The sequence below is a fragment of the Ceratotherium simum genome, chromosome 12 (assembly GCF_057802395.1).
Source record: "Ceratotherium simum simum isolate JZ-2026a chromosome 12, ASM5780239v1, whole genome shotgun sequence".
NCBI lineage: Eukaryota > Metazoa > Chordata > Mammalia > Perissodactyla > Rhinocerotidae > Ceratotherium > Ceratotherium simum.
The window spans coordinates 16,645,319-16,789,497 of record NC_141911.1 but is presented as its reverse complement, the minus strand read 5'-3'; positions in this window follow the sequence as shown (position 1 = coordinate 16,789,497).

Below are 144,179 nucleotides of genomic sequence, written 5' to 3'. Positions count from 1 at the left end.
TGCATAGTTCTTTAATTTGAGACCCCAAATAAGCCTTGCCAGCCTTGGAGCCTGTTCTGCTGCCGTGCTCAGGCAGGAAAGCTAACACATAGCCCTGACTACTGCTGAGTGCCACCCTCTAGCCCCACCTGACCAGGAAACCTGGCCAGAGCACTTGGGAAGCTGCATAGCCCATCAGCACTTGAGCTGAAGTCCCGAACAGCAGCTCTGCCAGTCTGCAGAGCCAAGCCAGTGGACCTGTCTGGCCAGGGAGATTGGTGTGCAGTTCTGCCTGATTCAAGATTCTTAAACAAGCCTTTCCAGTCTTAGAGCCTGTCCTGTAGCCCCATCCAGGCAAGCAAGCTAATTTGTAGCCCTGCCCAATGCTAGATACAGTCTTCAGCCCTTTCTGAACAGGAAACCTAACCAGAGCACCCGGGAAGCTGTGTAGCCCATCCTACAGCCCTGCTTACAGTGGCATGTGAGCAAAGAGCCAGTCAGAGGCTCTACCTGTCTGCAGAGCAAAGCCCAGGGCTCCATCAAGCCAGGGAGCTTGGTATACAGTTCTGCCAGATTCAGATCCCAAACAACGAGCAATGCCGGCCTTAGGGCCCATTCTGTCACTCCACCCATGTGGTGAAAGTAATTCATTGCCCCACATGCTCCTAAGTATAGGATCCAGTCCCAACCACCTAGGAAGCCTCAGTAGAGAATCCGGGCAATTGAAGAACCCATCCTACAGCTGCACTTGGGCAGGAAACCAAGCCAGCAGTCCTATCCAGCACTTCCCAGACAGTGGCAAAACTACCGCTACCCCAATCTCAGAGCTTAGGCCGTGGTATTGCCCAAAACACTCTAACAAGCCTCACCTGCCCAAGGATACTACCAGCTGACCCATCTAGAATGCCAAGCTGAGCCGACTGGTGAAGGACTGTCTTTGCCAAAGTGAACCTGTAAAGTCTAGAAGCAGAGCCTGCTCAAATGCACAGATACCACTGTAAAAAATCATGGATCATGAAAAATCAGGTAAAGATGACACCAAAGGAAACTAAAAAAGCACCAATAACTGACACTAAAGAAATGGAGATTGATGAACTGTCAAAGAATTCAGAATAATCCTTTTAAAAAAGTTTAGTGAACCACAGAGGTACACAGACAGCTAAATGAAGCTATGCAAACAATGCACGAACAAAACAAGAAGTTCAACAAAGAAATAGAACCCATCAAAACAAAAACAGATCCTAGAGCTGAAGAATATGATGACGGTACTGAATAACTCAATAGAGAGCTTCAAAAGCAGACTTGACCAAGCAAAACAAATAATGAATGAACTCAAAGATAGGTCATTTAAAATTGTCAGAGGAGTAAAAAGTAAAGAAAAAAAAAAAAGAAAGAAAAATAATGAAGAAAGCCTACAAGACTTAAAGAACAGCATAAAAAAACAATATACACATTAAGAAAATTCCAGGAGAACAGAGAGACAAAGGTACAGAAAAGATATTTAAAGCAATAATGGCAGAAAACTTCCCAAACCTGGAGAGAGAAATGGACATCTGGATTCATGAGTCCCACAGGACCACAAATAGACTGAACCCAAAATGGGCTAGACTGAGACATATTATAATTAAATTTTCAAAAGTCAAAGATAAAGAGAATTTTGAAAGCAGCAAGGGACAAGCATTATGTCATATGCAAGGGACCCTCCATAAGACTATAGGTGGATTTCCCAACAGAAACTTGGCATGCCAAGAAAGAAGGGGATGCTGTATTCAAAATATTGAAAGAATAAAACTGTCAACCAATAATTTATACCCAGAGAGCTGTCCTTCAGGAATGAAGGAGAGAAACACTTTCCCAAACAAACAAAAGCTGAGGGAGTTCATCACCACTAGACCTGTCTTAAAAGAAATGCTAAAGGCAGTTCTTCACGCAGAAATAAAAGGATGCTAATCAACATCATAAAACATGAATGTAGGTATAAAACTCACTGGTAAGGGTAAATATACAGTCAAAGTCAGATTCTCTAATATTGTAATGGTGGTGCATTCTTCACTTACCACTCTAGTTTAAATGCTAAAAAAACGTATTACAAAATAACCATAACTAAAATAATTTGTTATTGGACACACAATATAAAAAATATGTAAATTGTAACATCAATCATCTAAAATGTGAGGCGGGAAGTAAAAGTGTAAAGTTAACAAATGATAGCAAAGTTAAGTGGTTATCAGGTTAAAACAGGTTGTTAGAAATATAAGATATTTTATGTTGGTTATCAGGTTAAAGTAGGTTGTTAGAATTATAAGATATTTTATGGAAGCCCTATGGTAACCACAAAGGAAAAACCTGTAGTGGTTACATCAAAGATTATGATAAAAGATCAAACCATACCACTACAAAAGGTCCTCAAATCGCAAAAGAAGACAGCAAGTTAAAAAGCAAGGAACCGTAGATCTACAAAATAGTGAAAAACAATTAACAACAAGGCAATACTAAGTTCTTATCTATCAATAATTACTCCAATGTACATGGATTAAACTCTCCAGTGAAAAGACATAGAATACCTGAATGGATATAAAAGCAAGATCCAGTCATATACTGCCTACAAGAGACTCACATTAGCTTTAAGGCCACACATAAACTGACAGTAAAGGGATGGAAAAGGATATTTCAAGCAAATGGCAACCAAAAGAAGCAGGGGTAGCTTTATAAGCTTATTCTTATATCAGACAAAAGAGGCTTTAAAATAAAAATGGTCAAAAGAGACAAAGAAGTTCATTATACAATGATAAAGGGGTAAATCCATCAAGAAGATATAACGATTATAAATATTTATGCACCCAACATCAAAGCACCTAAATATATAAAATAAATACTAATAGAATTAAAAGGAAAAATAAACAGAAATACCATAATAGTTGAGGACTTTAATACCTAACTCTCAACAATGGAGAGATCATCCAGACAGACTCAACAAGGAAACAGCAGATTTGAGCAACACTATAGACCAAGAAGACCTAACAGATATATATAGAACATTTCATCCAACAACAGCAGAGTACACATATTTCTCAAGCACACACAGAATACTTTCTAGGAAGGTTAGCAGAAGGAAGTAAATGATAAATATCAGAGTAGAAATAAGTGAAACGGAGAACAGGAAAACAATAGAAAAGATTACAAACTAAAAGTTGGTTCTTTGAAAAGATGATAAACAAAATTGACAAACATTTAGCTAGATGAGCTAAAAAACAAATGAGCGAAGATGCAAATCAATAAAATTTTAAATGAAAGAGGAGACATTACAATTGATACCACAGAAATAAAAATCATAAGAGACTACTATGAAAAACTATATGCCAACAAACTGGACAACCTAGAAGAAATGGATAATTCCTAGAAACATATAACCTACCAAGACTGATTCATGAAGAAATAGACAATCTGAACAGACCAATTACTAGTAACAAGATTGAATCAGTAATAAAAACCTCCCAACACAGAAAATCCCAGGACCAGATGGCTTCGTGGTGAATTCTACCAAACATTTAAAGAATTAAGACCAATCCTTCTCAAAGTCTTCCAAAAAATCAAAGAGGAGGGAACACTCTCAAACTCATTTTATGAGGCCATCACTGCCCTAATACCAAAGCCAGATAAGGACACTACAAGAAAAGAAAACTGTAGGCCAATATCCCTGATGAATACTGGTGCAAAAATTCTCAACAAATACTAGCAAACTGAATTCAGCAGCACATTAAGAGGACCATACACCATGATAAAGTAGGATTCATCTCTGGGATGCGAGGATATTTCAATATATGGAAATTAATAAATGTGATACATCACATTAAAAGAATAAAAATAAAAATCATGTGATCCTTTCAATAGATGCAGAAAAAGCATTTGACAAAATTAAATATCCATTTATGATGATAACTCTCAAAAAATTAGGTATAGAATGAAAGTACTGCAACACAATAAAGCCCATAGGGGCTGGCCCAGTGGCACAAGCAGTTAAGTGCGTAGGCTCCACTGCGGTGGCCCGGGGTTCACCAGTTTGGATCCCGGGCATGCACCGATGCACCGCTTCTCAAGCCATCCTGTGGCGGCATCCCATATAAAATGGAGGAAGATGGGCATGGATGTTAGCCCAGGGCCAGTCTTCCTCAGCAAAAAAAGAGGAGGACTGGCAGATGTTAGATCAGGGCCAATCTTTCTCACAAAAATAAATAAATAAATAAATAAATAAAGGCCATATATGACAAGCCCACAGCTAACATTTTATTCAATGATGAAAGGTTGAAAGCTTTTCATCTAAGATCAGCAATAAGACAACTGTGCCCACTCTCACCACTCCTATTCAACATAGAACTGTGTTTTGTGCTGGTCTCAGCCTAGTGATGCTACAGACTAGAAATGTCTGGGGGCACTCATCTGTGCCTGTGGTGAGTCTCCCATATACATATCTCCTTTTGGAGCCATTGTTGTGGCTGGAATGGCCCTTGTGGTTCTTATTATGATTGGAAGATGTACCTCAGCCACAACTATCAGGGAACTTTGACAAAAGACAATGTTTATTACTTACAGATCCTGGAGGGTACATGCACACCTGGGGCACACAGCCAGGTTGTGGGTAGAAAGAGAAAGAGAGGGCACGGACTTGAGGTTCTCCTTTTCTTGGTGTTGAGGTTTGGGGCCTAGAGTTTAACAGGTTCACTCTTTCTTGGTTAATTTAAAACATTAAGAGTGGGAATTAAAGCACAGGAAGGAAAAAACAAGTGGCTAGACAATTATCTAAGTCAACTAGAGATCTCTAAAACAAAGGAAACTTCAGAGGTGGGTCAGCCTGGCTCTTTTTATCTAGTTCCATGTGTGGCAATGTGTTTATTCCAGATAGCTGTCTTTGAGTGGATCTCTCAGCAATTAAAAGCTTAATGTCAGGCAAGCCAACTGTCAGATGCTTACACTACATACCAGAATTCCTAGCCAGAGCAATCAGGCAAGAAAAATAAAGTCATCAGAATTGGAAGAAGGAAGTAAAATTGTCCCTATTTGAAGATGACATGATTTTATACATAGAAAATCCTAAAGACTCTACCAAAAATGATTATATCATATCAACAAATTCAATAAAGTTGCAGGATACGAAAATCAACATACAAATATCAGTGGTATTCTATACACTAACAATGAATTTCTGAAAAAGAAATTAAAAGTCCCATTTAAAATAGCATCAAAAACAATAAAATACTTAGGAATAAATTTAACCGAGAAGGTGAAAAATCTGTATACTGAAAATTACAACATATTGAAGAAAAAAATTGAAGAAGACACAATCAATAGAAAGATATCCTACGTTCATGAATTGGAAGAATTAGTATTGTTAAAATATTCTTATTAGCCAAAGCCATCCATAGATTCAGTGCAAGCCCTATCAAGATTCCAATGACACTTTTTACAGAATTAGAAAAAACAATCCTAAAATTAGTATGGCATCAAAAAGACCCCAAATAGCCAAAGCAATCCTGAGAAAGAAGAGAAAAGCTGGAGGCATCACACTTCCTGATTTCAAGCTATATTACAAAGCTATAGTAGTCAAAATGGTATGGTACTGGCATAAAAACAGACACATAGACCAATGGAACAAAATTGAGAGCCCAGAAATAAACCCATGCATAGTCAATTAATATTTGACAAGGGAGACAAAAATATTGAATGGAGAAAAGATAGTCTCTTCAATAAATGGTGCTGGGAAAATTGGATATTCACATGCAAATGAATAAAACTAATTACCTATCCTACATCACTCACAAAAATCAACTCAAAATACTTACAGACTTAAATATAAGATCTGAAGCCATAAAATTCCTAGAAGAAAACATAGGGAAAAGCTTCTCGACACGTGTCTTGGCAATGATTTTTTGGATATGACACCTAAAACACGAGCAACAGAATAAAAAATAAAGTGGTACTACATCAAACTTAAAAATTTCTGCACAGAAAAAGAAACCATCAAGAAAATGAAAAGACGACCTATGGAATGAGAGAAAATATTTGCAAACCGCGTTATCTGATAAGGGGTTACTATCCAAAATATAAGGAACTCATATAATTCAATAGCAAAAAAAATAAATAATCTGATTAAAAAATGTGGAAAGGACCTGAATAGACATTTTTCCAAAGAAGATATACAAATGGCCAACAGATATACAAAATATACAAATGGCCAACAGCATCTTTTGATGCTCATCATCACTCATTAGGGAAATGCAAATCAAAACCACGGTGAGACATCACCTCACACTTGTTAGAATGGCTATCATCAAAAGGAGATAAATATTGGCAAGAATGTGGAGAAAAGGGAACACTTTTGCACTGTTTGTGGGAATTTAAATTGGTGTAGCTACTGTGGAAAACACTACAGAGATTCCTCAAAAAATTAAAAATAGAACTACCATATAATCCAGCAATCCCACTTTTGGGTATATATCCAAAGGAAATGAGATTAGTATCCCGACAAAATATCTGCATCACCATGTTCACTGTGAAATTTTTTCTAATAGCCAAGCCATAGAAACAATCTAAGTGTCCATTGACAGATGAATGTATAAAGAAATTGTGATATATATACAATGAAATACCATTTAGCCATAAAAAGAAGGATATCTTGCCATTTGCAACAACATGGATGGATCTTGAGGGCATTATGCTAAGTGAAATAGACAGAGAAAAACATATACTGTATAATCTCACTTATACATAGAATATAAAAAGAAGCAAACTCAGAAACAGAAATCAGATTTGTGGTTTTAGATGCACGGGGTAGGTGGGGGCGGGGGGTGGGATTAGGTGAAGGTGATCAAAAGGTACAAAAGATCAAAAGGTATAACTTCCAGTTATAAGATAAATAAGGTCTGGGGATATAATATACAACATTATGAGTATAGATAACAATACTTTGTTGTATATTTGAAAGTTGCTAAGAGAGTAGATCTTAAAAGTTCTCACCACAAGGGAAAAAAATCATAACTATGTGAGGTGATGGATGTTAACTATTCTTATTGTGGTAATCATTTCACAATATATCGGTATATTGAATCATTTGTTGTATACCTTAAACTTATACAATGTTATGTCAATTATATCTCAATAAAACTGGGAAAAAGAAGAAAATCTAAGTTCCTCTCATAGTTTCTGAAATTTATAGTAGAATGAAAGACCATACAGTTCCACTAGAGTAGGCAACACATCATATGTTTAAAGTATTTTCATTCTCTTGTTTTTGTGGAGAAAAATATCAGAACATCATTGCATAATAATGATACTAATCTGAGAGATGGAGAAATTAACAGTGCAGGAAAGTGAGGCTATAATTTCAGGAAGTAGTCCCTAATAAGATGAGAGGGGCATTGGAGGTAAGACAATGTCTTATCTTAGCCAAGGGGAATTCGTAGTTAGGAAGTGGTGAAGAGGCCACTCTACAAAATAGGCCAAGCCTTACTTCTTATATGGTGAGAGAAAATTTGAGTTACTTTTATATGCAATGACTTTTACCACACTGCATATATAGGCACTTTTTGCATCCTACATTTAAGGTTATAATTAGTATTAACTGAAATTCAGAATCCTCTGGAAGTAAATGAGGTAGCAAGATACATGTATTGAAGGAAGAGATTGAGGCAGCACTATTTTAGAAGGAAAATTAAGCCTTGCTTATATGTGTTTCTCCGAAAGTACTGGGAATGAATAATTCATACTTGAGTTTAATCTATCTTAAAGTCATCATCTCCTGCCAGCACTCTAGAGAAGATGACTGTAAGTATGGCTGTGTTCAATTTAAAACCTAAGTAAGATGAAATTTGGAAGTTCCCTGAAAGAGCATATTGAGCTTGAACCGGGAAATTAGAAAAATAAGAGAAGACTTTTGAGAGCTTCAGAGTCATAGATCAACCTTTTAAAAGTCATTAGAATCCAGAACTGAATTATTATTTTCAGCAATAAAAGAGAATAAAAATAATAATTGAATCAAAATATATTTGCAATGTTAGCTATAACTCTTAAAAAGACTAACATTAGGGAGCCTGCCCTGATGGCCTAGTGGTTAAAGTTTGGCGCACTCAGCTTTGGCAGCCTGGGTTCGGTTCCCAGGGGCGGAACCACACCACTCATCTGTCAGTCGCCATGCTGTGGCAGAGGCTCACATAGAAGAGCTAGAAGAACTTACAACTAGAATACACAACTATGTACTGGGGCTTTGGGTGGGGGGGCTGGGAAGAGAGAAAGATTGGTAACAGATGTTAGCTCAGGGCAAATCTTTCCAAGCAAAAAAAAAAAAAAAAAAAAAAAAAAAAAACACACACATACTAGGTTGTGATTGGGCAATCTTCTAAGCTATATAAATAATTATTCCCATAATTTAATTGTTTTATTACCTAATCTTCAAAGCTTATTAGTAAATAATAACAAGGATAAGAGTAGATTTCATCCATCCAGTTTTTACACAAATTAATTGCTTTCCCAGAAAATCCTGTTTTAAAAATTTAATGCAAAAATCTTGTTCCAGAATATATATAGAACTCTAGCAAGTCAATAAGGCAATAATAATATAAAAAACTATAATAAGCCAATAATATTAAAAAATAAATTCATAAATAATGAATTTTGCCACTCAAAAACCAGCAAAAGATTTGAATAGACATTTCATCAATGTATGAATGGCTAAGATACATGAAAAGACGCTCAGTATCTTTAGTCTTTAGGGAATGCAAATTAAAACCACAAAGAGATGTACTACACATCCACTAGAATGATTACAATAAGCACATTCATTATCATCATAACAAAAAAGATATTCAATACTAAGTGTTGGCAAGGATATAGACAAACTGAAACCTTCATATATTCATGATGGGAATATAAACTGATATAGTCACTTTGGAAATCAATTTGTCAGTTTCTTAAGAAGAATAAACTTAGCATACAACCCAGGAATTCCACTCCAGGATATCTACTACATGAAATGAAAAGATGTCTACATAAAGACTTGAGCAAATGTTCTTAGCAACATTATTCGTAGTAGTCAAAAACAAGAAACAATCCAAATGTCCATTAGTTCATGAACTAATAAACAAAATGTGTTTTCTGTACAATGGAATACAATTTAGCAACAGAAAAGAACAAATTACTAATACATGCTACAACATGGACAAACCTCAAGAGCATTAGGCTAAGTGAAAGCAGCCAGGCACAAAAGGCATTACATTACATGATTCCATTTGTATGATGTGACCAGAAAAAACAAACTTATTGAGTCAAAAATCAGATCAGTGATTGCCTATGGCTCAGGATGGCAGTGGGGATTGACTGCAAATGTGCATAAAGGAACTTTTTAGGGTGATGAAAATATTCTAAAACTGGATTGCAGTGATGGTTGTACAACTCAATGTACTAAAAAATATTGAGCTGTATAATTACAATAGTTGAAATTTACTGTAAGTAAATTATAGCTCAATAAAGCTTTAAAAATCAATATTGAGTAAGGTGTAGAGAATGGGGTGCTAAAAATTAATGTACAAAATGAAGTTTTAGAATCATTTTGTAAAATGTTATATGAAAGATAGAACTCATATTATAAATCGATCTTTGAAAATATATCATGTAACCACAGAACAAACTTCCTTTTGTACCTAGCATTAAGATTTGTAGTCTAGGGCTGGCCCCGTGGCTTAGCGGTTAAGTGCACGTGCTCCGCTGCTGGCGGCCCAGGTTCGGATCCCGGGCGCGCATCGACGCACCGCTTCTCTGGCCAAGCTGAGGCCGCGTCCCGCATACAGCAACTGGAAGGCTGTGCAACTATGACACACAACTATCCACTGGGGCTTTGGGGGAAAAAATAAAGACATAAAAATTAAAGAAAAAAAAAAGATTTGTAGTCTAGATGTTTTGAAAATTCTGCCCTCCTACATCCAAATAGTATTTATCCTTTATGTCAATAAATCATAGTTTAGATGAAAAGCAAAATTCTTCCCTAACATGCCATTTCCTCTAAATCAAAATACCTATGATGTAACTGGTGCAAGTTATAAAGGAGTAAATCAATTTCACTTTATTTGAGACAAGGTAAGCCAACAAAATACCTAAACTCAATTTAAACATACCCAACAACTTCCTTTACATCTAAATTTTACTCATTTATAAAAAAGGATTTTTATCTTACAGTTATTTATATGAACTACTCATCTAGATGTTTTAAGGCGAATATCCTTAAACAGGACATGGATCCTAACTAAAGGAGAGAGTTTATGTCTTCAAACTGGCTTCTCTTCTATGCATGTGTTCTTGTGTCCCTCCATCATTTGGTTTTATCTTAAGATATTTTACAGTTTCTTTTCGAGATTAAAGTATATTTTGAGTTACCGTTTATATATTTGCTATATAATATGTATAAAAATTTAGTGTTGTGTTTAGAAGAAAAATTTATAGCATTACACAATCTCTTAAGTAACGATATCCCAAGTACTGACAAGGTACACAATTCTAGATGGAATCTTAAGGCAAACATTAAAAGCAGACTCTCTTTCTGCTTCCCTTGATAATGGTCTCATTATCTACCACAGGATGAGTGTTCCTTAAACCTGACAAGGAGGTGCCAAATTAAGAAGGGGTTATGGATAATTCTTCAGTGTAGAGAGAAATTTTTAGTATATATATTTTTTTGTTTTTGGAAATTTTACTTTAATGTAATAAATTTCACATTGATTACTCTATTGATGATTGGAAGTATATTAGGTAAATAGCATTCTACCAATCTGCAGCCCAATGTAAGCTTTTTCTTCCCTATATTTTTTCAATTTCTGGGCATCTGAACAAAATTGTTCATTCCCATATATGTATACACATGATCAAGTAAAGTAAGACTTTGAAGAAAATTCTACATTCAATATCACCTAAAGAAGCTCTTAGAGAAGGCTTTCCAAAACCATGGCCAATGTCAATATTGTCTTAGGTAGATTTGTTAATTTAACAAAAAAGTATGAGGCATCATGAATTGTCCAGACTTCTTTGTTTGTATGAGTAATGTGATTAACTGTTTTAGATTGGTTCTTTTCTTGCAAGATCTGGCAGTTTTAGAGATAAATGTAGAGTGAAGAAATTTTTGTTATATGAAAAAAAATTCTATTACCTGCTGAATGTCAGTGAAAATTTCAATAATTGGTTCATTACATTGAATTAATTCCCAACTTTCTCTTAAAGTTTTAAAATATATCACTTAACTCTAATAATTAATCTATATATTTTAAAAAAAGAAGTTGAAAACAATACGAGAGGGTCTGGACAAGATGGCATAGACTCATCTTCCTTGCTCACTATAAACCCTGGAACCCATATAAGAGAAAGCGATGCAAGAGAAAACAAAGCAGAAATTGGAAAGGTGGAAAGAGGAAGCTGAACCGGTTAAGGACTCCAGCACTGAAGGAACTACACAGAAGCAGGGTGTCCGAGACTCCCTCACCCAAGAGATGAGGTGAGTCAGTCCCAGCATTTCCTGACCACCAACTGAGCAACAGAAAGTAATCCAGGCAAACTCATTCTCCCAGGTTGAACAGGATTGCTACTGACACCACCAGGCAGGCCCAGCAGCACACGCCGGGAGGATCTATATGGAGCCTCACTGACAGTAAGTGGCCAGGGAAAGTGCTCTCCTTCCCTGCTAGGCATGCGACTTCCCCTCCCCAAAACAGAGGTACCAGGTTGTTAGGTGGCACTGGCAAAGGGATGCTAGCACAATGAGCACATGACTCAGGAAGCTTCTTTGTCCCTATGGGTCTGAGTCTCCCCTTCCCTAACCAGGAACTCGGGGCAGCCAGAGGGTAAAGGCAAGGGGAATCCAACCAGAGCAAATACCTGGCCCAAGAAGCACTCCATCGTCCACATAAAAGCAGCATCCCACCACAGAATGTGCCTCCTGGGAAGAATTTTCTGTTCTAGCAGGGCCTTAGACTCCTTTCCCTCATCTAAAGGCATGGCAAACCTGGTTGGGGGATGCTCCTTAACCCCTCAGGCAGCAAAGGTAGGGACTAGTGGGAGCCTCAGCTGTACCATATAAACCAAGCAGACCAAAATAGTACTGCAAAGGCTCTGAAAATTAAATTGTCATTGGAACCACAGCCCACAAAAGTAGGCCAGGATCTGCATGCTAAACAGACACAGGATGCCTGCCTGCTAAGATAAAAGATTAAATAGGATCCAGAGTCTCCTACCTTTAAAGACAAAATGAAAATTGGACAACTTAGAAGAAATGGGTTAATTCCTAAAAATATACAACCTACCAAGACTGATTCATGAAGAAATAGAAAATATAAAGAGACTGATTACTAGTAAGGAGATTGAATCAGTAATCAAAAACCTCACAGCAAACAAAAGATAGCTTAACTGGTAACTTCCACCAAACACTTAAAGAAGAATTAATATCAATCCTCAAAGTCTTCCAAAAAATAGAACAGGAGGGAATACTTCCAAACTCATTTTATATGAGGCCAGCATTACCTTGCTATCAAAGCCAGACAAGGACACCACATGATAAGAAAATTATAGGCCAATATCCCTGAAGAACATAGAAGAAAAAATGTCAACAAAATATTAGCAAACTAAATTCAACAGTACATTAAAAGGATCATCCCATGATCAAGTGGTGTTTATTCAAGAGATGCAAAGTTGGTTCAACATTTGCAAACCAATCAATGTGATAAACCACATTAACAAAACAAAGGATAAAAATCATATGATCATCTTAATAGATGCAGGAAAAGCATTTGACAAAATTCAACATCCATTTATGGAAAAACTCTCAACAAAGTGGGTATAAAGGGAATGTACCATAATAAAGGCCATATATGACAAGCCTCCAGTTAACGTAATGCTCAATGGTGAAAAGCTGAAAGCTTTTCCCCTAAGATCAGGAACAAGACAAGGCTGCCCACTCTTGTCACTTTTATTCAACATAGTATTTGAAGTCCTAGCCAGAGCAATTAAACAAGAAATAAAAGGCATCGAAATCAGAAAAGAAGAAGTAAAACTGTCACTATTTGTAGATGACATGATATCATATATAGAAAACCCTAAAAACTCCACCAAAAAACTGGTAGAACTAATAAATGAATTCAGTAAAGGTCCAGGATATAAAAGTCTGTTACATTTTTATATACTAATAACAAACTACCAGAAAGAGAAATTAAGAAAACAATCCTGTTTACAAGTGCATCAAAAAGAATAAAACAGCTAAGAATAAATTTAACCAAGGAAATGAAAACTATAAGACATTAATGAAAGAAGTTGAAGATGACACACAACACTGGAAAGATATTCTGTGCTCATGGATTGGAAAAATTAATACTGTTGAAATGTTCCTACTACCTAAAGCAATCTACAGATTTAATGTAACCCCTATCAAAATTCTAATGGCATTTTTCAAATAGAACAAACCTAAAATTTGTATGGAACCAAAAAAGATGCCAAATAGCCAAAACAATTGTGAGAAAGAATATAACTGGAGGCATCATGCTGCCTGATTTAAAACTATATTACAAAGCTATAGTAATCAAAACAGTATGGTATTAGCATAAAACAGATACATAGATCAATGTAACAGAATAGAGGTCCCAGAAATAAACCCAGGCAAATATTTAATTAATTTATGACAAAGGAGCCAAGAATATACAGTGGGGAAAGAATAGTCTCTTCAATAAACGGTGCTGGGAAAACTGGACAGCCAAATGCAAAGGAATGAAATAGAACCACTATCTTACACCATACACAATGACCAACTCAGGATTGATGATTATGGGTTAAAGAATGTTAAGACCTGAAACCATAAAACTCCTAGAAGAAAACATAGGCAGTAAACGCCTTGACATCAATCTTGGCAATGATTTTTTGGATTTGATGCCAAAAGCAAAGGCAACAAAAGCAAAAATAAACAAGTGGGAGTACCTCAAACTAAAAAGCTTCCACACAGCAATGGAAACCATCAACAAAATGAAAACGCAACCTATGGAATGGAGAAGCTATTTGCAAATCACATAACTGATAAGGGGTTAATATCCAAAATATATAAAATACTTATACAACTCAATGGCAAAAAAAAAATAACGTGATTAATAAATGGGCCAAGGATCTGAATAGACGTTTCCAAAGAAGACATACAGATGGCCAACAGGTACATGAAAAAGTGTTTTCAACGTCACTAATCATCAGGAAAATTAAATCAAAACCACAATGAGATATCACTTCACACCTGATAGAATGACTATCATCAAAAAGACAAGAAATAACAAGTGTTGGCAAGGATGCGGAGAAAAGGGGACACTTTCGCATTGTTGGTGGGAGTGTAAATTGATGCAACCACCATGAAAAACAGAATGGACATTCCTCAAAGATTTAAAAATTTAACTACCATATGATCCAGGAATTCCACTTCTGGGTATTTGTCCAAAGGAAATGTAAACACTAACCTGAAAAGATATATGCATCCCCTATGTTCACTGCAGCATTATTTATAATAGCCAAGACATGGAAACAACCTAAGTGTCCTTCAATGGATGAATGGATGAAGAAAAGGTGGTATACACATATACAGTGGAGTATTGCTTAACCATCACAAAGAAGGAAATTTTGCCATTTGCCACAAATGGAAGGACCATGAGGGCATTATGCTAAGTGAAATAAATTAGACAGAGAAAAACAAATACTGTATGATCTCATTTATATGTGGAATCTAAAAATCAAAATAAAACAACAAACCCAAATTCATAAATATAGATGACAGGCTGCTAGTTCCCAGAGACAGGGGTTCAGGGGTGGTTGAAATCAGGGAAGGGGGTCAAAAGGTACAAACTTGCAGTTATAATATAAATAAGTCCTGTAGATGTAATGTACAATATGGTGACTACAGTTAACAATAAGATATTGTATATTTGAAAGTTGCTAAGAGAGTAGATGTTAAAAGTTCTGATCACAAGAAAAAAATTGTAACTGTGTGTGTGGTGATAGATGTTAATCAGACTTATTGTGGTGATCATTTTGTAGTGTATACAAATATCAATCATTATGTTATATACTTGAAATCTATATAATGTCATATGTCAATTATATCTCAATGTTTTAAAAAAAGCAGGAATCACTATATTAATATCAGATAAAGTAGATTTTAATCCATGAGAAACATCTATGATCCTAAATGTATACCAAACTACAGTCTCAAAATACATAAAACAAAACTGATACAGCTGAAAGGAGAAATAGACAAATCTGCAATTCTAACTGGGGACTTTAATACCCTCCTCTCAGCAACTTCTAGAATTACCACACAGAAAATCAGGGAAAATATAGAAAATATGAATAGCACAAGCAATCAAGAACATCTAATTAGCTTATGTAGAGCACTTCACCTAACAAAGGCAGAATATCCATTTTTAAGTGTACTTGGAACATTCAACAAGAAAGGCAATATCTTGCACCATAAAACCTTAACAAATTTAAAGTAATTGAAATCATGTAGTATGTTCTATGACTATAATGAAATCAAACTAGAAATCTCTAAATAAAGAGAACAGGTGTATTTCTAAACATTGGAAATTAAACGGACAGCTTTCAATAATCCAAGGGTAAAAAATGGAAATTTGAAAGTAAATGAAATATCAAAAAACTGAATGAAAATAAAAATACAGCATATCAAAATATGTGGAATGCAACATAAGCAGTGATGAAAGGGGGATGTATAGAATTAAAAGCTAATATTCAAAAAGATAAAAGATCTCAAATCAAAGTTCCTATCTTGAGAAATTAGAAAAAAAGAAGATAAAAAAACCCAAGCAAGAAGGAAGAAAATAAAGATGAGTAGAAATCAGTGAAATAGAGAAATAGAGAAAAATCAATGACTCAAAAAGTTGTTTATTTGAAAAAAATTAAATAAAAATTGATAATTTTCCAGCAAGTGTGACAACAAATTTTGAAAAAGAAAATACACAAACCATCGATATCAGTAAGGAAACAGGGGTTACCACTATAGATATGTGGCCGTTAAAAGAGTAATAATGGAATATTGTGAATAGCTATATACTCTTAAGTTTAAAACAATCAGAATAAATTGAACAATTCCTTCAAAACACAAATTACTAAAATTCAACCAAGATGAAATAACATGATTGGCTATAGGACTATAATCATTAAATAAATTAAATTATTAATTAAAGAGCTCTTGAAAAAAGCATCTCCAGTCCCAGATGTTTTTTTACTGGAGAATTCTATTAAACATTTAAAGAAGAATTAACACAGATTTTACACAATCTTTTCCAAAAAACAAAAATACTTTCCAACACATTCTATGAGGCTAGTATCACCCCATAGCAAAACCAGATAAACATGTCACAAAAGAAGAAAACTACAGACCAATATACGTTATGAGTATAGATGCAAAAAATCCTCAATGAAATACTGGCAAATAAAATCCATCAACATGAAAGGACGATTATATACTATTGTCAATTGGCATATACCCCAGAAATGCAAGATTTGTTTCACAATTGAAACTCAGTTAACGTGATACACCATATTAATAGAATGGAGGAGAACATATGATCATTTCAAAAGACATAGAAAAAGAATTTGACAAAATAAAAAAACTTCATTGATAAAAATACTCAACAAACTAGGGATAGAAAGAAATTTTCTCAACATGAAAAAGTACATCTGTGAAAAAACCCAATCTATATTATACTTAACAACGAAAAACTGAATGTTTACCACCTAAGACCAGGAACAGTAACAGGATGTCCACTCTTGCTACTTCTATTTAACATTGTACTGGGGGTTTTACCAGGGAAGTTAGAGAAGCAAAAGAAATAGATGTCATCCAGATTGGAAAAGGAGAAGTAAACCCATCTCTACTTGCATGTGACATTATCTGGTATATACGAAATCCTCGGGAATCTACCAAAAAAAATAAAGCTGCTAGAACTAATAACCAAGTAAGCAGTAGCACACAAGATCTATATACAAATATCAATTACATTTCTATACATTGGCAATGAACATTCTGGAAATAAAATTAAGAAAACAATTTCATTTATAATAGCATTAAACAAATAAAATATTTAAGCATAAATTTAACAAAAGAAATGCAAGACTTGAAAACTATAAAATATGTTTCAAGAAATTTAAAAAGACCCAAATAAATGCAAAGACATCCCATGATCATGGATCAGATCACTTTTAATTGGACGGTTATTATATAGCTGGGTTGTGTTTTTTTTTATCCACTGTGACTAAACTTGGGTACCAGGGAAATAACCACAAATTTGGCTTGAAGACCCATTGGACTCTCTGTAAAATAGATTTAAGGCACAACAATATTCACCAGATATCTCACAAAAACCTCACTCCAATTGTGAGTCCATGAGGACATCACAGGTTTTAGAGTGTTAGTGTCAGCTCAGACCCCAAATCCAAGAGTCCTGGAAAGGTCCGAGTATTTCCCTTGTCCAATAAGCAGATACTTAGGTAAATGCCTAGTAGTCACTCTGGGCAAGTTTTGGGGGAATGTTTATCGTGCCTACTTGTGGTACAATTGAAGGGGGCTTCCTGAAGAGAACTACTCTCCCTTTCAATCTACATGCTCTCGGTTTGAAAATTTATTCCATTCTAGCAACTGAGTAAAAGATTGCAATTTTCCTTTATGGTGTGGATATCAGCCTTCTCCTCATGAGACATTGAAGTTTTTTGGTTATACAAGTCAATCAATACCCTAATCTGCTGTCTATCTCACTCCTAGCAACACCATCATCTCAGCAGATCTCTTTGGTCAAAGCACCCTACCTTGGTTGCCACTCTTGCTGTACATTATATCAGTGACATCTGCCTTGTTTTTGACAGGTAAGTGCTCCCACATGGCCTCTGCTGTTCTGGAAACTTATCTGTCCAACTGATACTAGGGATCCCAGTTTCTTGGTAGTAGCATCACCTAATATAAACCCCAGCCAAGAGAGAATAACTATTACGGATATTAGTCAAGAATGCAGCACATTCTTTAGTGCCTTAATGCATGGGTCAGCAAACTTTCTGTAAACAGCCAAATAGTAAATATTTTAGAGTTTGAAAGTCACATACAGTCAAATATTTTCCTTTGCTTATTTTTACAACCCGTTAAAAATGTTAAAAAATTCTTAGCTCACAGACATTCAAAAGCAGGCCACCATCCAGATTTGGCCCAAGGCCATAGTTTGCTGACCTCTGCCTTAATGAGGATGAGCGTGTCCTCAAGAGAATACATCAAGTGCTGGATTTTCTGGTCTCACATACTACATCATTTCTAACAATCAAACCACAGTTAGCTTCCTGATTTCTTCCTCAATACCCTGCCAAGTAAGTTCTAGCATTCCCACTTCATTTACACAATAATTATTTATTCCAAATTTTAAGAAGTCATCACAGCAGTATAATAGGACAGACTGCAGCTCTAGATGTGACCTAACAGTCTATTAAATCCTAAGTGATGATAGCTTGTGCCCATGCTAATAAACTATCCTCATATTACACTCCACATCTCTGTCCAACATCCTCAAGGTAGATTCTCACCCGGGTTTGCCTTTTCCTGCTGGTACTTATTATCTGGGTTCCTCAATAATTTTATTTCACTGGGCAAACTATCTCCTTGGGTCAGGGACTGTATTTCCCTTCTTGGGCTAAGCCTATTCTTTTATTGCTCTAGCATAAAAGGAAAAGGACAGATTTTGGGGAGAGTTAACAGTCACAGGGATACCAATGTCCTCTAGTAAAGGGCCTTGTGGCCCAAAGCATTCAAGGAAATCTGAACGTTCAAGATCATCAAGCACACATCCACCAAAACATTCTCATCCTCTCTCTCAGTGAACCACTCTTCTCTTTAGGGTCCTGAATTTGGCATAGGAGACAGAGCATTCAATTTCTTTTGCTGGTTTCACCTTTTACAATTAAATCCTGGGCCTGATTTTCTGCAGTCTGCCCTCCAGATACAGAAGATGGTGATTTCTTTAAATGCTTCCATGGAGGTTTTGGGACTTCTACAGTACATTCTGATTTATGAGTTGGACGACCCGAGTCTGTCATTTCCTTACTTTAAGGCTTCCAAGGCATTTAACAAAAGCCAGCTATCTTCACAATCTTTACAATTTCAATTATAAAAATAATTCTATTTCTAGAACTACTGAAAAGGCCAATGCTTTTATTTTAAACCTGTATTTCATCTCAAACCACTTCAGATGATTATTTTAATTAGTGTGATGGGGGTTATCAGTACTACACTTATGACGAATAGTGGTATCTTTGCTACCTTTGGGCAGGTACGTGATACATTTCCATAATACCATTGAGCATTAAAAGCTCGATGAGGGTTTAAAACCATTGAGGTTCTGCATTCTAGGGTTCCTTCCAGTACCAAATATTTTAAATTGTATCCTCAAAAAAGCAGAGCTGAAGACAAGGATTTGGATGCTGTTGAGTTTTCTTTTCCAAGAAATAGAGGTGAGAGATTGGGGATTAAGAGATGAGATAGTGAAGAAGAAAAAGTTACTATATGAGAGTACTATTGAGTTACTACAATGGTACAGTATTACTCAGTCACACCAAGACATTTTAAGGAGCATAAAAAATGTAGCCAAGATTTGTCCATCTGATGCATGGAAGATTGGGGTACATATCCATCCACGCTTATCTCCCGATGGTGGGTGGTTTCCCAACGGATTGTCAATATCTCAGTTGAATGAGCAGTAAGTGGACTTCAGTAGTTTAGAGAAGTCCCTGAAACAGAAAGAATTTTGTGCTGTGCAGGCTTGTGATAAGACTCAGAAAGCAAAGTTCTGAACTGGCATAGAAGCATCCGCTGCAATTGTGGCTAATTTAAGAGGAAGGCTGAGTGCAACTGATGCAGGGTACTAAAAGTCCCACCACTGCACTCCTATAATGAATACAAATAGAAAAGTACTGAATGGATAGAGAATAAATTAAGGACCTGTACTCTCTCGGCACTGGTCATCTTTCCTGCAATGATCCAAGGTACAGTAATGACAGCTGGCTTCTCTATGGTTTTTGGTGATTAAATTACAGGCCTATTTGTTCATTTTTCCACTCTTTCACTCATTTAAACAGCAAATTTTTTTGAGTGCCTGCTAACAACCTATATTGATAGAGGACTCAGAGAAGAATTTTTAGTCTTATTTTAAATGCTAATATAGATATAGGTGTTAGATATAATATATATATTATATATCTATCCCTCCTACTGGAAAAAGTATCATTCTTTTAAGGTACATGTTATAACATGATATCATACAAAAAACACACAGCATGCATAACTAAAATTTCCCTAGAGGCTTTGAAAATTCTGAGAAAGGTAATGAGTAGACGATAAACTCCAAAAGGTTAATGAAATTCAAGAAAAAGTTTCTTTAAAGATAATGTAGATAGAAGACCATATTTACCCTCAGTTTTATGGATGACAGAATAAAGCTCAGTAATATGAGTAACACTGACATATTTTTAAGACTATGAAAGGCCATTTCACCAGGCAAAGTAGTCAACAAGGTTTATATCGCTCACAAAGGGCACATCTACATGAGCTCTTTCAGGGCAGATGAGCAAAAAAAAGAAAAAAAAAAATTGACAGTTATTGTTATGTCTCCAGATTTTATTCCAAAATAGTATATACATTCCTCAAAAGATTATTGCTTGGGCTTTCATTTAAAATCATATACATACCTGAAACTTGTTTCAATAAATGTTGAGTACTATTTTTTTCAATCAAAATAGCTATGTATTTTTGAACAATTGCCATTTGTCCATTTAACCGCCAGTCTTTACTTTCTACTTCACAAAGTGAATGTATGATTGTCATTTACTCTAAATCAGAAACAGGCTTATTATACCTATAACCACTCATTTGTAGAGGCCTACACACATATGGTATTAGTGGAAATATATGTTGAGAAAGTAATTTGAAATTTTGTCAGATATCCTCAAAACAAATCATTTGTGGATTAAAAAATGGATCCTCATAAAAGAATGCATTGGCAGAGAAAGTAAAAGATTCTAAGTTCTTAATTCTGGGAAAGTGATAAAGTGTTAACTCACTGCACTCTTCTACAAGCCTAACTTGTTAGACTATACAGAGTTGGTATAGATACATATTTTTTTCACATCCAAATAGGTTTGCCTTGCTTGCAATTAACCATGAAAATGTGTTCAACCTCATTAGTAATCAGGCAACACAAATCAAATCCACAACGTGATTCTACTACAACCCACAGGAATAGCTAAAATTTTAAACTGTGAAAATTCCAAGTGTGGCCAAAAATGTGGAAAAACTCGAACTCGCATCTAATGCTCGTGAGAATATAAATTAGTATCATCTGTTTTGAAAACTGACATATCTACAAAGTTTCAAATATGTGTGTATCAGGTAACTGATCCTAGCAATATACTCACCTAAACTCATGTATGCATGCTTCAGAATTTTTATTTAGAAATGTTCATAGAAGCAGTTTTTGAGAATAACAAACTGGGACTGTACATTTTTTCATCAAGAATATATCCCACAATTGTGGTTGGTATATCCCACAATTGACTAATATATGGCAACTAAAATAAATGAACTACTACTACAGCTATAACATGGATAAATCTCACAATATTAAGTGAAAGATACCAGACACAAAATTGCATATCGTAAGCTTCCATTTATATAAAGTTTAAAAACAAGCAAAATGGATCTATGTTATTACAAGTTACAATAGTGGTTATTAGTGGACTGTGAGTAGTGGATGGGTGTTATTGATTGGGAGAGAAATTAAGGAGGCATCTGGAGTGCTGGTAACGTTTCACTTTCTGATCTGGGTTGTGGTTATAGCACTGTGATCACAATAATTCATCAAGCTATGCACTTCTTGTTTGCAAACTGTTCTGTTTGTATAGTTCAAAAAAAGTTTATTGTGAAATGTTTGCTCTTTCATTCAGTTTATATCTCCTGAGCACATACTCTGTACAAAGAACTGCATGCACTCAGTAGTGAGGATAGGATGGTGAGCAATACACAACTCGTTATGCGTTCAACAGCATGTTATTAAGATTTGACTATTTTCTAGGTACGGAACAAACAAAAATCCCTGCCCTGATTTCTTCTCTAAAGAATTTTCATTTCTTGTGGAGGAGATATACAGTGGACATCAAAATATTTATGATTATAATAAATGCTATTATGGAGAATTATACAGTTCTATGCAGTATATATACTAGGAGGCCAGCCCACATTTGGTGAATCAGGGGAAGATTTCTTAAAGTAAGAAAATTATAGCCGAACTCTGAAGGTTGAAGGAGAAGCAACCAACCAGAGAGAGAAAGAAAATTTATGAGCAGTAGTAAGCATGCACACACGAGGACCTTAAAGAAGGCCATTTTGAGTACAATCTGAGTGCATGGAGACAATCAGGCAGGATGGCCCTGAAGAGGCCCAGAGAGCTGAGATCAGGCAGAGCCCTGTAGACCATACTGAACATTTTGTTGTTTCTCTAAAGAGCAATGGAAAGCCACTAACAAGTATGAGCAAGTAATTAACATATCAAATTTACACTTTAATATATCACTTTTACTACAGAAATGATAATGAATTAGAGCAAGGGTTTGCAAACATTTTTTGCAAAGGGCAAGAAAATACATTTTTTAGCCTTTTGTGGGCCACAGGTCTCTGTCACAACTACTCAACTCTGCTTTTGAAGTGGGAAAGCAGCCGTGGCAAATCTGTAAACCAATGCGTGTGGCTACATTCCAGTTAAATTTTATTTGTAAAAAAGGTGGGTGGGATTCCAGGCTGTAGCTTGCCAAACTCTGATTAGAGGAAGAAAGAAGTACATGGGAATACTTATCAAGCCATTGTAGTGGTCTAGTTAAGAAACAAAGGTAACCTGGTCTAGGATATTGGTGGTTGATAAGAAATGAGGGAAATGTAACCCATATAATGGCTGTGTTGACCATGCCTTCTCAATTTATACAAGATGCCTCACACTTTTATTTTACTATTTGTGAACATTCCAAGGCATGCCCCAAGATTTGGAAAATTCTGGGGGAATTTTCTAGGAAAATTCTAGGAACTCACATTCACATGGTTATTTTTGGCTCTAAGGTCCTACTTCAATTATTTCAGTGTATGGATCATCCCACCTTCCTAATCAATGAGGTCTTTTCTTCTAGAGTGACTGAAGTATAATTCATCCCCATTCAGCAATTTTTCATCATAATATCTACTTACAAATGATTTTTGAATGTGCAAACATCACTGGAATTTGTGGGACAAAGTAGTAAGGTCTATTATAGGAACTCAATTTAAAATTATAATCAATTTTCTTAATGTATCTATATCCACATCGTTCTATGCACAGCATCCAACCTCTTAAGTTTATTAGTACATTAACAAACATTAAAAATAATTTTAACTAATTTTAAACGCATGTGCTATATGAACATGGATTTTATATGATCCAGCTCAACTTCAAAGTTTCACTGTAGGCAAGAGGCTAGTTTTAGCTCAATTTACTTCTCTACGCCTACTTTCTGGGTATTTTTCAAAGATTTCTGTTTGTGTTTATTTTATTTTGTTCTGTTTATGTCTTTGTTTTTAAGTCAAGATTAAGAAAACCACATGTTAGACATTTTGGCCTGCAAGAGAAAAAAAGACATAAAGCATATAGTTTAGGTTTTGGGGTCCCAAGAAACAGAAACTAACTCTTGCTCATATAAGCAAGAGGGAGGATGTATAACCAAGAGCTCACAGAAGGGAGACGATAGCTGGAGAATGACACGTGGACATGTATAGCAACGTGAATGTGTAGAAACAGATGTGTAGTAACAATGCAGCTTTGGAGGTTAGGACACAGGAACCTCAGCAAGAGTCTATCAAAAATATTCCATTCAGGGCTTTGCATCTGATATGAGGGGATCTCAGCCATCTCTTTTTCTTCATGTTAGATTACTCATGATTCAAAGCCCTGGAAGGATGTAACTGACTGGCTGGGCTTTGGTTGTGAGTCTGTTCCCTGACAGTACTGGGCCAGATAGAGGATGTGATTCTGCCTTTGATTACTTAGTAGGGGATATCACCAAGGCTTATCAAGATCATACATGATGGGAGTAGAGTTTTACCCAGCGCTCAAAAGGAGAAAAAGATCTAGGAAGAACATGGTCATAGAAGGAAAAATTATGTGCAGCCAATAACTGTTCTGGGGATAGTACACAGTCAGGTATTGCTTAGCGACAGAAATACATTCTAAGAAATGTGTCGCTAGGTGATTTTGTCATTGTAAGATCACGGAAAGTATTTACACAAACCTAGATGGTATAGCCTACTATACATCCAGGCCATATGGAACTAATCTTATGGGACCACCATTATATATACAGTCCGTCATTGACCGAAACATTGTTATACGGCACATGACTGTAATGAAATCATCAAGATTTGCTTTTCCAGCTTTAAGATATAACTGACATGTAATATTATGTAAGTTTAAGGTATACAACATGATGATTTGATACACATGTATATTGCAAAATGATTACCACAATAAGGTTAGTTAACACCTTCATCACCTCACGTAATTATTTTTTGTGTGATAAGAACATTTAAGATCTATACTATTAGCAACTTTCAAGTATATAGCTCAGTATTGTTAATTATAGTCACCACGCTATATAGCATATCCCCAGAACTTATTCATCTTATAACTGGAAGTTTAACTCATCAAGATTAATTGGGTCTGGTGAAGTCCTAGTTCAGTCTGAAAAAGAAAGAGTGTAAACTCTTGGCCATTAGTAGATATGAGGTTCATTAGTCATATATATGAGGCATTTCTATGTAACTCATGTGTTTTCAGTATTAAGAATATACAAAAGAGAAACTGGTCTCATTATTGTTGTATAGTAGAGCTGCTTAGGAGACCTGATTTATTGGACACATTAGAATGACTGGTAATTACTGTCTTATTGTCTTAAATGGTTCCTTTTAAATTACTAAAGGATGTGTAAAGTATAGGGAGAACTTGATTAATTAGAGCCCAATTAACAAAAAAACTTTCAGATTGTTTTGGGGCTTTATTTTTAGAAGGAATAAGTTGAAAGACCACCCGAACGAGAACAATTCAGAGACTGCTATAGCAAGGGAGTCAGCCACAATCACTTTTACTGGGAAGAAACTCAAAGGTAGAAGAGTGTGAAAGCTTAGTGGAAGAAAAAGGGAGTGAGTCAGGTACACTCTGGTTGGAGTTTGTTGGTATGGGGAAGGTGGATATGGAAAAGCTAACTAGAAGCAGGGCATCTTATGTGATTGATTTGGGAGCATACAGTATTTCCCTTTTTCTGGATATTCCTGAGTTGGAAGTGGGGGGAAGAAACAGGGGTCCGGCAGTCCAAATTCTGACTATTCTGGGACCATTGCTACAGAAAACGTGGTTTGGCTTCCTGGACTGGTTGTTTGAGAGGCTGTGAGTCCGAGTTCTATTGTCATATATAGCTTGGCCATTATCCATTTGTTTTTTGTTTTTTGTTTTTTTTGTAATTTTATTTATTTATTTATTTTCCCCCAAAGCACCAGTAGATAGTTGTATGTCATAGCTGCACATCCTTCTAGTTGCTGTATGTGGGAAGCGGCCTCAGCATGGCCGGACAAGCGGTGCGTCGGTGCACGCCGGGGATCCCAACGCAGGCTGCCAGCAGCTGAGCGCGCGCACTTAACCGCTAAGCCACCGGCCGGCCCTATCCATTTGTATATTCAGTCCCTCAGTCTTCCTTTTTGGTGATTCTGTTGCTTGTGAGAAGTTGACCAATTCAGGGAAGACTAGAGTGGTAGATCTTTCTTCACTACTCAGTGCAGTGAAGTCTCAACCATAGTCAACCGTCTCACGAGATTTTTTTGACCTTTGGTTGTTGTATAATCATGATGATCATCTAATGAGATAGTGGCTGTGCAGAAGCATTTAAGACTCTGGATAGATCGCAGAGGACCAGCATCATGACCACTATGACAAAACAACAACTAACTGTCCCTAGAAAATGTTTTTGAATCAGGAGCCCTAATTACTCAACTCAGGCTAAAAGAACAAACAGCATAGGCAATGAGGACCAACCTTAGAGAGCCAAGTAGATTTTTCTTTAAGGCAAAGCATAGTCTGCTCAACCTTGTCTGTTTCGTTGATCCAAATACAAGTATTAGCAATGGCACAGACGCCAACAAGACTATCCAACGAGAATTCTAGAGCAATACAATTGTCTATCACTACTCATGCCAACAAGTTGAAATTGATCTATATTTCATCTAGGGCAGGGGCTATATCAATAACTTCCAGAGTTAATAAGTTTCTTACAATCTTTTTTATTTATCTGATCCCACCATTGGAGACGCTATTCTGATTGTTTGCATAAAAATGAACTAATAATTCCCTGAGGTAGAGTGCCTAAATAATCAAGTATGGCCTCATTTTGGAGACTGCATGTGAGTTGATATTTTTAGCCTTGGCGATCTATACAATTAGGGTGTCTGTGTACAGACCAAGTCTCAGAATACTATTCCTAAAGTGCTGGGGTATTAGTTTAAGGCAAACAGGACCAGATATCCTGGTCACAAAGGAAACAGTATCAGGTGGGGGTAGGTAGAGATCCAGAAAAAATTGTTCACGGAATTTTTCATTACACTAGGTCAGAACCAAGGTTTTACATTAGCTGGGTTACAGATTTGAATTTCTATTACTTTTTTCCAGGTAGTAAATAATTGGCCCACTACCATGTGAAGGATACTGAATTCAAAGTTAGAATTACCTAGAGTCTGATTTATAGATTATAATAATTTGTTCTTTGATGGGAGATAGGGACAGTACAAAGCCATAGGTTGATTTGTTTAAGGTCATTTGTCCATGTAGGTCATTTCCAAATGGAAATTCCTTTGGCTATAATTCTATGGGAGGTCTGAAGATGAACTACATAATCCAGCAGTCAGTAAGACCGAAGGCAGTGACTACTGTTTGGGATAATCCAAGAACGGCATTAGAATGAGTATATTCTGACCTTACAATTATAATAAAGAGAACAGAAAAGAGTAAAAGGGCCACAATGGGTGAACACCAACTAGTAGTCTATAGAAAAGACTACTGTTGGTGATAGGACTGAGTTTAGTTGATAGAACTGGGTATAGTTCATGAGTCTCTTGTAATGTTTTGCCATATCTGTGTGCAGCAAGGCAGAGTCTAGTATTAGAAGTGAAATCATTATATGTAGACTTTAGTTACTGATTCATAAGGGTATAACTGATGTTTCCCCAGGGGAGTAGGCCATGTAGCCGTAAGGGCTAGTTATAGTATCTTTGGCCAAGGGAGCTCAAGGGTTTATGAAATTTTTCCAATTTTAATTTAAGAATGCCATTGGTTCTTTTAATCCTTCCAGGAAATTGTGGGTTGTGAGGGCAGTGTAGTGTTCAAATGAGGAATAATTCCTTACAGAGTTCATTTATAATGGTTCCCATAAAGTGTATGGTTTGGTCACTTGATATACAAGTTGTCATGCCTTAGGTTGAAAATACAAGATTAAGCAGCTTTTTAGAGGCTCTGTAGGCCACAGGTTTTATAAAAGAAAATATTTTCATCCATCTGAAATTGACATACAATAAATAAAAACATATTCAAACTTTCTGAAGGGGAGAAGCTAGATAATCTCTATCTGAAGGTGTTCACAGGGCCCTGGAGGCTTTGAATTCTGACCACGTCTCACTTTTACAGTTTCTCAAGAATTTTATTTTTGACAGGTGACACATACTTCAAAATAATCTCAGCTATCTTTTTAAAGTTTCCTCACCAAAATTGATTAAAGAAAGTAACCGATTTGTACCATAATAAGCAGTTTCATGGAGAAATTTAGCAAATATCCATTTGAAATCATACAATGCCACTGTATTAGTTTGTTAGGGCTGCTGTAACAAAGTACCACAATCTGCGTGACTTAAACAACAGATTTATTGTCTCATAGTTCCAGAGACTGGAAGTCTCAGATCAAGATGTTGGCAGGGTAAATTCCTTCTGAGAGCTGTGAGGGAAGGATCTGTTCCCAGACTTTCTCTTTGGCTTGTAGATGGCAGGCTTTTACCTTTACATCTTTACATGTTGTTCTCCCTGTTTGTCTGTGTCCAAATTTCCTCTTCTTGTAATGACACCAGTCATATTGGATTAGGGCCTAATCTAACGGCATCATTTTATCTTGATTACTTCTGTAAAGACCCTATCTCTAAATAAATTTCTATCTCTAAATAAAATTCTGAAGTACAAAGGTGGGTGGGTTAGTAGGCTCTTCAACATATGAATTTTAGGAGGGATAATATTTAACCCATAACAGCCTCCAAGCATCTATCTTGGTAATATCAGAGATTATCTGAGTAGAGTACAACCAGATTTTTTCCATTCTTTCTTTTTCTGAATCAGGGGTTAAATGTTGATATTTTAATGACTTTTTCAAATCTCTCTATCGATTTATTCTTTGAGATTTTAGATAGGATCATAACCTTCGTTAAAGTTGATCGTTTGCCATAATGATCTGCTAGAGCATCTCCTTAGCTTCCATAATATCTCTTTTTCATGAGCCTCAACCTTCATAATATCCACCTCTCTAGGAATTAATAGTGTATCTAAAAGTTCCTTAATTGTTGTACATTTTTGGTAGGGATTCCAGCAGAGATGAGAAACCTTCTTTGTTTCTAAAGCATCCCAAAGTCAAATACTACTCCAAAAGCATACCTGCTATTTATACACACATTTACTTTCCGGTCTGCCGCTAGTTGACAAGCTCTAGTAAAAGCATTAAGTTCTGACACCTGGGATGATTAACTTCAGGTAACTTAACTTCATGGAACTATCAGACTCATTGCTTACTATAGCTTTACCTTTAACTCAGTCGCAAAGGCTAATCTTCTTTGTCTTAGGGCAACAGCTCTTTCTGGAAAATTTATTGATTTTGATAGCTACTGTTGGGAAGTACGGGAAAATTTTGTTGATGGCCATGGAGTCATGGACAAATCGATGTCCTTGACTTTTTTTTTTTTTTTTTTTTAACTCCTGAAAGGATGAAATTGTTACAAGTGCTAATGGAGGATATGACAGAGCCTTTAGATACAAGGCCTTCAACTACAGGATTGAGGTTTTTCTTTGTTTCTGACTTCAAGGAATATTGGGAAAATTTGGATAAAGATTTGGTAGGATCTATCTCAACCTTAATAGGCTCTGTTCCAATAATATTTTCTATGTTAGTAAAATTTTTAACCCATAAAATGTCCAGTGTCAAGATATTTATTTAGAGTATTCATTAAATATAATGTAGAAGGAAAACATATGCAAAGCAGACAAGTTGATTATGAAAAGAGTTCGCTGGAACTTCAAAAAATCACCCACCTAGTGTGCATTTAATTTTAAAATTTTCGTTTTAAAGTGAATCTCTCCCTATGTATTAGTTTTCTACTGCTGCTATAACAAACTCAGTGGCTTAAAACAACTCAAATTTTTTATAGTTCTATAAGTTAGAAATCTAACAGAGGTTTCACAGAGCTGAAAATCAAGGTAAGAAATTAGCAGGGTGGCATTCTGTTCTGGAGGCTCTAGTGGAGAATCTGTTTCCTTACCTTTTCCAGCTTCCAAAGGCTGCACACAGTTCTCTTGGCAATTGGTCCTCTTCCTCCATCTTCAAAGTAAGCAACATTGCATCTCTTTGGCTATTCTTCCATAGTTATGTCTTCTCTGAATCTCTGCTGCCTCCTTCTCCCACTTTTAAGGACCCTTATGAGTATATTGGGTTCACCTGGATAATCCAGGCTACTCTCCCTATTTTAAGGTCAGCTGGTTCCCAATCTTAGTTCCATCTGCAACCTTAATTACCTTTTGCTTTGTAATCTAACACATTCATAGGTAATAGGCATTAGAACATGGACATCCTTGCGGGAGGGCATTACTCTGCCTACCATATTCTATTAAATTTACTGAGGTGGTATTACAGAGTAGGAAGGAATGATTTTTAATGAAAGGTCCAAGGATTGTAGTTAAGGGCTGGGAGATAGGAGAACTCTGTGGGTTATTTGAATACTTAACACCTATGTTGTATATTTACTCTGAGGAAGATGTTGAGCAAAGTTGGCAGGATTTAATTAACATAGAATGTGAGCAACCATATCTACCAGCCTCTGTGATTCTCTTTATGACAAACAACATTTTTACACAGCAAATACAAAATGGAAGCACACAAGAAAACAAAAAGGGATGAAAAGAAGTGGCCTGATTCCACCAATGATACATGACAAATGGAAACCAATAACTAAATCCAGAAACCAACCAGAATAAACAGCTCAAGAACTCAATGCAAGGAGAGCAGAGTTCAGACTTGCTGCTAATTTACCACTTTGGCATGGACTCACCAACGCATAAGCAGCAAGGTACAAAGGGCCTGCATGGGTACCATACCTGGTTAAAGGCTGGAGTCTACAGCAGTGAGAAGTGCAAACCTTGTCTTGGTGGAGCTTCTGGGAAAACTAGAAATAAACAACAACCATGTGAATAAGAACAAATAAAGCTAACCCAGATTTTGTTATAGCGAGAGAGTCAGCCACCATAAGGGACTCAAGGCAGGCGGGAAGACAGGAAAGTCTTATCATCAGAAAAAAGGAAGTCATCAGCTATGCTTTGATTGGAGGTTGTTGGCATGGTGAAGATGGAGGTGGACTAACTAGAAGAGCGACATCATATGTGATTGGTTTGGGGAGCATATTTGCATTTTTGGCTTTCTCTTCTTTCTAGTTGTAAGTGGGGAAAAATACTAGGGAGGTTGACCGTCATTTAGTAAGTCTTAACTGTTCTAGAAATACAGCTACAATTGCATAACCTAATAATTAAGATTTCACAAACTTATGGTCACTATCCATGACTCATTTATCTTTGGCGTTTGATAAACAGACTCATTAAATGGGGATGTAAAAGGAATCAATATCCATTCACCTTTCACATCTCTAATGGCGAGTGCCACTTCTTTCTGCAATTCCTCCAAAAACGAGGTCATGCTGGGGTCAGAGCAGTTCCACGGCCTTACACTTAGCCCTTCCTACATGTTCTCTATCATTCTGGTATCCTTTATTTCTAATGAAATCAGAAAACCCATTTGTATTACAGAATCTCTTTCAACCCTCTTAAACCTATAGAAGATAACTATTACAAAGCTCTTCAAAGATTCTAATATCCTTCCTTATCGTCATATTTAAAAAAATCTGATAGAGTATCTCCCAAATCTTCAAAGTGTAGCTAGTGGATGGGTGAGCAAGTTTAAGCTAATAGGCCCATTCCAATACTTCCATCTCCCTGAGTCTTTGTATGTTTTCCTTTTTAAAATACCCAGGAACGTCTGCCAATTTAATCATGTTTGTTATGCCTGTCACTGAGTCAAGTATTTAATAAACCACACTACTAGATTATGCTGCCACTCCCAAAAGATTGAGCACAATGTAGTAAATCATTAATCCTGAGTGAATGCACCTTGCCAATAAATTTATCTGGTTTGAGCCTTAGATTTCACTCCAACACGTACTCCCCAGTATTTAACAATATTGATTGATATTATCTCATAACTCCTTAAGTATACAGGCTATCTCTTTTTAAGAGGACCTTCTACTACCCTGTCTAGACTGTTAGTATCTAAATTTTATTATGGGCCTGAAAAAAAACGAGATGTGTTACGGATGGGACCTTAGGAGAAACGGTATCAACTTATGAGGTAAGTGCCCCAAGTATCATGACTGAAAGGCTTTTATGCAGATGATGGATGACTCTCTCAGACTAGAGAAGGAGAGACAGGGCTGCCTCTGCCAGCAAAAGATTTTGAGGGAAATTTGGAGGATCAAATTCTACCCATTATTTATGGCTGCTTAGATGCCCCGATCCTATTTCTCTGGATCTCACACCTTTCCAATCCATCCTCTTTCTTTAGCATAAGTGGCATGCTTAGGTACTAAATAGGCCTTTGTCAGCTATTCATCATGCTCTAGGTTTGGTCTCCAGCCCTAAATGCCGTGTGATTACAAACATTTCATTGGGCCTTTGGGTTAACATGTATTCTTAATTGTATATTTATAGATATTAATTTATCTTTTTCCCTATTGTCTCTAGGGCTATAATAAGAAGCAAAGTGATTACGTAATCTGTATCACCATTATTACTGCCATAGCAATCATGGCATAGCAATTCACCCTATGCTAAGACTTAGGATCACTTCAGAAAACTTGATGTTACCTCAGTTTATGGATTAGCCATATCCCCTCAGCAAACAGAGTATCCTTGCACTCCTCTAATACATGAGCCACCCAATTGTATAATCCTATTTTGAGGGTCTGTCTTCTGGGACCACTTTAATACCAATTAAAGTACCAATAAGAGTCCCAGCAGAAACAGTGGTGCTCTCAAATTAGGATAATCACAAGTGGATTTATTAAAGGGACTTGAACAAATGTGTGGGGAGGGTTTAGGTAAAACACAAACTAAAGTTTAACCTCTCAGGACTCGTACAACAAAGTTGCTACTGTCTTACACCCAAAAGAATGAGGGGAATGAACTGTTCTTGAAATGCAGAAGGAGAGAGATGTATGGAGATAGCTAGGAGAGCAGTGACCTATGGTCAAGAGACACAACAAACCAGAGGCAACTGCCTAGAGAGGAAGTTGGGAAAAGAAAAATAATGACATCATTCTCCACATTCTCTGTAGTACTCTATCAAGCTTTCCTATTGTCAGATGGAAACTAAAAGAAGGAATGAAAGTTAGCCCATTGACGTAGTCTATACAAGTCAACTTTCTGGCTCACAGAACAGGTTGGAAAAAGGTGGAAAGGGATCTGAAAGGGCAACTGGAAGATACGCTGAAGAAAGTGTTTATATCCACATTTTAGGTAGACTTTCTGGAAACTCCAAATGACATTTACACTAAATTAAATGATACTTATTTACGTGGCCACACCTGATCTCAACTGAGACAACTGATTATACATTCTTTTAGCTGAGTTGTAATTCGACCTCTTAAATATCTGAGAACTCCCTCTGTCTTTCCATCTTACTCTGGTGGGGAATGCTGTGTTAGGGCAGAGGATATAGTCAGGGTGGGGAGGAAGTCTGGGCTGGCCTAGAAGAGGTGGTTAGGACACAGGAGGACAGGACCTACGTGGCTCGAGTATCAGGACAGAGAAGGCAGCTGAGGCTTAGAAAGCCAGCAGGTCTAATGGGACAAAAGTTGAAGAGGGGTTTGGCGAGAGGGGGCAGGAAGTATGTGAAGCCAGTGGGTATGGGGCTGAGGAGGTTGTTGGGACTTAGGATGCAGCTTGTGTGGTTAGGAGTGTGGTTACATAAGGAGGTATGAACAATTAAGTACATATAGAGACGGTAATGGGACCGATGTTGTTACCGCCACAGAATGGAGTTACTATAAGAAGAGGAAAGGCTTCTATAATAAATTCTATTCTTCTAGAATAAACTCTGTCCAGTTTGGAATTTGAGATATTTGTGTAAACTCATGGTTGTAAATAGCTAGACAAATAGACAGGTAGATAAGCGGATAGATATATAGGTGTAGATAAGGATATGGATGTAGATGCAGACATATATACATATTTAGATGTAAATGTAAAGGAGTCTGGAAAAGTGTGTGTTTGCTTTCTCAACTCTCCAGTACAGGAAAGACAGCTAGAAGTGATTTGAATGAGTGTAGAGCAAGGAAATCGATGTCTGCCGTAATTTGATCTCAATCTAAAACGGGTAGAGAAATCTTTTATGAGACTGCAATTACAGTCATATGACACTTAATAACGGGGAAAAATTCTGAGAAATGCATCGTTAGGTGATTTCATCATTGTGCGAACATCATAGAGTGTACTTACACAAACCTAGATGGTATAGCCTACTACACACTTAGGCTATACGGTACTAAGCTTATGGGACCACAGTCATATATTCGGTCCATCATTGACTGAAACATCATTAGGTCGCACATGACTGTAATAAAATCATCAAGATTTTTTTCTTCTGGCTTTAAAATATAGGCACATGACTGTATTATGGTCTCTCTCTTGTCTTTGGATAGTGCAACTACGAATGGACATAAATTAATATACTTCTACTGAGGCAGGAAACCACAGCGACTATATAATCCAACACACATTTTTTTAACAAAGAAAACATATGAAGTCCAAGCACGTGTGGTAATTTTCCAATGTCACACACCTATAAGTGGCAGAGCTATCACAGGCCTTACCAAGAATCTTAGCAAGATCCTCCAATCTTAACGCCACACAGGGCTGAATTTGAACTTGTGATGCCTTCCTGTCAAAAATGGAAAAAAATCTCTTTTTTCAAGTTTTCTATTGGGTATTTAAATAATTAAATAGTACATAAAACTCTGATTCTATCATTCTTAAAGTCAGCATGGTATAAAGAATTTTAGAAATATGAGAACAATTCGTTTTTATTGTGGATGCTCCTAGCACATATATACACCCTGCCTACGGGGAAAGTGCATTACTTCCACAGGCAATATTTTATTTTCTATTTCTTAAAATTACTTTATTGAGGTCATATTGGTTTATAACATTGTGTACATTTCAGGCGTACATTATTATATTTCAGTTTCTGTATAGACTGCATCGTGTTCACCACCAATAGTCTAGTTTTTATCTGTCACCATACATATGTGCCCCTTTACCCATTTCGCCCTCCCCTCATTCCCTTCTCCTCTGGTAACCACTAATCTGTTCTCCTTATCTATGTGTTTGTTTGTTTATCTTCCCCAAATGAGTGAAACCATACAGTATTTGTCTTTCTCTGACTTACTTTGCTTAGCATAATACCCCCAAGGTCCATCCATGTTGTTGCAAATCAGAAGATTTCATCTATTTTATGGCTGAGTAGTATTCCCTTGTGTGTGTGTGTGTGTGTGTGTGTGTGTGTGTTTGTGTGTATATATACCACATCTTCTTTATCCATTCTCCCATTGATAGGTACTTGGGTTGCTTCCACATCTTGGTCATTGTGAATAAGGCTGTGATGAACATAGGGGTGTATAAATCTTTGCGAATTATTGATTTCATGTTCCTTGGATAAATACCCAGTAGTGGAATAGCTAGATCATATGGTATTTCTATTTTTAATTTTTTGAGAAATTTCCATACTGTTTTCCATAGTGGCTGTACCAGTTTGCATTCCCATCGGCAGTGTATGAGGGTTTGCTTTTATCCACATTCTCTACAAAACTTGTTAATTCTTCTTTTGTTAGTTATAGCTGTTTTGATGGGCATGGTGTGATATCTCATTGTATTTTGATTTGCATTTTCCTAATAATTGGTGATGTTGAACATCTTTTCATGTGCCTGTTGGCCATCTGTATGTCTTCTTTGGCTGAATAGACATGGTATTCAAAAAGATACTGCTAAGGTCAATGTCAAAGAGTGTACTGCCTATGTTTTCTTCTAGAAGTTTTATGGTTTCAGGTCTTACATTCACGTCTTTAATTCATTTTGAGTTAATTTTTGTGTATGGTGTAAGATAATGGTCTACTTTCATTCTTTTGCAAGTGGCTGTCCAGTTTTCCCAACACCATTTACTGAAGAGATTTTCCTTTCTCCATTGTATGTTCTTGGCTCCCTTGTTGAAAATTAGCTGTCCCTAGATGTGTGGGTTTATTTCCGGAATCTCAATTGATTCTGTTCCATTGATCTGTATGTCAGTTTTTGTGCCAATACCATGATGTTTTGATTATTATAGCTTTGTAGTATATTTTGAATTCAGGGAGTGTGATACCTACAGCTTGGTTCTTTTTCTCAGGATTCCTTTGGATATTTGGGCGTCTTTTTTTATCCCACATAAATTTTAGGATTCTCTGTTCTATTTGCATGGAAACTGTCATTGGGACTTTGATAAGGATTGCATTGAATCTATAGATTTCTATAGGAAGTATGGACATTTTAAGTATGTTAATTCTTCCAATCCATGAGCATGGAATATATTTCTTTCTTTCATGGAATATCTACCAATTTCTTTCAATAGTGTCATAGTTTTCAGTGTATAGGTCTTTCACATCCTTGGTTAAATTTGTTCCTACATATTTTATTCTTTTTGTTGCAACTGTAAATGGGATTGTATTTTTGATTTCTCTTTCTGCTATTTCATTGTTAGTGTATAGAAATGCAACTGATTTTTGTATGTTGATTTTGTACCCTGCAACTTTACTGTATTCATTGACTATTTCTAACAGTTTTTTGGTGGATTATTCAGGGTTTTCTGTGTATATAATCATGTCATCTGCAAATAGTGACAGTTTTACATCTTTATTTCCAGTTCAGAATCCTGTTATTTCTTTTTCTTGCCTACTTGCTCTGGCTAAAGCTTCCAGCACTATGTTGAATAAGGGTGGCAGAGGGGCATCCTTGTCTTGTTTCTATTCTCAGAGGAATAGCTTTCAATTTTTCACAATTGAGTATGATTTTGGCTGTGGATCTGTCATATATGGCCTTTATCATGTTGAGGTACTTTCCTTCTATACCCATTTTATTGAGAGTTTTCATCATAAATGGGTGTTGGATCTTGTCAAATTCTTTCTCTGCATCTATTGAGATGATCATGTGATTTTTATTCTTCATTTTGTTAATGTGGTGTATCATGTTGATTGATTTGTGAATGTTGAATGATCCCTGCATCCCTGTAATAAATCCTGCTTGATCATGGTGTCTGATCTTTTTGATGTATTGTATTTGATTTGCTAGTATTTTGTTGAGGATTTTTCATCGATTTCATCAGTGATATTGGCCTGTAATTTTCCTTTTTTGTTTTGTCTTTGTCTGGTTTTGGTATAAGGGTAATGTTGCCCTCATGGGATAAGTTACAATGTGTCCCCTCCTCTTCAATTTTTGGGAATAGTTTGAGAAGGACAGGTATTAATTATTCTTTGAATGTTTGGTAGAATTCCCTGGGGAAGCCATCCAGTCCTGGACTTTTGTTTTTTGGGAAGTTTTTGATTACTGTTTCAATCCCTTCACTTGTGACTGGTCTCTTTAGATTCTCTAATTTTCTGTATTCAGTTTTTGGAGGTTGTATGATTCTAAGAATTTATCCATTTCTTCTAGATTATCCAATTTTTTGGCATATAGCTTTTCATAATAGTCTCTTATAATCTTTTGTATTTCTGTGGTGTCCACTGCAATTTCTAATCTTTCATTTCTGATTTTATTTATTTGAGTCTTCTCTTTTTTCTGTTTTGAGTCTGGCTAGGGGTTTGTTAACTTTGTTTATCTTCTCAAAGAACAATCTCTTAGTTTCATTGATCCTTTTTATTAGTCTATTTTGATTATTTCTACTCTGATTTTTATTGTATCCTTCCTTCTACTGACTTTGAGCTTTGTTTTCTATTTCTTTTAGATATAGTGTAAGCTTGTTCATTTGAGATTTTTCTTGTTTCTTGATGCAGGCCTTTATCGCTATAAATTTCCCTCTTATTATGGCTTTTGCTGCATCCCATAAGTATTAGTATGTTGTGTTTTCATTTTCATTTGTCTCTAGGTATTTTTTGGTTTCTCCTTTGATTTCTTCATTGGTCCAATGGTTGTTCAGAAGCATGTTGTTTAGTCTGCACATATTTCTGCCTTTCCCAGCTTTTTTCTTGCTGTTGATTTCTATTTTCATACCATTGTAGTCAGAAAAAACACTTGATATGATTTCAGTCATCTTAAATTTATTGAGACTTGATTTGTCTCCCAACATATAGTCTATCTTTGAGAATGTTCCACATGCACTTGAGAAGAATGTGTATTCTGCTGTTTTTGGATGAAATGTTCTCTCTCTACATACATCTATTAAGTCCATCTGGATGATGTTTCATTTAAGGCCACTGTTTCCTTATTGACTGTCTCAGTCTGGATGATATATCCATTGACATAATTGGGATGTTAAAGTTCCCTACTATTATTGTGTTGCTGTCAATTTCTCCTTTTAGGTCTGTTAGTAGTTGCTTAATATACTTTGGTGCTCTTGTGTTAGGTGCATATATTAATAAGCATTATGTCTTCTTGGTGCAATGTCCCCTTTATAATTATATAATGCACATCTTTGTCTCTTGTTATCTTTTTATCTTTAAGTCTGTTTTGTCTGATGTGAGTATAGCTATATCAACTTTCTTTTGCTTGCCATTTGCTTGGAATATCATCTTATATCCCTTCACTCTGAGCTTATATTTGTCTTTAGACCTGAGACGTATTTCCCAGATGTAGCATATTGTTGGGTCTTGTTTTTTAACCCATCCAGCCACTCTGTGTCTTTTGATTGATGAATTCAATCCATTTACATTTAGAGTGATTATTACATATGAGATCTTAATATTGCCATTTTATCTTTTGTTTTCTGGTTGTTCTATATTTCCATTGTTTCTTTTTCCTTGTATTTATGTCTGCCATTTCAGTTTGGTGGTTTTCAGTGATGTTTTTCTCTGTTTACTCCTTATTTTCGATTTACAACTGCTCTGATTTTTTGTTTTGTGGTTACCACGAGGTTTGTATAAAAGATCTCATGGATGAGATAGTCCTATTTATAATAGCCTCTTATCTCCATTAGCCTGTGCAGTTTCTGTCTCTATCCTCTTCCATTTCTGTTTTTGTTTCCACTAATTATTCTTTTTTGTGTTATGAGTTTGTGACCAAATTGAAGTAATTATAGTTATTTTTGATGCTTTCTTGCACTTTATCCTTTATGTTATAATTGTTTACTAACCTATTCTAATAGAGAGCTGCAACTTTCTGATTCTGTCTGTCTATTTATCTCCTTGCTCAAAGCTTTTTAAACCTTTTTTTGTTTGTTTGTTTCAGATAGAACAGCTCCTTTCAACATTTCTTGTAAGGCAAGTCTGGTGGCAATGAACTCCCTCAGCTTTTGTTTGTCTGAGAAAGCTTTTATTTCTCTGTCATATCTGAAGGATAATTTCACTGGATAGAGTATTCTTGGCTGATAGTTTTGTCTTTCAGTATTTTGAATATATCATTCCATTCTCTTCTAGCCTGTAAGGTTTCTGCTGTGAAATCTGCTGAACGCCTCATGGGAGTTCCTTTGTAGGTTATTTTCTTCTGTTTGCTGCCCTTAATATTTTTTCTTTGTCATTGAGTTTTGACAGTTTTAATATTATATGCCTTGGAGAAGGTCTTTTTGCATTGAAGTACTTAGGAGTTCTATTAGCTTCTTGTACTTACATGTCCAGTTCCTTCCTCAGGTTTGGGAAGTCCTCAGCTATTATTTCTTTGAATAAGTTCTCTGCTCATTTTTCCCCTCTCTTCTTCTGGCATAGCTATAATCCTTATGTTACTTTTCCTAATTGAATCAGTTATTTCTCAAAGACTTGCTTTATTTTTTAAAAATCTGAGTTCTCTCACCTCCTCCACCTGAATCATTTCTAGGTTTCTAACTTCAAGGTCACTAATTCTCTCCTCCATATGGTATGCTCTATTTTTAATGCTTTCTACATTATTTTTCATCTCATTAATTGTGTTCTTCATCTCCAGAATTTTTTTTTTATTTAGAGTTTTAATATCTTTGGTGAAGTATTCCTTCTGTCATTAATTTTATTCCTTAGCTCATTGAATTGTCTTTCTGAATTTCATTGTAACTCATTAAGTTTCATCATGTCAGCTATTTTGAATTCTCTGACAGTTAGATGGTAATCTTCTGTGACTTCAAGTTTCATTTCTGGAGAGTCATCCTCCTTCTGTTCTTCCATGTTACTGTAGTTCTTAATGATGTTTGATGAATACATCCTCAGCCAGTGCATTTGTGGTAGTAACCACCTTTTTTATTTGGTATGGCTTTGGTTACTTTGGTTCTGAGCAGTTTCTGGTTGTGTTTGAGAGTCTGCACCTTCCACCCTCCACTGCCTCTGCCAGAGGTGTTGTCAGTGCCCTCCTTGTGCGGCTTGTGCCTCTGAGGTTGTTGGTGCCTTGCTGCTTATGATGTTGCTGTAGTCTCAGGTGACACCACCAGGGTCACCAGGCTGTGAGCACTTCTGCTGCTTCCAGGATTGCCTGGTCTCACGTTCCTCCATTGGCTCTCCATGGGGTCTCCACTGGCTCAGATACTGCTGCCCCATGCACTACCTGTGCTGCTGCTCCTGAGTTCTCTGGGGGTTCTAGTTGCACTGCTGCCAAGAGTGTTGGATTCACAGGTGTCTCTGTCACTGCTTGGGTCCTGGGGATCCAGGGACTTGAATGCAGCCTCAGCTGCTGGTGGCGCTGAGGTCGAGGGCACTGCCACTGGTGGCTGGGTCACTGGTACTGTTTGGTTCCTGTAGCCTCTGATCACAGATTCCAGCTGCTACTGCTAGCAGGGAGCAAGGGCTAAGCAGGGAGAGGTTTTCATTGCTGCTCACTGTGTAGCCTCTGGTCTCTGGTGCTAGCCAGTGTGTTTCGAGAACTCAGGTCTGGCCCCCCGACTCCAGTTAGGAAAATCCAAGTTTTGTATACTTTCTCTACTGTTGGAATGACCTGGACACTGCCAGGGGAGGGGTAGGGTGCATGTATGCTGAATATGCTGGGCGATTATCTGGGAGTGAGCCGCACCAGTTTTCTCCACCCCCACTGTGACTGTTCACAGGGATGCAGGATGGAACCGCTGGGAGATGGCCAAGGAGAAAACTGCACTTGTTTTTTTTTTTTTTCTTTTCTGTTTTCTGCCCCCACCATGACCACTTGCAGGTATGTGGGCCAGTGTGAGGATCCACACCCTGGATTGCTGCTGCTGGGGGTGTTCCTCTAGTTCCACTGCCTCTGGGGGGGGTCCAGTCCACCCACCTTCAGAGTATAGATGCTCAGATCTCTTAGATGTCCTGTTTTGCTGTGTGGAGAATCCTCTGTTGGTCAATGGATGTCCAATGGTTGTAACTTAGAGGGGAGAGACAAAGGGAACAACTCACTCTGCCATGACACTGACATCACTCTTCCTCTATTTTTTCCTAGGCTCAATCATAATAACTCTTGGTGCCTGAGACTTTTAAAGTCAGTCCTATTAGACCTGGTCTAGTGCCAGGAACACAGTGTTCTAGAAGCTAATGCCCTCACTGAACAGAAGGTATAATCGCTTTGTTTTATGTATCTCTTATTATCTGTGCCAATTAACGATTTCACAAAATATTCTCTTATATTTTTCTTGTTTTGCTAGTGTTTTGGCAGAGATATGAATATATACTTCATTTCAGACTGCCAGTTATGTTTATCTCGCCACTTTCTGCCTCACCCTGTAGCAATTAGGTCACAACCCCTTTTTAAAATACAACCTTGGATCTTGAACTGAATTTTACTACTAGAAGAAACTTTAGATTTATCACTTTATTTCCCATGGCATTTTTTTTTTTTTTGAATGAGCCACAACAATAGCAAGTGGTCAGTCCATTCAGCAGTATAGGTTTGGTCAGAATTAAACCATAGAGGGGAAACATTATATTGGATTTTGACATTAAATACTGCCAGAAGGATAGTTCACATATTTCTGTCTAAAGAAGGATTACTTATGAGTGCTTCAATTTCTACTGTAATCTTTGATGCAGCTCAAATCAACAGAAGGATAGCTGTAGAAGTGAAAGATGGAGTTGCACTAACATTGTCTGATATTCACTCAACTTCAAATTGACAGTAATAGATTATTACTACAGTATATAGAGTTCACTACAAAGAATTATGTGTCCTTTCTGTCCTTGGCTGTGAAGTTAAACGACCTACACAGGAGTCAACTTTTTGTTAGTTTTTGGAACATTATTTTAAAACATGTCTCAGTCTATAATACAAGATATGGCATATTATTCTTGCCTTTTACTAAATTTTCCAGTTCTCAAAATAAATAAAAATCCATAAAATGGTTAAAATTCAAACAGTTGAAGGTTTTCTATTTATACAGAAGAAAACTTGTTCTTACAGTAGCAGCTCATTGCATGATCTCAATTTTGTACATCTTACAATTAAATTTATTAATTTGCTTTTAGTGTACTCACTCTTTATGCACAGAAACAACCACATACTTTCATAGTTTAATAGATGAAAAAAAATACAAGCAGTATTTGGACATAAAGCATCTATAAATACACTATTATTTATACTCTAAAAAAATTATTGCATTTTATGTATTGAAATTCAAGTTCTGGACAGACTGTCTATATGTATATTACTTAGATTTATGTTTGTATATATGTAATCTAAAACAGTTAACCTAAATTAATACTCATAGTTGTTTTGTTTTGGCAATTGTGAATGTTGATTGTCATTTTTTCGTATGTGAATTATAGTAAAATATACTAAATTATGAATATAATCAATTTTACCCACTGCCTTTAATTCCCTTGAGATTAAATTGAATAATATTAGAGGATATTTTGCGTAAGTTATAAAAAGTCCCAAATTGTTTATCATTTTTATTTCCAGAAAGTATCATAATTTTAAATGAAATCTGTTAAATAACACGCTAAGTTAGTGATATCCCCCAAATTTTAACTCATTTTTGGTCACATTTTAAATATAAAAGTTGGAAAATTATATTATCATTAATGTACAAATTTCTGTGTCTTGATCAGTGGCAAATTTGTAGAGTTTGTAATTAAAATTCCACACAACCACATCTATAATTGAATGTTCATTTTAAAAAGCATATATTATAGAATTATCTATCAAGCCTTCTATACATGTGTGTACATACATATGCATTTATGTATATATGCATGTATATGTAATAAAAGAAGATATAATAATATTTATTAACTAAGAATGGTTTTACTTCCAAATCACTAAATAAGACTAGAGAAATATAATTTTTCTAAGTATTGTGTAATATCAAATGCATTTTTACATCTTTATGGATATCTAAAGAAAACCTAGTTCTATATTATCTATAAAATTTTACTTTTAAGGTCATTATAGTTTTAGTTTTCCTGGAAAGTAGAGGAAGTGTCATCAGCATGCATAAATGTTATATTGAAATGGATTGGGGAAAGTCAGAAACCAGAAAAAAAGAATGCACTTATATATGATGAAAAGAAACTCTATATTTGCATCACTGTCAACACTACCTATCGCTTGGAAAGCAAAGTGCACATTCTGAAATGTCAAGAAGCAGAACAAGTCAAGGATGGTAAACAGAAGGAAAAGACAGAGGGTTACTAGCTTGAGAGAACTAGGTCAAATGTGATGAAAGAGCAAATGCTGATAACACTGTCAGAAAGAGCAAAGCACAGAAGTTTGAGATGATTGTGTCAAAGATGTGACCTTGGCAATTTCAAAAGGAGATAATATAAAGAGGTACACCCAGGAATGCCTCAAGTGGCCTCAGCGGGCAAAACAGGGGAAAGGGTCATCAACACAGCCCATATAATGAAGTCCCAAGAGATGAAGAAATTGAAAGAGAAATGGCAGAGCTAGACAGTGCATGAAAATCCCAAAGGAAATAGAAGTAACTTATAGAAGCAATATTTCTGTTTCACCTCTAAGACCAAAACATCTCTACTAAAATTACTTTTTAAAATATGATCACAAAGTATATCTTTGGTGATTTTTAGAATAGAGGCCACTATTGAGGAATGCAAAAATCATTAATTAGGACACTTTCTACCAATCTTTAGCCAGGGTTCCTTACCTTTCTGCCACAGCTGATTTTTTCAGGTAGGATTAATTGGTGAAACAGGTCCATGATTTTTTTTTAAAAAATTAGGCTTTATTATTATTTTCTTACATTGAAAAGATTATCTCTTTGTTTTAGTCAGAATTTTGGAGGTGTTGGAAGATTTAGAGGTCCTCTAGTAGAGTTTTTCCCAAAAGACATACCACCCCAGGGATTAATCATGCTTTTACAATCTTTTCCTCTAATTCTGGTGTTTAAAAAAATTTTTTACCCAAATATCTCTGTCCTTATTGAGGCTCACCATAGTTTACCTGCTGATGCTTCCTCTCCTTTATCCAGGGATCCAGAGCAGAAAAAAATGTTTCTAGTCCTTACAGATTTTCTTAGATAATTTGTTACACAATTTGTGTTGGGAAACATAAGAATCAAGCTCTACCACTTCAATTCAATAATTTCTTCTGTAATACACTTAATACATGTTTATATAGGTTTTTCTTAGAAATACTGCCAAAGAGGTACAATTTTTTTAAGCAGTGACTACCATCTCCGGGCAGCTCTAATTGCTAGAAATTGCCTCCCTTTATCTTTTTCACCTGCTGCTCTTCAATCATTTGTTAAGCATCTACCATTGGCCAAAAACAATAGAAGGCACTGAACATACTGGTGTGAATAAATCAGACACAATTTCTGCCTTCACAAAGCTTAAAATTTAGAGGAAGAGGGAGGCATTATATAAAACATGAAGAAAAATACTGTAACCCAGATGTCAACGGGGGTCTCCACGTCCCATGAGATATACTGAGCTTGAATCTCATTCCACGTCCAGCACTTTCCTTAGATTGTTGCACATTGCTGGGACCTTTGTGACAGTGGTTGTCCCCGGACTGAGCTCCCGTTTCCTCTCCTCCTATTCTGTTCTATAGTAAGTAAAGCAGATGAGACAGATGATACTTAATTCCCACTTACAGGAAAACAAAAATCCCAAAGGTCCTCTGTAATCAAGAAAGAGTCCAAAAAATTTCAAGGAAGGCAAAGGAGAATTTTATATTGCACTTTAGAAAATTGCTTCTAATGAAACATTGTTTAGAGATCTATCTTACAACATTTTTTTTTTTCATGAGGAAGATGAGCCCTGAGCTAACATCCATGCTAATCCTCCTCTTTTTGCTGAGGAAGACTGTCTCTGAGCTAAAGTCTATTGCCAATCCTCCTCCTTTTTTTTTCCCCAAAGCCCCAGGAGATAGTTATATGCCAGAGTTGCACATCCTTCTAGTTGCTGTATGTGGGACGCAGCCTCAGCATGGCTGGAGAAGCGGTGCGTTGGTGCGCGCCTAGGATCTGAACCCCGGCCGCCAGTAGCGGAGCATGCGCACTTAACCACTAAGCCATGGGGCCGGACCCTCTTACAACTTTTTAACTTGCCTAAAATCTCAGCGAGAACTGTGGTAGACCTGGGATCCTACAGAGGCCCCTCTCACTCAGCAGCCTCTGTTCTGTGTGTGGGTGGGTGCTTCGTTGTTGTTATTGTTTGTTATCATTAAAATGTAATGTGAAATTATATAGACACAAAAGGGGATTTATTTTATATATAAATTTGAAGAATAAGAAAATATGAAATAAAATGTCAGAATCTCATATTAAAATTAGTTTTACAAGTTTCTCATGGTACTTCTGTTCCTATTTATTTTATACATTTTGTCCTAGGCTATTTGCAGAATACAAGTTTAGAGTTTTATGTGCTCTTGTGTTATGAAATTTTTATAAAGGGCATGGACAATCTATGAAAAGTTTTAACTAGAATTTTCTTTTGGGTTATTTCTTATACGCAGGTGATCTGACTCCATACTCCTAGCTCCAGCGATTGTTTGTAGCTAGGAATGTCCTCTTGTTTTGTGTTGTTTTTACTTTATCAGGGTCAAAGTCCAAGTTATTCTCTAACTGGGATGATTGTTTACATTTTTGCTTTGCCTGTTTCAGCCACTACAAATTCTCCTATGAGAGTCTTGGATTTACGTAGGGATTTTTTGCCTAGTGTCACAATCTGCCCAAGCCAGTTGAATCTTGTCCCCTATTCAGGAGGTCTTTAACACCCAGCCTCCCGGGTACCAGATAATGGCAGTCACTCCCAGAGAAAATACATCTTCACCTCTAACGTATCACTGTAAATTTTTGCTTTCTTGCCTTATTTAGCCTCTGTATAATTCGTTTGGTTTTGCTATCAACTTTTAAGAACCATTTTATATTAATTCTTAGTTTATATTAATGAGTTATGTACTAGGTCACTCTCACCATATGTCTCATCATTCTTCAAGAAATGGAATTGAATATCTATTGTCTTTAAATCTTTTTGGCCACTCGTTATTGGTCTTTCTCACTGGCCCTTTACATCACAGGTCTCAGGCTACCATCATCATCTTTGAGTCTTCCCGTAACCTCTTCCTTCTCTGTTCTTTTTTTTTTCCTGCTTTCCCTTGGTTGCCAAAGCAAATCCTTTCCCTGACTCATGAAGAGTAGTATATCAGTTATCTTTGAATATTAGTTCCAGCCAGGCCCTTAGGATTACCCATTACTCTCCAATGGGTTAAGCCTTTCCCTGCATCCCACAAAACCAACACAAACCAAACAAAACAAAACTATTCTCTAAACTAATACTAGATCCACCTGTTCAAATAATAAAATTTAACCTCCCATATCCATATATAACACATTATCACAAATCATGATAAGTTCTATAAAGGAAAATAATAGATTCCATGGCAGAAAATAACCACTGTGCATTATTTGGTTTGGCGGATCCTGCAAAACCTCTTTGAACCCAAAAGTTATTCTAAGCCTTCTGAACAACCTAGAATTTATAGCACTCCTCTTTTGCATATTAGAAATTCAAGTTTCTGAAGTTGGTTTCTTGTAGAACTTTATCCTTTCCTCCCTTGGAAGGCCTTCAACTTTTCCTTAACCATTCTTCTCACAATTACTATCCAGACTCTTCATCAGCCTGGTCACTCTGAGGTGGAAGTACACCAACTTTTGTTTTTATGTAACATATCCAGATAGAGAAGAAACTCTTGAATTTGGTTATTACAGAGAACAGTAAAATTAGTACTTCTTTTGATCTGTACACTCTGTTTTTACAGACACAGCTCCAAGATTCCTCTTACTCCTAAGCTGATCTACATTGAGTTTGCAGTCAATTATTCACAAGTTAGTTTTCTCTCAATTTATTTTGCAAAATTAAGTCTATAAATTATCTTTGATACCCATCATTACAGCTAACTGAATATATGAGTTATTCCTCTCAGAGTAGTGACATCTGAAAATTAAATAAATGTATTTTGATGTTTATAAAAGAACTGCCAACAGGCTGATGTAAGCCTGAAAATCAGACACTTTACATAATGTTCTATAGCTAAACGTGATCAGCTATCTATTCTTTTCTTTTTTTCCAGTCATCACAATGGCTCAGACACAAAGATAAAATATTCCAAAATTAAGATAATTTTTATAGCTGGCCGGCCCCATGGCTTAGCAGTTAAGTGTGTGCGCTCTGCTACTGGTGGCCCGTGTTTGGATCCCAGGCGCGCACCAAAGCACTGCTTCTCCAGCCATGCTGAGGCCACGTCCCACATACAGCAACTAGAAGGATGTGTAACTATGACATACAACTATCTACTGGAGCTTTGGGGGAAAAGAAGGAGGAGGATTGGCAATAGATCTTAGCTCAGAGCTGGTCTTCCTCAGCAAAAAGAGGAGGATTAGCATGGATGTTAGCTCAGGGCTGATCTTCCTCACAAAAAAAAAAAAAAGATAATTTTTATAGGCCTACAGCTAAATATGATCTACTATACTTATTTTATTTTCTAGATACTATTCTATTCTTGGATAAAAGGATACAGTAATTTGTAAAAACTCTTGGTAAAATCCATAGATATTATGCCTAGTAGGCTTCCATGATCTCAGTGTAATACATCTATCCAATAAATACATGGATTAGTTTAGAATGGCTTGCCTTATGAAATCCATATTGGCCCTTAATGATCACTCTTTAATTATTAACACTTCACCATTAAAAATGAAGTGTGCTCACCAACAAAGATTACAAAAGACGTATTGGGAATATTTCGGCACAAGCCACTATTTCAGATTTATATTATAATCAATAGTTATCTTTTAAAATAACCAATTATTTTTTCAGAGTATGTTTAATAAAAAGAGGAATGAAAAATTGTAGTCAGATTCACTAAACAATGCTTTAAGTCCTTATTTAAAACTTAGGATCTTATAGGATTGTTTATTCTGTTTGGAATATCTCCTTTTGAATAACAATTTCCACAAGAATAGAAGTGAAATAATGGAATTTGAAAATCAGTATTAACATGTCTGATGATTTTACTTTTATTAAAATGTTTCCGTTACCATCACAAATAAATGCATTATCACTAAAAGAAAAATAACTTTATAAGCAAAGATACTAGCTGATATTAATAGAATGGGTATTCATTGACATTCTGAGTTTATTCTCTTGGGGTGATGTTTGGAAGAGAGTCCAAGGAAATATTCAGAATTTTCCCTTTTGTTTTTCACCTAATAATGCTTTCCTTTCAAAAGTGTAATTGATCATAAATGTTTTATATAGGTGGATATTACCTTAGTTTTTCATAATACAATAAATCATAGGATTTTCACATCAACACAAATTTATCTAGATTTCACACATGAATCATGACATTAGCATATCATTTTATCATGTTTGTATTAAAAACATAGTGTTTGGTTTGCATTATTTTATTTCTGGAAAAATCAAAATAATTACCAGAAATATGGAAAATAGTTGCATTTTTTTTTGTCTGCTGGCTAATGTATCACTTAGTTATCAGGTCATTTATAAAATGGTAATGGGAAATTTATTTCTTTCCAGTCTAAAAATCAGACTACACCATAAATTCAGATTATATCCTCACAATTCATTATTTAGATGATTTGAAGTAGATTTAAATGTGGCAAAAAAAATTAGAGTAAAAAAAGGAATACTTGCATTTTATGAGTTCACAGTTTTTAGTAAAATCCATTTCCCACAATTGTGATGAAAAGAATAAGGAGTATGAAACCTTAAGATACTAAGTGAATATAAGCAACAATTTATTGTAGCCAAAAATAAGAGATCAGTATATTTATTTTAGTTGTTTGTTGCATAAAATAATTATTTTATACTATTGTAATTAAAGCAGTAAGAATTGGCAAGGGATAGATTCTTAGCTTAAGTTATGATGCTACTGAATCATTAATTCTTATTCAATGTGCTTTGAATAAGACCAAGCCAACGTGTCAAACATGATAAACTCTATGTATGATCTAAAATAATTAATAATTTTAAATATTTTGTTCTTAGTCTCATGACTCTAAGTGATAACAATGACTTGAATGTAATGTCATCATTGCATAGATAAATGTATTACTACTTTTGAATAACAAGTTTGTAATTCCACATTGGTCATATAAATTTTATTAATTATGGCATAATATTTATATTGCAATTTTGGCTTTTTGTCTTAAATTTAGCACATAGGACATACACTGTGCTATGACTATGTAGAAATCAAACACTTGAAAAATTGTAAAAACAAATAAAATATGCAAATGTAAATAAAATAAACTGCCTTATTTCCATGATTTACCTTTTAGAGGGAAAATATAATAAAAATATTAACTGATATCAAAACACTGTGTAGATGTCTCCAGGCTTAGATCTATGATTATTTTACCCTGAAAACATGCAAAATGGTCATTCCTTTCTGTGTCCCAGCAACAGTATCTTAACATCCTTCAGTCATTTGGTAAAAAGCCAACTATAGGGGTGGCCCAGTAGTGTAGTGGTTAGGTTCACATGCTCCGCTTCAGCGGCCAGGGGTTTGCAGGTTTGGATCCTGGGCATGGACCTATGCAGCGCTTATCAAGCCATGCTGTGGCAGACATCTCACATACAAAGTAGAGGAAGATGGGCACGGATGTTAGCCCAGGGCTAATCTTCCTCAGCAAAAAGAGGAGGATTGGCAACAGATGTTAGCTCAGGACTAATCTTCCTCACCAAAAAAAAAAAAAAAAATAGAAAGAACTATAAATGAACTTAACTGCTTTTTTTTTTGAAACAGTAGATGTTCAACCAGCCCATGCACGTTTAAAAATTAGATATGAAGAACTACAATTTCCAGATACCACTCAAATCCATTTAATTTTATATTTAGTATTATTCTAAAGCACATTGTCTTCATATACTCCGTATTTCATATGCTTGACAAACTGACAAAATTTGTATAACGTTGAAATATCATGAAGCACTGGAATAAATGGAAGTGATTTCTATAGAGCAAAATCATAATTTATTACAGGTGTTTTTAGAAGGAACAAAATCAGGCAAACAAATGGTAATTGGTTGAAAGAATTTTTTCAACTTCTAAGTAATTTTACAAAATTCTCACAAAAACAATTTAAATTTAACTTAGAATGTGAGTTGTGCTGATGGGAGCTAGCAAAGAACAGAGAATCAGTTTTGCTCACTAAGTAGTCATTCATTCACTCAAAAAATATTGAATTTCTACTAGTACCAGACACTGTGAACTCAAAGATATATAGAAGATGGAAATCCTCTTCTCGAGAGAAATCCAGTGTAGTAGGAGATACAAAAGAACAAAATTGTTGTATTACGAAACTATAACTACAATAATAGAATGTACAAAGTACGCGTTCATACATTCAACAAACATTTAGGCTCCAGTGCCAAGCACTGCTGAAGGTACCTGGGTTCTATCAATAGAGAACACAATGATATCCATCCCCGAGCAGATAACTTTTTACCTGAGAGAGAGAGATGATAAGCAATGAACACACTTAATATGCAATTTTGTAGTATGTTAGAAAATGATAAGTGCTATGGTAAAAAACAGAGAAGAATGAAAGGAACTAGGAGTTCTGGGAAAGGGGTAGAGAAGGATACAATGTTAAGTACGGTAGTCACCCTTGGCCTCCTTAGGAAATTATAATTTGGGCAAAGATTTGGAGGAGATGAAGGAATTAGCCAAGCAGATACCTGGAGATAAAGCGTTTCAGGCAAAAAAGCAAAGGGCCCGAGGTGGGAGAGTACTTACCCGAGAAAGCGAAAGTGTGCTGCATAAGCAAAGTGACCGAGGGAGATTTTTCTCTGCTGGAGATTTTTAACTTGGAAGATTTTAAGCTACAAATGTAATTTCTTTAATAGATACAGAACTATTCCAGTTATCTGACTATTCTTAAGTGAGCTTTGTTAGTTTGTGCCTTTCGGGCATTTGTCCATTTTGTGTAAGTTGTCATATTGATGGGCATAAAGTTGTTCCTTGTAATCCCATAAGGTTATTCTTTTAATATATTTAGGATTGATTGTGTTCTCATCTTTCAATACTGATATTGGTTATTTGTCTTTAACATTTTTTCCTTTGTCTTATTAAGCTTTTCAAAGAATCAGAACAGATTTCCTTGATTTTTTCTATTGTTTTTCTCTTTGCAATTTGATTCTTTTTTATCTTATCTGTATAATTTTCTTCCCTTTGCTTGCTTCCCTTTACTTACATTTTCTTCTTTGTATTGTCTTAATGTAAAAGTTTAGATAATTGACTTCAGAAATTAAATCTTTTATAATATAAACATTTATTATTATACATTTCCTGCTAAACACTATTCTGTTTGCTTCCCCCAAATTTCAATTCATAGCATTTTATTTTAATTCAATTCAAAATATTTTTAATACCCTTTATAATTTCCCTATAGACCCATATTTTCTTAGAAATGTGTTGTTTAATTTCTAAATGTTTAGGGATCTTTCATATAACTTTGTGTTATTGATTTCAAATATAATTCTTTCTCATAATCAGAAAACATACTTTGGATTATTTAAGTTCTTTTAAATTTATTATGGATTGTTTTATGGCCCAGCATTCTGTCCATCTTCATAAATGTTCCATGTGCATGAGAAAAGAATGTGTATTTTGCTATTGTTGGTTTAAGGGTTCTATAAACATCCATTAGATTTAGTTAGTTGATAGTACTGATCCACTGGTCCATATTCTTACTGATTTCCTATCTACTTATTTTTTAAATCAATTATGAGAGGTAATTGTAGGTTGATCTATTTCTTCTTTATGTTTTATTAACTTTTTATTCCTGTTATTTGATGCTCTATTGTTAGGTTCAAACATACCTAAGATTGTGATTTCTTCTTCATGAATTAATCCTTTTATCATTTCATAAGGTCGCTTTTTATCCCCAATAATATGACTAGTTTAGACATCTTACTTTTTCTTACTTTTACATGATTATTCTAGTTTTGTTTTGATTTATGTTGGCATATTATATTATTTCCCAGCTGTTTGCTTTTAAACTAAATATGTGTTTGTATTTAAAATGGGTTTCTTATAGATGATACATAGCTGGGTCTTGCTTTTTGATTAAATTTGATTATTTAAATATAAATATTTAGTCCATTTAAGTTCAATGTAGTTATTGATTTTGGTGAATCAAAATCTACCATTTTGCTAGTGTTTTTTAATTTGCTCTATAGTTCCTTTGTAACATTTTTTAAATTTTCTTCATGAATATGGATTAATTTAATATTTTTATTGTTCTAACAAATTCTAACAAATCCCCATGACTCAGTGATTGGTTTTACTGTTTTTTAAATACTTTTAGTGATTATGTAGAGTCTATAATATACATCTTTAACTCTCAATAACAGTCTATCTTCACATGTAGTTTATGTACCTTATAACCAAATGTTCCTAATTCCTCTTTCACATGTTTTGAGCTACTTTTTAAATATATTTTTTACTTCTATATTTTATAAACCCACAACATTTTTTGCTACTATATTTATCTGTACTCAGTTTTCTATTAAATTTAAAATAAGCCAGAATATTTTATACTTATATCATTTTAAGTATTAATGGTGATACTCATTTCTTTGTGTAGATCCAGTTTTTACCTTATATTCTATTATATCTACCTGAGGAACTTGCTTGAAATTTCACCACAGTGCATGTCTGCCAGAAATGAAATTTCTCATTTTTTGTTTGTTCAAAAAAATAGACTTTATTTCTCCTTAATTTCTGAAAAATATTTCATTTGTATAGAATTTTGTTTGATACTTTTTCCCCCCAGAACTTTAGAGATGTTTCTGATAAGAAATCATTTGTAATTCTTACATTTGTTCCTCTGAATGTAATGTTTTCCCCTCTCAGCCTGTTGTCAAGATTTTCTAGTTATCTTTGGTTTTCATTAGTTTGAACACACTGGTACTGGGGATGGGGTGGGAGGAGGAGATGTATTTCTCTTATTGTTGGTCTCTCAGCTTCATTTTTCACTAGTTTGGTGTTTTGCTTTACTTTTAGAAAATTCTTGGTCATTATCTCTTTAAATATCTCTTCTGGCTTGTTTTCTCTCTCTCCTCTTTCTCAGATTCCAGACACAGATAAGTTAGACATTTTGATAGATCTTGGATGCTATATTCTGCTTTTCTCACTCTTTTTTCTCTTCGTGTTTTAGTTTGAGCAATTTCTACTGACTGAACTTAAAGTTCATTGGTTCTTTTTGTGACTATTGGTGAACCCATCAAATGCATTATTTGTCTCTATAAACTTTTTATTTCCTATATGACAATTTCTTTTAGTTTCCATCTCTGCCAAAATTTTCTATCTGTTAGTGTATGTCATTCATATTTTTAATTGGAGTGTTTAACACATCAATCATAGTTATTTTATAATTCCTTTCTTATAGTTTTGATGTCTGAGTCATATCTCATTGCTTTGTTTCTTGACAGTGGTTTTTATTTCTTCCTTTCTGTGTGTGAGTGTTGTAATTTTTGACTGATTCCCAGACTTAGTGTGTAGAGCAGTAGAGTCTGGGGTAAAGAGTGTTTAGGCCTGAAAAGGGGCATGCCTCTTCTTCTCCTTGGGCTTTAGTGTCCAGGGATGAGTCAATTCAACCAGGAGTTGAGCTGGACTTATGGTTGTTGTTCTTTCATTACCACTGACTTCAAATTACTATGAAATTACCTCGTGCTTTGGGTAGTGGTTGGTTTGCTAGAAGATTTTTCTCAGTGTTACAACTCCTCCCTCAGCTTTAGGATTTCCCTGTGTTTTTGAGCCTCAAAGGTGGTCTAGCTCCACACTGTTAACAGATGTTGCTTGTTACTCAGTGCTTACGAGCCTGGAAGAGGGGAACAGAGACATGTCTCTTGTCCTGGTTCATCCTCAGACTTAGGCAGGACCTATGTCCTTTGGTCTCAAGAGTGAAGCTTTCTCAGTAATCCTGTCCCTCTCCCAGAAAGAGGAAATCTGTAACTGTCTAAGTCCAGGGTTGTGTTGTGTTTATCCCCCAGGGTAGAGGATATTTCATTTTTCCTGTTAGCCTTTTCTCAGGCAGAGTGTTGCCCATGAGTTCTAGAGGTAACAAGAGTTTGTCAACCTTTCCCCGGCATCTTAAGTCTTTTGTCCCTTAGAGGAGAAGAAACCTGACGGGGCTTCGTACTTTTCACCTTGTACTGGCGATGCCCTTTCTCCAGGCTTTTAACACACAGGAAGACTCTCTCTGATCTCTCATCCTGCCCTCAAGTCTTCCTCATGGGTATCCAGTGAGGGCCCTAGAGAAGAGCCAGCAACTGGGTGTGAACTTCCCCTGTGTCTGTGGTTCCCAACGTTCTGTACTGTCACACAGGCCAGCACTCAGCCTTTAGCAATTCATTGACATTTTACCCAAATTCTTCCTACTTATTCCAATGAAGGCCCATCTTCCTATCACTGCCCCAGATGAGCCAGTGCTTATGTCTTTTATCTCCTAAGAGGCACCTGTTTATATTTCCTTGTTTAGATTTCAGGCTAGTTTGTGGCCCTGTGACCAACTCTGTGATAGGTTCAAAACAAGGTATGATTTTGTATATTATCCAGGCTTTCCTCTTTGTTAGAATGAGAAAAAAGTTCTTTCTAGCTTTCTACATCCTAGTCTAAAGCTGGAAGACCCCCTGCTCCATTTTTAAATGCATAAATGAATAAAAACAGCAGCACTTACTTTCTGTATTACTTCATCTAATATGCTATCTATATAACCTCGTATATTATGCTAAAACAAAGAACAATGTCTATCTTCTGTTTATCTTAAATATAGGTTTTATTTACATTTGTGCCCCAAAGAAATATTGTCAGTACTGTGAAAACTCTTCACAATAGCTTTCTCTTAAAAATATATAAAACTTGTCAGAGGAAGTACCTAGAAGTCTATTAATGTCATAGAGACTGGTTTACAATACTATAGAAACAAATTTGTCCCAGAACATCAAGGGGAAGTTTTTACCTAATATTTTAAATTCAACTTCTAATGAATATGAAATTTCCCATGTACCTAGAATCTCATCTCATTGGACTAAGTCTCGTGTAAGTGATACCTCCATGCTATAAGTTGTTTGACTCTCATTACCAGTACATTATTCTGGACGATTCTAAGAAATAGAACTGATTAAGGGAAGGTAGATTATCTGTCATTTAGTTAAAATCAACCTATTTAGCTCTATTTAATCTATTATTTCCTTAACACATTTAATTGGAATTCTCCCTCTCCTAATTTGGCAGAATATTTTTAACAACTAACAGAATGTCACTGCTATAAGAAAAGAGCTCATAAAACCTAATCTAGACTGATTTACAGTAAAATGAGGGTAAAACCAAGGCGAAAAACATTTTATGAGATTTAAAATTTGGAAGATAAATCCAACGCAACTCTGTTCCTCATGTACGTTTGTTTGCCTTATTGATCACTTATTTGATAACCATTTCACCCCATTCTCATAAACACACACAGGCACACATAGCACTTACACATTCCCCAGCTACATTATAAATACAAAGCGTCAGAATTATGTATTTGTACCCCTTGCAACTACTGTAAGAAATAGGCCCAACCAATGTTTTTAAACTGATGGGATTGAAGGAAGGACTTTCCTATCCAGTTTTGCAAATTCTACTCTAACACACACATATACTGCTTTTATTTAGATTAAAAAAGAAAAACAGATTGAATGAAACAATTTTAAAAGATTACAAAAGTCGACAGAAAATAATAAACATGGTAAATTAAAAATGTAAGTTCTGAAAATTGGAAAACATTCGGGAGCAAAGACATGACTAAGCAGATCAGTAAACTGGAGAGAGTTATGAAGTACATTTATATAACAAGATGAAATAATGCAAATCTCTGTCACATTCCCTTACATAAGGACATGATAATTTCCATCTGTCTTCTTCCTGACTCCTCAGAACAAATTGCAGTGCTTTTGGATTATAAACGTGGCTTGTCTGAGACAAACACAGCTATGTAACTAATGGGGTATTTATATTTATTGTTAGTGTTTAATGCATTTGTATATATTTCAAAGTGTATTATTCAGCAGTAAGGAGGGAAAGATGCATTCCCCTAAATTGAACACTATACCTGAAATATTTAAATCTTTCATCATTAACATTGCCTTGACAAACTGAGTAGAAATTAAATGAATCTAAGTATGTTTTGCGTTGCCAAATACTATCTGTTACAGTTCAGAGTTGCCTTGTTATTTTGCAATGTATCGCCTCGCATGTAGAATGAAATTGCTTGATGTCTCTATTTATAAAAGCTAAGTATGGAAAGTTTTGCATTTTACAGTGAATTTTAGAGAGTGGATATAGATAATTTAAAACAAAATCTTTTCACTTCTCTTCCAGTTCCTTGATATGTTATGGTTACTGGGTCCGTCTTTTAAATGATTGTCCTCTCTTCTGTGTCACAAGGCAAACTACCTGGGGTAGAAATATCAACCAAACCTTAAAATCTATGAAAGCTTTACTCAAGTCACTTGGAAAAGACTGCCAAGACTACATACCTATATAGAATTCCTGCTAATCAAAGGTTAGATAGCGTCACATGCAGCTACTCAGGATGATTAAATATAGAAAAATAAATTCTGGGAGTATTATAAGAATTAAATGAAGTATAGTCACAGGCCTGAAATGGTACTCCTGACAAGATAAGACTTCATTCATTCCAAGTGCTGCCTTTGGCAAGAATTTAAAGGAGGCCAACACACCCCTCATTATTTACGTTGAGACCCGCAACCCACCCCAAGGTTCGTAACTTCCTCAGAACCACTGGCTAAGAGAATATTCCTCAGTAGAAGGATATAACTAGATCTGATTTTTCACCTCCGTCTAAGAGACCATCACATCTAATCTCAACATGATTTACATCTTTAGTAACCTGGGTCAACATAAAGTTTATTTTTCAACATCTGTACTCTTATCCCCACAAGTATCTGTAAATCCCTTAATTTGATCCATTCTCCGATCCCTCCCCAATCACCTCACATTTCTTCGTGGGAATTAATAGTCTGTCATCAGCAACATGACCACTTCTCTAAAACTCTTCTCCCAATTAAAACTGAACTGAGGGCATTGCCCTTCCTGCAAGACTGCCAAGTTCAAGTCGCTTTCTCTTCCTATTCCCTTTTAACTACCAGAGCTGGATGTGAGACAGGTATCCTCCTTGATCTTCATTGCCACCACCATTTCCCAGCACCTTAAAAACACAGGCAATCAAATATTACCATCAGCTACAACTTCTTATCGTGGTCATCTATTTGAACTAAGTTATTTCTTTTCACTTTAGCTTCTAAATCCATCTCCTTTTCAATAATTATTAATATCAAAATCCCTAGTGATTTCACACATAGACCCTCTGTGTTAGGCATGTACACATCTGCTATAAATAGGATAACTACAAAAAAGTCACAAAATACATATATATGTATGTAGAGTACATAAAGGAACCTCTTTCTTTTGTGTTGAAATAATTTTGAGTGTTAGCAAGGCCAGCCCTCATTCTATTTGTGTAAAGGGCAACAGCACTGGACTCATTCGTCTATCAGGCAGCACGTCTACTAAATTTCAAGTCACCACGTTGAAGAATTAGGGAATCATCAGAGAGCTGTGTTTACTCACTTACTCTCTTATATCACTTGCATTTATTGTTTGCATAATCTATATTTAAATGAAACAAAATCAATTTTGAACTGGATCTAAGTCATCATATTTGCCAGTCTCAGAACCTCATGTAGTTTAGCATCTCAATTATCTGACTTCATCCTGTCCAATGAGGTTTTTCTCCATCCCTACTCTGTCACACTCCTGCAGTCATAACCATATCTGGATATTAACAATAACTGCACCACCTCAAAAGTCTTAATTTCAAATAATACCTCTCACTTTATCCTACTATCTTTCCAGTACAATTTTCTAGAACTCATATTCCCACAATTTTCAACCCAATTGGGCACTCTAATCTACTGAAACTTTAGTCGTCTAATATATGCCATAGATAGTAAATATCCCTTTTTACCTGGCTTAGAATTCATAATTAAAATCATACTGTTGAACACATTCTCAGTCCTCACATCTTTCTTTCTAAAGAATTTGTGTGTCAAAACCCCACCCTAGTTTATTCAACTTTCTGCCTTCTCTGATTCTGAATCTGAACAAATATACAATGCTTTTCTTACTTTAAATTTCTCACCACAACTTCAAGTATGCCCTCAGTTCTATCCTAAAATACTGTTATTTTTCATAGATCATTCACTCAGCCACTCTCATAGAAAGTTATTTTAAATTTCTCATCTCCCTATTAATATTCAACATATTTTCCATTTCTCCCTCTCTGCTGATCTTTGCCTCTAACAAAATTGAAAAGTAACAAGAGAATTTCATCATTGTATCTCTAAATCTAACAATTTACTCACATTTGGAAACATGTACCCTGTTGGACTGCTTTTTATAAGAGATGCATTTCCCATATTCCACTAGAAAGCTAAAACTCTATGTGTCATGCTCTCCTTCTTATGACAGGGCTTAATTCCACATTATCTTTCTCCAGTTTCATGAACTTTCCACCTTCAAATGAACATATTGGCTCCTCAGCATACAAATATGCTATTATTCATTATTTTTTAATAAATAATATTTCAAGAAATATTCATTCTTAAAATAAAAGACAGATTCTGGGAAGATGGTGGCACAAGAGGACTCTGAACTCACCTCCTCCCATGGACACAACAAATCTACCAATACCTGAGGAAGAATTTCCTCTGAGAGAGATCTGGAAACTGGATAAAAAGAACCCCCACAACAAGGGACAACACTGACAGGAGTGGAAGAGGCAGAGATATACCTCTGCTGAGGAAAAAACCACAGCCCAGGCACAGTGCTTCACAGCTAGAAGCAATCTTAAAGATACGGATCTTTTCCTGGAGGAGTAGGGGGACCTGAGGTGGAGATTTGTGCCACAATAGGCATCCCAGCCTTTAGATTCAGCACAACCGAGACAAGATCCCATAATACCTGGCTTTGCTGGCTTTGGAAACCAACAAGGAATTCCCCAAGAAAAAATTATCAAACTGCATAGGAAGAAAAACTTGCTCTTAAAGGGCCAAACAGATTCACAAACACATGAACACCAGGAAGAAAAGTGCATAGCCCATTGGAAAAAGAAACTCACTTATTAAGCTCTGAGCACATCTCAGAGAGGCAGGAGGTGATAGGGCCCTCCTCAGGGACTGAGATGCTGGCGGCAGCCATTATTGTGACCTAGTTCAGTCATGCTGACATGGACACTGGCAGATGCCATTAGATTCTTTCCTCTAGCCTGTTAGCACAGGGGTTTGCACGACCCTCTAAAGCACTGATTTAACAGAGCTCAGCCAGGGCAGGCAGCCTGCCTGAGCATCTGTCCCCACCCACCAGCAACCCTGCAGCAAACTTGTGGGCCCATGTAGCTGGGGTATGTGGGAACTTCCGCAACAGGGCAAGTGGGTCCACTTTGGTGGGGCATGCATGTGGGGTGTGCCTGCGTTGGCGGGGTGTGTGGTCTTGCAGGCGGTGGGGCGTGTTGGCAGCAGCAGACTTGTGCCACTGGCCATCTCAAACAGCCACACAGGGGATCTGCCTCACCTTCCAACTCCCGAAAAGACTGTACTACTGAACCTGGGGCTGACCCAACCCATGTGTATTTCTGAGAGCCCACAAGAACTGCATGCTGCAGAGAGCCAGAGGCCTGCAGCAATTGTGAGTCCCTGAGCCTAGCAACTAGCCACACTGGGGTTCTGGCACACTTAACAGAAAAACAGCAGTAGTTGTGTTCTATTAGACCTCACAGTCAGCCCTGCTGGAGCTTACCCCACCCAATAAAGTGACTAAAGTGACCTTAGCAGCCACACACCTTGCAACCAGCCAACTCAGCAGCCAGCTAGCCTACCCATGTGCCTGCAGCAACAGCAATCCCACCACAACCCAAGGGCACACATAGCCCACACAGGGGACACTCCTGGAACGTTTGGAACAGGTGATGAGAGGGAAACACATTGCTGGGTCCCATAAGGTGTCGCTTACATAAGGCCACATTTCCAAGATTGGGAGATGTAGCTGATCTACCTAATACATAGATATAAGCACAGAGAAGTAGATAAAATGAAGACACACATGAATGTTTTCCAAATAAGGTTACAGGACACTTCCTCAGAAAAAGAACTAAACGAAACAGAAAAACAATCTACCTGATAAAGAGTACCAACTAATAGTCATAAGGATGCTCACTGATCTTAGGAGAAGAAAAAAGGAACACAGTGAGAACTTCAACAAATAACTCCAAAATATAAAAAAGAACCAATTAGAACTGAAGAATACAATAATGGAAATGAAAATTCTCTAGGGGGAATCAACAGCAGAGTAGATGACACAGAAGAATGGATCAGTAAGTTGGAAAAAAGAGTAGAGGAAATCACCCAAGCTGAACAGAAAAAAGAAGAAAGAATTAAAAAGAACAAGGACAGTCAAAGGGACCTCTGGGACAACATTAAGTGTACTAATATCTGTTATGTGTGTCCCAGAAGAAGAAGGGAGAGACAAAGGGGCAGAGAATATATTTGAAGAACTATTAGCTGAAAACTTCCCTAATCTGAGGAGCGAAACAGACATCCAAGTACAGGAAGGACAGAAAGTACCAAACAAGATGAACCCAAAGAGGCCCACACCAAGACACATTATAATTAAAATGTCAAGAATTAAAGATAAAGAGAGAATCGTAAAAGCTACAAGAGAAAGGCAACAAGTTACATACAAAAGAAAGCCCATAAGGCTATCAGCTGACTTCTCAGCAGAAACCTTACAGGCTAGAAGGGAGTGGCACAATATATTTAAAGTGCTGAGGGCCGGCCCTGTGGCTTAGCGGTTAAGTGCATGCGCTCCGCTACTGGCAGCCCAGGTTTGGACCCCGGGCACGCACTGATGCACCGCTTCTCCAGCCATGTTGAGGCCGCATCCCACGTGCAGCAACTAGAAGGATGTGCAGCTATGACATACAACTATCTACTGGGGCTTTGGGGGGAAAAAAAGTGCTGAAAGGAAAAAACCTATAGCCAAGAATACTCTATCCAGAAAAGTTATAATTCAGAATGTAAGGAGAGATAAAGAGCTTTCCAGAAAAGCAAAAACTAAAGGAGTTTATCACCAATAAACCAGCCTTACAAGAAATACTAAAGGGACTTATTTAAGTGGAAAAGAAAAGACCACAAATAGAAATAGGAAAATTATCATAAAATAAAATCACTGGTAAAGACAAATATACAGTAAAGGTAACAGATCAACCACCTATGAAGCTAACACAAAGGTCAAAAGACAAAAGTACTAAAATTATCTATTTCCATGATAAGAGGGTAATGGATACACATGCACAATAAAGAGGTTAAATATGATATCAAAAACATAAAATGTGGGAAAGAGGAGTAGAAGAGTAGAGCTTTTAGCAAGAAGTCAAATGTAAGAGACCATCAACTTAGTATAGATTGCTATGTACATATGTACATAGATTATTATATATGAACTTCATGGTAATCACAAACCAGAAACCTATAATAAACACAAAAAAAAATAAGAGAAAGGAACCCAAACATAATACCAAAGAAAGCCAACAAATTAAAGAGATTTTGAAGAGAGCAAGAGAAGAAGAAAGGTGAACAGAGAAGAACTACTACCACACCCAGAAAAAAGTAACAAAATGGCAATAAGTACATACTTATCAATAGCTACTTTAAATGTGAATGGACTAAATTCTCCAATTAAAAGATATACGGTGGCTGAATGGATAAAAAAAAACCAATACCTATAAATATGCTGCCTACAAGAGACACACTTTGCCTAAAAACACTCACAAACTAAAAGTGAATAGATGCAAAAAGATACTCTGTGCAAATAGAAATGAAAAGAAAGCTGAGGTAGCAATAGTCATATCAAAATAGACTTTAAAACAGAAACTGTAACAAGAGACAAAGAAAAGCATTACATAATGATAAAGGGAATAATCCAACAAGAGGACATAACACTTGTAAATATCTATGTGCCCAACATAGGAACACCTAAATGTATAAAGCAATTACTAACAGACATAAAAGGAGTTGACAGTAACACAATAATAGTAGGGAACTTTAACACTCCACTTACATCAATGGATAGATCATCCAAACAGAAGTTCAATAAGGAAACATTGGCCTTAAATGACATATTAGACCAGATGGACTTAGTAAATATATAGAGAACATTCCATCCAAAAACTGCAAAATACACATTCTTTTCGAATGCACATGGAACATTCTCCAGGATATATCACATATTAGGTCACAAAACAAGTTTCAATAAATTTAAGATTGAAATAATACCAAACACCTTTTATAACCACAATGATATGAACTACAAGAAGAAAACTGGAAAAGCCACAAATATGTGGAGATTAAACAAAATGCTACTGAACAACTATTAGGTCAATGAAAAAAATCAAAGGAGAAATTAAAAAATAACCAGAGACAAATGAAAATGAAATTATGACATAAAAAAATTTATGCAATACCGCAAAAGCAGTACTAAGAAGGAAGTTTACAGCAATACAAGCCTACCTCAAGAAACAAGAAAAATCTCAAATAAATAATCTAACTTTACACCTAAAGGAACTAGAAAAAGAAGAGCAAACAAAGCCCAAAGTCAATAGAAGGAGGGAAATAAAAATCAGAGCAGAAATAAATGAAATAGAGACTAAAAACCAAGAGAAAAAAATCAATGAAACTAAGAGCTGGTTCTTTGAAAAGATAAACAAAATTGACAAACCTTTGGCTAGACTCACCAAGAAAAAAGGAGAGAATGCTCAAATAAATAAAATCAGAAAGGAAACAGGAGAAATTACAATGGACACCACAGATATACAAAGGATTATAAGAGAATATTATGAAAAGCTATGCACCAAAAAATTGGATAATTTAGGACAAATGGAAATATTCTTAGAATTATATAACCTTCCAAAACTGAACCAAGAAGAAATAGAGAATCTGAATAGACCAATCACAGGTAAGGAGATCAAAACAGTAATCAAAATCTTGCAAAAAACAAAATTATAGAACCAGAAGGCTTCCCTGCTGAATTCTACCAAACATTTGAAGAATATACAGTACCCATCCTTCTCAAACTCTTCCAAAATATTGAAGAGGAAGGGATGCTTCCTAACTCATCTTATGAGGTCAACATTACCCTGATACCAAAACCAAACAAGACAAAACAAAAAAAAGAAAATTACAGGTCTAGATCTCTGATGAATGTACACACAAAAATCCTCCACAAAATACTAGAGAATTGAATACAACAATATCTTTAAAAGTTCATACACCGCGCTAAAGTGGGATTTATTCCAGGGATGCAAGCATGCTTCAACAACTGCAAATCAATCAACGTAATACACCATATTAACCAAATGAGGAGTAAAAATCCACACGATCATCTCAATAGATGAAGAGAAAGCATTTGATAAGATATAGCATACATTTATGATAAAAACTCTGAATAAAATGAGTCTACAAGAAAGTATCTCAACATAATAAAGCCCATAGATGACAAACCCACAGCTAATATTCAACTCAATGGTGAAAAAATGAAAGCTATCCCTTTAAGAATAGGAACAAGACAACGATGTCCACTTTGCCACTTATTTAACATAGTAGTGGAAGTCCTAGCCAGAGCAATCAGGCACGAAAAAGAAATAGTGTCCAAATTGGAAAGGAAGAACTAAAACTGTCACTATTTGCAGATGACATGATTTTACATATAGAAAATACTAAAGAACCCACCAAAAAACTATTAGAAATAATAAATGAATACCATAAAGTTACAGGATACAAAATCAACATACAAAAATCTGTTGCATTTCTATACACTAACAAGGAAATAGCAGAAAGAGAAATTAATAATACAATACCGTTTACAATCACAACAAAAAGAATAAAATACCTAGGGATAAATGTTAAACAAAGAGGTGAAAGACTTACATACTGAAAACTATAAAATATTGTTGAAAGAAATCAAAGAAGATACTAAGAAATAGAAAGACATTCCGTGCTCTTTGATTGGAAGAATTAACATAGTTAAAATGTCCATACTTTCTAAAGCAATCTACAGATTCAATGCAATCCCTATCAAAGTCCCAATGGCAGTTTTCATGCAAATAGAACAAACAATCCTAAAATTTACACAGGACAACAAAAGACCCCAAATAACCAAAGCCATGCTGAGAAAAAAGAACAAAGCTGGAGGTATCACACTCTCTGATTTCAAAATATAACACAAGCTATAGTAATCAAAACATCACGGTACTGGCACAAAAACAGACACACAGATCAATGGAACAGAATCAATCGAGAGCCGAAATAAACACACACATTGATGGACAGCTAATTTTCAGCAAGGGAGCCAAGAACATGCAATGGAGAAAGGAAAGTCTCTTTAATGAATGATGTTGTGAAGGGGCTGGCCTAGTGGCATAGCAGTTAAGTGCGCACGCTCCACTTCGGCAGCTCAGGGTTCACGGGTTCAGATCCTGGGCGCAAACCTGTGCACCACTTGTCAAACCATGCTGTGGGGGCATCCCATATAAAATAGAGGAAGATGTGCACGGGCTGTAATCTTCCTCAGCAAAAAAGAGGAGGATTGGCAACAGATGTTAGCTCAGGGCTAATCTTCCTAAAAAAATAAAATAAATAAATGATGTTCAGAAAATTGGACAGCCACATGCCAAAGAATGAAAGTAGACCATTATCTTTCACCATACACAAAAATTAACTCAAAATGGATTAAAGACTTGAATGTAAGATCTGAAACCGTAAAACTTCTAGAAGAAAACATAGTCAGTACGCTCTTCAACATCAGTCTTAGCACTATTTTTTTGAATACCATGTCTCACTAGGCAAGGGAAGCAAAAGAAAAAATAAACAAATGGGACTCCATCAAACCAAAAGGCTTCTGCACAACAAAGGAAACCATCAACAAACTGAAAAAACAACCTACCTATTGGGAAAAGATGTTTGCAAACCGTATATCTGATAAGGGGTTAATATCCAAAATATATGAAGAACTCGTACAACTCAACAACAAAAAAACAAACAACTCAATTCAAAAATGGGCAAAGGATATGAAAAGATATTTTTCCAAAGAAGATATACAGATGGCCAACAGGCACATGAAAAGATGTTCAACATCACTAATTATTAGGGAAATGCAAATCAAAACTACAATGAGATATCACCTCACACCCATCAGAATAGTTATGATTAACAAGACAAGAAATTAATAATTGTTGGAGAGGTCGTGGAGAATGGAAATAGTCATTCACTGCTGGTGGGGCCGTAAACTGGTGTAGTCACTGTGGAAAACAGAATGGAGATTCCTCAAAAAATTAAGAATAGAACTACTATATGATCCAGCTATTCCACTTCTGGGTATTTACCTGAAGAACATGAAAACAATAAGTTGGATAGTTATTTCCACCCCTATGTTCATTGCAGCATTATTCACAATAGCCAAGATTTGGAAACAACCTAAGTGCCCATCAATATATGAACGGATAAAGAAGATGTGTTATATATACACAATGGAATACTAGTCAGCCATCAAAAAGATGAAATCTTGCCATTTGCAACAGCGTGGATGGACCTTGAGGGCATTATGCTAAGCAAAATAAGTCAGATGGAGAAAGTCAAATACCACGTGATTTCACTCATATGTGGAAGATAAAAATAACAAACAACACAGAAATACAGAGATTAGATTGGTGGTTATCAGAAGGGAAGGTGGGAGAGAGGAGGGCAAAAGGGGTAATAGGGTACATGTGTATGGTGACAAATGTTAATTAGGCTTTGGGTAGTGAACGTGATGTAGTCCACACAGAAATTGAAGTATAGTGATCTACATCTGAAATTTATATAATGTTATAAACCCATGTTACCTCAATAAAAAAAAAAGACACCTGTATTATTTGCAGATCACATCCCTTCTCTGCTCTTCATTACAGTAAAGTACCTCATACCTGCTGTCTTAAATTCCTCACATTCTATTCTCTCTTGTTACCATTTCACCAAGCTTTCATCCTAAGCATAACAGAAGCACGTTAGAGACCTAATCCAAAATGTAATTCTTAATCCTCACATCACCTCTCACTGGTACTCAGCAGTGTTTATTTCTTTTCTCTGTCTGCATTCAATTGTTCCCTTGCTGAAATCGGCCAGTGCATTGTGTTGAATATCATCCGTATGCTGTTGAATCTCAATTTATATCTTTCTACCTGGCCTCCTCCCTAAAGCCCAGGCTCACTTATCCATCTGCCTCCTCTATTATTCCATTTGAGTACTTAATAGACATTTAATCTCAATATGTCCAAAGAAGAGCTTTTAATTTCAAATCCACCCCAATATTTTTCTCCCACGTTATTCCTTGTATCAATCAATGCCAATTTAATCACTCACTTACTCAGGCCAAAATCTTTGAGTCATTCTTGACTATTCTCTTTCACCATGTATTTAATTTATCAGCAAATTCTGTCATCTTTCTTTAAACAAACATATAGAATACGAGTACATCTCACTACTCTGTGATCTTTCTGACTCTTTGTGTTTTAAAATATACTTGGCTCTTCCTTTTCTGGTACAGAGATGTAAGCATCATGTCTGGTGGCCAAGGAACATTGGTGGAGTTGATGGGTGCATTGGAGGCTGTGAAGGCGTTGGCAAGTAGCCACAGTGAGTGAGTGTGGTGGGATGCAGCTGGAGCTGGTGGAGATGGCTGTCATTCTGGCATGGTTGAGACGTTACTTATACTGAACAAATAAGTAAATTGATTGGGCAAATAAGTAAATATATTAAAGTGCTAGGTTTCTCACTGTGAAGAAGGAATTAATAAACATGGAAATACGTATATAAATATACACATATACATACACACATAAGTACACACAGATAATTATAGTAATAGTTATATTGTATGTATAATGAACCAGAGCTCCTTGAAGAAATAGATGACTCCAGAGCTGAGGCAAGAAAGGATCAAATTGAATCTGGAGCATCTTCTTGTTCCAAAAGCAAGGAATTCTCAAAGAATCATGAGAGTGTGTCAGAAAAATCCAGAACCCAGCTAGAAGTAACTCCTAATGACAATATTTTGACAATTTGAGCATCAAGAAACACTTTACATGAAATAGGAATTCATGAGTCCAAATGAAAATAAATAAATAAATAGATGAATGAGTATAAACAGCAAATAAGAGAAAGCTCTTTCTTGCAGTAAACTACCAAATAATAAATTTAGAAGGAATGGTGGACACAGAAAACCATCAATGGCAAACATTGGAGTGGTGGTTGATTCCAGGTGAGAGTCATCGATGAACGCTAAAGCTGGATGTTTGATGAGGGTCAGAATACTTACAGTGTCTCTGAATATCTTATATTGTGCTGGGTGGATTGTAACAGAAAATAATGATGACTTATGGTGGAGATGTTTGGTAGACACTGACATAAAGAGAATGCATGATGTAAGCCTGGTAATAAGGAAACATTGGGTGGACACAGGTTGAGAACTTTTTATACTGTAAAAATGGCAGGGATATGGAAGAAGTGAGGAACTATAGACTAACGGAACCTGAAAAGACACAGCGAGTGAATGCAGCAAATGCTCTTGGACAGGACCCTGGACCAGAAAAGGAAAAGAGACATTGTTGGGAGAATTGGTGAGATCTGCATGCAGTTTGTTGATTGGGTAGTAGAGTTGTGTCAGTGCTGACTTCCAGCTTTGCAGGGTTGTATGATAAACATCTAGGCCAACGTTCTCATCCTTGGCAGATTCACACTGGAGTGTCCAGGGATAATGCAACATCAATTTTGCATTTTTTCACAATGTTTCCTAAAAAGGAATATCTGAAAGAGGAGATGCAGTAGAATCTTGACAGTGATAAAATAAATTATTAAGAATTATTTAAAAATAGGTTAACTTTAAGCAAAGAGCAAAAAAGAGCAAAGCACTCTAACTTTATCTGTCAATTGTAATATAAATACTGAATATATAAAATACAAATATTTCATTCAAAATTTAGAAGTGTAATTCTTGAATTCTACTAATACAAGTGTTTGAACAATAATACCATGTCTATTAACCTTCAAAATTATCGTGAAAAACTACTCTAAGATTAAAGCAGTAGAATACAGAAGTCAAAGACATATCAAAATCATACATACTTTTTAAAAAATTTTCAAATGCACTTGTTTTGCTTAGATATTCAGGTAAGTGTACTTAATTTGGCTTTTCCTGGATGGTCTATCAACTCTACTTACTAATAATCAAATAAAAATGAACTTCGGTGTTAATATTGAGGATGCAGGTGGATGCCTTAGAAATGCAGGTGTTTGAAATGAATGGCTAAGCATCTGAGACATCTGGCTAAGCCTCTGTGGAAGCTGTCAATTCCCCTTCCAGCTGGAATCACAGTACAATGCGTAATGACTATAACACTTTCAGCAAGAGACAGACATGTGCCTGCGAACACCAGTCATCCAACTGGAAATTCCCAGAGAATCTAAGTCAGTATCATTCTAAAAGGAAAGTACTAGGAAACTGATAGAAGACTCTGTGTTTTACCTTTTATTGAGAAGGAAGACTTTTCCACAGGTAGCAAAATTCAGTTATCTTTCTACATAACAAGCAGACGTGTTCCTGAAAATCATGCCATTCTACCTTCTATCAAATCCACTTTCCCTTCTTTTTGATGCACAAGTACTATAATGTCATAATTTCACTGCCATGACTGAGTCCCACTAGTAAATTATGACCCATAATTAAAAAAACCAATGAGTATTTTCTTTTTAAAGACGAATCTGGATGAGTGAGTATAATTATAATAAGGAATATATTGCCAAGTGGTGGCAATTACAGACTAGTGAGAAGGTATTCTCAGTCGCTTCCAAATTAAGCCATAAAAACATTTTTTAGTATACCGACGGATATAGGTCAGCCTTCCTTAATGGCATAAGATTAGATAATGATTTTAAAAGACATTTATTGAATGCTCACTCAATCTCTTCGTCTGTACAGTGTTGATAACAATAGCACATACTTTATAGAACTATGAGGATAAATGAGTTGTGTTTAATAGACAATAAGTGCTTAATGTGTTAGCTGTTATTATTAATATTATTCTAGATGTTGTTGACCTAGAGATAAAGTACACATTCCTTCTCCTTGGGGAATTCACATAAGATTTATACACAGAGAAAGTTATCTATGAATTCATATCAAAGTGTATTTAATAACCGCTCAACTCCAAGTAAGATTCATTAGATAAATAAGACTTATCTGAGGACTTTCGACTCCCTCAAGTCAACATGTTGCTGGAAATAGTAGATAAGCAGTTTATAGCACTGAAGTGAGCAAAATAAAGATTTAGCTTTAACAAGTTCCCTCTAAAATCCCTAAAGAAGAGAGAGTACAGGTAGATGAGAAGAAAAATAAGAAGCCTTAGAAAAGAACAAAAGAGAGCAAGGTATATTTATAAATGGTTAGTTGTGAGGAGGAGGCTCTAGAATAAAATAAAGCTATTGAAAATGATAGCTAGTTAAATTGAATAATGTACCCTTGAGAGATGGAAAGGACTTTAGCAATTCATTTTAAATAATTCTGAGGGGACACTACCTAGCTTCTGTTTGGGTATTTATCTTGTCACCACATAGTGTGGGCCTTTGGTAAATTTGATAAGTATGTCTATTTTATCTTCACCTAAATCACTGATCTTGCTGTTCAACAAAGCAAAGCAGAGAACATACCATGTGGTGTGTCATGAGGGTGTGCTCATTAATCAAGCCTTGTTGGTTACAGTAACTCAGCAATCAAAATACACCCACTGTCAATTTATCTAATCTACAAATATTGTCTTGCTCATTTTGGTCATTCAATGATTATTCACTAATGTATTAACATATCTCTGGAGTTGTTCATGGGTCACAAGTTGTATACCAAGGAAACTTAGGAGAAAGCATGATTCACAGCATCTTTAATAGGAGACATTTGAGTTGGCACATTCATTAACCCTAAAAAGGTTACTGCTATCTTAATGAAAAAGTGTTTATTGGGGGCTTACTATACTCTCTTGTAAGGGCTGTGCCTTGCAATTAATGAGAAGGCCATTGGCCTGGAATGATTTATCATAATATTTCATTAAATATTATTTACATGTCCCAATAATTCTCCAGTGTTTTCAAGGGAGGCAATTTCCTACTTGACTGTCTTCATTCATTCAATAAATAGATGTGAAGAAAGACAAAGGAAGAAAGAAAAGATCTGTTGCTCTTTTATTTTGGTTCTGTAAATGTCAACATCGTTTAGAAGTGTCATGTCATATAATTTTAGTAAATAACTGAATAAAATACTAATTTATTTGTTTATTGAATAAAGTAAGTATTAATATTAATATTTAAAAGATAAACGAACTAAGAATCAGAAAGATTAAATGACTTTCCCAAGGTCACATAGCTTTTAGTTGGCAAATTTGTTATTGAAAGCCTCATTTTTATGAATTGGAAATTGTATTATTTACATTGTGCTATTTCCCAAGTTTTAATTGCAGAATTGGGGAAGTGCTAAAGGTTATTGAGTAATAGGAGCTTCAATATGGACATTTGTCAATTATTTTTTGATTTATGAATATTTTAAACCCAGTAGTGACCTCAGAGCTCTTCCCAGATCTCCTCAAAGTCCTTTCAGAATTTCTGTATACTTCTTGGCTTTGGGGAGCTTCTGCTTTCAAAGGCTTGTACCTGCAACTATTCTTCAGAGGACTATCCTCAAGCTATTAGAGCTTGTCTATATTTACAGAAAACTAGAAGTACCCGGGAATTCATATCGCTTCAGGGGGCAGCTCTTAGCCAATCAATGGCTGATGAGTTGGAAGAGTGGAAAATCTCAGCTCCTTTGCCTTAAAGTAGTATAATATGTTGTAACTTTCACTCTGTATTGCCCTTTCATACCTTATTACCTCAGTAACTGGAGAGTCTCTGGACCTTCTCTGCCCTCCCAACTAACCTGAGGCATAAGATCATCTGGTGGATCTTGGGTCTTACATAATAGATCAGTTTTATTATGTCCACTTCTATGTGCCATTTCATTCATTTCTCAACACTCTGACTAGCCAGTGCTAGTTTCTCCACCTTATTTTATGTATGCCATTGTTGTTTTCCAAGTTCCAGGGAACCTTGCCAGGGCATAAATTCTGAGACATGTGTGTGCTAGTATATTAACAAAATCTCCCTTAACCAGCCTTATAATCTACCTATGACCCCTGATTCTAATAGTCTCGATATCCAATTCTAGGTATGTTTTCTCTGTTTCTACACCTTTTCTCGTAAATAATTCTTCCTTCTTCTCCCTTAGCAGGACAGCACTACTCAATCAGGCCACGCTGACACTTGACCCTAGTTAGGGATGGAGCAGGATGACTCAGATAAACTGGAGGTGACAGTAGGAGATACTCTAATGGAACTGCGCTCCCTGGGATTGACGTGTCATAGCCTTCACAACAGCAGAGACTAGGTGGCAGCACTTATTCATCAGAACCTAGGTGGATGTAATTGCCCTAATCAGAAGCAAGGTCAGAAGAGCAACTATTGTGTCGTAAACCACAGAGAAGGTTGGCAACAGCTAATAGAGTATGCAGTGTTCCTCATGTTGAGTTAGATGAGCAGTTGACAACAGTATAGCTGGCTACATATAATCAAAAAATATCAAGAGTGGGTGAGCAGAAGACTAACGTCAGTTGCCTCTACTCACTATATTGCAATGGTTTAAGTTGACAAACTCTGCTTACCCCAAATGCATGTAAATTTTCTGATAAATGAGCAACACAAAAATGTGGTGCTGACATCCTCTGATTTGCATGTATTCTTTGACGATGATGATTTTTAATAAGCCATAAAAGACATACAAATATTGATTTGATGATGACAAATAAATGAAATCCTAAATTTTGAAGGGGTTCAGAGAACGCCTCCCCCGGACGTGTCACTTTGGCATGTGGAATATTTTGAGCTAAAGGCCATTGAGATCCTGCAGGCTCAAGAGAAACTTTTACCTCTCCCTTAAAGAATTTAAATTGGGGGCCTTGTCCATAATAAGAGTTATTACCAGAAATGAATTTTTATGACATGTCTGTATGGCAGGGCAAACCTCTAATTACTGAACATCTGCTCTACTTGTCATCCTGTGAATCACCCTTCTCCCTTCTGAAGCCTCAGGCCCTTATCCCATTTCTTAACTCGCGATGGCATATATACCTCAATTTACCTTTTTGTCTCTGAACCTCTCATGTATATGGGATTCTCGTACTTATGAAGTTAAATTTGATTTTCTCCTGTTAATCTGTCTCACATCAATTTAGTTTCTTAGACCAACCAGAAGAAACTGGAAGGGTAGAGGAATATTTCTTCCCCCAATTCTATGATCAATGTTTTCATTTTATTCATGTTGAAAAAGTTATGAAGTAAACTCATTAGACATTAAGTAAAAAAATGAAAGAAAATAAAGGTCAATCAATGAAATATGTGAATCTAGAATAAGCAAAACTTTGTAGGTAAAGTAGAAAGATCTTTATAACTTTCTCTTATAAATTAATATTTGATTTGGTAAAGGCATTTGAAATATGTATTTTCTATTATCTTAACTATTTTCTTCTAGTTGTCCTCGTTCTGTTTGCCTCCTCCTATCCTTTTTCCTTCTCTTCCTCCTCCTCCTTCTCCTTCTGCTACTACTATTACTGCCACAATTACTGTCCATTATTATTATAATGACACCAATCCTTCAATGATCTATTCAGTATTTACTCAAAACCAGGGACTGTGCTAAGCCAGTGCCATTACATTATTTTATTTAATTCTCATACTATATTTATGAGGTAAGAATTATTATTATTTTAATTTTTCCATTGAAGTAACAGTCTGAAATAATTCAAATGGCTTTTCCAAGGTCACATAGCTAAAACATACAGTGATGGTGCTGATACCTAATTCTATCTGATTCCAGAGTCCATGATCTTAACTGCTTTGTTGTGCTGTTTTTATCTGGCAAAAGAGTTTCACTAGGGCCAAAATTAAACAAAAGAATAGACAGAGTCAATAGACTGGATAGTATAACTAGAAAAACAGAATAACATTTTTTAAATAAGTCATGATCTATCAGTTTTCTCTTTCGATTTCTTGTTCATTTCATTTTTCCTTTCCTTTTCTTAAAGGTAATCCATGCAGTTTACCACCTCAGAAATGAAGGGAATCGTTAGAACAACAACATCAATAAAAAAGTCCTTATACTAGGAAAATACCTTCTGACAAGCCATAGGGGAATAGATGAGGAAGGGCATATAGAGTTACTAACTCATTCTCTTCTAATGAACCCAGCACTGCCTATTCCCTTATGTCACAGCCCAGTGTGGAAGGGAAAGACAAGAGAATCTCTAGTAGAAAATGCATGATAATTTGGAGGACTCCCAACAACATTAGCAGTAGTGGGCCACTGCTCTGGTCACCGCCTATGAGAAGGCATAATATTCAATGACCCCACACATTTTGCATGGTGCCCTATCCAATAAAGCAAGTACACTCTCACCATAGGGTAGCCATGACAGGCAGATATCCAGGAGAGCAGCCTCCCTGAATACTGCATACTGCAGTATGGTGACAAAAAAACAGACCAGATTCCCTCACCTTCCAGAAATGCTTAAGGACATGCAGGAGGAAAAGGCCTGGGGGCAGGGGAAACTCTGGAGACTGCAGTTCAGCAGGATCCCACGGAGTATGGCAAGTATCACATTATTAGATCCAAAGGAAACACAGGAAACCAGTGACACCTCGCTGTACACCAGCACAGGATGCTCAAGAGGCAGAACAGATAAGAGACACACTGGCAGACAACAGCTTAGGGCATGCATGGAAGAGACCAGACCCACAAAGGAAGCCCACTCGGGGGATAAATAGGCTTGCTTCTGTAGACAGACAACATCGTGGGAAGGAAGAGAGAAGAGAAGCTTTGAGAGAAGGCAGAGTGCGCTCTGACAGGAAGTAGAAACTTCAAAATCAAATAAGCATTTATCGTAAAACAAGAATTAATCTAAAAGAGACTCTTCTGAATAGGAAACAACCGAGTTATCTTTAAAAAGCAAGCTTGAGTTTAGCCCTACACCTGCTTCTTCCCAATACTACTTTAGTCGGGGTGAGTGTTCTGGCAAAATTTAAAATTACTTGCACACAAAAAAAAGCAAGAAGTAGTTGAGTGCCTCTGAGTGGTATTGTATTAATCTTGACCAATCTACATTAAAAAGAAAATAACCCCTCCTACTGCCTTTTTCTAAACACAAGAGTAATTCACCTCAACTTTAATAAATTGTGTGTCATTACTATTTACTATCTTTTTTTTTTTTTTTTTCACTTTAATTTTTTGTTTATTGCAGTAACATTGGTTTATAACATTGTAAAAATTTCAGGTGTACATCATTGTACTTCTATTTCTGCATGGACTACATCATGTTCACCACCAAAATACTAATTACAACCCATCACCACACACATGTACCGAATTATCCCTTTCACCCTCCTCCCTCCCCCCTTCCCCTCTGAAGGAAATCATACGGTATTTGACCTTCTCCCTCTGACTTATTTCACTTTGCATTATACCCTCAATGTCCATCCATGTTGTCACAAATGGCTGGATTTCGTCGTTTCTTATGGCTGAGTAGTATTCCATTGTGTATATATACCACAGCTTCTTTATCCATTCGTCCCTTGATGGGCACTTAGGTTGCTTCCAAGTCTTGGCTATCGTGAATAAGGCTGCAATGAACACAGGGGTGCATGTACCTTTGCAAATTGGTGTTTTCAAGTTCTTTGGATAAATACCCAACAGTGGAATAGCTGGATCATATGGTAGTTCTATCGTTGATTTTTTGAGGAATCTCCATACTGTTTTCCATAGTGGCTGCACCAGTTTGCACTCCCACCAGCAGTGTATGAGAGTTCCCTTCTCTCCACAACCTCTCCAACACATGTTGTTTCCTGTCTTGTTAATTATAGCCATTCTGACAGGCGTGAGGTGATATCTCATTGTAGTTTTGATTTGCATTTCCCTGATAGTTAGTGATTTTGAACATCTTTTCATGTGTCTGTTGGCCATCTGTATATCTTCTCTGGAGAAATGTCTGTTCAGGTCTTTTGCCCATTTTTTAATTGGGTTGGAAGTTTTTTTGTTGTTGAGATGCATGAGTTCTTTATATATTTTGGAGATTAAGCCCTTATCAGATGTATGGTTTGCAAATATCTTCTCCCAATTGTTAGGTTGTCTTTTCGTTTTGTTGATGGTTTCCTTTGCTGTGCAGAAGCTTTTTAGTTTGATGTAGTCCCATTTGTTTATTTTTTCTATTGTTTCTCTTGCCTGGTCAGATTGGTGTTTGAAAAGATGTTGCTAAGACTGATGTGGAAGAGCGTACTGCCTATGTTTTCTTCTAGAAGTTTCACAGTTTCAGGTCTTACATTCAAGTCTTTAATCCATTTGGAGTTAATTTTTGTGTATGGTGTAAGGTAAGGGTCTACTTTCATTTTTTTGCATATGGCCATCCAGTTTTCCCAACACCATTTGTTGAAGAGACTTTCTTTTCCCCATTGTATGTTCTTGGCTCCTTTGTCGAAGATTAGCTGTCCATAGATGTGTGGGTTTATTTCTGGGCTTTCGATTCTATTCCATTGATCTGTGTGTCTGTTTTTGTGCCAGTACCATGCTGTTTTGGTTACTATAGCTTTGTAGTATATTTTGAAATCAGGGAGTGTGATACCTCCAGCTTTGTTCTTTTTTCTCAGGATTCCTTTAGCTATTCGGGTCTTTTGTTGTTCCATATAAATTTTAGGATTCTTTGTTCTATTTCTGTGAAAAATGTTGTTGGAACTTTGATAGGGATTGCATTGAATCTATAGATGGCTTTAGGAAGTATGGACATCTTAACTATGTTAATTCTTCCAATCCAAGAGCACGGAATATCTTTCCATTTCTTTGTGTCCTCTTCAATTTCTTTCAGCAATGTTTTATAGTTTTCGTGTACAGATCTTTCACCTCTTTGGTTAAGTTTATTCCTAGGTATTTTATTCTTTTTGTTGCAATTGTAAATGGGATGGTATTCTTAATTTCTCTTTCTGCTACTTCGTTGTTAGTGTACAGAAATGCAACTGATTTTTGTATGTTGATTTTGTATCCTGCAACTTTACCATAGTCGTTTATTACTTCTAAAAGTTTTCTGGTGGATTCTTTAGGGTTTTCTATATATAAAATCATGTCATCTGCAAATAGTGACAGTTTCACTTCTTCCTTTCCAATTTGGATCCCTTTTATTTCTTTCTCTTGCCTGATTGCTCTGGCTAGGACTTCCAATACTATGTTAAATAGGAGTGGTGACAGTGGGCATCCTTGTCTGGTTCCTGTTCTTAGAGGGATAGCTTTCAGTTTTTCACCATTGAGGATGATATTAGCTGTGGGTTTCTCATATATGGTCTTTATTATGTTGAGGTACTTTCCTTCTATACCCATTTTATTCAGAGTTTTTATCATAAATGGATGCTGTATCTTGTCAAATGCTTTCTCTGCATCTATTGAGATGATCATGTGATTTTTATTCTTCATTTTATTAATGTGGTGTATTACGTTGATTGATTTGCGAATGTTAAACCATCCCTGCATACCTGGAATAAATCCCACTTGATCATGGTGTATAATCTTTTTAACGTATTGTTGTATGCGATTTGCTAGTATTTTGTTGAGGATTTTCGCATCGATGTTCATCAGTGATATTGGCCTGTAATTTTCTTTTTTTGTGTTGTCCTTGTCTGGTTTTGGTATCAGGGTAATGTCAGCTTCGTAGAATGAGTTAGGGAGCTTCCCCCCCTCCTCAATTGTTTGGAAGAGTTTGAGAAGGATAGGTTTTAACTCTTCTTTCAATGTTTGGTAGAATTCACCAGGGAAGCCATCTGGTCCTGGACTTTTATTTTTGGGGAGGTTTTTGATTACTGTTTCGATCTCCTTACTGGTGATTGGTCTATTCAAATTCTCTACTTCTTCTTGATCCAGTTTTGGAAGGTTGTATGATTCTAAGAATTTATCCATTTCTTCCAGATTGTCGAATTGGTTGGCATATAGTTTTTCATAGTATTCTCTTATAATCTTTTATATTTCTGAGGTGTCTGTTGTAACCTCTCCTCTTTCATTTCTGATTTTACTTATTTGTGCCTTCTCTCTTTTCTTCTTGGTGAGTCTAGCTAAAGGTTTGTCAATTTTGTTTATCTTTTCAAAGAACCAGCTCTTGGTTTTATTAATTTTTTCTATTGTTTTTTTGGTCTCTATTTCATTTATTTCTGCTCTGATTTTTATTATTTCCCTTCTTCTACTGATTTTGGGCTTTGTTTGTTCTTCTTTTTCCAGTTCCTTTAGGTGCATTGTTAGACTGTTTATTTGAGATTTTTCTTGTTTGTTGAGATAGGCCTGTATTGCTATAAACTTCCCTCTTAGAACTGCTTTTGCTGTATCCCATAAATTCTGGCATGTCGTATTTTCATTTTCATTTGTCTCCAGGTATTTTTTGATTTCTTCTTTGATTTCTTCGTTAACCCAATCGTTGTTCAGTAGCATTTTGTTTAATCTCCATGTATTTGTGGCTTTTCTGATTTTCTTCCTATAGTTGATTTCTAGTTTCATACCGTTGTGGTCAGAAAAGATGCTTGGTATTATTTCAATCTTCTTAAATTTATGGAGACTTGTTTTGTGGCCTAATATGTGATCAATCCTGGAGAATGTTCCATGTGCATTTGAAAAGAACGTGTATTCTTCGGTTTTTAGATGGAATGCTCTGTATATATCTACTAGGTCCATCTGTTCTACTGTGTCGTTTAAGGCCAATGTTTCCTTATTGATCTTCTGTTTGGATGATCTATCCATTGGTGTAAGTGGAGTGTTAAAGTCCCCTACTATTATTGTGTTACTGTCTATTTCTGTTTTTATGTCTGTTAATAATTGCTTTATATATTTAGGTGCACCTAGATTGGGTGCGTAGATATTTACAAGTGTTATATCCTCTTGTTGGATTGTTCCCTTGATCATTATGTAATGCCCTTCTTTGTCTCGTTTTACAGTTTTTGTTTTAAAGTCTATTTTGTCTGATATGAGTACTGCTACCCCTGCTTTCTTTTCATTGCCATTTGCGTGGAGTATCTTTTTCCATCCCTTCACTTTCAGTTTGTGAGTGTCTTTAGGTCTGAAGTGTGTCTCTTGTATGCAGCATATATATGGGTCTTGTTTTTATCCAGTCAGCCACCCTATGCCTTTTAATTGGAGCATTTAGTCCATTGACGTTTAAAGTAGGTATTGATAAGTATGTACTTACTGCCATTTTTTAACTTTTTTTTTTTCCCTCAGTGTTTTAGTAGTCCTTCTCTGTTCCTTACTTCTTCTATACAGAATTGATGGTCACTTTAGTTTGACCTCTGTCTGAAAGCTGTACTCTTTAACTACCCTCCTCCCTCCTTTTGTTTTTGATATCATATCCAACTTCTTTTTTGTGCATTTGTATCCATTACGTTCTAATCGTGGAAATAGATAATTTTTCCTATTTGTGGTCTTCTCTTTTCCCCTTAAATCAGTCCCTTTAACATTTCTTGTAACACTGGTTTCTTGGTGACAAACACCTTTAATTTTTGCTTGTCTGGGAAATTTTTGATCTCTCCTTCCATTTTGAACGATAACCTTGCTGGGTAGAGTATTCTTGGCTGTAAGTTTTCCTTTTAGCACTTTAAATATATCGTGCCATTCTCTTCTAGCCTGTAAGGTTTCTGCTGAGAAGTCAGCTGATAGCCTTATGGGGTTTCCTTTGTATGTAACTTGACATTCTCTTGTGGCTTTTAGGATTCTCTCTTTATCTTTAATTCTGGACATTTTGATTATGATGTGTCTTGGTGTGGGCCTCTTTGGGTTTATCTTGTTTGGGGCTCTCTGTGCCTCCTGTACCTGGATGTCTGTTTCCTTCCTTAGGTTAGGGAAGTTTTCATCTATTATTTCTTGAAATAGATTCTCTGCCCCCTTGTCTCGCTCTTCTCCTTCCGGGACACCTATAACACGGATGTTAGTGCGCTTGATGTTGTCCCAGAGGTCCCTTAGACTGTCCTCACTCTTTTTAATTCTTTTCTCTTTTACCTGTTCACCTTGGGTAATTTCTTCTAGTCTTTCTTCCAGCTCACAGATCCGTTCTTCTGTATCCTCTACTCTGCTTTTGAGTCCCTCTAATGAATTTTTCATTTCCAGTATTGTATTCTTCATTTCTGATTGGTTCTTTTTATATCTTCCATTTCTTTGTTGACATTCTCACTGAGTTCATCTATTCTTCTCCCCAGATCAGTTAGCATCCTTAACACTCTTAGTTTGAACTCTCTGTCGGGTAGGTTGCTCATTTCTGTTTCACTTAGTTCCTTTTCTGGGGTTTTGTCCTGTTCCCTTACTTGGAATGTATTCTTTTGCCTCCTCATTTTGCCTCTTTCCCTGTGCTTGTGTCTATGTATTAGGTAGGTCAGCTACGTCTCCTGCTCTTGGATAGGTGACCTTATGTAAGTGATGGCTTAGGAGGCTTCCAGTGTGCTTCCCTCAGTTCTCAATGGTCCAGGGTGGCCCCTATGTGGGCTACGTGTGTGCTTCTATTGTGGCCTGTTAGCTCTCCCTATAGGCGCCCAGGGAGGCTGAGTTATGCTCCTGGCCAGCTGTTGTAATGCTCAGCTGCTTGTAGTTGTTGTGGGCCCTTCAGTCTCTTTATCAGGTGTGAGGAGCCCCAGCACAGTTGGCTGCAAGTTCTAATACCACATCTGTGTTGCAGTATTTCTTTTAAGTGAGTAGGCCCCCAGCGTGGCAGGTTGTTAGGCTCAGGGCCTTAGAATTGCTGTAAACCTCTAGCCTATTAGGTCTCTTGTCAGCTCTCTGAGGATTGCAGCTGGGTGGGGCTGGCCTCAGGCACAGGAGCACCCAATTGTTTCAGGCTTTGGAAGGTGGGGCAAACCTCCTATGTGGGTCTTTGAGAAGCACAAGTCTTCTGCAGCTGACAAGCCCTGCCGCCCACAGGTCCACACACACAGTCAACACAGTCCTGCCCCGTCGGGCCGGCCCCACCTCCCCAAGCCGACCCAGTCTCTCCACGGCGGGAGCCCCACACACTCCGCCACCACCCCACACTCTCCACCCGCTCCTTGTGCACACCCTGCCCCGCTCAAGTCAGCTCAGTTGCCAGGCTGCAGAAAATCCAGTCACCAATCTATGCAGGCCCACACGTTGCCTGAGGGTTTGTTGTTAGGTGGGGCCAGTCTCTAGGGTGGGCTGCCTGCCCTGGCTGAGCTGGATTAAATCGGTGCTCTAGCGGGTGGAGCAGACCCTGGGCTAGCAGGTCTCAGGGAAAACTCCAATGGCGTCTGTGTCAGCACGCTCACACCAGGCCACAACAATGGCCGCCGCCAATGTCCCAGTCCCTGGAGAGGTCTCACCCCTCACCGAGATGCACTCAGGGCCTATTAGGTGAGTCTCTTGTCACCAAAGCAGTGTGCACCTTTCTTTCTGGTGATTTTAGGATGCTTTCTGGAACGGGTGAGTTTGTGCGCGGGCCCTTTAAGAGCCAGTTTTAGTTTCTTTATGAGCCGGGTTTTCTGGGGATGCTACCCAATGCTTTAGTAGCAGCAAAGTCAGATATTATGCCGCTGGTCTCGATTGTGCTGGGTCCACACAATGCCCACAGCGGGGGCGCTCCCGGCTCAGGGCCCCGCGCCTCCAGGGAGGCTGCGTACCTGTGAGCTGCTCCCGGCGGCCGTGAAGCTGGCGGCTTGTGAAGGCGGCGTTTTTCCTCTCCGGAAGGGAGTCTCTGCCTCTTCCACCCCAGTTAGGATTGTCCGTTGTTGCAGGAGTTCCTCTTATCCAGTTTTCAGCTCTGTCTCAGGGGTAATTTTTCCACGAGTAGTTGTAAATTGGCTGTGTCCACGGGAGGAGGTGAGTTCAGAGTCTGCCTACGCCGCCATCTTGACTCCCTCTCTCCTATTTACTATCTAAAATATGTTTTCCTCTTTAACAAGAGTAAAGCAAATAGTCAATTCAATAATCAAATTAATCAATAAAAATAAAAGATCAGCTATTTTGACTCATCTATATAAAATGACTAAGATCATTTTTTATTTCAACCATTTAATTTGAAGTATAATACTCTAAAATGGGTGTTTGCCTAGTGATATAAAGTGAAATGGCAATCATCCCACGAATAAGACTTCTAATGTCTCCAAATATTGTTTTCACCTCTTCACTGCACATTAACCCTTCCCTCAAAGGAATAAAAAAAGATCATATGACACTATATTATAAAATCAATCCAGTCATTCCGTAGCTTCTGTTAAAAAAAAACCTTAAAGGAAACAGAGGCTTATAGATAATCCATGTGATGACTCTTCTCCACTTAGCACTTAGGGTCTATCAATTCATACCCCCTACAATTCTGTAGATGATGTCTCTTGATTAGTATTTCAAGTCTAATGGTCAAAGGGATTTTATATGTAGGATAGAGATAAAATGAATTTAGATATCCAGGAAAATGTTAAGCAAATAGATATAGTACTTCCCATGAAATAAGGAAGGAAAAGGGCATTTCTGTACTCCATGACTTGTGGGGTTTCAGAATGGATTTATAGGACATTTTTTTTTTTTTGGTAGTTTTTATTTATTCTGTCTGTCTTTCTAACAAATGTTTATTGCTACATTTTATCAGTGTATCATTGTTTTACTGCCCTTGTAGCACTGGAATTTAGTTGGAAGAATAAAACGTATACTTCTAATCTTGTTTTTCTAGTGTACAGATGGGTAGCTTTTTGAATAAAGCCAGTATTTTAAATGTAAAAAAATTAATTTAGATAATACACAGGTTAAAAATATATCTGATATTAATGGACATGTTAATAGCTTTCAACTAAAATAAATATGATGTCCCAGAACATAAGAACACTTATGCTAGTGGAAACACTGATGGATTAATTGTTACAAGGAATTGATTAAATATATGTTAAAAATCACTTAACCGAAAATTAGTAAAGTGCATCAAGAAAAGGATTCTCTTATGTAACAGGATTTCATCTTAGCTGACATAGGAGTCCTGCCCACTTTCTTGAAATCTCTGCCTACCATGTCACAAAAGCATGGTCAATGATCAATTAAAAAATAAATGAAAGAAAAACCAAAAGCAAAACAAACTCTCACAAGTGGACCCTCCACTGCTCAGGTACTGCATTTGTCAGGCTCAGATCATTGTCCCTCCTCTCTATTCATCTTTCCCCGGTACTGGAACTACAACTCAAATGAAGGCAAACCTCAGGAAGTCCTTGCCCTCTTATTATTCCACTGCATCAGAGTTGGTAGAGATCTTACAACCCACACACCACAATTGTGGGGTGAGTGCAGAAGATGGCATGCTGCTAAGGTACTATAAAAATGTATCTCCTTATGTAAAACAGGAGAATGATAGATACTGTTAATTTTTAGTCTTTGATAATTGAAGAAATAAAGGCTTCAGAATATACATAAGATTTCCAATTCTAGCAGTAGTGTGGAACGCATGCACTAAAGGGTCATCCTAAATCCTGAAGAAAACATACTTTCCAATGCATTATTGGTCTAACACTAAGTAAGATCCCCTCTGTCACCACCAATAATATACCTGAAACACCAACTTTGAATGCAAATGCCCAAATTCTCACAAAGATGCTGAGATTCAGGGGCCGGCTCCGTTAGCAGTTAGGTGTGAGCGCTCTGCTACTGGTAGCCCGGGTTCGGATTCCGGGCGCGCACTGACGCAGCGCTTCTCCGGCCATGCTGAGGCTGTGTCCCACATACAGCAACTAGAAGGATGTGCAACTGTGACATACAACTATCTACTGGGGCTTTGGGGAAAAAAAAAAAAGGAGGAGGATTGGCAATAGATGTTAGCTCAGAGCCGGTCTTCCTCAGCAAAAAGACGAGGATTAGCACAGATGTTAGCTCAGGGCTGATCTTCCTCACAAACACACACACAAAAAAGATGCTGAGATTCATTCATGAACTACTGGCAGGTTTGAAGAGCTTAACCTTCAACCTCATATTGAAGCATAAACCTTGACAGAACCAAAAGTGGTCCCCTGGGTCTTTTGTAGCCCCAAGTTTGTAATAACACCGTTATTACAAATGCAATTTCACTCTGGAAGAAAGCATCCACAATTCTGCTCCTCAGAAATTTTATAGAGTAAGATCAAAGAAATATTAACTCATGATCAAAGATTACTAAGATAGAAGGAAACAAGCTACTATGAATGAAAGTCAGTACAGCTAACATTATATTTAAACCACAAAGGATTTCATATATTAGAATTATCTGATACATAATATAGGATAACAAGTCAGAACAATGAAACAATGATTGATATCACAAAACCGAGCAAGTATCATGAAACTGTGTTTCAAAAGGACAACAAAGAACTTTTAATAGAAAAATATAATTTTTAGTCAAAAATTTTGTAATGGAGTGTTTTTCAACAGCACATTAGAGAATCAGGAGACAATTACTGGACTAGAATTAGGCCTGAAGACAATTATCGGTATGGAAAAGACAGATGCAAAAAGTTAGACATCTGAAGTTTAAAAAATATGATTAAAGAGAGACGGCTAGGAGTCAAGATGGCGGCGTAGGCAGACTCGGAACTCACCTCCTCCCGTGGACACAGCCAATTTACAACTACTCGTGGAAAAATTACCCCTGAGACAGAACTGAAAACTGGATAAGAGGAACTCCTGGAACAACGGACAATCCTAACTGAGGTGGAAGAGGCAGAGACTCCCTTCCGGAGAGGAAAAACGCCGCCTTCACAAGCCGCCAGCTTCACGGCCGCCGGGATCAGCGCACAGGTCGGCAGCCGTCCCTGGAGGCGCGGGGCCCTGAGCCGGGGAGCGCCCCCGCTGGGTGCATTTTGTGGACCCAGCACAATCGAGACCAGCGGCATAATATCTGACTTTGCCTGCTACTAAAACACTGGGGAGCACCCCCAGAAAACCCGGTTCACAAAGAAACTACAACTGGCTCTTAAAGGGCCCACGCGCAAACTCACCCGTTTCAGGAAGCACCCTAAAGTCACCAGAATGAAAGGTGTACAGTGCTTTGGTGACAAGAGACTCACCTAATAGGCCCTGAGTGCATCTCGGTGAGGGGTGAGACCTCTCCAGGGACTGGGACATTGGCGGCGGCCATTGTTGTGGCCTGGTGTGGGCGTGCTGACACAGACACCATTGGAGCTCTCCCTGAGGCCTGCTAGCCCAGGGTCTGCCCCACCGGCTAGAGCACCGATCTAATCCAGCTCAGCCAGGGCAGGCAGCCCACCCTAGAGACTGGCCCCACCCAACAACAAGCCCTCAGGCAACTTGTGGGCCTGCATAGATTGGTGACTGGATTCTCTGCAGCCTGGCAACTGAGCCGAATTGAGCAGGGCAGGGTGTGCACAAGGAGCCGGTGGAGAGTGTGGGGCGGTGGCAGAGTGTGTGGGGCTCCCGCCGTGGAGAGACTGGGTCCGCTTGGGGAGGTCGGGGCACTCACACGGGGCAGAACTGTGTTGACTGTGTGTGTGGACCTGTGGGCGGCAGGGCTTCTCAGCCGCAGAAGACTTGTACTTCTCAAAGACCCACATAGGAGGTTTGCTCCACCTTCCAAAACCTGAAACAATTGGGTGCTCCTGTGCCTGAGGCCAGCCCCACCCAGCTGCAATCCTCGGAGAGCTGACAAGAAACCTAAAGGCTGGAGGCTTATAGCACTTGTAAGCCCCTGAGCCTAACAACCTGGCACGCTGGGGGCCTACTCACTTAAAAGAAATACTGCAACACAAATGTGGTATTAGAACTTGCAGCCAACTGTGCTGGGGCTCCCCACACCTGATAAAGAGACTGAAGGGCCCACAACAACTACAAGCAGCTGAGCATTACAACAGCTGGCCAGGAGCATAACTCAGCCTCCCTGGGCGCCTACAGGGAGAGCAAACAGGCCACAGCAGAAGGATACACGTAGCCCACATAGGGGTCACCCCTGGAACATTGAGAACTGAGGGAAGCACACTGGAAGCCTCCTAAGCCATCACTTACATAAGGTCACCTATCCAAGAACAGGAGACGTAGCTGACCTACCTAATACGTAGACACAAGCACAGGGAAAGAGGCAAAATGAGGAGGCAAAAGAATACATTCCAAGTAAGGGAACAGGACAAAACCCCAGAAAAGGAACTAAGTGAAACAGAAATGAGCAATCTACCTGACAGAGAGTTCAAACTAAGAGTGTTAAGGATGCTCACTGATCTGGGTAGAAGAATAGATGAACTCAGTGAGAATGTCAACAAAGAAATGGAAGATATAAAAAAGAACCAATCAGAAATGAAGAATACAATACTGGAAATGAAAAATTCATTAGAGGGACTCAAAAGCAGAGTAGAGGATACAGAAGAACGGATCTGTGAGCTGGACAAAAGACTAGAAGAAATTACCCAAGGTGAACAGGTAAAGGGAAAAGAATTAAAAAGACTGAGGACAGTCTAAGGGACCTCTGGGACAACATCAAGCGCACTAACATCCGTGTTATAGGTGTCCCGGAAAGAGAAGAGCGAGACAAGGGGTCAGAGAATCTATTTCAAGAAATAATAGATGAAAACTTCCCTAACCTAAGGAAGGAAACAGACATCCAGGTACAGGAAGCACAGAGAGCCCCAAACAAGATAAACCCAAAGAGGCCCACACCAAGACACATCATAATCAAAATGTCTAGAATTAAAGATAGAGAGAGAATCCTAAAAGCCGCAAGAGAATGTCAAGTTACGTACGAAGGAAACCCCATAAGGCTATCAGCTGACTTCTCTGCAGAAACCTTACAGGCTAGAAGAGAATGGCACGATATATTTAAAGTGCTAAAAGGAAAAAACTTACAGCCAAGAATACTCTACCCAGCAAGGTTATCATTCAAAATGGAAGGAGAGATCAAAATTTTCCCAGACAAGCAAAAATTAAAGGAGTTTGTCACCAAGAAACCAGTGCTACAAGAAATGTTAAAGGGACTGATTTAAGGGGAAAAGAAAAGACCACAAATAGGAAAAATTATCTGTTTCCATGGTTAGAACGTAATGGATACAAATGCACAACAAAGAGGTTAGATATGATATCAAAAACATGAGGGAGGAGGGGAGTTAAAGAGTACAGCTTTCAGACAGAGGTCAAACTAAAGTGACAATCAATTCTGTATAGAAGAAGAAAGGAACAGAGAAGGACTACTAAAACACTGAGAAAAAAAAAGTTAAAAAATGGCAGTAAGTACATACTTATCAATAGCTACTTTAAATGTCAATGGACTAAATGCTCCAATTAAAAGTCATAGGGTGGCTGACTGGATAAAAAAACAAGACCCATATATATGCTGCATACAAGAGACACCCTTCAGACCTAAAGACACTCACAAACTGAAAGTGAAGGGATGGAAAAAGATACTCCACGCAAATGGCAATGAAAAGAAAGCTGGGGTAGCAGTACTCATATCAGACAAAATAGACTTTAAAACAAAAACTGTAAAACGAGACAAAGAAGGGCATTACATAATGATCAAGGGAACAATCCAACAAGAGGATATAACACATAAATATCTATGCACCCAATGTAGGTGCACCTAAATATGTAAAGCAATTATTAACAGACATAAAAACAGAAGTAGACAGTAACACAATAATAGTAGGGGACTTTAACACTCTACTTACACCAATGGATAGATCATCCAAACAGAAGATCAATAAGGAAACATTGGCCTTAAACGACACACTACAATAGATGGACCTAGTAGATATATACAGAACATTCCATTCAAAAACCGAAGAATACACGTTCTTTTCAAAGGCACATGGAACATTCTCCAGGATTGATCACATATTAGGCCACAAAACAAGTCTCCATAAATTTAAGAAGATTGAAATAATACCAAGCATCTTTTCTGACCACAACGGTATGAAACTAGAAATCAACTATAGAAAGAAAATCAGAAAAGCCACAAATACGTGGAGATTAAACAAAATGCTACTGAACAATGACTGGGTTAACGAAGAAATCAAAGAAGAAATCAAAAAATACCTGGAGACAAATGAAATGAAAATACGACATGCCAGAATTTATGGGATACAGCAAAAGCAGTTCTAAGAGGGAAGTTTATAGCGATACAGGCCTATCTCAACAAACAAGAAAAATCTCAAATAAACGATCTAACAATGCACCTGAAGGAACTGGAAAAAGAAGAACAAACAAAGCCCAAAATCAGTAGAAGAAGGGAAATAATAAAAACCAGAGCAGAAATAAATGAAATAGAGACCAAAAAAACACTAGAAAAAAATTAATAAAACCAAGAGCTGGTTCTTTGAAAAGATCAACAAAATTGACAAACCTTTAGCTAGACTCACCAAGAAAAAAAGAGAGAAGGCACAAATAAGTAAAATCAGAAATGAAAGAGGAGAGGTTACAACAGACACCTCAGAAATACAAAAGATTATCAGAGAATACTATGAAAAGCTATATGCCAACCAATTCGACAATCTGGAAGAAACGGATAAATTCTTAGAATCATACAACCTTCCAAAACTGGATCAAGAAGAAGTAGAGAATTTGAATAGACCAATCACCAGTAAGGAGATCGAAACAGTAATCACAAACCTCCCCAAAAATAAAAGTCCAGGACCAGATGGCTTCCCTGGTGAATTCTACCAAACATTCAAAGAAGACTTAATACCTATCCTTCTCAAACTCTTCCAAAAAATTGAGGAGGGGGGGAAGCTCCCTAACTCATTCTACGAAGCTGACATTACCCTGATACCAAAACCAGACAAGGACAACACAAAAAAAAGAAAATTACAGGCCAATATCACTGATGAACATTGATGCAAAAATCCTCAATAAAATACTAGCAAATCGCATACAACAATACGTTAAAAAGATTATACACCATGATCAAATGGGATTTATTCCAGGTATGCAGGGATGGTTTAACATTCGCAAATCAATCAACGTAATACACCACATTAATAAAATGAAGAATAAAAATCACATGATCATCTCAATAGATGCAGAGAAAGCATTTGACAAGATACAGCATCCATTTATGATAAAAACTCTGAATAAAATGGGTATAGAAGGAAAGTACCTCAACATAATAAAGACCATATATGAGAAACCCACAGCTAATATCATCCTCAATGGGGAAAAACTGAAAGCCATCCCTCTAAGAACAGGAACCAGACAAGGATGCCCACTGTCACCACTCCTATTTAACATAGTACTGGAAGGCCTAGCCAGAGCAATCAGGCAAGAAAAAGAAATAAAAGGGATCCAAATTGGAAAGGAAGAAGTGAAACTGTCACTATTTGCAGATGACATGATTTTATATATAGAAAACCCTCAAGAATCCACCAGAAAACTTTTAGAAGTAATCAACAAATATGGTCAAGTTGCAGGATACAAAATCAACATACAAAAATCAGTTGCATTTCTGTACACTAACAACGAAGTAGCAGAAAGAGAAATTAAGAATACCATCCCATTTACAATTGCAACAAAAAGAATAAAATACCTAGGAATAAACTTAACCAAAGAGGTGAAAGATCTGTACACCGAAAACTATAAAACATTTCTGAAAGAAATTCAAGAAGACACAAAGAAATGGAAAGATATTCCATGCTCTTGGATTGGAAGAATTAACATAGTTAAGATGTCCATACTTCCTAAAGCCATCTATAGATTCAATGCAATCCCTATCAAAGTTCCAACAACATTTTTCACAGAAATAGAACAAAGAATCCGAAAATTCATATGGAACAACAAAAGACCCCGAATAGCTAAAGGAATCCTGAGAAAAAAGAACAAAGCTGGAGGTATCACACTCCCTGATATCAAAATATACTACAAAGCTATAGTAACCAAAACAGCATGGTACTGGCACAAAAACAGACACACAGATCAATGGAATAGAATCGAAAGCCCAGAAATAAACCCACACATCTATGGACAGCTAATCTTCGGCAAAGGAGCCAAGAACATACAATGGGGAAAAGAAAGTCTCTTCAACAAATGGTGTTGGGAAAACTGGATGGCCATATGCAAAAAAATGAAAGTAGACCCTTACCTTACACCATACACAAAAATTAACTCCAAATGGATTAAAGACTTGAATGTAAGACCTGAAACTGTGAAACTTCTAGAAGAAAACATAGGCAGTACGCTCTTCGACATCAGTCTTAGCAACATCTTCTCAAACACCACGTCTGACGGGGCAAGAGAAACAATAGAAAAAATAAACAAATGGGACTACATCAAACTAAAAAGCTTCTGCACAGCAAAGGAAACCATCAACAAAACGAAAAGACAACCTAACAATTGGGAGAAGCTATTTGCAAACCATACATCTGATAAGGGCTTAATCTCCAAAATATATAAAGAACTCATGCATCTCAACAACAAAAAAACTACCAACCCAATTAAAAAATGGGCAAAAGACCTGAACAGACATTTCTCCAAAGAAGATATACAGATGGCCAACAGACACATGAAAAGATGTTCAAAATCACTAACTATCAGGGAAATGCAAATCAAAACTACAATGAGATATCACCTCACGCCTGTCAGAATGGCTATAATTAACAAGACAGGAAACAACATGTGTTGGAGAGGATGTGGAGAGAAGGGAACTGCTGGTGGGAGTGCAAACTGGTGCAGCCACTATGGAAAACAGTATGGAGATTCCTCAAAAAATCAAGGATAGAACTACCATATGATCCAGCCATCCCACTGCTGGGTATTTATCCAAAGAACTTGAAAACACCAATTTGTAAAGGTACATGCACCCCTGTGTTCATTGCAGCGTTATTCACAATAGCCAAGACTTGGAAGCAACCTAAGTGCCCATCAAGGGACGAATGGATAAAGAAGCTGTGGTATATATACACAGTGGAATACTACTCAGCCATAAGAAACGATGAAATCCAGCCATTTGTGACAACATGGATGGACATTGAGGGTATAATGCAAAGTGAAATAAGTCAGAGGGAGAAGGTCAAATACCGTATGATTTCCTTCATTAAGTAGTAGATAATAACAACAATAAACAAACACATAGAGACAGAGATTGGATTGGTGGTTACCAGAGGGGAAGGGGGGAGGGAGGAGGGTGAAAGGGATAATTGGGTACATGTGTGTGGTGATGGGTTGTAATTAGTATTTTCGTGGTGAACATGATGTAATCTATGCAGAAATAGAAGTACAATGATGTACACCTGAAATTTTTACAATGTTATAAACCAATGTTACTGCAATAAACAAAAAATTAAAAAAAAAAAAAAACAAATAAATGCTAGAGACTATATTTATTTGCCTTGAACGTAGTGGGTTATTAAGATAGGATATATATTTCTATTTACTTTGGTACTTCTTCATCCTGTATCATAAGAAAAGGAATTACTTTGAAAATACAATATAATAAAGCCGAGCTCATTTGCAAAATTAAAAAAAAAAAATATGATTAAAAAAAGTAAAAAGTTCTCTCATACTTCTAGTCTAAGTTCCAGGAATATGGATTAGAGAATATGTTAAGAGTGACAATAAAGGGCAAGATAACGAGTAGAAATTTCAGAATTGATAAAAGAGTGACTCCATATTACAGTAAGTTCAATATAACTAATCGGGCTAAACAAAAATTAATCTAAACCTATGTACATCGCAGTGAAATGTTAAATTACCCAGGACATAGAGAAGGTTTTAAAAGCAGATAACAAGAAAAGATAGATAATTTACAAATGACTACTGACAGGACACATCCCAGAAGCAACAATAAAAATAACTTAAGACAGTAAAAGAAAATAGGTGTCAGTTGAGAATTAAAGTGCCCTGCAGATATAGCATGACAGGAACTAGGGTGAAATAAAAACACATATGGGTAAAAACAAAAGAGAAACCTTGAAAGAGTTTACCACCAACATGTCTACATCAACCCAGCTTCCAAAAGGAGTCCTTCAGACGAGAGGAAAAATTATCCCAGGGGCTGGCCCAGTGGCGTAGTGGTTATGTTCACATGCTCTGCTTCGGCTGCCTGGGGTTTGCAGGTTTGGATCCCGGGCGCAGACCTGTGCACTACTCATCAAGCCATGCTGTGGTGGCGTCCCATATACAAAATAGAGGATGATGGGCACAGATATTAGCTCAGGGCTAATCTTCCTCAGCAAAAAGAGGAAGATTGACAATGGATGTTAGCTCAGAGCCAATCTTCCTCACACACATACAAAAAACTATCCCAGAAGGAAGTTCTAGTCATAAGATTGAAACAAACAAACAGAAAGATAATAAAGTGGTTAACATGTAGATAAATCTGAAAATCATCTATATAAAATATTATGTTGATAATTTCTAAATTGAGAAATTAAATAAAAATCATTAAATTATCAACATATCATAATTGTTGATAAAAATATCAATATTTAAACTAGGAAATATTTTATGTATCTTAGAGCTGAGTACCATTATGTAAATGATCTTTAAAAAGAATATATTCTTATTAGCAGAGTTAATATATGCCCATTAGGGTAAATTTGGTAATTATGCTGAATAAATTTTTTCTTTCTTTTCAAATTTTTGTACTGCTTCGTTACAAATTAATCATTCTGAGAAGTGTGTTGAAATATCTTACTATGATGGTAGATTTGTCAGCCTCCCTCTGTAGTTCTATCCATTTTTAAGTTCCATATTTTATCCAACTTTAGACATCAAATAATGTAACATTATTTTATGTACCACTTTGAACCAATGAACACTAATTATTACATATCAATAATTTATTAATTAATCAATAATTACTGTTAATTAATGATTATACATCACACATATATAAATAAAAGAGAAAATATAAGCCAACAATATTAAGTATAACTAATTATTAATATTTGAAATCTTACTCTTGTGAATGATTTATAAGCATCATCAATGTTTATTTTTCCATTTCATATCAAATCTGTGCAGTACTGCACAGTATTGTGGAATATAGCAATGAAGTGTTTATTAAGAGTGAAACATTAACATCTGCGGGAACTTTTCCAAACCAATGACACTGATTCTGCAGGTTGAGATGATGAGAATTTACTGTGACAAAAGTAGGTTTTCAGACCATCAGGACTTGTGTTCCTTCCTGGAACTGTCCTTAAAGGGCTTCTTAACTGGAACATCAAGGGGTCTCAAGGTGTCCATTCACACTGACAGATTAAAGATAAAGTTTACAAATGATCTTACAATAACAACTTTGGCACGCCTGCTGCCAGCCCAATAGCAATTGTAACATTCTCTATATGTGGAGAGCCATCCTTATTCTAGAGATGTTAAAGATATGCAAAAAAAAAAAAATTGCATCTTTTGAATTATTGAAATATGGTATTCAAGGCTATTTTATTAGATATATTCAAATTTATAAATATATCTTCCTGGTGGATTTAAATTTTTAGCATTATAAAGTGATCCCTTCTATCTCTAACTCAGGGTTTCTTTTGGTTAATATTGACATGGCATATTTTTTCTCTCCATTACTTTGAACATTCCTATCTGTATCTTAGGCTAGGAGTTGTTAACTACTATGTCCTACAGGCCAAATTTGGTCCAATTCCTGTGTAAAGTTTTATTGGAACACAATCATACTCATTCATTTCTATATGGTCTACCTCTGCTTTAATGCTCTAACAGCCAAGCTGAAAAGTTGCTGCTAAGACCATATGGCTCATAATGCTGAAAATATTTACATTTGGTCCTTTACAGAAAAAGTTTGCCGTCCTCTGTCTTTGGCATACCTTTATACTTTAGATGTAAAGAGTGTCAAAGTACAATTTTAAGTGCAGTCTTAGAAACTCTGACTTTGTTTTTGTCCATTGCTGTTTATTGAGGTATATTTAATCTCATTTTTACCATCTTACTTTTTGAGTCTGTCTCACTTTTTTGATATTTCTTTTTCTTCGTGGTTTGCCTATTTTATGAGTTTTCTGTTTGTTAATTTTTTCCTCATTAAGTATTTCTTCCTTTGTTGTTTTGGAACACTATTTCTGTTCCATGGTTACTCTGAAAATTTTTATTTTCACACTTAAGTTAGTAAATGCAAAACAGTATTTTAAGACTTCTGATATATACAGGGACACTAGAACACTGAACTCTGATAATCTCCTTCCTCCTTAATAAGCTAACAATTTCCATTGTGAAAAATTAGACATCTTAAGTGAAGCTGTAATCATTAAAAATATTCAATCATTCATTATAAATCATCCTACAAATAAACTCTAATAATTTCATAGGTGAGTTCTACCAGACTTCCAAAGAATTATTCCAGTAATATACAAAATCATCTAAATAATAAGAAATAAAAGATAACCAGTCCCAACTCATTTTTATGAGTCCCGGTACATCCTTGACACCAAAAATTTGCTAAGGAACATAGATGTGAAAATGCCATACTAAATTTAGCAATCCATACAAAAGACGATATGTGACGTAAAAAGTTGGATAATGCTTTGAGTTGTTTTAGATTTTGTATGTTATTTATGTTATCATAGAAAATATCGTATTTCTATGATATTTTCATCTAGCCATATTAGATGACGCTTACACTTTAAAACATTACTTCATTTAATAATCAAATATTAAAAGCCAAAGAAATTGAGACGGATATCACTGATAATTATTAAATCCTAACGTGTTTTAAACTATATTGTTACATACTTATCTTATTTAAATCTTCCCATTCTTAACAGAAAATATGACATGGCTGTTGAGTAGAGCTGTGATCTCTAGCTTTGATCAATACATCCGGAAAAATGATATTTGAGAATATCACTTTAAGTATTTCCTGCAATAATAAAATGTTAACAAATGTGAAATGAAAACTTCTCTGTCTGACTCTTCCAAGTGAGTGTTGAAACATGATTGATATGGCTCAAAATAGAGATTTATGACTACTGCTGTTTCCAAGATCGAAGAATCAGGAGTAAGAGTCAGCAGGATATCAGTTTGAGGAAAGGAAGAAGATATATAAGATAAAAAATATATCAGGTATAAATTCTTCCCTACGACTGTTAGCAGAAATAATTTTTCTTATAGAATAGGAGAAGAAATAAAGCTTGGTTATAAAAATTAGTATAGATTTAATAGGTTTAGATCTTTACATCACACAGTTTGTAATATAATAATAACAAAGTTTAATGCAAAAACTATAACAAAGATCAAACATTAAGAAAATCTAGAAGAAATCATGAGATATTATGAAAATGACTTACCATTTTAGTAATTTAAACTACAATTTGTTTTAACCAGGCATAATAAACCTGTAATTTTCTGGAAGACATTCATTGTATCAAGTAAGGTATACCTATTTAAATATCATGTATTTACTCTCATCTAACTTAAACTTCAAATGTAATATATTTCTCTGCCAGTATGAGATAAAATTATTAGTATAGAATACTTTAAAAATGTATATCTAAGTTCTTATACTTTGTGAGAAATGTTTAAATGAAATATTTCAAGTAGAAATCTAAGGAATGTCAACATAAATTGTTCATCATTCAATTCAAATCTTATTTCCAGCTAAGAGAAACACTGTGTCTTATATATGGATAGTGGTTAAGAATAAATAAGTCACAAAAAAAGGGGAGAGAGAGAGACATTTGTGACTATGTATCAGTGAGAGATGCAGATTCCAAAAGTAATGACCATCTCTTTACTTTCATTCTCTCTATTTTTCAGAAAACTAGTTTTGAAATGAGCATTGTATTTCCTCAGTGGCCTAAAAACGAAGAACATAGAAAGATCTGCAATATGGTTTTCTTTTGACAGCAATGATACCCCAAATATTAGAGCAGATATTGATGGAAAATATGGGGGGGAAATATATATCTATCCATATAGCTATCTATCTATCTACTTTTACCATACATTATGGAAAATTTCAAACACAAACATATGTATTATACAGATAATAGTAAAATGAACTCCCATATACTCATCACATAGCTTCAGCAACTATTAATTCATGGTAATTTTGTTTCATCTATGTCCCCACCCACTCCCTCCACTATCAATGGAGTATTTTGAAGCAAATTCCATATATCAAAACATTATATCCTATAAATATTTCAGCACAAATATATTAAACATAAGGACTTTTCTTAAAAATCATAACCACAGGGGCCAGCCCCAGTGGCCTAATGGTTAAATTCAGCACGTTCCACTTCGGCAGCTGGGATTCAGTTCCCAGGCGCAGACCTACACCATTCGTCAGTGGCCATGCTGTGACAGTGGCTCACACACAAAATAGAGGAAAATTGTCCACAAATGTTAGCTCAGAGCGAATTTTCCTGACGAAAAAAAAAATCATAACCACAATATCATCATCACACCTAATACTGGACAAAAAATCTTTATTATCCTTCATTATCTAGACACTGCTCATATCCCACTAATTTTCTTGTAACAATTGATTTATTCAAATCAGAATTCAAAGAGGATCCACACATTGCATTTTGTTGATACTTTTTGGGGGTCTTTTTCAATGTACAGGTAATGCTTTTTTGTTGTTTTCCTTGCAATTTATTTTCAAAAGAAACCAGTTCTTCTGTCTTTTGTCTATTATAGAGTGTTTCACAGTTTGCATTTTGCTGATGCATTCCTGTGCTGGCATTTAACATATTTCTCTAGTCCCTGTATTTCCTATAATCTGGCTGTTAGATCTCAAGTTTTGATCTAGTTCTTGTTCAATTTCTTATTAAGCAAGAGTGCTTTATAAGATAATAGAGTGTACATCTGTCAGAAAAAAGTATATTCTCTTTCCTCTTTCTTGTTATTTTCTTCCTTTCTTCCTCCCTCCCTCTCTCTCTTTTGTTTCTTCTTTGTTTCTTCCTCTCTCTTTCCCTTTTCTTTCTTTCCTATGATGTTATCAGTCAATGAATGTATAAGCCCAGGTCTATTATTTCACTAGGGGGTCATAAATAAGTGATTTTTTCAACAGTTTCTAACAATTATTCTTTCTTCAATTATTAGCTGGAATACTTTTGGGAAGAAAAGTTTTCTCCCATCAAGATTTTGAACAAATGAGATACAATGGTAAAGTATTTACAGGAAAGGCAGATTGAAACTTGATTATTTCCCATTTTTTAAATAATGATTATGTTTCATTAACATTCTCTAAAAGTAGAAAGTAAATTGTTTTTTAAATTATAAATTTTGTGATGGTGGTGTTGGTGCTTTCTCTTGAACTCATAGATTTTAATAAATTTGATGTGCTGCTATCCACTGAAACTATTACTTTTTTGTTGCTCAAATTATTTCATGTTTGAGTGATAAGTGGTTCTTCAAATTAGCTTTCAACTGCTTTGCTGTGACCTCAGTAGTCTTTCATAAGACAGTTTTCTAGTTTTGTGGTATAATAAGGAGTTCTCCATTCACCTTTTACATTTTGTACCCCAGACCTGGAATCATCTGTTTCTTCATGTATATCTGCTTACTTTATGATGGTTTTAGATTATGTTAGTTTATAAATTCCACTTTAGTCCTAATCAGGGTTTCAGATGCTTAATCTCAAGAATTCATAGGGTCCAGACAGCTTTAGCACAATCAAACATTATAGAAATACATTTGGTCTCACCTGTAAGTTTGAGCCTGGAAAGGCTCCTTCTAATTTCAGCTGCTGTTCTCACACTGCCCTGTTGACCTTTCTTCAAATTTTGGAAACCTGGGAGTTCTGTTTTTCATGGCTCCCTCCCCTCGAGCTCCTTTTTTTTGTTCTGCACACTTTGTGAGAGTACGGTGTGGCTACTATCGGCAGTTTGTCACATCTTGGATTTCATGGTGACTCCTTGTCACTCAGTTTTGTTTCAGATGTTTTCTGGGTATTTTTGGGTTTTGCTACCTAGTCAGATTTTGTGGATGGGTTTGGAAATATTCAAAAACTACAGAGCTACTGATATCTCTTGAAGATACTTATTTAAATTGTATCATTAATGTCCATCCTTCCAGATTTCATCAATGTGCCAAACACTATTCTTTATTTTTTTCAAGATTCTTACTGCATATTCAGAAGGAATACTAGTGCAATCAACTTGGGCTGTGATATGAGTGAAAAAAATGGTTGGTGAATTTTCTTGCCTGGTGGCTTATAGGGATGCATAGTAATTGTTATGTTGCACCAAATATACAAGATGAGTATAAGGGGGAATAGAATACTTGTTGTCATCAGTCATTTGGAAAATAGTTTTGAATGCCTATAAGGGGCAAGACATAGGCAAGGAACACTTATTACTAGGCTAAGGGCCACAGGGAGAAAGTTTTGGAGAGGATGAAGAGCACAGTCCCCTACTATTCCACTGAAAAGCAGAAGATACCAACGAACGCAATTCCTTGAAAAAAGGCACTTTAAACAGTTGATTTTACAACTCAGAATGACAGACACTATCTACGTGGTTGAAATTTCATGAGATATGGAAATGACAATAATAACTGTCACAATTCAATATATACCAAGCACTGTGTTATGTGTTCTGATGTAAATTATGTTGCTTAATCTCTACAACAATTCTATAAGGTAAGTATTCTCATCCCCATTTTATGCGTGAGGAGACTGAGGCTCAGAAAGGTTAAATAACTCTCCCTGGGTATCACAATCTGAACTTGGCAGAGTATTTGCCAAACACCAAGCTCTTAACTATACGAGACTGTCTACTTAATCATAGAAAACCTATGTGCCAAAAACCAAATAAATATATAAACATCCAACTCATAACAGAGGGCAAAACTATTCAACAAATGAAATGAAGCTTAAACTATAACAGTAAGAAAAAATTTAAAACTTTAAATTAAAAACATAAAGTGGTATAAATAACCATCCTAGGTTGTGGCTTAAAAAAACAAGTTATGACACAAGACAGAAACTGGACCCCTGACATGAAAAGGCATGCCCAATGCTCTTGGTGGGAGGTACTGAGATAAGGTGATATAAGAAAAAGATAGCATAAAATTAATTTCCCTTTAACCTAACTTTACCAGCCCTGACTATAGAAATGATTTTTAATAATAATTTTCAATCCTCTTAAGCTGAGAGAAATTATTAATTATTTGATTATACCAAACCTACTCTGTAAGTTTTCATTTATCTTTCTTGGGATATAATATTTGTTTTTAAAGGAAATTTTTTACAACGTTTATCTGCTTCTAAATTCATTTCTTTACATGCAAGTATCTCAGGCTGGCTCCGGTTAGCAGCCTATTAGCATAAAATTTCACTTCTTGTGCTTAATTTAAAAGATATACTATCTATTCTTGTCTAAATCTTTATGAGTACTAGCTAAAATAATTAATTTTCTGTTCAAAAATGATTTTGTAATATTCCATGGGGTCTTATCTTTTATATTACTTTTAGTGCTTACCTCTAATACCTGATAGCTTGTTGTAAAATCATTTACTTGCTCCTCATGTGGAAAGAAGAATGAGAGATTCAAATTCTAATTCTAACATGACAAATGGAAGCTTGATATGGCGATAAACGAATTCTCTCAAAGACTGAGGCTGTTTCTTGACAATCACAAAAGTGAATTATTTGACCTACAAATCTCTTTTCTCTTGTCTAATTTTTTAACTAGCTTATTTGCACCTTTTGGAGGAGTCTATTCTATTTCCTCTTATGCTTTCTGTAACCTTTAAATATAAGCAGACATTTACTTTACTTTTACCTCTAAAAGTTTATTTGACAGTAGGTTATTTTGAACTCAACTCAATGAACATGGATTTTACAAAAGCAGTGCAATAAATCGGAGTGAATTCTATGCAAGTCTATCAACGTCTGTTTGGTCCATGGGAACGGAGAAGGGAAAGAGAAATTGGTTGTTAAAAGCACAACATCTGCATGGAATTGTGCTAGGTGCTCAAAGAATTCCCTTAGTCCTCAGAAAAGTCCTGTAAGTGGCAATCATTATTCTCTATTAACATTATTATCTATATAATAGATAATCAAGATGTCACACTTTAAACGAGAAGCAGAATCTCCCTTTACAAATCTTTCTGACTCAAAAATCTGTGGTTTGACTTTACCCGTCTTTTATAGTGTTATTTCTATGGGAATATGCTTTGAATGCATAGCCTAGAAGATTAAAAATCTGTTTCTGCTTGTCTGTGTGTGGCTGTTTCTCCAAGATAGAGTTGCAAATTGACATACCTCTGAGAGAAGCAGGAGGAGGTATAGCCTGATCTTTGTAGCTAGACCACCTACGACGCAGTGCTTCTCACAGGTGTGGTAGTTCTGGCAGAGGAAGAAAGACACGTAGCTGCCTCTGGTGACGAGTGGCGCTAGCATACTTTTCATTTTACATATTTTCAAACACATTCACTCAGGGAAATATTTTTCCCTCCATTACAGACAAGATAAAATGGAGGCTCAGAAAATATAATGCTGTGGTAGTTTTGTACTGTTTGAACTTGGCTAAGCTGAGACTGCCTTTTCCCAGCGGTCCCTTCCCTGTGAGGTCTCAGGTAGGCTTGGCCGCCGAAGAAATGGGTGTGAGAATAGGAAGGTGAAACTGGAGCGACAGCCACTACCCTCTGCAGTCCGGGCTGGAGGGCCAGGTGCTGTGCAGCTCACACGTGTCTCTGCTGCTCCGCTGGCTCACTCTGTAGGTGTGCAGCCAGACCCACAGCCACTCCAGCTCCTGGAGCGGGGCGGCTGACTTCAGCTCTGCTCATTCCTTCTCAGCTCCCACTATTGTGTAAGGTCTCATCTCACTAATGACTTTCTTACTCACCACCACTTATAGTCGTCTTACTTCCTGACTGAACCGAAATGATATCTTGCTAGTTTCCATACAGCTGACACATGGCTAAGGCTCAGACTTCAATCTAGCTGTATAATACATGCATTCTCCCCTTCACCAGAGTGAATATTTACAGTGGGGAGGGGAAGGAAAGTGGATTTCCCTATCCATTAATAATAGCATGACTATAGCATGTTTCCCAGACTGAGTCCTTCCCTTGACTCTTTTAGTGCAGATGATTAAAGGGGAACGTGTTATTACTGCTCAAGTGTGTGTTGGACCACCGAATATTCAGCATTCCAAATACCTCTCTTTTAGCTACTACTTCTAACGAAGTAAAAAAGAAAAATTGTCCTGGGTATGACAGCTCTTTATTATTTCTCATGCATCATTGTAAAGCTTTTTCATATCAAATTATATAGTCACTCAAAATATTCATCTTTTCTAGATGCACTTTTTGCAGCTATAATCTATCTGCATCTAGGTGATTTTGATCTCTCAAATGGTTGAGAAACTCCTTTACTGGGCAGTTAATTCCATTTATGTTCTGAGTGACCAATTTGTGTGTTATATTACCTGCTATAATACCCTCATTGTACATAATGTACATTTGACTTAGCTATAATCTCACCAAAATGCTGTTTCTCAGTCAATTGTTTTCATGGTCTCAGATTTCCAGAGGGAATTTTCCTGGAAGTTTGCAGCAAATAATTATCTAAGAGTACTATACTTGCTATAAAATTTCCTCAGCTGTTACTGATAGCATTTTCACATTATCAATACCTTTATATTTTACTTAAAATCCTTGGTTTATCTACGTAGAATGTGAACAAATTAATCTGCTAGTTTCCAAACCCTAATATCAAGCCAAGAACATTGATCCTTTAATGATGGAATAATTCATAATTTCTCTTAGAAACTGTTTCCTGAGCATTATTATCTTAAGTGACACAAGATTTTTGCCATAGACGAAAAACATCATTTCCTTTTAGTACTTAATGATAATTAAACTGAAGTGTACATGTTGCCTGCAATAGTTAACAAAGGGATTTGATTCAGATTCTACACATGCACTAAAAAGCATTTCTTATGTTAATGATCTTCAGTCCATGATCTTGCTAAGAGCAGACATTGTCAATTCCCATGTGTTAAACTGAATAGCAATCTTAGTTATTTTATTTTATAACTTTATACAAATCATATGAGACCTGTAAAGTTTTGTCTCTTAGTTGAATGAACTTATACATAAGGGTTGACTTTCCTAGACAATATGTAAAATTGCTTATATGAGGCCTAACTTACACTTTATCTACCCACTGTAACTAGTCAATGATAAAGGATCACCAGGATAATATAATCCAAGAGGCAATTTGTCTTGCAATGTTTTCTGAGTTTGAAGTTCCCTTGACCCAAATTAGAAACGATAGGCAAAAATCTAAGAAAAATATACTTTATATATAACTTTGAGGATACTATTTTAAATTCATGCTTTAAAATTTTGAAGTGCACAATGTATAGTAAGTTAGAGGTTTATTCTCCAAAATTTACATTTCTTTTCAATAAAAACTCCCTTAAGTCTTGTAGAGACTTCTCATTGTCTCTCCATTACCTTTTTCCCTTTTCTCTATAGGAAAAACATTTTTGGCTGTGCACAAGGCCACTCGGCATAAAAACTACATATTGCAGCCTCTTTTTCAGATTAGTGTCCATGTGGCTAAGTCCTGGCCTATAGGATCTCATGTGGTTTCCTCCTTGAAGCTTGCATCAGTTTTATTTGGCACAAGTCTTTGTCTCTCTTCCTTTCCCTTCCTTTGTTCTTCTGTGTGGAATGTGGATGCTGCCACATTAGGCCATGAGGATAAAGACTACACCTTAGAAAGGATCTAACGCTAAGCTGAAATTTCATGGAACAGAGCCAATTAACCCCCTTCAGGATGCCTATCTCCACACTTCTACATGATAGAATACTAACATGCAATACTGTATAATCATTTTTACATTAGGGTTTATCTAGTGTATAGCATAACCTAATTCTAACTCATGCAGTAACTATAAACATAAAAAGAATTATCAATGATGCCTGTGCTATTAATATACCTGAATTTGTGATTCGTGTTTTTTAGCTAGAATATCTAATATGTTGAATATAACCATTAACCAACTGTCAAACCAAATCTCTAGGATCTTAATTGAAATGAAGGCAAATATCTAGACTGTTAGCTATATAAAAAAGCAACATGAATTATTTACATAATTGAAAGGAAAGAGATTGTTCTTCCTTAAACTAGTTTCAATTAGATTCAATTTAGGTTTTTTAAAAAATGTTTTTAGTGTAATACGTACAAAGATGTCTGACACAAAGTAGTCAATAACAATAACAGCTAATATGTTTTACATTCACTATGACGCAGAAACAGTTTTTAGGATTTCTTACTTTCTTAATACATTTAATCCTTATAAAGTCTTTTGAAATTGAAAGTATCATTCCCTCTTCTGACAGGCTCTCTAGCCAGACTATAAATTAACTTTTTTCTTTCCCCTCAAGGACATGGAATTTCTGGGCCCCTTCATACAAAGGAACGGGGGGGTAACTCAGGAGAACTAAATATCAACTCTGTCTCCCGACTCCTGCCGTGACTTTCAGAAAACACGTTGGTCTGACAGAAGCCTGTGGAGCAGCTTCTTAGAATCAAAAACTTAAAGGAGGGAAAAGCCCCTTTCTCTTCAAATTTCTCTCAAACCACCTCTAGAAATTGGTCTTGACGTAGAGAAGAAGCAACACGGGCTTTCTGAAATCTCTCTGGTCATCCCTTCCATTTCCTTGGCCTTCAATGATGAGCCATCATTCTTTTTCTTCTGCTTTCTGCTGTGTAGGGATTTTCATGAATCCCATTCTTTCCAACCACCCATGGCTTATCCTAAATCATCCTCAACTGCAGCTATACCATCTCCCTAGTGGACATATGGTAATATTAGAAAACTTGAGTTGTTGTCACAGTAACTGATAATGAAATACTGACGTTTTGTGTGCAGGGTCTAAGGATGCAATTCATTGCTTATTGAACAACATCATCCACACAAAAAAGGACTGCTTCTCCCAAAATGCTAGCAGCACACACGTTGAAATGCTTGAGACTAAATGATGAAGAGGGTGCAGGGAAGGAAACCAGCTTAATATAATTGAGCATACATTCATGTATCATAAAGTGCTCAACAACATTATGCTACTAATGAATTAATGCTACTTTTCTATTTAAAATATCCCTCTGGCTCTTCATAAGTTGTCCTTAACGTCTGTTCACCCACCATTAGCAGAATGTCCCACTTGCTCTTTACACTTGGCCATTGCAAGCTTATTTTAATACCTCAACTATGTCAAGCTCTCCCAAGGACTGACATTTTGACACTAATGATTTCCTCAGTTTGGGCTATTCATTGACTTTAACATCTTATTAAACCTGTAAAGACCTAATAGGTCTAAGTTTCAATTTATCTGTGAAAACTCTTTTTGATCTGCTCAAGTTGACTTTAATATTTCTTTCTATGGGCAGGGGATAATTGAATATATTATCATTGGGTCTCTTTACATTGAGTATAATGATTTTTTTTACATTAGAAAATCTTCCTTTAAAGAATTATGTAAAAATTTATAAATTCTTTAAAGAAAGAGAGTTGGTTTAATCTGTGTTTCTTTACCATCTAGCCAAGTATATAACCCATAGTAGATTTTTCAAGAAATATTTGTCCAGAAAGTAAATTAAAAGAGAGCAAGGAGAACTTCTAATCCGGACAAGATGTTTTTCGCTCCTTCTCTTTTCTTCCCACTCCTTCCTGTTAAGTACAGCTACAAATCCCGGAAACCATGCAAGAGGCAGCAAAAGGTAAATTTGTAAGGGTAGATAGAAGAAAGTGAACTGGCTTGGGATGCCGGGACTAGAGGAACATCATAGTGGCTGAGTGTCTTACATTCCCCACTCAACAGAAGACGGTGATCGGGGCTGGCATTTCCCAACCCGCAACCTAGCAATGGAATGGTGCCCGGAAAGGCTATTCCTCCTCAGACTGAATGGGAGTACTCCTGACAACATAAAGTGAATTTAGTACCACTGTCAAGGTTAGTGGATAGGGAGTCCCATAAACAGAGGAACAAAAAACAGAGGAAGCAAATAGGAAAAAATAAATAAAATGGCAGACATAAGTATTGTCATGTCAATAATTACCCTAATTGTCAAAATCTAAATATACCAATCAAAAAGGGAGACTGGCAGAGTAGGTAAAAAAAAAAGTGACCAACTATAAGCTGTTTGCAAGAAACTCACTTCATAGTCAATAACATAGGTATGTTGAAGTAAAAGTCTAGAAAAAAATATTATAAAAAGATTAATCAAAAAATAGAAGTAGTTATATCAATACCTGTTGAAGTAGACTTTAGATCAAAGAAGATTTCAATTGAAAAAGTTGGAATTTACATAATGATAAAAGGATCAATCCACAGAAAGATGTAACAATCCTAAGTGTGGACCCATTAAACAAGAGAGCCTCAAAATACGTAAAGAAAAAATTGAGAAAGCTGAAAACAAAAATAGACACGTCCACAATTACAATCGAAGACTTTAATACCTCCCTCTCAGCAGCTGATAGAATTACTAAACAAACAAACAAACAAAAAACAGCAAAGATTTAGATCTGAACAACACAATCAACCAACAATATCTAATTGACACATATAGAGCATTTCACCCAAAAAAAAAGGCAGAAGACACATTCTTTATGCAAGTTCCTATGAAATCTTCACCAAGGGAGATCATATCCTGGACCATAATACAAATCTCAATAAATTTATAAGAATTAAAATCAGAGTGTGTTCTTTGAACCCAGTGGAATCAAACAAGAAGTCAACAACATAAAGACAATAGCAAAATCTCTAAATGTGTGAAATTAAATAAATAAGTCATGGTCCTAAGAGAAAGTCTCAAAAAAAACTATACATTAAATGAAAACAAAAATACATCATATAAAAATATATGCAATACAGCTAAAGCAGTACTGAGAGGAGAATAGTAGCATTAAGTGCATACAGTAGAACAAGGAGAGATCTTAAATCTAAGCTCCTATCTCAAGAACCTAGACCAAGGAGAGTAAAATAAATCCAAAGAAAGCAGAAGGAGAGAAATAATAATGATCAGGGCAGAAAAAATATGAAATTGAAAATAGAAACACAATAGAGAAAAATTGATGAAATAAAAAGCATGGTCTTTGGAAAAAATCAACAAAATTGTTAAACCTCTAGTAAGACTGACGAAAAACATAAGAGAGAAGACAAAAATTTGTCCATTTAAAAAAAAATTAAATATGGGATATCATAACAGATCCTGCAACCATTAAAAGGATAAAAAGGAAATACAAAGAATACATTTGCTCATAAATTCACAAATCTTTGAAAACTGCAAACTAACAAAACTCAGCCAAGATGAAAAAGATAACCTGAATGTTTTATATCCATTACATAAATTGAATTACAATTAAAAAGTTCAGGCCTAGATAGTTTCATTGGAGATATCTATGAAATATTTAAAGAAGTAACACCAATCTTACACAATCTCTTGTGTAAGAGCACAGCATACTTCACAATTCAATTTATGAGGCCAGTTTAACCTGATATCAAACCCAGGCAATAATTATACAAAAAAGGAATACTAGAGACTAATATCTTTCATGAAAGTAGACAGAAAAATCTTCAACAAACTATTTACAGACTAAATTCAAAATGTATATAAAGAATTGTAAACCATGATGAAATGCAATTTATTACAGGTATTCAAGGCTTGTTCAGTATTCTACATTAATCACTGTAACATACCATATCAACAAGCTAAAGAAGAAAAACTTTTACCATATCAATTTATGCATAAGATACATTTGACAAAACGTAACACCCATTCATGATGAAAAAATAATAATAAATCTCAGCAAGTGAGAAAAAGAAGAGAATTACCTGAACTTGATAAAGAACGTCTAAAAAATTCTACAGCTACCATTATCTCAACGGTGGAAAACTGAATAATTGCCCCCTAAGGTTTGTACTAAGCAAGGATATCCACTTGCGTACATTTATTCAACATAGTACTAGAAGCTCTACTCATTATAATAGTCATAAAAAAAATGAAAGACATGCAGTTTGGGAAGAAAGAAATGAAATCGTCCCTATTTGCAGATGACATAATTTTATGCATAACACATCCCAAGGAATCAGCAGAAAATTTCCCAGCACTAAGAAACAAGGTTGCAGCAATTTGCAGGATACAAGATCAACACAAATAAATCAATTACATTTCTATATACTAAAAATGAACACGCAGAAACCGAATACCATGTATAAGTATTCCTAAGCAAATAAAATACTTAGATGTACAGTGGACAGAACATGTAGGATCTCTATCCTGGAATTTAGAAAGTACTGACGAAAGAAGACCTAAATACATGAAGAGAAATACTGTGTTCATGGATTGAAGAATCAACACAGTGAAAATATCAACTCTCCCCCAATTAATTTATAGGTTTAATGTAACTACTATAGTATGTTATTTGTTGGCATAGACAGGCTTATTCTAAAATTTATACAGAAAAGTACAAGCCTTAGAATAGCTAAAATAATCTTGAAAAATAAAAATAAAATGGGAAATATCACTCTATCCAATAGTAAATCTTAGTATATAGCTACAGTAATCATGACAGTGTGATATTGGCAGAGGAATAGACACATAGATCAATGGAACAGAATATGTAATCCAGAAATAGACTTACATAATATGCCCCAATTATTTTTGATGAAAGAGTAAAAGCAATTCAATGGAGGAAGTATAGTCTTTTCAACAAATAGTGCTGAGGCAATTGAAACTCCATCAACAATAAATAAATAAATAAGCAAGTAAATAAACAAATAAATGAACATAAACCTAAGCCTCATATCTTATACAAATTTTAATTCAAAATGGATCATGGATTTAAATGTAAAGCCATAAAACTGTTAGGAAAAACTTTAGTAGAAAATCTTTGGATCCATCCCTAAAGAGTTCTTAGACTTGACAGCAAAATGGTGATCCATAACAGGAAAAATTGACATATTGAACATCATTAAAACTAAAAACATTTTCTGTGCAAGAGACTGTTAAGAGGATGAAAGGACAAACTACAGATTAGGATAAAAACATTTGAAAACCACTTCTCTGACACTGGACTAGTAACTATATTACATAAAGAATTCTCAAACCTGAGCAACAATGAAACAAACAATGCAATTAAAACTGGGAAAAGGAAACCATAAACAAAATGAAAAGACAATGTAACAATTGGGAGAAGATATTGGTAAATCATATATCCAATAAGGGGTTAATATCCAAAATATGTAAAGAATTCATCCAACTCAAAAACAAAAAAACAAACAACCTAATTAAAAAATGGGCAGAGAATCTGAACAGACATTTTTCCAAAGAAGATATACAGATGTTCAACAGGCACATGAAAAGATATTCAATATCACTAATTATTAGGGCAACGTAAATCAAAACTACAATGAGATATCACCTCATGCCCATCAGAATGGCTATTACTAGAAAGACAAGAAATAAGTGTTGGAGAGCATGTGGAGAAAAGTGAACCCTCATACACTGCTGGTGGGAGTGCAAACTGGTGTAGCCACTATGGAAAACAGTATGGAGATTCCTCAAAAAATTAGGAATAGAGCTACCATATGATCCATCTATTCCACTTCTGAGTATTTATCCAAAGAATACACAAACACTAATTTGAAAAGATATATGCACCCTTATGTTCATTGCAGTATTTTTCACAATAGCCAAGACTTGGAAACAACCTAAGTGCCCATCAATGGAAGAATGGATAAAGAAGATGTGGTGTGTGTGTATATATATATACACAATGGAATACTACTCAGCCATAAAAAGATGAAATCTTGCCATTTGTGACAACATGGGTGGACCTTGAAGGCAGTATGCTAATGAAATTAGTCAGATGAAGAAAGCCAAATACCAAAAAATTTCACTCATATGTAGAAGATAAAAAAACAACAACAATAAACAAACACATAGATACAGAGATTAGATTGGTGGTTACCAGAGGGGAAGGGGGGGAGGGGCGAGTGTGAAAGAGGTAAAAGAACATACGTGTATGGTGACAGATGGTAACTAGACTTTCAGTGGTGAATACAATGTAGTCTACACAGAATTTGAAATATAATGATGTACATCTGAAATTTATATAATGTTATAAACCAATGTTACCGCAATAAAAAAAAAAGAATATGTTGTGAAAAGCCTAAGGGAAAAAAATGGGCAAAAGACACAAGCATACATTTCACTGAAGAGAATACAGCGGTGACAAATAAGCATATGAAAAGATATTCAACATCATCAATCATAAAGGAAATGTAAATTAAGACCCTATGAATATATCACTACACACCTGTCAGAATGACTAAAACATAAAATTGTGACGATACCAAATGCTGGCAAAGATGTGGAGAAACTGGTTTACTCATACACTGCTGGAAAGAACATATAATGGTACTGCTGCTCTGGAAAATAATTTGGTAGTTTCTCATAAAACTATACATACAATTGTCATCTGCTCAGCAATTGCACTCTTGGGCATTTATTCCAGAAAAATAAAAACATGCTCACACAAATCTTGTACATGGGGGGCCAGCCCAGTGGTGCAGTGGTTAAGTGTGTACTCTCAGCTTCCGCCGCCAGGCGTCCACAGGTTCAGATCCTGGGTGTCCACCAAGGCACTGCTCGTCAAGCCACACTGTGGCAGCATCCCATATAAAGTAGAGGAAGATGGGCATGATGTTAGCCAAGGGCCAATCTTCCTCAGCAAAAAAGAGGAACATTGGCATTGGATGTTAGCTCAGGGCTGATCTTCCTCACAAAAACAAACAAACAAAAAAACTTGTACATGAATATTCATAGTAGCTTTAATAGCCAAAAGCTAGGAACAGTTCAGATGTCTTTTACGCAAATGGTGGCACAAACTAAAGTACATAGATACCATGGAATACCAATCAGCAAGAAAAATGAATGAACCGTTGGTACACACCAGTTGGGTGACTCTCCAGTGAAGTCTGCTGACTGACAAAAGCCAATTCCAAGACGTTACTCATTGTATGATTCCATTTATAAAGTTGTTTTTTTTTTTAATAATTTTATTTATTTTTTTACTTTTTTTTTCCCCCAAAGCCCCAGTAGATAGTTGTACATCATAATTTCACATCCTTCTAGTTGCTGTATGTGGGACTCGGCCTCAGCGTGGCCGGAGAAGCAGTGTGTCCCTGCGCGCCCGGGATCCAAACCTGGGCCGCCAGCAGCGGAGCAGCGCGCACTTAACCGCTAAGCCACAGGGCCGGCCCTATAAAGTATTTTTGAAAAGACAAATTTTAGAAATGGAGGATGGTTTAGTGGTTTCCAGGATTAGGGAGAGGCAGAGTGGTGTGGGAGGAGGAGGGAAGTAGGTGAGGTTAAAGGAGGCAACACAAGGGATCCTGTGGTTTTGGAACTTGCCCATCTTGACTGTGGTGGTGGATACATGAACCTGTACAAGTAATAAAAGTATACTGAATTTAGTGCAAACACACACAAACTCACACACACACACGAATATGAGTAAAACTGGGGAAGTCTGAATAAGATCAGTGGATTGTTTTGATCTCAACGTCAATACCCTTATTGTGACATTATACCATAGTTTTGTAAAATATTTCTATTGGAGGAAACTAGGCAAAGTGTACATGGGGTCTCTCTGTATTATTTCTTACAACTACATATGAATCTACAATTATCTCTCAATACAAATTTCAATTAAAAATAGAAGAGGGTTCGTTGACTGTTGATTCTATTACCTCTTTCTCTCCTTTTTCCCCTGTTCACATTATAGCTGCTTAACTATGCTTATGAAGATTTCACCACAGCAGCAGCAGAATTTTTTTTAAATAGCAGAAATAGAAAAAGATATCAGATTTGTGGTTACCAGAAGCAGGGGGTGGGGGGGATTCGAGGAAGGTAGTCAAAAGATACAAACTTCCAGTTATAAGATAAATAAGTAGTAGAGATGTAATGTACAACATGATGACTACTGTTAACACTGCTGTGTGATACACAGGAAAGTTAAGAGAGTAGCTCCTAAGAGTTCTCATCACAAGGAAAAAAATTTCTTCTGCTTTTTTTTTTTATTGTTTCTACATGAGATGTTGCATGTTAACTAAACTCATTGTGGTAACCATTTCACAATTTACATAAGTCAAACCATTATGCTGTGCACCTTAAACCTGTACGGTGATGTATGTCAACTATGTCTCAAAAAACTGGAAAAAATAGCAGAAATTAAAGGAATATATTTGGCTTGTGGAGTTAAAAATGAAGTCAGTAGTAGACAATAACAATAGCTTAAGGAAAGAGTCAAATTCAGAAAAGAATGCCAAGAAGAAATGGATGAAATTGAGATTAAAATCAAACATGAGAAGACACAACCACAAACAATTAAAGCAAGAAAAACCAAGCTATATATACAGCCCAGACGCAAACTGAATACAATCCCACATTTTATATACTGCTGTGGATAGTTTCTTGAACAATATTTTCTTATTTTTTTGCAAGTACATGTGTGTATCTTTCATTGTTAAAGGAAATCTATGATAAAGATAGCAGGAATTGTTAAACTAATTTTGCATTGCTTTAGAAATTATACAGTATAAAATCAACTAATTATCATAATATGAGGCCAAAATCCTGTAAATATCATATGGGAGGAATTTAGAGACACTTCTCAAAGATTTGGAAATGGTTAAATAGGATTTACTTTATTAGAGGCAAATTATAATCACTTAAAGTAGAGGTGGCAAAAATATTAGACAACTTATTGCTTCTCAAATTGTTTCATCAAAGCAACCTCAGTTCAAGCAGCAAATGAGTCCTCAGAAGATCTGGGCAAAAGAGGTGTGACTCTGACGCATGTAACATATTTTTATAGTCTCATTTTTTAGAAACATGCTTGAAATTTGCATTTTATCCTGTCTTATGTCCATGTACACACAGTAAAATTACACATCCTCCTGCTTCACCAAGTAAATTTTTGACTCACAGACTTGAACAGCTTATTATGAGGCTTCTAATACCCCAATTTGAGAAGCAGAACTTTGTGGAGTTAAATGGGTATTAGTTCAGTAGAGTTTTGATCTAATATTTTAACATTTAAGAAATAATATGATTATGTCGTAGCAGTAATTCCTTCTAGGCATGCCCAGGCAGTCAGGGGATTGGGTAACAATTTAAAATATTGTCATTCTGTTGGCCAGACAATCCTAGTGTGGCCAATGATAGATTAGATATATTTGTTAGGACATAATTATTTAGCTTATTTTCCTTTTATAACTCAGTGACAACCAAGCAATTGTCAGATTTTAATTTTGTTTCCACAAACACATTATTATGTGTAAAGTGAAAGAGTTAGTTAAAATTAAAGTGACAGTTACACTTATTATAAAATAAGAAAATAGCATTCTGTACATATCACTCTCTATGATTTGCTTTTAGAGACGTCACCCGTGAGAGTTTGATCCATTTTCTTTTAATCAAAAATCCTCCCCTCCTTCTTTTTACAATTCTGTAAGTTCTGGATATTTTAACCCTCTATCATAATACTACACAGTGAAGCCTCCTTAAAACTCCATCAGCCACGCTTGGAAACTCCATGGACTTTGGTGCTTTTCCCATTCAATCTTCTATAAAGGCAATGGAAATATTTTTGGCTTTATAATATGAGAGATCTGTAGGAAGAGAAAATGAGTTTTGAAGGAGAAGATATGAAAGTTATCTAAGACTTTTTATTAGAACAGAATCTGAGAGAAATAGATGCAGGGTGTGTAGGAGGACAGGTACAACATAAGATGAAGAAATATAAGAGGAAAATCAGAAGAACACATTGAATGTCCATCAATTAGAGACCAGTAAATAATGGTAATTTGTTGACACAATGAAACACTCTATAGCTATTAAAAATATGGTCAATATTGGGGCCAGCCCCGTGGCTTAGCGGTTACGTGCGCATGCTCCGCTACTGGCGGCCCGGGTTCGGATCCCAGGTGCACACGGATGCACCGCTTGTCTGGCCATGCTGAGGCAGCGTCCCACATACAGCAACTAGAAGGATGTACAATTATGACATACAACTATATACTGCGGCATTGGGGAGAAAAAAGGAAAAAAAAAAGGAGGAGGATTGGCAATAGATGTTAGCTCAGGGCCAGTCTTCCTCAACAAAAGGGGAGGATTGGCATGGATGTTAGCTCAGGGCTGATCTTCCTCAAAAAAAAAAAATATATGGTCAATATATAAGTAATAATGTATACAGAGGCCCAAGATACACTGTTAAGTATAAGAGTAAACCGTAAATCAGAATGAGTTGATTTTATTTGGCTTTACACACACACACACTCACACACACACACATATATCTGTGCACACATATTTTTATAACATATAATACTTACATTATTAAACAAAACAAAAATTGAGAACAGAAGACCTAAAAAAGATAAAGAACATAGGTTTTCTTGTATTAATTTCTTAAAAATTCCCTTTATCTATAACAGTAAAGCTCAACTTGACTAATTTGTTCAGTATTTATTTACTGCACAAAAAGCCCTGGACTAGGAATTTGATAGAAAACAGAACTAAACATTATGTCAACCACTGATACGTACTGAAATAGTTTAAACATGAACAGATCTTAAAATGGTCTGTGCTTTGAACAGATTTACCCTGAGTGCATTCGGGGAGAAGAGTTTTGAGTGATGTAAGAGTGGATGTGGAAAGACTATTTGGGAGACCATCACAAATGTAAAGATAATGGTTACATGTACTCAGATAGTGGTAGTAGAATCAAGATACATTCAGGAACCAAGGTAGCATTGATAATATTGGTGTTGGATTGCTGGTAGGATGTGATGGAACAGGAGCACTTCGGCATGCCTTCTAGTTTTCTGACTTTCCCCAGTGGATGAAGGGTAGAAATACTGACTTGGGAAACAGTGGGAGGAAACCCAGTTTGAAGAGTAAAAAAAAAAGTTTTGGATAGCTATACTGATTAGACAAGTGTTTTAATTTTAATATAATTAAAATATCCAGTAAGCAGTTAAATATTTGAATCTGGAGTTTTCAGAGGGAAGTTAGGTCTGTTACTACCATGTAGATAATCATTAAAGCACAAATAAGAATGAAGTTGCCAAAGGATAGAACATTAATTGAAAAAAGCAGCAGACTACAACAGCTGATTATTGGAGACCTCCAGCATTTATTAGCTGAACATAGGTGGATAAACCTAGAAAAGATATTAATGAGAAGCAGCCAGAGATACGGGAGAAAAACTATAGTTAGTGTCCTGCTTTTAATTCTGTTATTAAACTATTATGCAGATTTTTGTGCCCTCTAAGAAAAAAATACACCCCAGAATTTAGTGGCCTACATTTATTTTTATCTCTCATGGTTCTTGGAGGTTAACTTGGAGGTTCTTTCTTGGTATCTCTGATGGTCTGAGTCAGATGGCAGCTGGGGCTGGAGATATTCAGACTTGACTGCCCAAGATGGTTCGCTCACTTGGCTGACAGTTGAAGCTGGCTGCTGGCCTGGAGTTCAGCTGGAGCTGTTGACCACAGCGCCTATACTGGTCACGGAAAGGAGCCTCCCAAGAGTGAGCTTCCACAAAAAAGAGCAGAAACTACGAGTCATCTTAAAGCCTGGGCCTGAAAGTGGCATAGCATTAATTCCACCGTATTCTATAGGTCAAAGTAGACAGGCCAGTCCAGATGTAAGAGAGTAGAAAAATAAACTCCACTTCTTGGTAGAGTAGTGACAGAATTTACAGCCATCCATAACTGTAAGATACAGTTCAAATAACTGAAGAGAGTGTTTCAAAGATAAACAGGGGTCAACACTGTTAAATGTAAATCATAAAAATATCACTTATAAAAGAAAAAACAAATAATGTCCATTGGACCTTCTTAGAATCACCTCAGTCTACTTTTCATGTATTTAATATTTTGCTGAATCACCTAGATAGATGTTCCTTGTCTCATTCACAACAAACAAAACATAGAAATGAAAAGGAGAAAAAAAGAAAATAATAGTACATTAGTCACTCTCTTTTTATTACTGCTGACATCAGGCATCTCAGTTCCGACTGGAAACTTTTCCATAATGGGTAAATGTAGTGACAAGGTCATGAAATTCAGATTAAATGTTATTTTTTTTAAATACAAAACAGACAGAATTCTCTCTATTTAAATATACAATTGCAAAACTAAAGTAAAATTCTCCTGATAAAAAGACTTTAGAAGCCCATTTTAGTACCTAAATCAGATAATGACATAAATGTATATCCTAAATATGTTTCATCAAAATCAAGAAGAAAGCAAGGATCTATATAGTGGAAGAAATTTAAGATCAGAGCTTTGCACCTTGGTCAAATGCTGCATGCATATGGGGTGCATTTTGGGAGTTTGTTGAGATTACTAGAAAGATTATGTATCTTTTCATTTATTTATAAGGACTTCTTTTTCAAAGAAAGTGGGTCTTTCTGTTTAAACCATGAATTGTTTAAATAACTAAAATAAAAATAATTTAGACATGAACTAAAACTAAATCATTAAGGTAAGTGAGCTTTATATAATGGAGCTGATCGCACTGTGTAGAATATAAGAAATACCAACAAATTAAAGGAGGAAAGCAATCTGGTACACTTTGCCGTAAATAGTGGAAAAATCTCTGAAAAAATATTCAAAATTGTTTAAAAAAATAAAAGGAAAGACAAGAGGATTGGATTTTTAAGCCTAGAAACTTATAAATGAATTAGTAGCTGGTACAAAAAGGCAGAGAGGGGGATAGAGAATGATAAGGAAGAGAATGAAAAGATATTATGCATCTTTTCTAAGAACTCTGAAAAATGATAGGTGTGAATTGCTACAAAAGGATTTCAGACCATAACAATAAATAATTCATCTCTGAACTTTTGAAAGATTAGGCAGGAAATCAATAAACAAGAATTCCTTAAGATCTGAGTATGGAAAAATAAACTTTTTATTCTATTTGAAATGACTACATTCTTACTCATAACCTAAGGCATTTATCTTTGTCTTAAGAATATATGTATCACATTCATCAAGTGCAGATATATATATGAAACACAACACCCAAGTAGAGGAGAGGTAGTGATCGAATTTAACTTTATGTTCCACACAGCAGTTGATGACAATTTTTTAAGTCTTTGACTGTTTATGTCCCTACTTCTTTTAAAATGATTGCACATATGCCGTGCACTGTGATATATACTAATCTAGAATGTGATAAGTATTCTGGGGTAACGGTATCAAATAAGTAAAACTGTGAACAAGTGAAAAACAATACTTCAATAGCCATATAAAGTTAAAAGGTTTTATTTTGATGTGTTTTATCTACACACTAGTAATATAAATATAAAATATAAAAAGTTATTTACGGCAACATGAGATGTGATTTATGGTAATTACGCAAATGATATCTTCTAATCTATCTTGAAACATGCCTATATGGAACAGAAAAGAGAGCCCAGAAATAAACTCAGGAATATATAGTCAATTAATTTAAAGCAAAGGAGCCAACAATATACAATGAGGAAAGGACAGTCTCTTCAATAAACAGTGTTGGAGAAACTGGACAGCCACAGGCAAGAGAATGAAACTGGAGACTATCTTACACCATAGACAAAGATCAACTCAAAATGGATTAACGACTTGAACATAAGACTTGAAATCATAAAACTCCTAGAAGAAAACATAAGTGGTAAGCTCCTTGACATCAGTCTTGGCAATGATTTTTTGGATTTGACACTAAAAGCAAAGGCAACAAAAGCAAAAATAAACAAGTGGGAGTACATTAACTAAAAAACCTCTGCACAGCAAAAGAAACAATCAATAAAATGAAAAGGCAACCTACAGAATGGGAGAAGTTTTTGCAAATCATATATCTGATAAGGAGTTAATATTTAAAATATGTAAAGAATTCATACAACTCAATAGAAAGAAAAACAATCTGGTTAAAAAATGGGCAGAGGATCTGAAGACATTTTTCCAAAAAAGACAGAAAAATGGCCAACAGGTATATGAAAATGTGCTCAGCATCACTAATCAGCAGGAAAATGCAAACCAAAACCACAAAGAGATATCACCTCATATCTGTTAAAATGGCTATAATCAAAAAGACAAGAAATGACAAATGTCAGTAAGGATTTGGAGAAAAGGGAAATTTTGTGTACTGTTGGTGGGAACGTAAATTGGTGCAGCCACTATGGAAAACAGTATGGAGGTTCCTCAAAAAAATTAAAAATAGAACTGCCATATGATCCAGCAATTCCACTCTGGGTATTTACCCTAAGGAAACAAAATCATTATCTCGTAAAGATGTCTGCATTACCATGATCATTGCAGCATTATTTACAATAGCCAAGATATGAAACAATCTAAGTGTTCATCGACAGATGAATGGGTAAAGGAAATGTGGTGTATATATATATATATAATGGAATATTACTCAGCCATAAAAAAGAAGGAAATCCTGCCATTTGTGACAACACAGATGGACCTCAAGGACAGTAACATAAGGAAAATAAATCAAACACAGATATAGAAATACTGTATGATCTCACTTATATGTGGAATCTTAAAAAAAAAATTACTCATAGATACAGGCACCAGATTGGTGGTTGTTGTTGGTTGCCAAAGGCAGGGAATGGGGGGCTAGATGAAATGGGTGAAGCTGCTCAAAAAGTATAAACTTCCAGTTATAAGACGAATAAGTCCAGAGGATTTAATGCACAGCATGGTGGAAAAAATGAAATAAATAACATAAAAATATGCCTATATATTTTGAAATATTTGATATCAGATAAAACATGATGGTTACATTCATTCAGTCCTCGTGACCCATCAATAAGTGGCTCAAAACCCTATTTTGTCTTAGTGATCAAAGATGAATATTTTATAAACGAATTTTTTTTTTAATTGAGGTATATCTTACACACAGCAAAGTTCAACGATCTTAAGTGTATAGTTTGGTGAATTTTCACTTATACACATATGCTACTCAAATCAAGATATATATTATTTCATAACTCCAGAAAATTCCCTTGTGTCTTGTCTAAAATGTCTCAAATACCTCCCCAGAGGTATTATTATGACTTGTATCACTGTAGCTTAATACGCCTATCCTTGAACATCACAAAATGGTATCAAATATATTTTCCTGTGTGTTTCGAATTGTTGTTGTTGTTCAACGTAATATCTGTGAGATATATCCATATTATTATGTGTATCAGTAGTTCATTCTTTATTATTGTGTCATTTTTTTATTGAATGAATGTGCTGCAAGTTATTTTTCACTTTCTCATTGATTGATTTTTGGGCTGTGTCAAGTTTTGAACAGACAATTCGCCAAAAAAGACATATGGTGACAAATAGGCACACAAAAATATGCTCGACATCTTTAGTCATTAGGGAAATGTAAATTAAAATGACAATGATACCACTACACACCTATTAGGATGGCTAAAATTAAATGACTACACAAAATATTTGCAACAATATGGATCAACTAGAACTTGAACACACCACTGGTGGGAATTGAAAATGGTTCAATAAATTTGGAAAACTGTTTGGAAGTTTCTTTGAAAAGTTAAATATACATCTACTATATGATCCAGCCATTCCATTCATAGGTAGATAAATGAAAGCAGATGTCCATACAAAGACTTTAACATAAGTGTTCATAATAGCTTTATTTGTGATAGTCAAAACTCGAGAACAACCCAAATATAGATTAGTGGGTGAACGGTTAAATAGTGGTGTATTCAGACAATGGAATACTATGCAGCAATGAAAAGTGATGAACTGTTAATACATTTAATAACATTGATGAATCTCAAAATAATTATTCTAACTGAAATATACTGGAATAAAAACATACATACTGTATGACTCCACTTTTATAAAATTTTAGGAAATTCAAAGTAATGCATAGTATCATAAAGCATAACAGTGGTTGTTGGGGTCTGAGGAGCAAGGAAGAGAGGAAGAGGTTGATGACAAAAGAGCATAAGGAAACTTTAGTGGGATGGATATGTTCACACTCTTGAATTTGGTGATGATTTCACATGTGTGTACAATTCAAATCTCATTGAATTGTACACTTGATAAATGTGCAGTTTATTGATGTTAATTACCTCAAACTTATTAAAGTAAAAAAAATCATATTTCACTTACCCCAATAATGTGGAAGATTTCCAGTTATGCCACATCCTCTCCAACATTAGATACCGTCAGACTGTTAAATTTTAGGTATTCTCATTCTAGTTTTAATTTTTCTGCAAAATAATGATATTTAGAATATGTTCCTATGCTTATGTTATATGCTTATTCTTTTTGAACTACCTGGGTATTATTGATGCCCACCAGCTAAAGATCATGAGGAAGACATTTGTCATCAAACACACTTGGGTATTCTTACTTGCTGCAGTGAGGAAGACCACACACCATGGAAAACCATGAGGCTTCTCAATAAAGAGCGTTAACAGAGGTTCATTATAGGATTCAGACTTGAGTTTGGTTTTGTTCAAAAAAATACAATTTGCTCTGGATTAAGTGTTATCATAAAGCAAGGACAATTTAGTGATTTGGTCCGCTATGCTAAATCCAGGAGGGGGGAAGAATGGAATGCAGCTAAACCTCTAATATGTTAAATATCAGCAGGCACTCATGGCAACAGGGAGAGGACAGTTCTTGCTCAGTTTTGTGGTTTGCACTGTTTTATTGTTCCTCTCTGTGGTTGGACATGACTGTGAAGGGACTTTGTGTCTCACTTTGGGGTTGTCACAGAGTGGCCTTGTCTGGTATTGGTGTTATGTGACATTGTTTCTGTTCAGCAGGAGACTCTGGAGCCTAATTAGTGGTACTGAGACAACCATCAACTGACAGCTGTCGGACTGTCATGACTGATTTTTTTATTTTGTATTCTCTCCATTTTAAATTAGACTGTTTACCTATCACAGTCTTCATATATTCTGCACATGAGACATAAGTCCTTGATATCTCTATCTCTAATCTCTCTCACTCTTTCTATCTAGACAGACCTCTCCCTTGCATATTTTACCTACTCACTTCATATATCTTTTGTTTTTTTTTTTTTTTTTTGTGAGGAAGATCAGCCCTGAGCTAACATCCATGCTAATCCTCCTCTTTTTGCTGAGGAAGACTGGCTCTGAGCTAACATCTATTGCCAATCCTCCTCCTTTTTTTTTTCCCCAAAGCCCCAGTAGATAGTTGTATGTCATAGTTGCACATCCTTCTAGTTGCTGTATGTGGGACACAGCCTCAGCATGGCCGGACAAGCAGTGCATCGGTGCGCGCCCGGGATCTGAACCCGGGCCACCAGTAGTGGAGCGCGTGCACCCAACTGCCAAGGCACGGGGCCGGCCCCATGTATCTTTTGATGAACAGATATTCTTAATTTTATTGAAATCCAATTTCTCAATTATATTTCTTTACTTATAATGCTTTCGGTATCCTTTGAGAAACTTTTCCTACTCTAAGTTCATTAAGATAATATTCTATATTTTATCCTACAAGATTTATTGTTTTATTTTCTCATTCAGAGCTATAATCCCCATGTAATTAATTTTGGCTATAAGTGACATAGGAGTAAAAGTATTTTTTTCCATGTATTAAAACATTTGATGAGTATCTACCTCATTCAATGGCAATGACATAGGTGATGATGAACAAGACATCACTAGCACTCAATTTAGTTATAACATGATTGTCCCAAAGTGCGTATAAGTGAAATTCTTGTACATTTGAACAAGACTCCTTTGGGTGAAAAGTTACACAGCACAGTATTTACCAAAACCAATTTTTATGAGGCTAAATAAATAGAGATTTGGTTTATATGAATAACTGTTATTTTTTGCTCTTGGTATCTTTGGAAATAAATTAGAGTATCACCTTATGGGAAGCTTGGAAAGTATATTTGCCTTATTAGGAATGCATTTTGTGGCATAATTCTCCAGTTTATCAAAAGTGAGGAAAAATGAACTTTCAGAAAACTGTCAAAAGTTCATGAATTTTCTTTGTCTGTTTTGGAACAGAAATCAAAGATCCATTTTTTCCTGCAATACTACATATGCAAGATGTATTTTTAAAAATGGGAGAGAGCATAAAAATGATGAAAACTCAATTCTTAGAGAAACATCTCTCTGAGAAAATTACCACAGCCATATCAAACAATAAATCAATTATGAAAACTTTAGTCATGCTACAATCAGGTATACGCAAGATGACTTTCAGAGTCACTTGTCTATGGAATGAGTGTAATTGGCTATTATCATTGGCTATTATCATTTCAAAATGTTACATTATACACATAAAAGCTGAATTAATTATTGCTATATTGGAATTACTTTCAACAATTTATATCAATTTGTACCAACAAAAAACCTTTATGTTATCACTTGCAAACACATTTTTAATAGGGATAGAATTTGAGACAGTACATTTGTACGCAAAAGTTTTACTTGCTAATTAAAACTTTAATGTTACATTTTGTGAAAATCTCTGATGTTACCTTGACAACATAAAACATTCTGTCTTGTTAATTATAGCCATTCTGACGGGCGGTATAATGCAAAGTGAAATAAGTCAGAGGGAGAAGGCCAAATACCGTATGATTTCCTTCATTAAGTAGTAGATAATAACAACAATAAACAAACACATAGGGACAGAGATTGGATTGGTGGTTACCAGAGGGGAAGGGGGGAGGGTGGAGGGTGAAAGGGATAATTCGGTACATGTGTGTGGTGATGGGTTGTAATTAGTATTTTGGTGGTGAACATGATGTAGTCCATGCAGAAATAGAAGTACAATGATGTACACCTGAAATTTTTGCAATGTTATAAACCAATGTTACTGCAATAAAAAAATAAATAAAATAAAAAAATAAAAAATAAAAAAATAAAAATAAAAAACATTCTGTATACTGGCAGTAAAATAATAAAGAGGAATCAAGAAACAGCTGCAAATTGAATGCTTAAAAATAAAATCAAATAAAATAGCAAGCCAAGGCTTCACCTCTATCATTTTCTTATATAGCATAAGGATTTGTATTTTATTATTTGGTTTTACAGCAGAAAGAAATGTTTAAATAACCTATGGCTTTCATTGCAAAGCAAATTCCTCCTGTCTGAAAACAAATAATTTAGAAAGAATTTATTATGAATCAATGGAGCAGTGTTCCCTCTAGTTCATTCCACTTGTTATTACACTTTCTTTAAAAGTGCCAAAGAAGAGATCTAAATTTATTACTGCTCATTAAATCTGTAAAAGCCCGTGTTAATTGGATGTCAACCTTTTTTACTCACTTACATGTCAAATGACATTAAGGGCCATATGATTTAAAGGCAATCTAAAGAATATGAAGAATATTTGCTATATTTACTAGCTTGTAGAGAAATAAAATATGGCTCGTACTCCTGTTAAACCACAGACATTCAGCATGTAACAAAAGAAGCAATCACTTTTTTAAAGATAGCAAGAAGACATATTTGTTTATTTAATTGAAAGTTATGAGTTTGAACCATCAAGATCTGCAAAAAAGCAAATGGGCAGTCCTTAGACATGTATCAGTAAGGAATGTTACAGAAAAGCATATGCCGACACTCGTCTTTGTTCATGTTGGATTAAGAGAACAGCAATCACAAATCACAACACACACACATACAACATCTAACATGTAAGCAAAAAAAATTTTAACTTTTCAATATCTCAAAAATCTATTGTCCTCCATAACAACTCATTAATACTTTGCCTTGTAATTCATAGAGAGTTTTACAAATGTAATTGTTTGTGGGAAACAAAACAAATAGAATATGATCGTTTTGATAAGCATGGAAAAAGTAGATCAGAAAATTACTCCATCCTGTCAACTCCTACTCTTGAAAAAATGGAAGAATTTAACTCATTGGGAATTACTTTGAGTGATATAAGCAGTTTATGTACATTCTAGATTCCAGTACAGGCTAAAAATTCAATGACATCAGGGGTCTGGTTATTGCTATAAACTTGTGCAGCAGACAGAAATTACACAATAAGGAGAAACACTGGAGGGTGAGTTTCCACTAAAAGTCATTAAAATTTATATTTCTCTTTAAAAATTTTATTGATATATCATATAAATGCAGAAAATCAAACAAATCATATGTGTATAGGTTGATGAATTTTCAGAAATTGAACAAACTTGTGTAACCAGCGTCAGGATTAAGAAACAGAACATTAGCAAAACCCCAGAGTCCATCTGGCACTTCCTGCCAGTCACTTGCCCTCCACACCCAAATGGAATCCCTAGTCTGACTCCAACACCACACTTTAGTTTTGAATGTTAAAGAAATGTATAAAATCAAAATCTTACCAGATAATATTGTCCGTATTGAATCATTTAGTTATAGTCTGTTCATTCTCATTTCTATATATTCTTCCAGTATGTGAATATACAACAATTTATTTTTATGTGTTATTTTATAGTTGATGGGCATTTTGGTGATTTTCAATTTGGAGCTACTGAGAATAATACTCCTAGAATAGTCTTGTCTGTCTTTTGGTGAAGATGTGTATACATCTCTTTTAAATATATATGTTAGAATGGGACTCTTGGGTCATAGGGTAGGCACATACTCAGTATATGTATATACTTCAAACGGCTTTCCCAGCGGTTACGTCAAATTACAGCCATACTAGAAATGGATGAGAGGACTTGTTTTTCTTTATCCTTGCCAACATTTGGTACCTTTTTTTTCTTCTATTCTAATAGTTGCTTAGGGAGAGTGATTCACATTTCCTTGAAGAGCAACAAAGTAACTCTTCAGATATTTATTGGCCATTTAGATATTCTCTTTGGAAAATGCAATTATCAATTTTTCAATTTGCTAGCCTCCCCTTTTCTTACTGATTAGGCATCCTTTATATATTCTGGATACAGATCTTATACATATGGATTGATAATGTTTTATCCCACTCTGAGTCTTGCCTTTTCATTCTCTTAATGATATTTTTTGATAATGCAAAGAATTTTTTTATAGAGTCTAATTTAACTTTTGTTTTTTGTAGTTTTTCTTTATGGTTAATGATTTCAGTGACCTTTTAAGAAATGATTGCTTTTCCAAAATAAAGATGTTCTCCTATGTTATCTTTAATTTTTTTGGTTTTAATATTTACGTTTATTTAATATTTATAATCCATCTGGTTTTATCTTTGTATATGGCATGAAGTAGGGCTAAATATTAATTTTTCCCATATATCCAATAGACCCAAGTACCCTTTATGGTATTGACTCCTTTGTCATAACAGGTAACTATAGAGGTGTAGGTATGTTTCTGGACACTATTTGTTACTTTGGTCTTATTGCCTATCCCTGTGCCTATACCACACTCTCTGTTTGACTATGGCATCATTCTTATCATAACTATTCATTTTGTTAGCAACCACTTCTATGAACATACTTAGGTACATATTAGATCAAGAAAATAGATCTGTATAGAATATTTTGGATGAAAGTTAGCAGTGTTCATACGATTGTGATCATTATAATAATCATTCTCAGATTAGTGCATGTCAAACAGCAATAAGTGTAGGAAATACATAGTGGCTACTCACCCCAAAACCTACTAGCAGAAGATCGAAAATAGAAGGAAACTGAAATATTATTCACAATAGCATATTAAATAATATTCTCTTCACATATAAGGCAAACAAACAACATAAATAGAAAGAGAGTGACATATAGAAAATAGCTGTGTTTAAAATGAGTGGCATGTTCAAAGCACAGTTAAACTTGGATACTGCAGGAAGAATGTGGAGTTTTGCAGCTACAAAGGCTTTACGATATATATTCTCAAATGATCATTCTAAAGTAAGATGTGGATAGTCTACTTCATTAAAAATAATTTGCTATTCAAGAATAATAAAAATGAGGACATGTTGATCAAAGAGTACAAACTTTCAGGTATAAGATAAGTTCTGGGGATCTACTGTACAGCATGGTGACAATAGTTAACAATACTGTATTCTATACTTCAAAGTTGCTAAGAAAGTAGATCTTAAATGTTCTCACACAAAAAAGAAATAGTAATTATGCGGTGATGGAGGTGTTTACTAATGCTAAGGTGGTACTCATTTCTCAATATGTAAGTGTATCAAATCAACACATTGTACACCTTAAATTTACACCAAGTTATATGTCAGTTATATCTCAATAAAGCTGGAAAAAAGAATAATAAAAAAAAGAATAATATAGTATTCACACATCTTGCTTTGGTAATTCAGATGCCACTGAGTTGAACACAGACAACATGATAGACTTTTGCAGGACGAATGTATAGATAAAGAATGGTTCAGCCTTAAAATGAAACCAATTATGAGAAGAAAAAAAGACCAGTAATAATAATAACACATGCATTCAGAGGGTCGATTTAGGGTATGTCATATTTTTGAAAGAATTCAGTTATAAAATAATCAATAGAACTTAATCACCTCTTACATCAGGATAATGTAAGAATCAGAGAAAAATTTAGAAGTTAAATGGATGGATTATCCTCCCCTCTTTCTTTTTCTTTTAACTAAAGGCTGTTGAAAGAATCTAGACAAAATGCTTCACTTCAAAGTATTATTTTCCATCTGTAGTATATATAAATGCATAAATTGCTAAAGAGAATGCTACATGAAGATGTAATACAGTGATAAAAAGGCCAAAAGTAGGGTATGCCGTCAGAAATAATGATCATATGCCACAACTTCTCTCCTTTCCCACCCAACAACATGAAATAATATTCCAATTTTCACCCCATGTCCTTCCATTCCAATTGTTTCTCGATCACATCTCTGTCTGTAGTCTCTCAACTATTCCACATACCTCTAAGTCCTATCTTGGTCCAAGTCATTCAACAGCATTCCCACTTCATGCTACCATAAAAGCACAAAGAAAAATAGCAGGAGACCTATAGTTGACTATGTAACAATTGTCCTTTCACTTATTGAGTTTCCCACTTCTGTTCTCACCTGTGTTCTTTATGGAAGTCCATTAGATGGATACCTCTCCTCAAACCCATGCTCCCTACTATACAATTCCTACTCTTCCTACCAATATCAACTCAAACATCTTTTTCTCAGGGAAATCTTTTTGTGCTCCTTCTGACAGAGGAATGTGTGTGTGTGTGTGGTATGAGACATATATATGTCATACTACAGTATAAGTATGTATAGTATCTCATATACAGTATAAGCATATACGAATGTAGTATGTATGTAGTCTGATATTTATCTTATAGTACAGACAACACACACATATACAGTCATGAGTAACTTAATGACAGGGATATGTTCTGAGAAATGTGTTGTTAGATGATTTCATTGTTGTGTGAATATCACAGAGTATATTTACACAAACCTGGATGGTATAGCCTACTATACACTTAGGGGATAATCTTACAGGACCACTGTCATATATGCCATCCATTTTTGACCAAAATGTCATGATGTGGCACATGATGGTATAGTGTGAGTATATATCTCATACTACTAGTTGTTTTGATAATAGAGTTAATAGATAAGATTTAGTGCATATGTTAATAAATCAAATCAATATCAATTCTCAAATCTAGATGCTTGATTTATAATGAAGAATCTTCAGATTGTTTGCCCTGGAAGTCAGAACCAATGTAATTCACCAAACACATTGAGCACTTAAAATTAAATAATATTTATTAAGGAAGCATTCCAGAAAGATAGTATCTTACTGAATTTATGCTGGTCTTATAAATATTGCAATGGGTTACAAACCAGCAGGTCTGAATTTTAGGCCCAGATTTACCCCTCATCTCTGTGTGAGCTTAGGCAAGTCTTAAAACTTCTCTGAGTCTTATAGCAAACCAAGCCAATATTTGCTGTCTACCTGTTTTACAGGGTACTTATAATTGTCAAATTAGAAAATCTATCTCAAAATGCTTTCTGGTATTTCATTTTATATGAAACATGAATTACTTTTTCTCTATTAATAACATACTTGAATTTTACAGTAACATCTAAAAAATGGAAAATATTTTCAAGCAGTTCAGATACAGTGAAATAACAGGTTAAAACACTATCATCATTTGGCTTAAAAACTAGAAAAGCTATATGTGTCCAATTTAGCTATATTGTAAATTATATTCATACTATTCAACTTTTCTTAAAGCCATTATATTATACTGTATCAGTCATATTTACACTACTGAATTAGCTGTAGTCAATCTTTTCTCTGCCACATTATTAAAAAAAACTCAATAAGTGCCTCAAACTAATTACGAAACAACAACATAAAACTAAGTTTAAAATAATTTAACCCAGCTAATGAATAGAGTGTGCATAATATTCTTTTCAATTTTCTTCATCTTTTGCTTTTCAGTTTGCTTATCAATTTGAAAATTATATATATATATTTTTTTTTTTTTTGGCTGAGGAAGATTTGCCCTGAGCTAACATCTGTTGCCAATCTTTCTCTTTTTTTTGTTGTTTTGTTTTGTTTCCTTCTTTTTAAAAACTTTTTATTTTGAAATAATTATAGATTCACAAGTAGTTGCAAAGAGAGTGCAGAGAGGTTCCATGGAACCTCTTCATTCAGTTTACCCCAATGGTTACATCTTACATAATCATAGTACAATATCAAAACCAGGTGTTTGACACTGGTACAAAGTTGTATATAGTTCTGTCATTTTACCATATGTGTAGAGTCATATAACCATCACCAGAAGCAAGATACAGATCTACAGTCAAGCGTCGCTTAACAACTGGGATACATTCTGAGAAATGCGTCGTTAGGTGATTTCGTCATTGTGCTAACATCATAGAGTGTACTAATGCAAACCTTGATGCTATAGCCTACTATACACCTAGGCTCTATGGTACTAATCCTAGGGGACCACTGTCGTATATGCAGTCCGTCATTGACTGAAACATTGCTAGGGGGCGCATGACTGTATTCTATAGCCTCAAAGATCTCCCACTTGCTACCCTTATATAGTCACACTCACCCCTTCCCTGACTACCCTATCTGTAGCTCCTGATAACCACTGATCTGTTCTCCATGTCTATAGTTTTGTCATTTCACAAATGTTACATAAATGGAATCGTATAGTATGTAACCCTTTGTTATTGACTTGTTTTCACTCAGCATAATGCCTTTGAGATTTATCCAAGTTGTTGCACGTATCAATTGTCCATTCCTTTTTACTGCTGAATAACAGTCTATGATAGGGACGTACTACAGTGTGTTTAACCATCCATCTACTGAGGGACATTTTGTTTGTTTCCAAGTTGGGGCCATTACAAATAAAGCAGCTGTGAACAATCGGTCCAAGTGTTTGTGTGGACGTGAGTTTTCATTTCTCTGGGGTAAATGCCCAGGGGTGCAAATGATAAGTCATATGGTTAAGTGTATGTTTAGTTTTTTAAGAAACTCCCAACTGTTTCCACCAGGAACGTATCAGAGATCCAGTTCTCTGCATACTCACCAGCATTTGGTATTGCCATTATTTATTTTTTTTTCCTGGATTTTTTTTTTATTGATGTTTTAATGGTTTTTAACATTGTGAAATTTTGGGTTGTGCATTTTTGTTTGTCCATCACCATATATATGACTCCCTTTACCCCTTATTTGCCCTGAGCTAACATCTGTTGCCAATCTTCTTCTTTTTGTATGTGAGCCACCACCACAGCATGGCCACTGACGAGTGGTGTATGTCCATGCCTGGGAACCGAACCCAGGCCACTGAAGCAGTGATTGTTGAACTTAACCACTAGGCTATGGGGCTGGCCCTGAAAATTATATTTTTAAGCCTCAAGTTACCATCCAAACAAAATTCTCACTTCCCCAGTTATGATAACTTTATACAATAAATAAGTTTATTTACTTTTAAATTCATATAGCCCTATAAGTATTTTCTTGCTTGAGCAGTTTAAGATACTCCTTTCCACGTAGCTGAAAGACATAAAATATTTAATATTAGCTAACAAAGTCAAAGTTCCTACATTCAGCATAAAAGTCCATGACCTCAAGATTAGTGGTATATAAAGGCATTAATAAACAAATGTGAACTATCCAGATGTCTTGAACTAAATTCATAAAGATATCAGATTTAAATGAATAGACATTTGTATAAAAATAAATATCCCGTGTATGTTGGATATGTTGATTAATATTTTACATCAATTTCCGACCTCTTCTATGTCCCCTCCTATAAAACTAAGAATGGGAAACTCAAGATCACATATTCTAGATAGCTGTACAGCTAGGGTTCTAGAATGTGAGTTAGGCTCACTAGATGAACTCTTAGGAGTTTTGGAACCATTTTTCCTGCTGCCCTTTGGCAGCAAGCGATGTTATGAAACTGTTTAGAAGCAGTGGCAGCTGTTGGAATCAATATTTCTGTGTTTTTCATCCTCGTTCGGATGCCCACAAGAACTGTGTCTGTAGATACGGTGGCAGCGGCAACAGCAGCAGAATTTACCTCTAGATAATAGGGTTTTTGTGTATCTTTTAAATCAGCCATACTGGCAACCTTCCCTTGACTTTCACTTCTCCAGCATTTCCAACTATTTTGTAAGTACTTATTCCCCTGCAGTAAATACCTTGGCATTTAACATCCCTAGAGTGTTTTCTGTTTCTTGTCCTGAAGCTTGACTGCTGGACTGAGTGAAAGCATGAAACTATTTTAAAAGTTGCACAGCCCCAGAAACATCTGGAAAGTGTGAATGCTGTAGATGGTACATTTACCATCTACCATTTAATCTGTTCTGATAGAGAGTTGCAATATCTGATTTTGTCTGCCTATTTATCCAATTGCTCAAGGCTTTGTAAACCCTTTCTTTCTTTTTTTTTCCAGATATGAGGGCTTTCTTGACTGAACCTTGTGTGGTGGGCGTGTCTTGTGGCAATGAACTCCCTCAGCTTTTGTTTATCTGGGAAAGATTTTATTTCTCCATCATATCTAAAGGATATTTTCACTGGATATAGCATTCTTGGCTGAAAGTTTTTGTCTTTCAAAATTTTGAATATGTCATTCCACTCTCTCCTAGCCTGTAAGGTTTCTGCTGAAAAATACACTGAAATCCTGATAGGGCTTCCTTTATAGGTTATTCTCTTCTGCCTTGCTGCCCTTAATATTTTTTCTTTATTGTTGACTTTTGTCAGCTCTACTAATATATGTCTTGGAGAAGGTCTTTTTACATTGATGTAATTAGGAATCCTGTTGGCTTCTTTCACATGTAACTCCAGCTCCGTCTCCAGGTTTGGGAAGTTCTCAGTTATTATTTCTTTGAACAAGCTCTCTGCTCCTTTTTCCCTCTCTTCTCTCTCTGGAATACCCATAATCCTTATGTTGCATTTCCTAATTGAGTCAGATATTTCTTGGAGAATTTCTTCATTTCTTTTTAGTCTAAGTTCTCTCTCCTCCACCTGAAGCATTTCTCTGTTCTTATACTCCAGATTGCTAATCCTATCCTCCATATTATCAGCCCTGTTGTTTAAGGAGTCCAGATTTTTCTTTATCTCATCCATTGTGTTTTTCATGTCTAACAATTCTGTTTGGTTTTTCTTTATAGTTTTGTTCTCTTTTGTGAAGAATTCCTTCTGTTCAGTAATTTGGTTCCTGATTTCATTGAACTGTCTTTCAGAATTCTCTTGTAGAATCATTAAGTTTTCTTATGATGGGTGTCTTGAATTCTTTGTCATTTAGAACATAGATTTCCATGCCTTCAGGATTGATTTCTGGTTGTTTGTCTTTTTCTTTCTGGTCTGGAGTATTAATATATTTCTTTATACCATTTGATGGAGTGGATTTATGCCGGCGCATAGTGATAGTTTCTGGATGCAGGTTCCACCTGCTGCCCCTTGCATGGGGAGCAGGAGGTGTGTAGTCTGAGCCCACTGCCTTGATCCCTGTCAAGTGTGGTTGTCCAAGCCTGGGCCACTCCTTGGGATTGCAGCAGCCCTGTGTGGTCTCTTACCGAATGGGAGAGTAGCCACATGGAGGACTCGGGGCTACTGTCACCTGCTCCCACAGACCCACAGAGCTGTGCTCCTTGCTTCTGGGCCACAGCGGTACTATGGGTGCTCACAGCAGCCAGGAGATTGTTCACCTAGACTGGGATCTCAGCCGCCCTCTGCTCCTAAGTCGCATGAACCGCTGTCCTTGGTGGGCAGGACCTCCTCTCTGGGAGCGAGCCAAAGCCTCTCCCTGGAACCAGGCAGGATTGTGGATTCTCCCACCAGACAAGAGAGTGATCACACGGGGGTTCAGGGCTACTGCTGCCTGCTCTCACAGTCCAGCTAAGACACGCTTCCCCGCTTAGGGGCCACAGTAGTACAATGGGTGCTCACGGCAGCCAGGAGCTTGTTCGCTTTAGCTGCAGCTCAGCCGCCCTCTGCTCCTAGGTAACACTGGCCTTTGTGCTTGGTGGGCAGGACTTCCCCTCTGGGATCAAGCCAAAGCCTCTCCCTGGGACCACAGTGGGGTTGTGGTTTCTCCCAGTAGATGAAAGAGTGATCACATGGGGGCTCGGAGCCACTGCCACCTGTTCTCACAGTCCCATCAAGATACATTTCCCCCCTTTGGGGCTGCAGCAGTACTATGGGGTTCACGGCAGCCGTGAGCTTGTTCAGCTGAGTGGCAGCTCAGCTGCCCTCTGCTCCTAGGTAGCACCAGCCTTTGTGCTTGGTGGGTGGGGCTTCCCCACTGGGTCCAAGCCTGTGCCACTCTCTGTGGGCTGTGTGGCCCTGAGGGCTCCCCTACTAGATGAGGAAGTGATCACATGGGGGGCTCAGGGCTGCCATCACCTGTTTCTACAGTCTCGCTGAGGTTACGCTCCCACCCTCAGGGCCACAACGGTGCTATGATCGCTCCAGCTGGGAAAGTAGTCGCACACGTGCACTAGGCTGCCTGGGGTCCAGAGGGTGCTCACCTATCTCTACCACCTCCTGGTGGAAGTAGTCCCTCCACCTTCAGACATACAGCTGCTCGGGTCTCTCAGGTGTCCTGGTGTGCTGTGTGGGTATCCTCTGCTGATGGGTAAATGTCCTTTTAGTTGTAGTTTGAAGGGGGAGAGACACAGGGAACAGCTCACTCTGCCATGTTGCTGAAGTCCTAAGCTTATTTTAATAATCTCTAAAAGAAATGAGAAAGGCAAGGTGCCTTTCCATTATTTATAATATTTATAGACATCTGTTTAATAAGATAGCGATGCTTCTAATTTTAAAAATCTGTCTAAGCTCTGCTTTTATTTAAGATAGACTAGATTATTCTAGACATTGTCTTTTTGATTCACTTCTAATTTGTGGTGATAATATGTCCTAAAATAAAATGAAAAGGAAGCATATTGAAAAAAAGTGATTCAGGGTTAATAAAAAATATCTTTTAGGATGATATTTTATTATTTGATTATAATAGAATATTATCTATTAGGAAAAGAAGTCTAAATGATTGCCTTTATTTTCTGTATAAATAGAAACTAACAACAGTTTGACAGAAATAAATGACCAAAATCTGACAGCAGTACATAAATTACCGTCAGCTGTTAAATGATATGCACTCGTCCTTCAAAAAATTAAAGACAGATAATTGGTTCTGTTACATCTGTAACCATATCAAAATAATAATAACTGTCAGTATTTTCCACTTTCTTTTACACTTCAAAAATGGAAAATATTTTCTAAACATTCTTACTGTTTACAATGCATGAATAACAAATCATTATATAGAAAGCTGTTAATGCTTGTGATTTTAAGAGATATCTTTATTTTTATTATTTTACTTGTTTTATATAAAGGCAAAAGCCATATCAAAAAATGTAGCACGTGACAACCGAACAACAAAAAACAAACAACCCGGTCAAAAAATGGGCAGAGGAAATGAACAGACACTTCTCCAAAGAAGATATACAGATGGCCAATAGGCACGAGAAAAGATGTTCAACGTCACCAATCATCAGGGAAATGCAAATCAAAACAATACTAAGATATCACCTCATGCCCGTTAGAATGGCTATAATCACCAAGACAAAAATCAACCAATGTTGGAGAGGATGTGGAGAAAAAGGAACCCTCATACACAGCTGGTGGGAATGCAAACTGGTGCAGCTTCTATGGAAAACAGTATGGAGATTCCTCAAAGAATTGAAAATAGAAATACCCTATGATCCAGCTATCCCACTACCAGGAATCTGTCCAACGAACCTGAAATCAACAATCGAAAGAGGCTTATGTACCCTTATGTTCATTGCAGCATTATTTACTATAGCCAAGAAGTGGAAGCAACCCAAGTGTCCCTCGACTGATGATTGGATCAAGAAGATGTGGTATCTATATATAAGGAATACTACTCAGCCATAAAAAAGACAAAATTATCCCATTTGCAAGAACATAAATGGACCTGGAGGGTATTATGTTAAGCAAAATAAGCCAGAAAGAGAAAGACAAACACCATATGATCTCACTCATATGTGGAATATAAACAAACTCATGGACAGAGAAAACTATAGTGTGGTTACCAGGAGCAATGGGGGTAGGGGGTGGGCACAAGGGGTGAATAGTGACATGTATATGGTGATGAACAAACAAAAATGTACAACCAAAAATTTCACAATGTTATAAACTATTAAAACGTCAATTAAAAAAAATGTAGCATGTGAGACATAACAGAATTTCATTTGTTCGTTTGTGTGTTTTTAATATATGAAAGTCTAAAACATTCTTAGACATTAAAACTTTACTTGTTTTAACTCCACTATGACCATGAAGGGAAATTGTGACAGTTATTGCCAAAATATCATGCTTTTATTACTGTCTGACAAACTATGCTCTGGGTATATTCATCTGTTAATAGCGATTTATATAAATCTTGTAATAAGAAGTAATATACTTGAAAAAACAATTAGCTTCAGTTCTGGGTAAGAAACAGAAAGAATATGCCACTCTGTCCTACTGAAGTCAATTGTGAAATCTGGACAGAATGCATGCAGCAGCTGTCAGAGGACACTATGAAGTAAAATAGTGGCAGTGAATTGGAGAAGTTCAAAATGCAAAGTACAAAAAACTGGCAGTGAGGTTATTATTTATTTCTCTCTGGTACCCTTAGCCCCATGCAGCACACCCTGGGACCTGGACACGTGCTCTGGCGCACACAGAAGGAGCTCCAGGAGCAGCCTTCTAGTTCTAGCTTAAGGAGCAGGAATGGTAATTCCTAATGCTCAGAGAGAGTGCAGAAATTCCCCAGTTTGTTTTTCTGTTTTGTTTTTTTTCTTATAAATTGCATCTTAGCCCCTAAACAATCTCATGGAAGGAGTCAAACTCTTCCATGGGGGGTGGGGACTCTCTCTGAATCATATAATGCCATTGCCTTTTTTTTTTTTTTTCTTTTTCTATCCTTTTGCTGCTTGTCCCCGGAAGAGGGCAGAGTCACAGAAACATATAGCAGAATGAGGTAACTAAAATCATAGCTTTCTGGCTGAAGAAAGAAAGGGGAGTCCCTGAGCAAAAGAAAATTCCAGGGATATCACAGAGAGGGAGGAGCTCAGGAAAGCAATCCATAAAGAATTTATACAATTCAAGGGCTGATCGCCAAGTGTGTACCTAATCAGTATATCAAAGACATAGAGAATGGCACTAACAGGTAGATCACTGCCCAGATCCCAGCCTGGCCACTGGCTGGAGGACATGCTGGACAGCTCCACACAGCACTGCAAAGGCTTTGACACTAGAATCACAATTGGATCCCAGCCCACAGAAGGTGGGTTAGCCTTCGTGGCCTGAACCAAGTATCTGCCAAAGCAAATTTATCAACATTCTTCATAGCATTTAAATATAAAAATATAATATTCAAAATGTCCAGGACAGAATCCAAACTCATTTGGCATGATAAGACACAGGAAAATCTCAACTCACGTGGAAATGACAATCGACAGATGTTAACCCCAAGGTAGCACAGATGTTGGAATTATCTGAAAAGGAGATTTTAAAACAGCTATTGTACAAATACTCCATAAGCAATCATTAAAATGCTCAAAACAGGTAGAACAATAGAAGGTTATGCAAAATAACGGAAGACATAAAGAAGAACCAGTGGGAATTTTAGAAATGAAAAAGACAATAACCAAAATATAACACTTACTAGGTAAGCAAAATAGTAGAATGTAGGTGACAGATGAGAGTCAGTGAACTTAAAGATAATCAGTAGAAATTATCCAGGCTGAACAAAAAAAGAAAAAGGTAAATAAAAAACAAGCAGAGATTTACGGACATGTGGAACAATAACAAAGGTCTAACAGCTGTGTAATCAAAGCCCCAGGAGAGGAGAAAGGGTATGGAAAAAATATTTGAAGAAATAGTAGCTGAAACATCCCAAATATGGTGAAATATATAAATGCACAGACTCTCAGGGAACCTCTAACAGAATAAACCCGTAGAAATAAATACCTAGACATATCAAAATCAAACAGCTGGAACATAATCAAACTATTGAAAAAGTAAGACCAAAACATCCAGTCCTATGTATTTACCCCAGAGAAATAAAACTTAGGTACACACAAACACCTATAAATGAATGTTTATAGTAGCTTTATTAATAACCATCAGAAATTGGAAACAACTCAAATGTACTTCAACCAGTTAATGGAAAAACAAACTGTGCTACATAATACAATGGAGTATTACTTAGCAATGCAAAAGAATGAACTATTGATAAACGTCAACAACTTGGGTACATTTCAAAGGCATTATGCTGAGTGAAAGAAGCTAGTCTCAAAAGGTTAGAGTATATGATCTTATCTATATGATCTTCCCAAAAAGAAAAAATCCATAGTGATGAAATATTTGCCAGAGTTTACTGTTGGGGTAGGATATGACTATAAAGGACTAGTCTGAAGGAATTAGTAGAACAGTCATAATTGTCATGGTGGTTACACAAATTGATTCAAAGAACTTTACACCAAAAAGGGTCAATTTTACTGTATAATAATTTTTAAAATAATTTTTAAAATCCTTAAGGACCACAAACCAATTAAAAACCTCATAAAAGTTAACGAGATATTAAATAGATTTTATAATATGTATGACTTTTAAATTTTTGACTTTTAACTTATATTTCATAAGCATTCAAGACTGTATTTAATAGAAAGAATGTTCTAGAATGTCATATAATTTCAGAAAAGCCACAAATGCAAATTATTTTAATGCGGGGAATATTTCAATTTTCTTTCAAAATCAGGGAGTAAGCACTACATTATATAATTAATAATACTTCTAGGGACCACTTTATGTTGGATGATGTCTAGTATTCTGTATGGAAAGTTAGATATTCTGATTACAAAAGACTAGTAAATTACCAAACTGATAATAAAATGGCTATAGCACTAGTTTTTAAGTAAGGCTCTACTGTGTTGGTTCAGGATTGCATTACTGTCTTGAGCAGACATAAGCGTTTCATTGATCCACGTGTAGTTGCAAACAAAAATGACATTCTGGAAGATTCATGGTTGGACCTCTGATATAGTAATATGCAGGGGTTAATTTTATGATGGTCTCTTTCTCATGCACACACACACACACAAATACACACCCATGTGTGCACTCAAACATTGTCAAGTGAAACCATGCAGACAAGGAATGGATATACTTCTCTACATCCAGTTAATCAAAAGATTCTCTTTGTTCTTAATTTGGAATGCTTAAATAGAAACATAAACCATACCAAAACTCAAGGAGTATATTTTTGTAGCAAGCTATTATAGTTACTAGTTTAATCAATGATAATATGCAAATATAAGCAGCTTAAAATAGGTAGGAAGACAATATTTGCATTACCAAAAACATTGTAAATATCTTAAAATATCTAAGTTTTCAGTAACCAAAATTATACTCTAGTTGGGTTTTTTTAAAACATTCTAAATCAATTCAATAATTAGTTGCTGGTTTGGGAATGTCTATAGTTCTCCTCTAATAGCATGACCACAAAGTATAGCCAAGCAAATATAAATGAGTGACTGCTAAGCCAAACAATTTCTTCATTTATATTTTACTAACCTGGAATCAGTTATGTTACCTGAATCTCCATCTACTGTATCTCCAATCCCGTGTCCTGAAGGTCACTTCCAGACAATTTCTCCATCTAGCATTCTTTGTGATAAGCTTGTATTTGTTCACTAGTATGCACATAATTTAATTTGCTTCTTAACTTTAGTCTCTAATTAGACCCATTTCATTTTCTCCAGGTTAAGCTTCTACAGGCTTGTTTACTTCTCTTACTTTTGGTTAAGGTTTAATAATAGGTCAATAATAGGTGTACCCAGAGGGCAAATGTATTATATTCTATTTTGGTGGAAAGTCAGAAAGGAGAAGAGATGGTAACAGGACACAAAAGATAGCATAAAGAAAAGTGACAGAAATCCAATTCTTTAAGTATGAGTCTCGTACAGAAATCAACTGGACTTGATAAAATAGTAAAAAACAATCAGACCAGAATCCCATTCATTCAATGAAATGTATTAAGTTCATACTAATGATACCTGCCTTTGATAGGCAAAGCAGAGAGAGAGAGAGAATGAATACAGAAATGTAGTAAGTGCTGAGGATGAATTGGAGTTCCCAGGGAGACAACTTGGTTGGTGCTCAACCTGGAGGAAGAGGCGGCGAAGCAGCTATTCTAAGCAGGAGACATCTTTGCTTTATCCAACGAGATCTGAGGCACGTATTGATGTATTAGTATATTGTGTGTACATGCACTTGCTTGTTTATTGATGGTTTATTACATAGGAAAAAGAAATATGGCTGCATTATCCCGAATTTCAGAAAGTCCCTGACATACAACTTTACAATCTTTGGAATAAAATGATTTAAATATTCAATTAAAATATTCTATGCTATAGAAATCTCAAATTGCTTGTATTATTACTTAAATGCATGTGCACGTTAGATAGGTCAGGGAGGAAATACAAAGGAATGAGTCCGTGTATTCAAAGAAAGTACATAAGTCACATTGTATTATTTTTCGTTTTCACTGTTATCCATTCACGAGTGTACAGTGTGATTTTCCAGACACTACATGCCGTGTGACATCACAACAAACTGAATGAGGAGGCAGGATGCAAATCCCATTGGCTTCTACTTACCTAGTCATTAAAGAGATTTGCAAAGTGTCATAAAACACATATTATTTATGTTAACATAAAACTGACTTATTATTCTTATAAACTATCAGTAAATTTCTTAGTTTTAATTTCTAACTTGGTAAATATAGCTAGGTAGAAGCCACATTAAAATCTCTTTTGGCTCCTCACTGATTTTTAAGAGCATAAAAAATTTCTGAGTGCAAAATTTTGAAAACTACTGGTCAAGGACCTTAATACCATTCTAGAGATTACTATCATTTTTGAAAGTAAAGGTTCTACTATATATTAAAAACAAACAAGAGAACTTTTCTATAATAAAACTTGCTGATAAGCTAGTGGGTTTTTTTAATTTTTAAATTAAATAGATTAAATTATGCCTATTATTCCATAAAGAGAAGATTTTATTTTTTTCTTGGCAAAAACAAAAATGACCATCATGTAATCATTAATACAGTCTATGTCAACCACATTCTCTTAGCACTTAATTTAAAGATGTTTATCAAGCAGTATTTTCTCCCCTAATAGGAATCATTATTACTACTTTTCAAAGCAAGTGACAAAGAATATCTGCATTTTTCTCTATTAGTGTATTGTTCACAGTCCAAGGCTAAGAAAATATGAAGTTTAAATAATAAAGTTCAAATAACAAACATGTTTGTTAAAACTCTTTTATGATTCAAATGCTTTTTTAATTTCTCTCTAGGCTTGAATCAGCTTTATTATATTTGTATGTTAATGGTCAGTGTAAAACAACCAAAATCGTTGAGAAAATCTTGGGGCTTTTATTATTGTTGTTGTGTATTGTTGCTGTTATTTTAAATGAATGCCTTAAATAATTCAGGTGTCACTGAAGATAAATTGGAGTTGTGGGAATCAATGTATTCCACATCTTCTCAGTAGAAGACATATTCTGTAAGACAGATGCAGAACTATTACTTGGGGAACATTTGTGCTTGCATGGCCAAGTTTGACCAACCACTGAGTGTGAAAGGAGATACCTTTGCTTTGCAAAGATTCTTTATTTCCTTTTCTATTTTTGCTATATATATGGCCTCTTGCTTGCTTTCAAAATCTGAATGCTGTTACTAGAATTACCTCCTGCCCTCCTAGCTCTAATTTAAGCAAATTAAATATTTATAAAGTTTGTGAGTTTAGGATTGGAAAGAGAAGGGATTGCTATCTACTAGCACGTGCAATCTAACTGCACAATGAAAGCTACAACGTGTGGTCAAGAAAGTTTATGTCTCACAGCTGGAGACAGAATAGCAATACACAGCAGGTCATATTTTTCAAGATTCTTCCAAACATAGCTGTTTAGAAAAGTTTTGTTTGAAATAACTAGCCAGGAAGGAAACTTGCAACTACTTAAGTGGTTAAGGAGAATTATCTTGGAGCAAAACAAAAATATATATCTTTATTGGATTAGGGAGCAATTCCTTAAAAAATGTGTCTTTAGAAAATTGACTGGCAAAATTTTAAATAGAAATTGATAACAAATTTTAATCAACAGCAAATGTATCATATTTTAATATCTAGGTAAGCTCAGGTGTATGTTCTTTCTAAATGTAATTGGATGGGGGCTGGCCCTGTGGCATAGTGGTTAAGTTTGGGATGCTCTGCTTCAGCAACCCAGGTTCTCGGGTTCTGATCGCAGACACAGACCTACCCTGCTTGTCAAGCCACGTTGTGGTGGCAACCCACATACAAAGTAGAGGAAGACTGGCACAGATGTTAGCTCAGGGCTAATCTTCCTTAAGCCAAAAAAGAGGAAGATTGCCAACAGATGTTAGCTCTGAAAGAATCTTCCAATAAATAAATAAATAAATAAATGTAATTGGATTGTGTGTATTTTCTAGCATAGTTTCCCAGTCTGGCTGTTCTTCCTGCCAACAAAAATGACAATCAGTTATGCCTGAAGAGGAGAGCTAGGTCCACCCAGGTCCAACCAGGAACAATAAGACAGAACACAGTGTGAGTTTCCAATTCTAGGAAAACAGTTCTGAAACCGATATTTTAATTTTCAAGAACCTGTCTTTCTTAAATGGAGAATAAATTTGTAGATTTCAAATAATCAACATTGGAAGCCTAGAGCATTGAGATTATAAAAATTTACCATAGTGTGTGGCAGTGGGTAGGCGGTAATGTGTTCCAGTGTCCCATGAAAAGACAACAAAAAAGAAATCCATTCCTAGGCTACACAGGGGTCCTAGAGAGATTTAGAGGACACTTAACTAGAGTTAGATGAGTCCTTAGTCCTTTAGAATCTGTGAGGTGTCTCAGGGATGGGAACATTTTAATAGGAATCCAGGTACATTAGAAGAGAATCTGAAAATAGAGAGGTGTTTTCCCCACTCCTTCCCTGAAACTCCAGCAGGAGGCTTCCATGTAGAGTTCCCAGTCTGAATGTCAGACAGCAGTCCTACGGTAGACTCAATGTCATGGCATCTTCAGGCAGTGAGAGAACCAAAAGGGCCCCACCCCCATTCAATGCTAAATTGGCCAGGACCAAGGTTTTCCTACCCGTGCCTTTGAGTTCAAGATATTACTCAGAGTCCATAAACTTGAAGAGATCTGGGAGTAAAGTAAAAGAACTTTATAACCAGAGGCTGTGGCAGGAAACAACAGACGCAGTGGACGCCAATACACGCGTAGAAAGTTCTGTGCCATCATCTCCATTTTCAGCGCATGGCCATGAGAATCAAGAGGAAAGTGGATGTGTCAGAGGCTCCTTTCTAGCTGCAATAATATAACACAGTTTCCCCTTAAACCTAGGTACCACTCAGAAGAGAGAAAAAAAATAGGAAGGAGGAAAAAGCAAGCCTAAAGTAACCCTAAGGGAACCAAGTTTTGAACAGGAAGATTCACACTTGCAATCTTATAGCGACAAGATCAAGTTGCTTTATTTACCTTAGTATTGGTTGAATGTGAGCCAAAGAAAGTTAACAATTTTGTTTCAAGAAGAGAGAAAAGAAGCCACAATCAAGCAAGCAAGCAAAAGAAAGTAAGAAAGGAAAGGAGGAGGAAGGAGACAGAGAGTAAAAGGCTCTATAGCTGAGTCCAGGGGTTTAAATTTTAAACCTTTTTTCATAATGTTCAGTTTTTAAATTTTTCTTCCTATAGATGTATACTCAAGATTTTAACAAAACTAATTGTCATTCAGCTTTATACTAAATGTAATTCTTCCATGAAAAATACTGGGAAATATACAGAAATATGTATGCTATGCATAGAAATGGCAATCACTATGGTATAATCATCGTATTGGTCTATTAAGAATTCTATAAATTATCATGTTATAATAATCTTTAGGTTTTGGTGGATTTTTAATTTATTAAATGAAACTGAAAGTATTTAAAAGCTGAATTTTAATATAGCTTGCTGTGATATTAATTATAAATATTAAAAGACAATTATTTTGTTGACTCTGCTACAGCAAATGTATCATAAAGTGATTGATGCTATGGCGTTATTATAAAATATTTTGTAATATTACTTTTATTAAAAAGCACTTGTGAAAATTACTTTGGGATTCATATTCATCACAATAAATTTTATTTGGAACATTAACAATTAGATCTAACTACATAAAACTTTGCCTTGCAAATTAAGTAAGGGTTGAAATATTTGTATGCTTTTTGTGTCAAAGCTTTATCTAAGCTTCCTGAAATGCACATGAGATTGTGTGAGATTAAGTCTATAATAGGCATTCATAAATTATGGAATATTTAAAATTCAAAACTATTATTATTACAGACTGAATTTCCTTAAAGTTTGATGATTGTTAAGTATCATAATGTTGTGTCAACATTTTAATGACTTTTGTCCCCTTTCTAATGAGGTACATGCCAAATTTTGCACTTGATAAATAACCAAAAAAACGAAAACATACAAAGACAGAGTCACTACTTGGCTGAATAATAATACAGCTGTAAGCTTCCCTTAGAATGAAAGGACAATTGAAATGACCCAAAGTGTACATCACATAGTCAAGACATTCGGTGTCTAAAAAGGAGTAAGAAAAAAACTGAAAACTTGTAGTTTAGACTCTGTAAGTGACTTCTAGAAACATTGTTATAGTTCCTGGGCAATGCACCTTACCTTGGAGTTAGTGCGAATGCTTAAAGAAAGAGGATTTATGAGTTTATGACTGAAAGTGAAGGCAATGTTAACTTAGAAAAAAGAGAGAGAAGGATAAATACACCCCTTAATATTTACCCTCAAGATAACAGGGGATATACAACTACATTGGGCAGATTTCTTCATCAGGAAAAATCTTAGATGGTCAATTATCAAGAATTTCATTGAAGTGGCAACTTACCCACAAGGGGCCTGTTGACAGCCATAGTCCTCCAACTACTGTTTCAATAAAAAATAAACTCTTGGGGAGGGAAAATACTGCAATTTCTTATTGAATTTAAAATAATTATTGTGCATATTTTTGTGCAGATGATGCAATTTAGGAACTTCAAAAGATAATGATATTTCTATTTTATAGCCCCCTGCTCAAAATCTCAGCTCTCATATGTAAGATACTTTATCTCCTTAAAGTAATTTCCTTAAGAGCTTTGAACTGCCTCTTCAGTCAAAATGCGGGTTTTAAGTGATGGACTTTTTGGCAAGGTTTTTATTTCATCTCTAGGGATGGATATGGAGGTGTTGACTAAAAATTCCAAGTCTTAAATATATATATGGGAAAGAAATCCATGTTACTTACAAATTATAGTGTTCATTCCCATTTTACAACAGGATTACATGCCTGTTCCTGTCATTCCTGTTAGCTTCTACATTTTGGCTTTTGTTCTGGAAAATCATTATTTCTACTATATCATGAGATTTTGAACCCTAGGAAAACATAAAGGTCTGTTATTGCTGGGACAAAACAAAACAACGCTCTCCTAAGTTATTGATTTTGAAAGTAAAGTGCACAAACATGAAGAAATATTGTTTATTACCTATTTAACTCAATTAAATAAAATGCTGAAAATTTCACTTGAGCCTGCATGTTCCACAGAGCTGAAAATAAGAGTTTAATGATTGTAGGGAAGGAAGAAATAATTCTCTACCCTTCTAGGTTCTTCTAGCTGGTCTATGAATTAAATTGACATTAGACAGAATAACAGGAGAAAATCAAACAAATTTAATAACAAGTATCCATGGGAGGGTACTCAGGAAAACTGAGTAACTTGCCAAAATGGCTGAAGCTACCACCTTAAATACCCTTTTCGGCTAAAGACAAAGGAGGATGTTGAGGATAGCAGTTTGGGACTTCAAAGGGGAGGAAGGCAATTCACATGGAGAAGGAAAAGCAAATGTTTAGTAAACAAATGTTTGCCATGCTTTTCGAAGACAATGGGACATGGGGGGGGACTTTTGTTACTGTGCAAAGTGGGAGTTCTCTGCCCAATGCACATAAAAAACAATTATTATGGCATCAGTTTTTGAGAAAAGAAAAGGCTTTATTGCAAAGTCAACCAGCAAGGAGACAGGAGGCAACGCTCACAAATCTGTCTCCCCAGTCAAGGGCTTGGGGCAAAATTTATGGGATGAAGGGAAGGGTGGTCTGAAATGTGGAGATAGATGATTGGAAGTAAGGAGAAGTGAGGTAATTGATGATCTGTGCAAGTGTAGTCAAGCTTCATGGCTCTTCATAGGGCACATGTTCACAAAATGGTGGTGTTAGTATGATCTGAGGGTGTGGTTTTTAACCCCTTGACATCAAAAGGGTCACTTCTATAGGGCATTTGCCCAGGTCCAGTTGATGGGTTGGTGGTCTCAACCAGCTTGAACTGGACAAGAGGTCGTTTCTCAGTTTCTGAAAAACAACTCTTAATTACTCTGTTGATAAGATGGGTTCAGTTGAACTGGTCCTAGTGGGCCCGTGGTTACACTTTGATCAAATGGGCCTTACTAGGTTTCTCCCTATTTACCACACCTAGTTCATATTATACTATAGTTGTCTATGGTATTAGCCCTTTCCTGAAACAGGTCTTCTATCTTAAATTCTTTTAGAAAGTTAGAGGGAAGGTCAAAATTTCTTCCTGAGTCTTTTGTTCTTAAAAATAATCAAGCCAGGGCCAGCCCCAGTGGCCTAGTAGTTAAGTTTGGGATGCTCCACTTTGGCAGCCCGGGTTCGGTTCCTGGGCACAGACCTACACCACTCATCTGTCAGTGGCTATGCTGTGGTGGTGGCTCACATACGAAAAGAGGAAGGTTGGCAGCAGATGTTGGCTCAGGATGAATCTTCCTCAGCAAAAAAAAAAAAAAAAAAAAAAAAACTTAAAAAAATAATAATCAACCAAAGAGGTACATTTTGCTCCTGTACATGATCATGTATTCTTATTTACCAGAAAGCAGAGCAATAGGACCACACACTGACCTGAGGCTTTGCATCCCAATTCAAGCTGTGATTAAGATATAACTGAGTGGAAATAGTGATTTTTCTTTGAGGGGGATCAAGTATTTCTGAAAAAGCAATTGAGTACATTTTTCTTTCTTATTACCTAGAGATAATATGTGGAGCATAACAGGAAACGCAGCAGAATGTGGCTGGAAAAAGATACACTACCTTGCTGCTGAGGCAAGTTCATTCATGTCTCTTACTGTCAAATGGGCCCCTAATGCTAATACGCAGTCATATACCCCGTCTCTTCTGTCCATTCTCTAATTATTTTGTGTGATGATTTCACATAGAATCTC